At 42.0% G+C, this 144,179-nt stretch overlaps 2 protein-coding genes and 1 pseudogene across 2 annotated transcripts; 1 reads left to right on the top strand and 2 right to left on the bottom strand.

The window, feature by feature from the left end:
* Nucleotides 1–18,836: 18,836 nt before the first annotated feature.
* LOC116873592 lies at nt 18,837–19,269 on the top strand (annotated as a pseudogene).
* A 20,568-nt stretch (nt 19,270–39,837) lies between these two features.
* EDEM1 (ER degradation enhancing alpha-mannosidase like protein 1) lies at nt 39,838–64,794 on the bottom strand. Its single transcript, XM_032867453.1, has 12 exons — nt 64,151–64,794; nt 57,931–58,003; nt 54,929–55,032; nt 53,467–53,638; nt 52,293–52,476; nt 50,313–50,487; nt 48,442–48,562; nt 47,807–47,977; nt 45,910–45,983; nt 44,961–45,057; nt 42,701–42,904; nt 39,838–39,957 (listed from the first exon to the last, which is right to left on the bottom strand). The coding sequence occupies exons 1-12, from the start codon at nt 64,669–64,671 to the stop codon at nt 39,868–39,870; spliced, it is 1,986 nt and encodes a 661-aa protein (XP_032723344.1). The 5' UTR covers nt 64,672–64,794; the 3' UTR covers nt 39,838–39,867.
* Nucleotides 64,795–72,950: 8,156 nt separating this feature from the next.
* On the bottom strand, nt 72,951–120,281 carry ARL8B (ADP ribosylation factor like GTPase 8B). Its single transcript, XM_032867452.1, is given in 8 exon segments — nt 72,951–75,050; nt 80,073–80,143; nt 80,554–80,621; nt 83,577–83,670; nt 84,205–84,278; nt 85,539–85,619; nt 119,968–120,141; nt 120,143–120,281. Coding segments are annotated over 8 exon segments (732 nt in total). The 5' UTR covers nt 120,263–120,281; the 3' UTR covers nt 72,951–75,000.
* Between the last annotated feature and the right edge of the window lie 23,898 nt (nt 120,282–144,179).

Here is a 144,179-nt window from a genome sequence, read left to right as displayed (position 1 = left end):
TCTGCTGCAATTAAGATTACTAATCAGTTAACCTTAAGTTAGGAAGATTATCCAGGTCAACCTAACCTAATCATATGAGTACTTTAAAAACAGAGACTTTGATCAGGTGGCTGCAAAAGAGAAAGAGAGATTAGATTCAAAGCATGAGAAGGTCCAGTATGCTTGCTGGTTTAGAGGACCCAATGCACATTTGCTGGCTTAGAGGTGGAGGGGACTACATGGCAAAGAACATGGGTGGCCTTCAGAAGCCGAGAGTGGCCCTCAGCAGGCAGCCAGCCAGGAAACGGGGCTCTCGGTCCTACAACTGCAAGGAACAGAATTCTGCCAAAGACCCAAATGAATTTGGGAGTTAACTTTACCCAAAAGCCTCCAGACGAGAGCTCATTCCAGCAGGCAAGCTGATGTTGGTCTGAGAAGAAAATGCGGCTGAGCCTGCCCATAATTCTGAGCTACTGAACTGTAAGGTGATAATAAATGGGGGTGTGGTAGGAGCTGCTACGCTTGTAACAATTTATTATGTGGTAACAGAAAACGAACAGAAATATCGAGGAGGCCAATATGGCAGGAGTATAGTAAGCAAAGGGGGTTAAGAAAATGAAATCGGAGAAATAGCTAGAAGCCAGACAATGCAAGCCTTTATACGCCTTGGTCAGGCCACTGGACTTCTACCACGTGAGACGGGACACCCCTGGAGGGTCTGAATAGAGGAAATACGGCTTCGCCTTCCTCCTGAGAGCTCACCCTGCTAGATCCACAGACACACCCAGGGCAGCAGCTCTGCTGATGGAGTTTCCAATGATCTCTGGAGGCACAGTAAATACTTGATTATAAAATATTCAGAAGAAGCAGAGAACGGCCAGAGTGGTTGAGAGATGGACCGTATCAAAGACGGCATTAAAGATAGGCCAGCAGATTAGAAGAGCAAATCCATCAAGAGAGATCACACCAGGCAGCCTGAAACACACCCGTGCTGCTCACTTTCTCCCGCTCTCGCACACACGAGGACGAATGCTTTCAGTAGGCACGTTTCGCTGACAAGCATGTCTGTGCTGTACAGATCCAGCCCCGGGAATATCCAAAGCTTGCCCCCATGCCATCTGGCAGATGATTAACGTGTGATTAAACCTGATGATTAGCCATGGCCAGGAATCTGATCACTAATAGTCAGAGTCTCAGGGGGCAACTTTTATTGGCAGTTGAGTGCTCTGCCAGAAACTGCATCCCAGAGGGGGCTGGGGGATTGGAAAGATGACTAAGGAGCCCCGTGGTGGGAAAAATGAAAATGGAGACCCGTGAGATAATAACAGTGATAGAGACAGGCAGAGCCTCCCCCCACACACACACCAAGTCAGAAATACCTCAGGTATAATTCAACTCTACTCCAGAATTTAGCACCTTTTTATAATAAGAATCTTTACTTGCAATCCTCAGCATTCTGTTGCTTTGGCAAAAAAACCTATCTCTTGACATTCGGGAGGTTTCCGTCCCATTTTCAAAGAACGCCCCTGGTGAAGATGCTTTTCAAAAATGTGTTTTGTATCTGTGGTGACTTTGCCAATGAATCCCCCCTTCCCCAGCAGAACTTGTCCCTTCCCCTCTCTACCCTCTCCCCACCTCCATTCGGACTGGCAAACCTGGGGCTGGGCCTGCTATGGGACCCCAGCCAGGGCAGAGTGCCCCAGCAGGAAAGGACCAGATTCTCCATGTCACACGCTGCCCGGGGAGGATGACTCTGAGCGGCCACTGTCTGGACCGGCAACCATCTGCTGGCCTTTGGTTCTAGTCCCTGGCAACAGTGGATTCCTGCACTAGTCTGAACTTGGACTGGGGACTGGTGACTTCTACTTTCTTGACTGGCTTCTCATCGGTTTTATCTAACCTGCCATTTTATGAGATCCCCTACTTTCTATTTCCATTCTTGCCCATATTTGCTTTCTCCTCCTTACTGTTCTCTCTTTTCAAGGCCCACGTCAGAGCCTAGTGCTCTTAGGATACATTAGGAATATGTGAATTGACCACAAAGTGTGTTTGTGATGATTTGGACAATAACACATATAGGGCCCTATGCAGTGTGGTTGGCACATTATAAATGCTGAACAAACATTAACCACTTTTAGCAGGAAAGCTGGTGGTTGTGTGGAAAAGGATAAGGATGAGACCCACAGAGAGTGTGCTAGTAAGAGAGGAGACTTAGGTGTGGGAAGAGGATTTCAGCATCCCATTTACATGCAAAGGCACACATGCAACAGCCCTCATTTCATGAACATTGATCCAGCCCTACAATCACCAGCACACGAGATGTGGCCCTGGGGAGTTTGCGTAAAGCCATTTAGGTTTGAGTATGCTGTGTTTGAAAATCCTAGTGATGAAAAACTCACTTTAGTCCCTCTCTCACCTTCTTCATCACAGTGGTGATGATCAGGATGTCTTCATTCAATAATTACGTACCAAGTATGTGCCGGGAGCTAGATACCAGGTTACTGCAGAAAGCAAAGCAAAGTCCCTGCCTTCCTGCATCTTAACAGTCTGGTCGGGAATATAGACAGTCAATATGTACATAGCATAAATAAGTCATCACAGTGAAGACAGCAGTATGAGAAACAGGAGAGAATCTCTTTCAGAGAGGGTGAACAAGAAGGCCTCCTTGAGGGGCACCGTCGATCAAACATCTGACTCATGATTTCAGTTCAGGTCATGACCCTATGCATGGGAGAACGAGCTCCGTGTTGGGCTCCGTGTTCCATGGGGAGTTCGCTTGAGACCTCTCTTCCTCTGCCTCTCCCCCTCCTCTCACTTGAGCACGAGCTCTCTCTCTCTCTCTCAAATAAATAAATACATCTTAAAAAAAAAAAAGAAAAGAAGAAGGTCTCCTTAAGAAGGTGACTTTCAGTCTAAGGTTGGAAGCAAATGAGAACAAACAAAGCAAGTAAAGAATGGGAGGAAAGCCCAAGGAAGACCAATAGTGGGGGAAATGACAGTAATCACTTACCACATATTGAGCTACTATATGCTGGCTCCCGTCCAAGTCATCTCATTTGACCCCACAACTCTGCAAAGAAGGTACGATTTTTCCAGGGGGATAACTGAGACTCAGCTCAAATAAATCTCCCGAGGCAAGTCATAACACTAATACTGAGTCCTATCAGCGTCTAGATGTGGTGCCCGGCTTTGTTTTGGAACTGCAAGGTCAGAGCAAGGCAGTGGACCAGAACCAGGAAGAACAAAAAAGACGAGCCTTCCAGACAAGGGCCAAAGGCCAACAGCCACTACGATGGATTTCAAAGGACTCTCTTAAGGAGAATTGTAATAACCACCACGTGTTTCAGGGATGGTCTTGTACCAGGCACTGCTAAACCCCCCACAAGCAGCTCTCATGTCCTCCTCCCAACCCCTTCAGGTAAGCAGGCGCTGGATCTCTGCTTTGCAGATGAATAAAGGGATGGAAACTTCCTCCCCTGCACCCTCATCCCCCATCCCCCCAACCAGGTCACACACAGACCCGAGTGCAACCACGATTTCAGTCTGGGATGCTGACTGCCAAGGTGAGCGATGAGGGAGATTTAAACCATGTCCTATGAGCACTGACCAGAACAGTTAGCCGGAAGGAAGGAGTGCAACAGAGAGCTGGGGAGAGGACCCTGCAAGTATTTGGAAGATTATTTCGTAGGGAAGCTGGGAAGCCAGATTTGTTGACCTCAGAAAAGAGAACTCAAGTCAGTGGGTGCAGTGGAGGCTATCAGCACTCCACTCAGATTCGCCTTCTCAGGTCCATCCTCTCAATGCCCAGAGGCTGGGTGTGCTTGCTAGCACATTCTCACCGTGGCACCCTTTCCTGGAGAATTGGCCTGGGTGGGGTGGGGTGCGGGCGGACGTACTATGAAGCAACTCAATGTCTTCTCTATCCAAGCCACTCTTCCAAACTGAATTTTGACACGTACAATGACTGTCTGAAAATCCAGCCCCCCTCTTTGTACAGCTTGCTTAATAATAACTAAAGTGCAAAAAGACTGTGATTTGGAAACAAAATGAATTCCATGGCATCCTGCAGACACAAAGCAAACCAAAAGAGGACACAGGTAATGTCGCACTTTGAAAATACAGTTTGGGAGTGTCTCCCTGCGGGTATTTTATTTAAGCCCTGGGGCTTTCCCTCCCTTGGCTAATTGACAGGTCAATGATTCCTAGTCTCTTTGCACACCTAATACTTGCCTCCTTGGTTTAATCAAGAAAAGATGGAGGAAAAAACAAAGACGTCTGACTGTAGCAAAAAGCACTTGTGAAAAGCATTAAGCCAAGATCAAATATTTATGCTTCAGCAAGCTAGCTAACTGATTGTAATATCCACGGATAATAAATCATTTGAAAAAAAGGAGAAAAAGCGATCAATGTGAATAGTATAATTTGCCTTTCATCAGGAGCTCTTGATTTTTTTGTTGTCATTGTTCACCTAACAATGATAGTTTCTGACTTCTTTTCCTTCTCTTTTAAAAGTACTTTTCACCCTCCCCACTCCACAACTCCCCCTCCAGCCCCAGCCCCACCCCCACTCAGATGCACGTTACTACAAGAGGTTTTGTGAAGGAGACAGTGGATTCCATATTTTGTGAGCTATAAGAGGGGATGTGTGTACTTTTCTTTAGCCTTTGTCTCTGTTTCAGCAGCTCCTGCTGTGGTTACATGATTAAGAAATTGATTGAACTTCGAGAGACTGGAGCATTTCAAAGAACGGCCACGTTCAAATTACAGATTTCAGTAAATGAGACTTATGAGAAACCTTAACAGCTACCAACTGGCCAATAGCTTTCATCCCAGCCACCCCTCCCTCCTCGCCAAGCCCACATGGGCACGAGCTAATAAATGAAATGTAGATAACAGAAGAAAAATGATAATGAACAATTTGACATTCTTCACTGTTAATGTTTTCTAAAAATCTACCTTTTTAGTATTTGAAACAGTACCATTCATCTTGTTGCATTTTTAAAATTTTTATTATGTGCTTCAATTACCAAATCTTCCCAGGAAAGTCTGCAACAAGGTCACACCTGGAAGATAAATTGCCCTACAATTTATCCTCAGACTATGAAATGATCTTATCCTTGGTGCTTCTGGAATTTGGTTCTCCTGATTTCTAGATCTTATTTATAACCACTTTATTGAGATAAAATTCACATACTGTAGAATTCATCCATTTAAAGTATACAATTCAGTGGTTTTTACTATATTCACAGAGTTGATTTTCTTTTAAGTAACCACAATTCCCTTGTTTTAAAATGGTATTTTTGGAGGGAAAGTCATAGACGAGAATCCAGAAGAACTTCTAACCTTATGAACTTTGAACTCAAAGAATCAACTGCTACTTTTCTTCTACCCCATGGCTCTGTTCTTTGTAAATGTTTAATTTTATTTTTGGACACATTCATTTGACCAGTTCCAACCTTCCACCAAGAAGTCCTCTGTGCCTAGTGGCCCTAGAAAAGTAGTTTCATTAGGTTAAATCTCGCATTTGCTACAGAAAGCACAGCTGGGATTTTGCTGATGGAAAACAAAACTTCTGCTTCCCTTAGTTTTTCTTACAGACATTTTTGGGCACAGCTCATTGCAGACTGATCTTTATGACTTCATTACTTGCTCAAGGCAAGTGATTTATTATTAGTAGAACCAACATAAATTCATAGAGGAAAAATCTTTATAAAATATCAATGAGCCAATTTTCACTTTTTATACTTGGTGCTGCCTGTGATTTGCATGCACACCCCCACCCCACCCCACCCCATCCCATACACATTCAGTCATTCGTAGTATGGCTGATGGGTCTGATTCTGTTGTCTTTTCCTTTTATAAAAGAAGATCATTAAATCTGATCACTTACTGTTCACCCAGTTCCTGTGAACCATTCCTTCCCACCCCAGGCTTCCTTTGATTCTTGGGAGGAGTGAGCCTGGGAACCTGGATTTTATACAAACTTTCCAAGTGACTCCGATGGCCCAACATTGGGAACCAAGACTACTCTGTCACATCCTGAAGACAGGATAGTCAGTGCAAGCTGTAGACAGCTTCATGGCTGATATTCAGGGAGACGGATGCACCAGAATTGAATCACTAGCTGCTAGAATCTGAATGCTTGTATCTTCCCAAAATTCCCATGTTGAAATTCGGACTCCCACGGTGATGGTATTATAAGACACGGCCTTTGGACATTGATTAAGACATGTGGGAGGAGCCTTTGTGAATGCGATTAGAGCCCTTATAAAAGAGGCCCCACCTCTTCCCTTCTTCTTCCCCAGAGACCCCTCACCTCTTCTGTCATGTGAGGACACACCAGGGAGTCACCACTTTGGGCCAGGAAGAGGGCTCTCACCAGAATCCAACCATGCTCAAAACTCAAACTTCAGCTTCCAGAACTGTAAGAAGCAGGTTTTTGCTCTTCGTGTGCCACCCAGTCTATCTGACTTGGTTATAGCAGCCCCAGCCGACTAAGATATGAACTGTTCTGAAGTCTGAGAGTGCCCAAATCAGCGTATCCACTCAATGCCACATGCAGGAACTTCAAGGGAAACAAGACTTGACCTCTATGTCTTATAGGAATCTGGACGTGTAAACCAGCAAATTACAATAAAGTATTTAAAGTACAAAACCAAAAATATGTTACAAGACCAATCTGGGGAAAACTGTTAAAAACCACATTCAGGTTTCCTGTATCTCTTCTTTCTTTCTTCTGACCTCCCATCCCCCCACCCAAACACAAGTCACTCCCCTGCACACGACACACACACACACACACACTCATCCCCCATATACTCCCCACTCACACATCACACAGATACGGCTGCCAAATTTAAATAACCTTTTAAATTAGACTTTCAGATAAACATATTTGAGACATACCTCTACTAAAAAGAATTTCATGATTTATTTGAAATTCTAATTTAACCAAGGTCCTTTTATTTGGCAACTCTTCATATCTCTTTCTCCCTCTGTCTTTCTCGCTCCTTCTCTCTTCCACACACCCACACCTACCCACACACACACACACACACACCTCTACCCTAGTTTCGCATAGGTCTATGACACTGCTAAAAATTCCTATAAGAGAGTTCTGAGTCACTATCTTTTTTACCTGTTTATATTTTTTGCTTGAATTTTTATAATACATAGGTATTACACTTGAAGTGAGAAATCAAAAAATTGTTCAGAAATTATTAAATGCATAATTGGTTCCACTAAGCCATCAACGTTCCTAGGGATGCACCCCCTTCCTCACCAAGTTCATGAAACTCGACAGAAGATCATGTTTCTGGGGAACTGTGGAAGCTTTAGAAAGGGGAGAACATGGGTCCAGTAAGAACGGTAGCTAGGAATAGACACTGGAGGAGGCAACCGGGAGGGCCCTAGGCATAGAGACTGCTAAATGCATTGGCTCTTTGTTTAAATGGCAAAACTACTACAAACCAAGACTGCTACATTTGGCTGGGAGCCGAGTATGTTCTGTAATAGTGGCTGCCCCAGAGTCAAAGGGGCTATACTCTGCTTGCCCTTCCCCCACATTCAGATGCCATCTTTTTCTCATTTATATAAAGGCAATACAGAGCTTAACGACCACCTCCGTGAGTCAGCATTTAGGAGAAATTGTTACCTGCTATCTAGTGTGCTAATTGGCTTAAAAGGCACACCATTCCTGTAGAGATCTCCCTGTTACAGAAGGAACACCACCCAGGAAATTCAGAGCACTAGCAGGTGACATAGGCACTTGTCTAGGGTATACAATGGAAGCTGTCACCCCCTCCTTAGCCTGGCCTCCCTCACACTGAGCTCCAGAGGGAGGTGAGGGACTGCATTTGTCAAAGATGGCTGCACTTCTGCAATGTGACCTCCAACTGGGAAAACTGGTAGGGTTGCAGCTGCCTTAGCCGATAGAGTAGCATGCAGTGCACACAGGTGGCTTTGGAGGCTACATCTCACAGGTGAGGCAGCTCTCCCTCGTCTCTAGCTGCCCTAAGGCTGCCATGCTGTGAAGAAGCCCGCGAGGCAGACTCTGAGTCATCCTAGTCTGGGCACCAGATGTGCAGGAATGGACCTTCAGGAGACTCTGGCCCCCTACACTGGCATCACCACTAACCTTTGAGTTTGCCCAGTGGAAATCCCAACACCCTGGAATATTGGCATGCCACTTCCACTCTTCCTTGTCTGATCCCCCAACCCACAGAATCCATGTGTATAAGTCACTATGCCTTGCAATAACTCGTTACACAACAGAACAGAATGCCACGTATGCACCCCGTGAGGGCCAACAAATTCTATCAAAGCCTAGAGAACAGAGCGGTATAATCAAGGCCAATGGCTTTGTCCTGAAATCAACCAGATGGACTGCTTCCCTCTCTGACCCCATCAGTATTTCAAGCCCATGTGATCACACCAAGACAGAAACCATAGGACAGAAGGAATCAGCAACCAACAAAAGTGGCTTTACTCTCTCATTGTTTCCTGCCAGAGCCGTGTTAAGCTATACCAAGACCTTCCCACACCACTCCTAACCTCTGAACAAGTTTGGTTCCTTCAATCCTCACAACTCCCCTGAGACCCCAGGGCTTGCATAGCCCACTCTGCAAGGTGGCAGGACAGAAAACTTTGCAGGGGCTACTATTCCTCAAGGAGAGGGACAGTTTGATGCCTTTTATTGTTCTTCCCTGAAAGAAATTCTGAGATTGTAGTGCTATTCCATGACAACTCTCTTGAGCCTTTTTGGCATATAAAATAAAAGCTTCTCCTTAATATGTATAAGAACATGCCTAAGAACAGATATAACAAGCAAGCATGATTTTTAAATGAAGGGGGAGTTCAGCAGACGGTTTGCAAACATTAAGAATTCTCTTACTTTGTGCAGACAGATTTGCAGCCCATATCTGGGAAAAGACAGAGATCTTAGGAAACCCCACAAAAAGACTGTTAAAAACTAGCTCCAGTTCATTAATTCCACGGATCACCCGTGAAATAGAAGGGTCACTCACTACATAATGTTGTTAGGGGTCTCCAGGGTAAGGGATTTTTCTGAGGGGCTCCAGTGATATTTGCATATGGTTTTTTTTTTCAAGATTTTATTTAATTATGTCAGAGAGAGAGAGAACAAGCAGGGGGAGCAGCAGCCAGAGGGAGAAGCAGGCTTACCGCTGAGCAAGGAGCCCAATGTGGGGCTCTATCCCAAGACCCTGAGATCATGATCTGAGCTGAAGGCAGATGCTTAACCGACTAAGCCACCCACCCATCCCCACATATAGTTTAAATAAGCACCTGTGATTATTTAATAAGGTCCAAGAGGATGCCCAGATCACTTCTGTACTCTTCTTATATTCACAATTTAGGATGCTCATCGTAGAATAGCCAGGAAGTAGAATAGCCAGGAGTCATGAAAAAGTCTTGAAGTCAGTTGAAGAGGTTGTGCACAATTTAAAAACAAACCTAATGGCACTCATTTTTCAGGGAAGACAACAGAGACCTCCCACTTGGAGCCTCTACTGGTAACAAACCCTGTGTGGATGGAACTGCCAGCAAATTCCTGAGACTTTGCTTCGGCCAGCTCTGCTATGTGATATACTAATAGTCTCCCCAGAAGGGACACCATTAATCTGAGATCCCTTCCGAAAGGATGACATACCAGGTACTTCCAGCTTTCCATAAGTGACAGGATGTGGTGGTCCGAGCACTGACAAAGAGACAGCCCAGGTCTCAACAGTTAAGACTTCTGTTGTAAAAACATTACTAAATGAGTTCTCTGGGAACAAAATAAGCCCGCTGGAAGGGCTGGGAAATATTTTCATCATCATGCCGAGGGTCCTGATTACTCTTTATGATGCTACTATCACCACAGAGTTGCTGCCGGCTTGACCGTGGTCATTCATTCCTTCTTAAGAGCCCCCCAAATAGCAAAAATGTCCCCCTCTTTCCCAGAAGTAGCAAGCTCAGAACAGTTTCCCATTGCTGTCCTGAGAACTGAATGTTTTTCTTGCTCCGTGTCAGATAAAATGCCTGTCCCCAATCCATGGATCGCAACTAGATTTCTAACCTATTTTCTCCCCTTTTAGGACCATAGGGAAAGAAGGATCCTAAGGCCATGTCTGGAGTCAGGAAGATGGAGTTTCATGATTGATTAATGATGTCTGCAAGGGATTAGGGAGCAAAGACATTGGCCATGGGTTTGCGAACATGGCTCAGACCTAAAAACCGCTCTCCCAAAACAACAGGACTGTTACAAAAATCAGCCATAACTTAGCAGGAGAAATGTAAACAAATGCCTGTTTGGTGTTTTGTTCTGTTTTGTTTTAATATTGCTCTTTTTATACCACTAGCACTTGACGGGAAAAAAAACTGTGAAAAATGAGTCCATTTTATTACACTCCCAGATCCTGCAACTGATTCTGGTGGGATTAGCGCTAATAAACCTCTGAGATGGAAGATTGAATTGTAGTGGCTGCAATCCCCATTTTATATCGTTACAGATAATATGTACTCGCCAAAAGTAACTTTATTATTCTTCTGACATCTTTTATCTAATTCAGAAATGGGCCATTCCAGCCGTGAGATGTGTGTGCCGCATGCCAATATGCCCAGAAGCTGAGCAAATGCCGGCATGCTGATGGCTCATGAAGCAGGATTTGGGCTTGATGCTCTCAAGCCTCCCCACAGTCCCCACTGCCCTGTGATCACATTCCCAGGAGCGAGTCAGTAACAGTTGCTTCCTGCTTCCCAGGCACTCCGTGGTAATGCAGGGGGCAGGAATCACTGAGCCACTTTGGACTCCCCTCTGTTTTCAGGGCTGGGGACCACCTTCCGGTCAAGCACAAAGCAGCTGACCTCAGCCCCCAAACATTTAGAGACTCCAAACTGAGGAGAGAGGGAATCGGCCTGTACCTTAGGGTAGGAGCTTCAAGCAGTGTGGACTCCACGTGAGTACCATCCACAGCACGGTCCACTGCAGTGGAAACATTTGATGATCTGCCTGTCCGATGAGGTGGCCGTAGGTGTCTACTGAGCACATATACTGGGGCTGATGATCTGAGACAAGTGGAATGCTTAATTTTATGTCGCTTTAATGAATACAAATTATTTAAGTAGCCTTAGGTGACGTTGGGCAAGCGATTTAACTTACCCAGCCCTCAGTTTTACTTCCTACAGACTCTGAAACCCACCTGCTTTTCCCCTCTCTCCTCAGCACTGTAAGCCCCTAATGCAAGCTATTCTGTCTTTCTCTCCCCAGGATAGCCACCACAGACTCCTAGTCAATTGTCCTTGCTAATTGTGGATGGTGAGACCTTTGAAAAATAAAAATTGAACTAAAAATCCTGCTAATTGTGGATGGTGAGCCCTTAGAAAAATAAAAATTGGACTAAAAAACCTATCTTCTCGGTCAACAAACATGTGTTTCCAGCTACAGACTGCTCTCAGAACTCAAAGTTGTTTTGCCTTCTGTCTTCAGTATCTATCACTGCCTATGTCTGTTTCTTACTCTTTCTGCCCCGACATCTAGGCCCCTGCAACACCCCCTTCCACCTCACCATTCATCTATCGAAATCTCTGATCAGTCACATACCATCCACTCCTGCAAATTAAAGTCATGCAGCCTTTCTCCCAGAAGCTTTATCATCAGCTTTGTTTCTCGTTGTGGAATCAGACGTAGCCTCTTTCCTCTGCCTCAAGGAAGCAGAGGGTCATCCCATAAACCTTCAGTGAGCCTCTGCTGCATGCCCAGGTACTTCCTGAGCAAGCCAGAGCCACCAAAGAGGGCTGATAGCCCTTCTGACCATCTGTAGAGATCCCTGTGAACAGGAGTTGGCCCTGTAAAACTTCTGGCAGGCAGGGTCACAGTTCCCTCCTGTGCCACAGGGTCAGCCCACAATATACTTGGGATTCCTATGTGACAACAACTCCTTCCTTGACCAAACTTTACTCAGGATCCTCTAAGCCCTCATGTCAACTAGGCTTTGACCTTGACCATCCATGTCCTTGGCCTGCTTACTCCAGTCTTAGCAAAGAAACCTAAGTCAGGGTAGCAAGACTCTCACCACTTTTACTATTAATTTTCTCTTAGTGATTTTCCATCCATCGACCCTCACGTTTTGCTCACTAGCTATAAATCCCTAGATGATTTTGCCACATTTGGAGTTCAGCTTAGTTCTATACTGAAATCTCTCTCCCTACCATAGCACAGATGAAATCCATTACTATATTTCGGATTTAATCTGAAACAAGCATCCAGTGCCAAAGTTTTTCTTTTATATGTGAGCTTACAGAGAGACTCCAATGAGCGGGACATCGTTGCTTATGTCCACATTAATATCCTCCCACTTTCTAGGGTACAGGACCCCTGGATCAGGGCCCTTCTAACTGTAAAAGATAGAAATCCAACTAAAACAAGCTGGGGAAAAAAAGAAGGAGTTTGCTCATTGCCATTTCTAAGAAGCCCACAGCATGACTAGTCATGGGGCTCAAACTTCATTCTCAAGAGAATGTCTCTTTTCATTTCCTTGGCTCTTCCATAGTCAGAGAAGTTCAAGGCTCATTTGATCCTTTGTATTTTTAACATCACAAGAATTGTCATCTTTCATCTCATATCTGAGTCCCTCCAAAAAAAGGTCTGAATGGCCCTGCCCAAGTCATACATCAACCCACAAACCACTCCCTGGTTCCCTGATGAACCTGAGACCCTGAGATCCCCAGGGCAGTGATACTCAGGCACCATTAGTAGACATCCCCTCCCCAAACCATACGGTAGGGCGGCAGTGGTGCTCAAAGAGAATGATAAAGAACAGGCAGACTTCCCCTACCTAGTGCTACTCTACGTGTGGTACGTGGACCAGGCAACACACAGGAACTCATGAGAAATGCATATTCCTAGGCCCCATCCTAGATGAACTGATTCAGACTGTGTAAGAATGGAGCCCAGCAAAATTCTGTTTTAAGAAGCCATGCATGCTAAAGTTTGAGACCCATTGCACTTTTCAACCCATTTAATCAGAAGTCACAAACTAAAGAGTAGTGCTTATACAATGAACTGTCACTCCTAGAAACAGAGTCTTGAAATGAGGATCACCCAGGGGCACCTGTGTGGCTCAGTGGGTTAAGCCTCTGCCTTTGGCTCAGGTCATAGTCTCAGGGTCCTGGGATCAAGCCCTGCCTCTGGCTCTCTGCTCAGCGGGTAGCCTGCTTCCTAATCTCTCTCTGCCTGCCTCTCTGCCTGCTTGTGATCTCTGTCTGTCAAATAAATAAAATCTTTTTAAAAAAATGAGGATCACCCAGCACTTACAAATGCCTTCCCATCATTTCTTATCCCCTAAGTGGGCCCTACTATGTGTCAAGCATTGAGCTAGATTCTGCATAACCAGAAACAAATACAAAGCCACCCTAGTCCTACAGAACCAGAGACTTTCAGTCTAAGATGAGCTTTATATATGCATTATCACATTCTATTGATAAGATTATGAAATGATATAAGCCTTTCTGGAGAGCAATCAAGCAATATATACCAAGAATCATAAGCATCAGGCACCTGGGTGGCTCAGTTGGTTAAGCAACTGCCTTCCGCTCAGGTCATGATCCCAGAGTCCCAGGATTAAGTCCCGCATCAGGCTCCCAGCTCCATGGGGAGTCTGCTTCTTCCTTTGACCTTCTCCCCTCTCATGCTCTCTCTCTCTCTCTCAAATAAATAAATAAACTCTAAAAAAATCATAAATATCTTTGTGCCCTATTAATTCAACTTCTAGAAATAAAAGTTCCTAGGAAGTGAACAGTGATGTGGATCAAAGGTTATATATAAGTCTTGGTAGCATTGTTCATCATGGGAAATAATGAAGGCAATTGGAATAGCCAATGTAATAGGAAAATTGCTAAATAAGTTATGATCCCTTCATGAAAAATCACATTCATGACTAGTTTTTAATAGCTTCAAAAAATGATTGCCATATGATACTAAGTTTCATTGAAGTACAATATTGGCTCTGCCTCAGTTTTTACTTCCCAGAATCTCTGTATTAGTTAGTTCCTGCTGTGTAAGAAATTACCCACAAGCCTAATGCCTTAAAACAACACCACTGATTATATCATAGTTTCCTTGTGTCAGGAAATTAAAAGTAGCTTAATAGGGTCCTCTGACTCTCATTCCCTCACCAGGCTTTGGTCATATTAAGACTCAAGTACAGAAGGACTAGCTCCCGAGCTCATTCTGGTAGTTGCTGGTATGACTCAGTACTCATGGGCTTGGGCTCATGGCCTCCTTCACATTCTCACACATAGGGCAGGAGGAGTCAAGATGGTGGAGAAGTAGCAGGCTGAGACGACATCAGGTAGCAGGAGGTCAGCTAGATAGCTTATCAAACCATTCCAAACACCTACAAATCCAACAGGAGATCGAAGAGAAGAAGAGCAGCAATTCTAGAAACAGAAAATTGACCACTTTCTGAAAGGTAGGAACAGCAGAGAAGTGAATCCAAACCGACGGGAAGATAGACCACGGGGGGACTGGCCAGCTCCCGGCAAGTGGCGGAGCAATGGAGCACAAAATCAGGACTTTTAAAAGTCTGCTCCACTGAGGGACATCGCTCCAGAGGCTAAACCGGGGTGAAGCCCACGTGGGGACAGCGTGGTCTCAGGTCCTGCAGGGTCACAAAAGGATCAGGGGTGTCTGAGTGTTGCAGAGCTTGCAGGTATTAGACCGGGGAAGCCGGCTACAGAGATGTAGCCAAGGAGTGAGCTCCCAACTTGGGGTTACTTTAAATTGTGGTCCGTGGTACAGGCCACTGCTCTGTGAGCAGGGACCCCACAAGACTCGGGGAGACTCCCCTGGAAGAGTGCAGGGATCTGTGGGGTTCAGAGACTCCAGGCAGGGCTGCATGCCAGAGACAGAGATGCTTGGTCACAGGCTGGGTGAGCTCGGAGCGTGGCCGGAGGCCAGGGAGACAGGAGTGATTGAGCTCTTCTCTCTGAGAGCACGCTGAGAAGTGGGGCCCTGAGCTCTCAGCTCCTCTGGGTTGGATATTGGGAGGCCACCATTTTCATTCCCATCCTCTGGAATTCTACAGAAAGCTTTCAGGGAAAAAGCTCCCAAAAGGGAACCCAAACAGATTACTTAGCCTGGTCCCTGGTAAGGGCAGTGTAATTCTGCCTCGGGCAAAGACACTTGAAAATCACTACAACAAGCCCCTCCCCAAGAAGATCAGCAAGAAATCCAGCCATGAACAAGTTCACTTACCAAGGAGAAGAGTGGAATTCCAGAGGAGGAGAAAGCAAAGCATGGAGTTCATGGCTTTCTCCCCATGATTCTTCAGTCTTGCAAAGTTAATTAATTTGTTTTAATTTTATTTTTTTCTTCTGCTAAATTTGTTTAACATTTACCCTTTCCTGTTTTAACATTTTTTAACTAGTTTATCTTAACAATACCTTTCAAAAAAATCTTTTTTGAAACTTCATTATTATAGTCATATTTTATCCTTCATTGTATCCAACTTTATTTTTTGTATACACATAGGGTTTTTTCCTCTAAGAAAATTTGGGATACAACTTCTTCTACTAGATCAAAATATACCCTAAATCTAGCACAGGGCTTTGTTCTAGTCTCCAGCCTGAGCAAATTCTTTCCACTTTCTTTTTCTTTATTTTCCCAACCAACTTATTTTACCAACTCCTTTTTTAGAAATTAAAAAAAAAATTTTTCATCTTTATAGTCATATTCCATCCCTTCATCATGTTTACCCTTATATATGTTTTTCATTCTTTAAAATTTTGGGAGGTAGTTTCTTCTAAGAGACCAAAATACTCCCAAAATTAAGTGGGTTCTATTCACCAGTCTAATATATATATATTTTTTTTTCTTTTTATATTTTTTCTTTATTTATTTTTTTTAATTTTTTTTTCTGAACTTTTTTTTATCCCTTTTCTTTCCCCCACAGTTTGGGGTCTCTTCTGCTTTGATTAAAGCACATTTTACTTGGGTCTTTGCCACCCTTTTAGTATTTTATTTGCTCCTTCATATATTCTTATCTGGATAAAATGACAAGGCGTAAAAACTCACCACAAAAAAAAAGAACAAGAGGCAGTACCAAAGGCCAGGGACCTAATCAATATGGACATTGATAATATGTCAGATCTAGAGTTCAGAATGACGACTCTCAAGGTGCTAGCTGGGCTTGAAAAAGGCATGGAAGATATTAGAGAACCCTGTCAGGAGAAATAAAGGCCCTTTCTGGAGAAACAAAAGAACTAAAATCTAACCAAGTTGAAATCAAAAAAAGTATTAATGAGGTGCAATCAAAAATGGAGGCTCTTACTGCTAGGATAAATGAGACAGAAGAGGGAATTTGTGATATAGAAGACCAAATGACAGAGAATAAAGAAGCTGAGCAAAAGAGAGACAAACAACTACTGGACCATGAAGGGAGAATTTGAGAGATAAGTGATACCATAGGATGAAACAATATTAGAATAATTGGGATCCCAGAAGAAGAAGAAAGAGAGAGGGGAGCAGAAGGTATATTGGAGCGAATTATGGTAGAGAATTTCCCTAATTTGGCAAAGGGAACAAGCATCAAAATCCAGGAGGCACAGAAAATCCCGCTTGAAATCAATAAAAATGGGTCCACACCCCATCATCTAATAGTAAAACTTACAAGTCTCAGAGATAAGGAGAAAATCCTGAAAGCAGCTCCAGGCAAGAGGTCTGCAGCATATAATGGTAGAAATATTAGATTGGTAACAGACCTATTCACAGAGATCTGGCAGGCCAGAAAGGACTGGCATGATATATTCAGAACACTAAACGAGAAAAATATGCAGCCAACAGTACTATATCCAGCTAGGCTGTCATTGAAAACAGAAAAAGAGATAAAAAAGCTTCCAGAACAAACAAAAATTAAAAGAATTTGCAAACACCAAACCAGCCCTACAGAAAATATTGAAAGGGGTCCTCTAAGCAAAGAGAGAGTCTAAAAGTAACAGACCAGAAAGGAACAGAGACCATATAGAGTAGCAGTCACCTTTCAGGCAATATAAGGGCACTAAATTCATATCTTTCAATAGTTACCCTGAATGTAAACAGGTTAAATGCCCCAATCAAAAGATACAAGGTATCAGAATGGATAAAAAGAACAAGACCCAATGATATCCTGTCTACATGAAACTCATTTTAGACCCAAAGACCTCTTCAGATTTAAAGTGTGGGGTTGGAAAACAATTACCATGCTAATGGACATCAAAAGAAAGCTGGGGTGGTAATCCTTATATCAGAAAAATTAGATTTTAAGCCAAAGACTATAATAAGAGATGAAGAAGAACCCTATGTCATACTTAAAGGGTCTAACAAGAAGATCTAACAGTTTTAAATATCTATGCCCCTAAGAAGGGAACAGCCAATTATATAAACCAATTAATAATAAAATCAAAGAAACACATCAACAATAATACATAGTAGGGGACTTTAACACCCCCCTCACTGAAATGGACAGATCATCTAAGCAAAAGATCAAAAAGGAAATAAAGTATTTAAATGACACACTGGACCAGATGAACAGCACAGATATACTTAGAACACTCCATCCCCAAAAAAACAGAATACACATTCTTCTGTAGTGCATATGGAATATTCTCCAGAATAGATCACATCCTGGGTCACAAAGCAGGTCACCACTGCTATTCAACATAATACTGGAAGCCCTAGCTTCAGCAATCAGACAACCAAAAGAAATAAAAGGCATCCAAATAGGCAAAGAAGTCAAACTGTCACTCTTTGCAGATGATATGATAGTTTATGTGGAAAACCCAAAGAATCCATCCCCAAACTGCTAGAAATCATACAGGAATTCAGTACAATCAATACACAGAAATCAGTTGCATTTCTACACACCAACATCAAGACAGAAGAAAGAGAAATTAAGGAGTCAATCCCATTTACAGTTGCACCCAAAACCATAAGATACCTAGGAATAAATCTAACCAAAGTGGCAAAGAATCTGTACTCAGAAAACTATTGAATATTCATGAAAGAAATCAAGGAAGACACAAAGAAATGGGAAAACATTCCATGCTTATGGGTTGGAAGAACAAATACTGTGAAAATGTCTATACTACCAAGAGCAATCTACACATTTAATGCAATCCCTATCAAAATACCATCAACTTTTTTTTAAAGAAATGGAACAAATAATCCTAAAATTTATATGGAACCAGAAAAGACCCTGAATAGCCAGAGGAATACCCAAGTTGGTGGCATCACAATTCCAGACTTCAAGCTCTAATACAAAGCTCTAATCATCAAAACAGTATGGTACTGGCACAAAAACAGACGTATAGATCAATAGACATAATAGAGAGCCCAGAAATGGACCCTCCACTCTATGGTCAACTAATCTTCGACAAAGCAGGAAAGAATGTCCATGGAACATGGAAAAAAGACAGTCTCTTCAACAAATGGTGGTGGGAAAATTGGAAAGCCACATGCAGAAGAATGAAACTGGACCATTTCCTTACACCACACACAAAAATAGACTCAAAATGCTTGAAAGACCTCAATGGGAGACAGGAATCTATCAAAATCCTTGAAGCAACCAGGCAGCAACCCTTCGACATCAGGCACAGCATTTTCTTCCTAGAAACATCGCCAAAGGCAAGGAAAGCAAGGGCAAAAATGAACTATTGGGACTTCATCAAGATCAAAAGCTTTTGTACAGCAAAGGAAACAGTCAACAAAACCAAAAGACAACCAACAGAATGGGAGAAAATATTCACAAGTGACATATCAGATAAAGGGCTAATATCCAAAATCTATAAAGAACTTATCACTCTTTCCGCCATTTTCCCTTGCCGCCATAATGGTGTGCGTGAATGTCTGGGCAGATGCTCTCTACAGAATTAACAATGATGAAAAGAGAGGCAAACATGTCTATTTAGGCCGTGCTCCAAAGTCATCATCCAGTTTCTCACTAGGATGATGAAGCACGGTTACATTGGCAAATTTGAATCATTTATGATCACAGAACAGGGCAAATTACTGTGAACCTCACAGGCAGGTTGAACAAGTGTGGAGTGATCAGCTCCAGACTTGATGTACAACTGAAAGATCTAGAAAAATGGCAGAATAACCTGCTCCCATCCCGCCAGTTTGGTGTCATTGTACTGACAACCTCAACTGGCATCATGGACCATGAAGAAGCAAGATGAAAACACACAGGAGGGAAAATCCTGGGATTCTTTTTCCAGGGATGTAATACATACGTGCAAATAAAATGCCTCAATAGAAAAAAAAAGATTAAAAAAAGAACTTAGCAAACTCAACACCTAAAGAACAAAGAATCCAGTCAAGAAATGGGCAGAAGACATGAACAGACATTTCTGCAAAGAAGACATCCAGATGGCCAACAGACACATGAAAAAGTGCTCCATATCACTCGGCATCAGGGAAATACAAATCAAAACCCCAGTGAGATACCACCTCACGCCAGTCAGAATTAACGCCAGGCTAAAATTAACAAGTCAGGAAACAGCAGATGCTGGCGAGGATGCAGAGAAAGGGAAACCTTGCTACATTGTTGATGGAAATGCAAGCTGGTGCAGCCACTCTGGAAACTCATGGAAGTTTCTCAAAAAGCTGAAAATAGAACTACCCTATGACCCAGCAATCACACTACTAGGTATTTACCCTAAAGATACAAATGTAGTGATCCGAAGGGGCATGTGCACCTGAATGTTTATAGCAGCAATGTCCACAATAGCCAAACTATGGAAAGAACCTAGATGTCCATCCACAGATGAATGGATAAAGAAGATGTTTATATATATACATACATACATACAATGGAATACTATGCAGCCATCAAAAGAAATGAAATCTTGTCATTTGCAATGACGTGGATGGAACTAGAGGGTAACATGCTAAAAGAAATAAGTCAATCAGACAGAGACAATTATCATATGATCTCTCCGATATAAGGAATTTGAGAGGCAGGGTGGGGAGTGTTGGAGGTAGGGATGAAAAAAATGAAACAAGATGGGATTGGGAGGGAGACTCTAAATCTCATGAAACAAACTGAGGTTTGCTGGGGGTTGAGGGGTAGGGATAAGGTGGTTGGGTTATCGACATTGGGGAGGGTATGCGCTATGGTGAGTGCTGTGAAATGTGTGAGCCTGATGAATTACAGACCTGTACCCCTGGGGCAAATAATACATTATATGTTAATTAAAAAAAAAAGTCTCAAGCAGCTAGGTTAAGGTATTGATCCCAGGCCATCTTTGTACCAGTGGTCACCAAAAGCATCATGTGGATAAGGGTTCTGCTCCTCACCCCCAGATCAGTAAGAGAGAAGCATAATCAATTAGCAATAGTCAATCTCAACACAGGAGCTTAGCACCAATACTACACGCCTTGAACAAGCCTTTTCTGGACTGCAGAAGTAAAAACAGACTTTGGAGCTGGGGAGGCCCGTGTTACTGTGTTACTGGCCCTGGAGCTGGGGAGGCCTGTGTTACTGTGTTACTGGCCCTGGAGCCGTAAGCAACATTCAACTCCTCAGTCTCAGCGTATTCATTTCAGGTGGCTGCTGTAACAAAGCCCCACCAACTTGGCAGCTTAACACAACACATATATTCTCTTACCATTCTGGAGGCCACAGTCCAGAATCAGTTACACAGAGCTAACATCAAGGTGTGGGCAAAACTGCTTCCTCTGGAGGAACACCGTGGCCCCTTCCTCCATGTTCAAAGCTCCTCACGCTCATCTCTGCTCACATCATCTCCTCGTCTTCTGAGCCAAATCTTCTCCACCACCCTCTCATACGGACACCTGTAATGACATTCAGGAATGACCTGGACAATCCAGGATACTCCCCCACCTTCAAGATCCCTAACTTAATCACATCTGCAGCGTCCCCTTTGCCATATAAGGTAATGTTCACAGGTTCCAGGTATTAGGAGCTATATTTGGCAGAGGCTCCCACACTCGGCTTACTCAGTTTCTCTGCAGTGAGAATATGCCTGTCTCCTCATGGTGTTGTTCTCAGGATTATAACACTCAAATAATAGGCCCTTTCTCTTCCACAAGGATCCAAATTATCTTCAGATCCCAGCCTACCACTGTGCAGTAAACGATTTGGCTTTACCCTAAGAGAACTCTGGACTTTGTCTCAGCTTCTGGAAGGTTATCCACGTTGCAGCTGATAGAAGTGTCTTTGTGGAGGGCAGGGACATGCCATATTGGATCTTGGAGGGAGGCTGATCATTCCTGATAGTCATGGGATGAGGGGTGACCATGCCTAGAGAAACAAACCATGTGATTTAGAGTGGAGGCTTTGACCAAGCTGCATTAGCTGGCCTGGAGACTGAGTTGAACCCAAGAAGCAATTAATCGATCAACCAATCATGCCCATGTAATGAGGCCCCACTACAAACTAGACACCAGAGTTTGGGTAAACATTCCCTGGCTGCCAATACTCCATGAATATTGTTACACATTGACGCCAGGAGGGTAATGCACCCTGAGGACAAGAGGTACTTCCCATGTAAAACCTCTCCAGATGGTGTCCTATGCCTCTCTTCTTTGGGCTGATTTATCTGTATCCTTTTACTGTAATAAATTATAACCATGAGTATACTAGCTTGCAGTGAGTTCTGTGAGTCCCTCAAGCTAATTATCAAACCTGAGGATGGTTTGGGAAGGGGACTGCTACCTTTAACTTTGTGGTTGCCTGAAACTCCTTATATTTGGTATCAAAAGTGAGGAAAGTCTTGCATGGAAACTGTTCCTTTAACCTTGATGTAGAGAACAAAGACAAAAGAAAAAAAATTAAATTTCTTTACAACTTACAGCCCATTGACAAGTTCTTGAACTTCCTCTAGGAACTCAACTGCCTCGATGTTCATATTAGCTAAGGGCAAAGGCAACCTTTGCTTAACACTAGCCCAACCTCCAGGATCCTGTAAGTCTCCTTTAACACATAAAAATTCCTTTGGAAATGTCCTTTATCTCTACCCCATAAGATACATGTTGGCAATCTTCCTCTAAGCATATGGCCCACTGATATACACCTAAAGGGTCTCGTGACTAAGGGTTTAGTAGACAGTAATAAATGACCTTTTCCTAACAACAGCTAGCCCCTCAAGGTGTTGGAAACCTTGCTTCCAAAATTCCTTAGAGACTTATGCTATCCCTAACCTCCTCCCAACTTGAAAATATATTATCAGTCACCCCTCACACACACACACACCCCCGCAGTTCTTTCTGTCCACCAGTCCAGTCCCGGGCTTTAATAAAACTACCTTTGTGCATGGAAGATGTCTCAAGAATTCTTTCTTGGTGAGTGCTATGAAGTGTGTAAACCTGGCGATTCACAGACCGTACCCATGGGGATAATAATACATTATATGTTAAAAAACAATAATAATAATTCTTTCTTGACCACTCACTCCCAAACCCTAACATTTTCACATCAACCTTTGTAGTTTGGACTTGAAACAAACACCTACTAGTCCTATGACTTTAGGCACTTTCTGTGCCTCAGCGCCCCAATTCCAAAATGGATAGGGTCTGTATGAGAACTGAGCTATTTAATACAAGTAAGCACTCAGAAGAGAGCCTGACACACACAGAGTAAGCATGGGATCGTGCAATCTTAATGGAGACAATATCAGCAACAGGGCAAAAACGGTTCTTAGAGGCAAAGGGGGAAAAAAAAAACTTACAATTTTTATGGATAAGGATTTATATCATTTATGTCATTGTTTCTCAGAAATCCCCACCCCCTTCCCAGGCTGTTAGTGCTGTGACCCAGTGTAGCTGTTGGAGGCTGGGGAAATGCTTTCTGCCTCCCTCAGCTGGGAGCACCTTTATGCGCTGCCTGCCTTCACCCCCATCCTCGTTATGCATATCATTAAAGCCAAATCATTTGGATGTCTGAGCTGAGAGCATTTCACTTTTTTCCTCTTTGAAATCTATTTTGAAACTGATGGGTGTGTAAAAAACAAAGGCAATGTAAATTAGCCTCAAAATGACTGATTTTTCAGGAATTCTGAAAAAAAGAAAGAAAAGAAAGAAAGAAAGAAAGAAAGAAAGAAAGAAAGAAAGAGAAAGAAAGAAAGAAAGAAAGAAAGAAAGAGGTGCCCTCAGAAGGTGTCATCTGTCTGCATACAATTTGGGTTAGAAAAAGAAAATCCTTATCCGTACTTTATTATACAGCTCTCAAGCCAACACCAGGAAACAGTGTAATTTGAGACAATGAATATCATCAATGCCATGAATTCGATGTAATTATGTTTCATTGAGAAAAGGGAAAATGTCTCTCCTGACATACTTGTGCGCCTCTGAGTGAGAAGAGAGGGAAGGAGGAGGGGCAAGAGCACTGTACCATCTGGACTGTCAGAATAAAGATGAAAAATAGAACAGCCATTCACCCCGTCATTGGGAATTCAGTCACACATTCCTGAAACACGAAATATGAACACCTTTAAGCTAAGGTCAAAAGAAATCAGCTCGAGGCTAGTTTTTCTCTACAGTCCAGCCACCCCTTAGTGAACACCTCCCTTGTAGGTTCTCTCTCCCTAACGAAGCTTCAGCACTTTTAACGGAAGGGGTGAAGACAGCCCAAAGGGGGCAGAGTCGGGGCCTGAACCCACGTCCCCTGAGTTTCATATTAAAACCCTTTGGCTTCCAACAGACTGAAGCAGACTCCAGCCGAAAAAGGAAAGTATTGGTGCACCAAGCTAAACGGGCTTCAGGCATGGCTGAATTTAGGGGTTCAAACAACGTGATCAGGGCTCTCTCCTGCCCGCAGCTCTACCTAAGAGCTTGGTGCTCAAGCCTCTGTTTTGGGGGCAGGGAGATGAATGCTGATTGGCTGGGCCTGGGTCATGTGCCTGCCCCCAACTCTGTGGGGAAGGAGAGTGAAACCTTTCCAGAACCCAGAACCGGATGGGGTGAAGATCAAGGTGCTCTCCCAGAAAGGATTAAAGGACAAAATAGAGTCTTCTGCATCATTCGAGAAAGAATAGCCTCCCCCGTCCCCTCCTCCACCCAGCACACTAGCCTTTCTCCCTGCTATGTCCTCATGCTCTCACCGTCTCTGAAATGATAGCATAAATTGATTGATTTCTGGTAAAGCACAATGCTATCACCACACCCTAGTACCCAGAAGAGTACCCAGCATCTGAGAGCTGCTGTGTATTTGTTCAATAAAACGAATGAATGAATCAGAAACCCCAAACCTGCCTCTCAACTAGAAATAACCTGGTTTAGGTGATAAGGCGTGTTGGAGGGGGAGAGAAATGATCAGCACTCTTAGTAGACCTTTCATACATGCTCAGCACCTGCTAACTGGAGAAAGTAGAGAGCAGCCCCCCTATCTCCCACCTCTACCAGACCAGGAATGGCAGGAAGTAGACAGATTCTGGAATCTGTTCCACCTGGTTGGGAGGAAGACCAGCCGGCCCTCTTGGAAGGCCCCCCGCCCTTCAAAATCCACAATCCTGGGGCACCTGGGTGGCTCAGTGGGTTAAAGCCTCTGCCTTCGGCTCAGGTCATGGTCCCAGGGTCCTGGGATCGAGCCCCACATCGGGCTCTCTGCTCAGCAGGGAACCTGCTTCCTCCTCTCTCTCTGCCTGCCTCTCTGCCTACTTGTGATCTCTGTCTGTCAAATAAATAAACAAAATCTTTAAAAAAAAAAAATCCACAATCCTTGTTAAAGCAAATTGCCAAATTAGCCCCCCCCCCCCGGCCCCACCCGCCCCCAGGGATTCCTGTTCTCTAAATCTCAGAGCCGAGAGTTTGCATTTCTAATAAGTCCCCAGGTGCTGGGGCTGCTGCTGCTGCTGCTGCTGCTGTTTTAGGAACCACATTGTGAGAAGGAGCTTTCCCACCAAAACAGCGTTTTTCTAACTGTTTTCCTGATGGAGCTTGGGGGCAGCTACTGGGTGGCAGGAGTCCTTAGAAGGGCACAGCAGGAAGCAGCCTAGGTGACCTGTATTTGCAAATGTTATTAAACCCATCCCAAAGGTAAGCCTTGAAATGCAGGCTGTGGTTCCCTTTCCCCCAGCAAACTCCTGAGGCATAAGAAGGAGGGGAGCCAGTGAGGGAACTCCCAGTCAGAGTCCAAAGGCCTGAGAGCCAGGAGTCCAGATGACTGAGGGCAGGAGGAGATGGACATTCTGGCTCAACAGAGAGCAGCTCTGCCCTTCCTCTGCCTTTCTGTTCTGTTCGGAGCGTCAGTCTCAGACTGGATGTCTGCCCACATGGGGAGGACAATCTTGTTTGCTCAACCGCCTCCAGGGTGGGAGGGGGCAGTGAGAGCCAGTGGCCAGCCATGCTTCCATGAAGAGATGGCCACACAGACCCAGCCTGGCCCGCCATCTTCGACTGAGCAGGGCATTCTCCTTTAAATGTTAGAACTACTGCCCCAAGTCTGCAGGGTTGTAGCAGAAAGCAGTTAGGTCAGTAACGAATATTCTGTCAATCCTCTCAGAAACGAGGGCTCACAACCACAGAGGCAGCCCAGCTGAGGGAGTGAGGAAGGAAGAGAAGGATACCCCCACAAATCCCTGTGAGATGGGTATAATTAGCCCCATTTTACTGTTTACCCTGATGAGTAAACAGATTCTGAGGGACGCCTGGGTGGCTCAGTCGGTTAAGGGGCTGCCTTGGGCTCAGGTCATGATCCCAGGGTCCTGGGACTGAGCCCCACATCCGCTCTTTGCTCAGCAGAGAGCCTGCTTCTCCCTCTGCCTCTGCCTGCCACTCTGTTTGCTTATGCTCACTCTCTCTCTCTCTGACAAATAAATACATAAAATCTAAAAAAAAAAAAAAAGAAAGAAAGAAAGAAAAACAGAAATAAAAACAAAACCGAGATCCCGAGGTAATAACTCACCCAGCCAATAAGTAGCAGAGTCTAAATTTAAGCCTATAATGTTGGGGCGCCTGGGTGGCTCAGTGGGTTAAGCCTCTGCCTTCGGCTCAGGTTGTGATCTCAGGGTCCTGGGATTGAGCCCCGCATTGGGCTCTCTGCTCAGCGGGGAGCCTGCTTCCCTCTCTCTCTCTGCCTGCCTCTCTGCCTACTTGTGATCTCTCTCTCTCTGTGTCAAATAAATAAATAATAATTAAAAAAAAATCTTTAAACCTATAATGTCGACTTGATATACTGCCTTCTGTCTGCTAAATCAGACAACAGAAAATGAAGGCAGGACAGTAACTGGAAGGGAAGGCTCAGCAGGACCCAGAAGTGTCTAACATCCAGAGTTTAAGTTCAAGGGGGAGAAACCGTGAAGAAGGAAAGCCTAAGGAAGCCATCATCTGGGAAACTCCCCGTTGTGCCATGCCCTGTGGGTGCCGAGTCACCCTCCTAAGTTGTATCTAGAATTGTGCACCTACCCAAATTCATAGCAAGCCAAAAGCAACTTAACAAATGAAAATTAAACCACCCACCCAACACTGAGGAAACCTGGTGCACTTCCCATAGACGAGGTCTACATTTCCCCTTTTCTTACGCACCCTTGTTCTGAAATATCACCATCTAAACAGGGCACATTGCGGTATTTACCAAGTCTCCCTCTTGGAAACCGAGAACCCCAAGACACATGGCATTGGGAGTCTTCACTGAATAATGCGTATGAAAGAGTCTGCTCTCTCTGGAGGAAGACCCCATGGAGACGCCCGATGTCATCATTGCCATCGTCACTATTACTCATGTTTCAATTAGCAGCACACACCAAGAGTTCGATACAAGAGTCCAAAAGACCATGAAATTACATTTTTGCATGCTGAGTTTAAAACATGCCAACACTGTTTTTTTCTGTACCACGGGTTGTTAAAACTGTCTTTTTTTAAAACCAGCACCATTAGAAAAAGTGAAGCAAGAGTGGCCTCTTGTGGAAGTGATGACACCTACAATAATTTGTCAAGCTGGGGTGGCACAGGATCTTTTGAAGCCCGCTGGAGGGAAGTGGCCCATGTTCAGAGTGAGTGGTTTTTGAAAGTGCATGCCTAAAATCTGAAGCCATACTGAGCAGCCTTTCCTCCAGGCCATGAAAAGTTGCATCCCTCCTCTCCACCACCAGCCTCTCTACACCACGCTTCCCAATCACCAGGCGAGTCTATAGCAGGTGTTCAAGAAGTATGATCTGAGAGATCTGAGATCCAGTGTTTGAATAGTTTTACCAGCACTGTGGGGGTGTGGACCACTGTTTTCTTCAAATATCACTTTCAGGGGCACCTGGGTGGCTCAGTGGGTTAAGTGTCTGCCTCTGACTCAGGTTCTGATGCTCAGCGGGTAGCCTGCTTCTTTTCTCCCTCGGCTCTTCCCTCTGCTTGTGCTTTCACTCTTCCTCTTTCTCTCTCTCTCAAATAAATAAATAAAATATTTTTTTTTAAAAATCACTTTTGGCGAGGGTTGGAGGTGGTACGTGCATGCAACTTAAAGACCTTCCCTCCTAGACTCCTATTCAAAAATGGTCTCCAACCCACTGACAAGCCCTCATCTAGACTGGTGTCCATGGAAGGAAAAGAAAGACTAAGGGTAGTATAGATGGAACCGAACTAAAAGGGTTGAGGGTGCCCAAAATCCTTCGTAGATTTCTCCGCTAGACGATGCACGTGATCTTATTTTTCCTATTTTGCCCAACATTTTGCCAGTTTTCACACTGTACCAGAACAAACTGGATTAGGACAATTCGGGAGACCAGTTTCACCTCCAATGTTAAAATTCATGTATTATGAAATTTGACAGACACACTGAAGAGCATCTAAAACATGGAGACTACATAAAGAATGAACATAAAGTAGCCAGACAGCTAACAATGAAACCAAGATAGAAATGGACACCACCAGCAGCCCTATGTGCCTCAGCACCATTGTATCCTCATCAGACTCCAGGCATAGCCCCTCTGCTAACTTCTACGATAATCATGTCCTTGGTTTTCTTTATAACTTTCCACACATATTTACACACCTAAGCAATAAATTCAGTTTTGGTTGCTTTTGACCTGTGTGTAAATGGGCGATTTGTCCCTTGCCTCTCTGCTCTATAATAGTCCACTGTACAAATCACTACTTTTGATGGACATTTGGGTAGCGTCTCAGTTTTTTGCTTTGACAAACCATGCTGCTACAAACTGTCTCACTAAGTGTCAACAGGTTCTCACATGCAAGGAACCCTCAAGACTACGTGCTGGCTAATGTTTCCTGTTTGTCAAACAGTGAATGTTTGGGGTTTTGCAACCCAGATGGTCTCTCACAATTAGTTAACTTTGTCATTGTAGAGGAAAAGCAAATGTGACCATGTGGAAACAAATGAACATGAATGTACTCCAATAAAACTTTATTTAACAATACAAAACCAAACAAAAACAGGTGGCAGATCCGATTTGGACAGTGGTCCAATAGTATGCTGACTCATGTTAAAGATGACTTCTTTAGGCATGAACTTGCCAGAGCCACACCATCACACAAGTCCATGGCAGCCCCACGTGATGTGGTACACAGCCTGGCACCACCGGAAGTTGGGCCACAGGGCAACTTTACTGGGTAACACCAAGCTCCTCCCCTGAGTGGATGCACAAGTTTGCATTCCACGAACAGTGTGGCAGTGTCCCCATCACTAAGATCCTTACCAGTACCTGGTATCGTTAATTTCTGCCAAACCCCTGGGTATGCAAGAATTTTGCATTGCAGTTCACTGAAACGTAGCTGAGTCTTAAGTTGCTCACCATAGCACATACCCTCTCCAGTGTCCATCACACACCACCTCATCCCTCCCACACCCTCCACTCCAGCAACCTTCAGTTTGTTTCCTGAGATTGAGAGTCTCTTATGGTTGTCTTCTTCTCTAGTTTCTTCTTGTTTCATTTTTCCTTCTCTTCCCCTATGATCCTCTGTCTTATTTCTCAAATTCCTCATATCAGTGAGATCATATAATTGTCTTTCTCTGATTGACTTATTTCGCTTAGCATAATACCCTCTAGTTCCATCCAGGTCTCTGCAAATGGCAAGATTTTATTTCTTTTTTGATGGCTGTATAATATTCCATTGTAGATAATACCACATCTTCCTTAACCATTCATCTGTCGATGGACATCTAGGTTCTTTCCATAATTTGGGTACTGAGGACAATGCTGCTATAAACATTAGGATCACTATATGTATTTTTGGCAAAAATATCAATTGTGCAATTGCTGGATCATAAGGTAGCTCTATTTTCAACTGTTTGAGGAACCTCCATACTGTTTTCCAGGATGGCTTCATCAGCTTGCATTCCCACCAATAGTGTAGGAGGGTCCCCTTTCTCTGCATCCTTGCCAACACCTGTCGTTTCCTGACTTGTTTAATTAAGCCATTCTGACTGGTGTGAGATGGTATCTCACTGTGGTTTTTATTTGTATTTCCCTGATGCCCAGTGATGTGGAGCATTTTTTCATGTGTCTGTTGACCATCTGGATGTCTTCTTTGCAGAAATGTCTGTTCGTGTCTTCTGCCCATTTCTTGGTTAGATTATTTGTCCTTTGGGTGTTGAGTTCGTATAGATTTTGGATATTCGCTCTTTATCTGATATGTCATTTGTGAATATTTTCTCCCAGTCTGTCAGTTGTCTTTTGGTTTTGTTGACAGTTTCCTTTGCTGTGCAAAAGCTTTTGATCTTGATGAAGTCCCAATAGCTCATTTTTGCCCTTGCTTCCTTTGCCTTTGATGATGTTTCTAGGAAGAAAATGCTGTGTCTGAAGTTGAAGAGGTTGCTGCCTGTGTTCTCTTGAAGGATTTTGATGGATTCCTGTCTCCCATTGAGGTTTTTCATGCATTTTGAGTCTATTTTTGTGTGTGGTGTAAGGAAATGGTCCAGTTTCATTCTTCTGCATGTGGCTGTCCAATTTTCCCACCATTTGTTGAAGAGACTGTATTTTTTCCATGGACATTCTTTCCTGCTTTGTCAAAGATTAGTTGACCATAGAGTGGAGGGTCCATTTCTGGGCTATTATGTCCATTGATCAATATGTTTGTTTTTGTGCCAATAGCATACTGTCTTGATGATCACAGCTTTGTAATAGAGCTTGAAGTCTGGAATTGTGATGTCACCACCTTGGCTTTCTTTTTCAACATCCCTCTGGCTATTCGGGGTCTTTTCTGGTTCCATATAAATTTTAGGATTATTTGTTCCATTTCCTTAAAAAAAAAGTTGATGGTATTTTGATAGGGATTGCATTAAATGTGTAGATTGCACTAGGTATCGTAGACATATTCACAATATTTGTTCTTCCAATCCATGAGCATGGAATGTTTTTCCATTTCTTTGTGTCTTCCTCAATTTCTTTCATGAGTACTTTAATAGTTTTCTGAGTACAGATTCTTTGCTGCTTTGGTTAGGTTTACTCCTAGGTATCTTATGGTTTTGGGTGCAACTGTAAATGGGATTGACTCCTTAATTTCTCTTTCTTCTGTCTTGTTGTTGGTGTATAGAAATGCAACTGATTTCTGTGCATTGATTTTATATCCTGACACTTTCCTGAATTCCTGAATTCTAGCAGTTTTGGAGTGGAGTCTTTTGGACTTTCCACATAAAGTATCATATCATCTGCAAAGAGTGAAATTTGACTTCTTTGCCTATTCGGATGTCTTTTCTTTTGGTTGTCTGATTGCTGAGGCTAGGACTTCTAGTACTATGTTGAATAGCAGTGGTGGTAATGGACAGCCCTGCCATGTTCCCGACCTTAGAGGGAAAGCTGTGTTTTTCCCCACTGTGAATGGTATTTGCTGTGGGTTTTTCATAGGTGGCTTTTGTGATACTGAGGGGTATGTACCCTCTATCCCTACACTGTGAAGAGTTTTGATCAAGAAAGGATGCTGTACTTGGTCAAACACTTTTTCTGCATCTATTAAGAGTATCATATGGTTCTTGTTCTTTCTTTTATTAATGTATTGTATCACATTGATTGATTTGCAGATGTCGAACCAAACTTGCAGGCCAGGAATAAATCCCACTTGGTTGTGGTGAATAATCCTTTTAGTGTTCTGTTGGATCCTATTGGCTACTGTTTTGGTGAGAATATTTGCATCCATGTTCATCAAGGATATTGGTCTGTAATTCTCCTTTTTGATGGGGTCTTTGTCTGGTTTTGAGATCAAGGTAATGCTGGCCTCATAAAATGAGTTTGAAGTTTTCCTTCCATTTCTATTTTTTGGAAGTTTCTAAACAAACATTCTTTAAATGTTTGGTAAAATTCTTCTGGAAGCTTTTGTTCCCTGAATGCTTTCCATACAGCTTTGGAGAATGAGAATGAAAATGGCGGCCTCCCAATCTCTGACAGAGGAGCCAAGCACTCAGGTCCCCACTCCTCAGTGCACCCTCAGAGAAAAGCAGTTAATCCCTCCTGTCTCCCTGGTCCCTGGCCGCACTACAAGCTCACCCAGCCTGTGACCAAGTGTTTCTATCTCTGGTGCACGGGCACGTTTGGAGTTTCTAAACCCAGCAGATTCCTGTGGTGCACTCCCACACCACTCCTCCCAGGGAGTAAGGTGAGTCTCATAGGATCTGCTGCTTGGTGGGTCCCTGCTCCCAGAGCAGTGGCCTGACTGTACCATGAATCACAGTTTATGGCAACCCTGAGCTGAGAGCCCCCTCCTTGTCTCCATCTTTGCTTCCCTGCTCTGATACCTGGGAGGTCTGCTGCACTCAGGCACCCGTCTTTTTGTGACCCCAAGGGTCCTGAGACCACACTGTCCCTACAAAGGCTCCACCCCCCACTTAGCCACTGGGACAACGTCTCTCAGTGGAGCAGACTTCTAAAAGTTCTGATTTTGTGTTCTGCTTTTCTATCACTTGCCGAGAGCCAGCTGATGGAGTTCCCTCCCGCCATGGTCTATCTTCCCAAATACCACCTCAGAATCACTTCTCCCCACATCCTACCTTCCAGAAAGTGGTTGCTTTTCTGTTCATAGAGTTGCTGCTATTCTTTTCTTCCATCTCCTGTCGAATTGGTAGGTGTTCAGAATGGTTTGGTAACTAGCTGAATTCCTGGGACCAGAATTCTACTTCTCCACCATCTTGCTTTTCCCCCTTCCTGAGTTCACTTATTTCTGACATAATTACTGCTTTCTTATAAATTGAAGAGAAGACATTTCTCCTTGAGCACCTAAGTGGCAGAAGCACTGGGTTTGTACCTCCCTCTTGCCCCTTCCCCCAGATCCATGCTGATCCACTGCTGAGGCAACTGTTTGGGTCATTCAAATCATGCCTTTGAACTTGAGAATATCCTCCTACTAATAAAAGACAGGCAACAAAGACTGGTGGTTGAGGCTGAGGCCATTTTTTGTGGAAGACCGAAGACCATATTAAAACCTGAAAAATAAAAACCCTACTAGTAAAGGAAACAGAGTGAATGGCTATCTCAATGAGTTTCTTGGGGACATTTTGTTCTTGTAAAGCGGAGCTGGTTGGTGGAGGTGGTAGAGTTCAGAGTTCCCCACTCTCTCCCATATTTAACTGGAGGTACAAGTTTGCAGCATTGTTATTTTGTTTTTCCATCTGTTTTAAAAATTCAGCCATTACATAATAGTTTATTTGAAGAATTTTATAAGCTCTTTAACAAGGCTACAAACCACTGTTCAATGCTAATCAACTTACAGAGAGCCAAAACGAAAACTGCCCCACATGGCGCCTATAAGATACTGATATGATTTATCTGCTGCAGCCAGATGTTCAAATCCTGCATTCCGATTCTGACTCTACCAGTTACTGGCTGGGTGACACTGGGCTGATGCTACGCTTCTCTGAATCAGTTTCCTCGTGTGGTGTGCAAAATGGAAGTAATGACTAAAACTCCCACCTCGGCTTAGTCCAAGTGTTAGACATGAAATTTAAGAATTGAATGCTAGCTATGGTGATCTTGGTTTTTTAAAAAAGGTAATGAAGAATGTAGTGGAATGTCCCTTCTCCGACTCTCCACAAACTCTTCAGGCTCAGAACCACTTGTCTTCTACTGAAGAAGTAGGTTTGGCTAGACAATGAGAGGCCAAGAACCCAACTACTTTCTTTCTTTGCTCTAACTGCCAGGAAGCTGAGGTTCTGTAAGCAGAGGGTTACGTGTTTATGTCAGGGAAGGGGCACACAAATGTGAGGCACAAAATATATACGGATTCATGTAAGTATAAATATAGAGACTAACCAAAGTGTATATAAGCAAAAAGTGTAGGAAAAGAGGTACCTCAGGTAATTTTCATTAAACCATTGTAATTTTTATGGGATGTGTGTTGTTGTGGTATTTGTCAGCTTTTTAATATTTGTGATTTGTTGTGATTTTTTTCTGATCCTATATACATACTTTTGCATTTCCAATTTTGTGTTCATAATTTTATATCATTTTTCATGAAAGACATCCCTCCAAAACCCAGATCACCCCCTACAAAACATGGAAAAGTTAAGAGTGTCCTTTATTCTGGAAGATGCTCCAAGGGGAAAGCTTTAAGCAGGATTCTCAAACTGTGGTCCCCAGATTGGCAGCAACCAGGCTCATTGATTTTTGATGGCTAAATAATATTCATATATATATATATGTGTGTATATATATATATATATACACATATATATATAAAATAAAATACACACACATACACACACACACACACACACACACACACATATATTACATCTTCTTTATCCATTCATCTGTCGATGGACATCTGGGCTTTTTGCACAGTTTGGCTATTGTGGACATTGCTGCTATAAACATTGGGGTGCACATGTCCCTTTGGACCACTACATTTGTATCTTTAGGTTAAATACCCGTAGTGCAATTGCTGGGTCGTAAGATAGCTCTATTTTCAACTTTTGAGGAACCTCCACACTGTTTTCCAGGATGGCTGCACCAGCTTGCATTCCCACCAACAGTGTGAGAGGGTTCCCCTTTCTCCACATCCTTGCCAACATCTTGCCATTTGCAACAACATGGATGGAACTAGAGGGTATTATGCTAAGCAAACTAAGGCAATCAGAGAAAGACAATCATCACATGATTTCACTCAGATGTGGAATTTAAGAAACAAAAAAGAATATCATAAGGGAAGAGAGGAAAATATAAAATAAGATAAAACCAGGAGGGAGATAAGCCATAAGAGACTCTTTTTTTTTTTTTTTTTTTTTAAGATTATATTTTCTTTCTTTATTTGACAGAGAGAGCTCACAAGCAGGCAGAGAGAGAGAGGAGGAAGCAGGCTCCCTGCCAAGCAGAGAGCCCGATGCGGGACTCGATCCCAGGATCCTGAAATCATGACCTGAGCTGAAGGCAGAGGCTTAACCCACTGAGCCACCCAGGCGCCCCGCCATAAGAGACTCTTAACCATAGGAAACAAACAGGGTTACTGGTGGAGGGGGGGTGCTGGGGTACCTGAGCATTAAGGAGGACACATGATGTAATGAGCACTGGGTATTATATAAGACTGATGAATCACTGATCTCTCCCTCTGAAACTAATATTACGTTAATTAATTGATTGTAAATTTTTAAAAAATGAAAAAACAAAAAAGAACATACTATTAAAAAAAATCCAGCTGTGTATTTCCGATTAAATTTTGATGTGAAGCTGTCAGCTGCTGGCACCCACAAGGCTCTGGTAAAATGGAGCTCATTCTGCTCTACAAGAACCCTGCGAGTTAAGGTGCTAGTATCTGGCTTTACAAACAAACAATGTGAGACCCTGATCCAAGCTGCCGATCCAGAAGAACCAGCCTGGGCTCTGGCCCGAGCCTCTTCGTGCCAGTCCAAGTTCTTATCCCTCCACAGGGCCCATGTAAAAATCCTACAGCTTATCCTGGGAATCAAAGCCAACTTGGCCCTAAATATGGGAAATGCACACACAGGGCTACTACGCGCCAGGTGCCATTTTCAGCACGGTATGCCTTTTAATCCATTCCGTCCACCTTATGCATATGGACTGCAGCTGTCATTCTATATAAGAGATGGGGAAACTGAGGCCCCACAAGATTGTGCACCTTGTATAACTTGGTGCAAGGCTCATCGGTAGAGTTAGCACTGTACCTCACACAGCGCAGGTCCAGAGGCCCCCTCTCAGCCCTCACGCTCTCCTGCAACGTCTGGAAGGAAGCTCTAGGACCCTCACCACGGCTGACCGAGGACACTGGTGCTCCCCCTCTCGAGGCTCTTCAGCTGACCCTGGCATAGGGACCCTGCCTGATCTTGTCAGGAGGGTTACAAACCCCTAAGGCTTCATAAACACAAGCACCAACAACCCTTACAAAGGGGCAGTGTGCTTTTTCCTTTTTTTTTTTAAGTAGGCTCCACACCCAGTGTGGAGCCCAATATGGGACTTGAACTCACACCCCGAGATTAAGACCTGAGCTGAGATCAAGGTTTAGACCCTTCACCCCAGCATCGCAGGCCAGTATGCTTTACAACCTGCAAAGTACTTCTGATCGCAGGGTTCCCTCCCTCTCCTTGCTGCAATTCAGTGTTTTAAAAGCCCCGTCAGAACTGCCTGGAACACAAAGGTGGGACACCAAGGTGTCACAGGGGCAGAACCAGCCATCTTCTTCCACATCCCATCCCAACTCAGGTAGCAGTAGGGTTGGAAGCCATCCCACTTCAAACCCTCCTGGCTCATGCTTCCCCTAGACCAGTGCACCCCTCGCGGACCTCATGAACTATTACCCCCACTTAGCCTGCATGAGGTCAGGAGAAATGCACCGCCTTGCGAAGATAATGGAGAATGGGTTCCAGAACCTAGAGAGACTCAGATAAATGGCAACAAGAACTGCAAATGAACAAGTCAGTGCCTGGGAGAAAGGAGGCTGCTGCAGGGAGGAGGGGAGGGACAAGATGAAAATCGTTACTCTCAGCCACATGGCCAGGACAGTTCAACGGGAGGTGTGACAGACAAAAATGGGGTAGTATTACTCAGGGCTCAGCTGTAAAAAACAAAAAACAAAAAACAAAAAACCAAACCCACAAAATAAAGTTTTTATTTGTCTAGTTTTATAATTTCCTTTAAAGGGTTTTCCCCCTTGTTTATTTATATATATATATATATATATAAAGGAGAAACAAAATGACAATTCAAAAAAATGACAATTCAAAAAAAATCTTTTAATAAAAATTACTCATAAAAATCCTAATAAATTTCAAAGAACAAGATATTTCTTAGTACATTTATAAAAGAACATTTGGTCCTTTTACAAAAAGCTCCCTCTTAATTTAAATACATTTCTTATTTACAGATTAAACATAAAATATCATCTATAGTTGCAAAGCATATTGCACATTACAGAGAGAGAAGCATGTGTGTATCTCAATAGGTTTTCCCAGAGTTTCCAACTCCAGATTTTTTTGTAAAAACAGATTTACCTTTCTTGTGCATAATAAATAAAAATGCAGCTTGTGTTTTGCTATTTAAAACTAAAACAAAATACCTTTTAAAAATATTATTTCTCTGCCTCTCAGAAAGAGGGAAAGGGGGTATAATGAATCAGGAAGGTCCACAGGTACTTTTTCCTGGATTCACATCCAAACTCCAGCAGGAACAGAACCCTGAGCCCTACAAAACCTGGGACACACCCAGCCAGCCCACCTTCCCTCTTTCACAAGGGTCCCTGCCCTGCAGGGAAGAGGCACTAGAGAAGGAGCTGGATGTCTGGGAATGGAAAAGAAAAGACCAAGGTTTTCTTCAGAAGTCCCTGCTCAGGTACTCTGGTTAGAGCAATCATTCAGCCCTACCTTTTCACCAGCATTAAATTTGAAAGTGTCAAAAGAGAAAGACCTCTGGAGCCCTACAGAGAGAAGAAAAGGATGTCTGATGTTCAGCCCACAAGATCCAAAGCAAAGAATTACAGTCTGCAATCATTCAATAAACTGAGCTAAGGAAATGGCTAAGAGGGTATTTTTCTTTGGTGGGGGAGGGGAGGGATGGAAGGGTAGCCACATTCAAGCCCTCAGGTTGCACACAGAGCCTCCTCTAAAATTCACCTGCACAGACACCACCCTGGTGCAGAAACACACAATGACTTTAGTGACATGTGCCTGCCCCCCCCCGATCCAGGACAAAGAACCTGGGATGAGGAGACACAGACTAAATTCAGGTAGAAGAGCTAGAACAAACTGCAGGAAAGCACATGAACATGGAAGCTGGTTCCTCACAAAGGCCAGCAGAGCTGGAAGCCAGCCAACACTTCCTCTGTCACCTACTATTCTGGAAATGGAGCTCCTGAGTCACATCACTGAAAGCAGCAAAGCCCGCCCCGTACCAACTGAGAATCCTGTGGCAGGAGATGAAGACGGCCTGGCCTAACAGGGCAGCTTTCTGGAAGTTTTGCAAAACTGTATTCCTCGTGTCGACCAGACTCCAGACACTAACTAACTACCTAGGGGAACTTGAGGACGGTGCGGGCTCACAGCTGTTCCAAAGGATGACGTCTGTTCACAATCAGGGCAGAACTGGGGCAAAGCACGGAGCCCGGGAATCTCTTTAGCACTCCCCTCCGTGGCCCTCCCCCACCGGGTATCCTGCAACACAGAACAAAAGAAAACAGCAAAAGCCCTGCAAGATATAACACAGTTGTTGACATTCTGATTTCCAAAAAGAAAACAAGCAAGCTTTGAACTTGGCTCAAAGATCCCTCGTTTCATGACTGGCACTAGACAGTATTCTGCCTCTAGCCCTACAGATCCCGGGCAGCCTCCAACTTTAGACGGGGTAGTCTGGAAGGTCAACCACCACGATTAGTGTGCAGTAATGCCTTCACCCTCGGTCTCACCAACTGGTACACGTCAATGCCCAGAAATCAAGGGGGTTTGAGACTTCATACAAAACAGATCTTACGCCAGCCTATGGCCCCTGGCGTACGTTAGTGGCCCTGAGGCACAGGTCCCTACTCCTGAGCATAAAGAGGGATGGAATGCCAGAGTGGGAGACATGTTAAGGTCCCAGATGAGAAGATGGTGTTGGAATGCTACACATCGATGTTATCCCAGAAGCTGGAGAGGGAACCCAGCAGGGCCACGAGAGAGAGAACTGTTGCCCTGAGGACCCAATTTCTTCCCTGACATACCCTATCCCCCCAAAAGGGACACTTCAGTTTGCCTGGAGAAAAGGTCCAGGGACGCTGTGCCTGTGTGCACGTGGGTATGTCAAATGGAACATTGTGATTTAACCAAGACAACAAGAACACCTAAAATATGTAGTGTTCTCAAAGAATATGTTCTGTTCAGGAGATGACACAAGGTTGATAAAGAGAATGCTTCTGAAATGAACAGAAAAGGTAAAACAGAGCATATGACTTTGTTTATAACAATTTGCATAGTAAATATTTAAAAAGACAAAGGTGAAAATCCCTTTTTCAAAACTCTCCAAGAACTGAATTCTGTATCTATTTAAAAAAAAAGAAAAAAAAACACAGTAACACTGAAATTTTCAAGAAGGAATAAAACTTCTCCCTTTGATTGGTATACAATGGCTCAGACCACATTTCTGGTTTTAAGAAGATGAAGAGGAAATCATTTGAAGTGTGCAAGGAGAGACAGGTAAGCACAGTAAGGCTGTGCAAGTAATGACAGGTGAGATTGGAGGTTCTTAAAAGACTTCTAGCTTTTGTACCAGGACTCATTTCAACCTCAGATGTTCTATGGAAGCCAGGCTAAGGGTTCACGTCCACCTCTGCTCTGTAGGAGCATTCAGTCTAAGTTCAAACAGAGATGCTCTGTTCTGGCTAAGAAAATAACAACAAAGAAAGAAGGCAATGTGGCGCAACTTCCTCCTAACGTAGGTCTGCTTAAAGTATCAGGCTGAAAGGCAAGGACTGGCCAAGAATTTTCCAGAATCTTACTGATACTCATCCCTTCCCCTTTTTCACTGTGGTCCCACCCTGTGACAACACAAAACAAGGCTGCTAAAACCAGAGCCGCAGCTGTGACAAGCAGCAGCCCCAACCAAAATCCTATAAGGCACTAAGCTAAAGCCAGTAGTACAGAAAAACAGCTCGGGGATGCCAGAGAGTCATGTGATCATTTCTTTCTCCCTAACTTAGCTAATTGGCACTGGACAGAGAAAACAAAAACAAAACAAAATTCTAACTCAAACACGGTCAGAATTGAGAATCCTTGGTTAGTAGGTATGAGAAAGATGGAAGCTCAGACATTCTTAGGTATTTTTCTCTCCCTAAAAGGCACCTGGTTCTGGCACTATGGGAGTTCCTCAGGTAAGTTCAAATTAAATGTAATATACCATCCAAAAGATCTAGCTGTGTGACAACCTAAGACTGCCTTTTGAAATTCAGGTAAAAGTTATTCATAAGCAATTAACTTGTAACACTGTGACAATTATGTGGGGTGCAAATGAAAAACAGTATGATTTCCCCCACTGTGATCCAAAATAATGGGTGGAAGGAGAGCCAATCATCTAATAAGAGAGAAAGATAACAAAATGCAATAAATAGGGATGAACCTCAGGCCCTTTGCACGGAAATTTCATTCACAGTCCTCTAACAGAGAGGTAGCAATACTGCAGTCACAGCAAGTGCTGGAGACTGGAACACACTTGTTGGATTCCAAAGTGGGAAGCCATGAAAGTCCATCCGAAGATGCCCCATCCACACTGTGCTTATAAAATCAGCATGTCCTAGGAGGCCAATGTCTACGCACCTTCTTAACTTCAAATTTTACCATTAAGAAAAACAGGACATTTTATTGAACAGAAGAGAAACACTACTGTATGCAAGACTCTGCTAGATGTGCGTGAGGAGCTAGACAGAAATCCCTACACCATCACGGATGGCCCGACTTCCACCCTCTTCCACTTCAGACTGGACCTCTGCACAGCGTGGTCTCAGCTGTTTCCAGCCAGTTTCAGCGGAGGCCGCACAGAGGAGGGTCATATCAAGCCAACCATCTGGTCAATCTGCCGCATGTAGACGCTCTTTAAGGGGAGCGAGTATCTCCTCTCATCAGGAACACGATTGCACTAGGAAGAAAAAAAGCCAGGGGGGAAAATGTACTCTGAGTTAAAAATCCAAGTATTACTTGCTAAGAGAATAAACTGCGGTTTCTCCACTGGGCACTGCAGGAGGCTCAGCAGCATCCCTGGCCTCTCCCGTAGGTGCCCCCTCACCCCCACTCCCCTAGTCGTGACAAGCAAGATTGCCTCCTCACATTGCTCAATGTTCTTTGAGGAGGAAACCACCCCCAGCTGGGGGACGTCATTCAATACCTTCACTTCAGGGGAAGAAACGGAGACTCAGGGAGGCTAAAAGATATTCACCCAAGGGGAGAGTGACCAGGACGAAAAACTCATCCCTTGGGTCCTTATCCTAGTCCCCCCAGAATTTCAGAAACACCTGAGCTATTTGAAAATACAGCTGGCTGGGGCACCTGGATGGCTCAGATCGGTTAAGCATCTGCCTTCGGCCCAGATAGTGATTCCCAGAGTCTGGGATCAAGCCCCACGTCGGACTCCCTGCTCAGCGGGGAGCCTGCTTCTCCCTCTTCCTCTGCCCTTCCCCCACTTGTGCCTCTCTCTCTCTCTCTCTCTCTCACTCAAATAAATAAAGAAAAATCTTAAAAAAAAGAATGAAAATATAGCTGGACTTTGAACAATGGCGGGGTTGGTGCAGTTGAAAGCCCACATACTGCTTGTGACTCCCTCAGAACTACTGACGGCCTACTGCTGACTGGAAGCCATACCAAGAACATCAACAGTCGGTTAACTTGAATTTTGTATGCTGCATGTATTAGACAATATATTCTTACAATGGAGTCGGTTAGAGGGAATAGTGTTACTAAGAAAATCATAAGGAAGAGAAAATGCATTTACAGGACTCCAATGTATTTATCAAAAAACACCTGCATGCACATCAGACCTGCATTGCTCAAGCGTCAACTGCACTGTGGTTTTTCCTGAGTTTAGAGTTCTTCCCATGCACAGCTAAAACCTAAATGCTTCACAGAGCTTTCTTGTTTTAAGGAAAAGCCCCTTTCCCCGCTCAAAGGAGATGCAAGTTTGAGAACCAAAAGTGTTTATCTGCCAACAGTTTCCACATACACTCATGACACGCTTGCCCCCAAAGACACAGGTTCCCACTGCTCGGCCCCACTACTGAACTCACTAGGCCCCGCTCCTCCTCCTCATGAGATCAAGTCCAACAGGTCCTTCAGCTCATCCCAAACGCTGCCCAGCCATGCACTTGGAGGTCTGGTCTTGCTGCCTGAACAGCCCTTCCTGGAAGCTCCCCCCATTGCTCACAGATCTTCTGAAAAGCGACCTCTGCAATGAAGCCCTCGGTACTCTCCAGGGCAGATCAGCTACGCCCTCCTCCATGCTTAGGCAGCTCTTCACGCAGCGCCTCACTGCTGAACACCCGGGGAGGAGCCAGTCTCCCCATGAGACCCCTCGGATGGACCCACATCACCAGAGCCAGGCACAGGATCAGGTCTAAGAGGAGTGTCTCCTTGCAGTCTGGCTCCTGGCTCCAACATATGACCAGAGGCTCTCTGTGCCTCCCTTTCTCCACATGTAAAATGAGACCAAAGGCACCTACCCTCCCGGGGCCTCTGTGAGACACTGACGCATATGACTGGTTGGAAAAGGGGCCTGGGCTATGGAAGGCGTTATACACAACAGTTATTACTCTTTCTTTCCCCCTCTCTCCCTTCCTTTTCCTTCTCAGTTAGGCTGTGTTCACCTAGTCTACACTACATGGCCTTAATGGAGATTTGGGGGACCGATTCTGCTCTGGTCTGTCAACGTAGTTCACAGACTTGATGGTAAAGACCGTCAATGGGACACTGAAGGTCAAATGCTGAAGCACAGCCCAGGACCAAGGGGTGTCCCCTAACCAAGGCAGTTTGGAAGGAGGTGGTAGGAATCCTCACAACAGAGGCTTTTTCTGAGCAGAGAGGTGCCATCCAATGCATGTGGGATAACCCGGTTTGATATTTCAATTGACACAGGGTCTCCTTCCCCATCCTCACTTCCAAACCATCCTGACTCAAATCAATACAACTACCTAGGACTCCTACCAGAAACTCCAGGACTTGTTTCTAAATCTTTCCCAGATTATCAGGGATTATCAGGATGGTTGAGACATGCTCAGTGAAACCCTGCTTTAAATGAAACTGAATTCTTCTGTACTTCCAAGAGCATTTCATTAAAAATCTCAATGACTGATGACTGCTCTTTCTCCCTCTCCTGCTGGTGGGTGATTTGGCTGGATCTCTTCCATCTGTCCATCCAGATCCACTCTCTGCCCTCCCCCATCCTTCTCTGGCCCCAGGGGTCAACTTAATAGAGTATACCAAAAGGGTCTCTGTGGCCCCTGACTTCTGGAAAGCATCGCCAAAGAGAAGCTCCCACAAAGAAGAGGGCAGAAGGATGGTTAAGTCTTTACTCTGCTGGCTCCCTTCTTGCAAGCTCACTGGAGCCAGCTCAGAGCAAGGCTTCTGCCAGGAACCCCCCACTCTTGCATGCCTCTGCCCACCCATGTTCCTGTGACCACGAACTGCTGCAGTGAGGATGGACAGTGGCGCTGCTCCCGTGGGTCCCCACACCCTGACGATACCCACGTGAATGGTCCTTTGTGAAACTCTTCTCCAGTGATGCAGTCTAAGTGTGCCACTGATTTTCTAGCAGGGACTTTGGATGAAAAGTTTGCATTATTTTTCTCCTCCTCCACATGCCAACCCCCCACCCCCTGGAGAAAGCAACTTACGTTGGAGCTGGAGTTGATGACTTTTAACTCGGGTGACTTAGGCCTGTGCACAGACTTCCCTTCTTGGTCCTGCCCTCCGTCTTCAGAAAAGAATTCCTTCCAGGGTGATTCCCGAAGATGTTTATCCACAGATACAATGTGTCCCTCAGTTGTAAACATGTATTTGGTTCCAGACTTGTGGACTGGATTCTCCTCATCAAATAACTAGTAAGGGGAAAAAAAAAAAAAAAAAAAACATAAAAGGAAAGGAAATAAAAAGGAAATAAAATTAAAGGAAAAAAAAAAAAGAAAATGAAAAAGATACAACTGGTAGGTCTAGGAATTTTGGAACAAACTCAGTCAAATGTATCCCAGACTACTCAGGGAGTAGAATTTGCCAGGTCCTCAAGCTTTTGAGCGACAAATGGGTGAAAAGGTGATTCCCAACTCTGGATGCAAACCAGAATCACCAGTTTTGTTTAAATCCAAATGCCTGAGTTTCCCCGATCCCATCTCACCCTGCTCAGACTTAAACATTCAGAAATCCCAGGGCTGAGACCCAAACTTGCATAGTCTACAAAAGCTCTCTCGATGACCCCCATGTGCTCCCCTGAGAGTTCTGGCACTAGAGTTCTAGAACCACCCCACTTCACACACGTAGGCTCCATACTAGAAAATGCTGGAAGGGAGGAAGCAGATCCTTCATCCTTCTCCACATCCCAGGGCCTGGCACAGAGCAGACACCTGTGCCATCATCCCACTGATTCCTGTCAGGACATAGGACAGGCTCCGAGGACAGAGGGCAGTGCTTTCCTTCAACAGGAGGAATGTGGCAGGAGCATCCAGAAAGAACATCTAACTGAATATAGGACAGGTCAGTGGGGGGAAAAGGCAGGTGTCTAGTAAATGTTAAATGAGTTAACATTTAGAACAGAAATCTCAGTGATGGAAGAAACCTCAGTCACCTGAAGTACTGTACAGATGAGGAAAAATGAGACTCGCCACACCTTGTCTGTGTTTCCACAGCTAACAGGGGAAGAATGTGGCAGGCCTACATTTTCTGGCCCCAGACCCTACGTTCTTTCCTCTAGAACTGCCTAGAAGGTCTCCTTCATTTGCTCTAGAATTCGCCCTGCGAACATCGCAGGCACCACGGGCTGCTGTATGGGATGCATGCAGGACTCCTGACAGCCTGCAGCAACCAGCCTGCACACCCCTCCCCACCAGCAAAGCACTGAGAGGGAGGCCTAGGCCCCCACAGGGATCTGATGGCAGGCCAGCCACCTTCCCATGGGTGTGCCTCCCCTGCAGTCTCCTGTGAAAAGTCACACCACTTTACACTGGTGATTCCAAACCCTGGCTTTACAGAAGCACAAGCCACTTGCCAGAATTACAGACTCTTGAGCCCACTTCTGAAGATCTGTTTCAAGAGGGCTGTAATTTTAACAAGGGCCCTAGGGTGATTCTGATCCAGCTGGCCCCTGGACCTGGGAACTGGGGACCTCAATAACAGCCTGTCACTACTGCTCTACTCCCTTTGAGTCTCAGCCTCCACACTGCTTTCCCAGCAGGAAGCCCTGCCCCTCTGCACCTTGAGGAAGCATTCTGCTGTACACAGCCATGCTGAGTACAGCCGCAGAGAAGGTGGGAGAGTAGCTGCATGCACAAGCCACAGAGACCGTGTGTGCACGCTGCGGAGCAGGGGAGTGGAAAGGGCACTGCAGGAGTCAAGACCAGGACTGAAGCCTCAGCTCTGCCCTACAGTCACCCAGAAAATCCAGGCAAGTCACCTGACATCTCCATATAGACAGCAGCTCCCAGAAGGGGAAGAACAAATGTTGACAAATGATCCCTTCAAGGTTTCCTCCAGCGCCCACGACTCTGTCTCTCTCCACACACCTGAGAGCCAATGGGCTGGGGTCTCGGCCCAACTCACAATCATCAGAAGATCCAGGAGTTGAAGACACTGCTCTCTTCCTCAGAGACTCCTTCCCCGACTACCACAACTCATGTGCGCGGCTCCTCTAGGAACCATGACCAGGACTTCATACCAGTTGTAATCTGAAGTTCCTTTGTTTACTTGTCAATGCCTCCCCAACAACATTAGAAACCACTGCAGACGAGAGCACTGCGCTCTTGTTTTGAGAGTACTGTGTCCCTGGGCCAGCACATGTCCAGCACAGAGCCGTGCCTAGTGAATACATACTAGGTGGAAGACCAAATGAATGTGTGCTCCGAGCACTAATAACCGTTTCTTGGGTTAACCTTCGAACACACATACCAGATACAGGTATTTACAGGTCTCACTGAGAAAGAAGCTCTCCATCCGGTCCTCTTTGGATTTGTCTATGACGTGATGCAACGTTGCATAACCACACCTATAAAACAAGTTTCCAGTTAGTCCTGTCTCTGCTCCTTCCTATCTGCTTACTAATTTAAGAAGTGGAAATAGTCTATTAATAGAATAATCACCAAATTATCAAATGCTATATGAAAAACAAATTAGGTTAGTTTTAAGAGCTATCCTTTTTCAGCCTAGACTATTTGCAAATTTATGAAAAAGTGGTTTGGCTGCTACATCAACAGGTTAATTATACGGGAAAGAAGAGGGCACTGGTGGAGGATATTTGCCAAGTACTTAACATGACACCAAGAAAATGATTGGCAACAAATTCAGAACTAATTGAAATTTTCTGTCCTACTATCTGTAGAATTGACTTAACATTGGCTAGCCTAAAATACTATTTTGTAAGAAAAAAAGATATACTGCTAGGCGAAAAAAAGTCACAAAATTGAAATACATATGTATAAACACATATTATATATAAAAATATATGAAAATGATCATAAGTATATAAACTTAAATGTTGACTATTGATTGTGGCTCTCTACACATGAAGATTACAATGATAATACTCTACCTCCATACTTCTTCTGTACTCCCTAAACTTTCTAGTACATGTATTATTTGTACAACTAGGAAGAATAAGTTACTTAAAAAGGACATACACAGTCTGCTGGAACCTTAGAGGAAAAAAAAGGTGAAAAAAAAAAGCAATTCCCACTGTAACGGACCAGTCCTGCTACACAAAAAGTAAGCAATTTCCCTGCAGAATTAATATTAATGATCTGTTCTATAAATTAAAGTGCAAAATAGAGTACTTCCCCGGAACAACTGAAAATAAATCAAAAGTGGCCAACAGAAAAAGGAAGGAACTTAGAAAACTAACTTGACTTTTGTGTACTTTTCCAGACTCTGCAGAATATCCATTCCTACATGGAGGTAGAAGGGATTCTTGGTTGCCTAGAGAGAACATGAGAGAATGTGATCCAGCAAGGGCCTGGAAAACATGCCATCAACAAACATCACGGTGACTGCAGGACTCTCCTGAGGAGGTGAGTCACTGGCCAAAGGCAGGCACAACGCCTAGCTCACGTTACCTTGAAGGGTCACAAATGGTAAAGAACAACGGTGTTCAGTTGGTTCCTGTCAAAGTACCTGTACCACCTGTTTAACCATGACCAGGGCTGAGACAATCCGCTCCGGGGTAGAACAACATTGTGCTCTGGCTCTCTTGATCCCCGCCATGATCCAAAATGAAATAATGTCTCACTGATGGTACCACATATGAGAACAAATCTCGTTTCTCTCTTGCCTCAGAACTCTCTATAAACTCAAGATGCAGACCCAAGGATGCAGGACTTGGCCCCCATTCCACTTACAGCCTTTTGAGGAAAAGCGAAGAGGAACAGGAAGATTTTCAAACAGGAGGCCCCCACACTTTGCTCTCCAACTGCCCTACGAACTCAGTCCTTAGGGTTGCTTACTCAGCTGTCACATGCTCTTGCATGGTTTCACTAGGACACCAATTCTCTGAGAAGACGAGACCGGTACCCCACCAAAAGTCTAAAAGCTGGGGGTCATCCTGAATTCCCACCTAGTGCCCGCCTGCAGCAGCAAATGCCAGCTCCTGCGTCTGAGGATAGCGGGCTGTGTGGGCAGAGAGCACAGGGCGTGGCATCCGAAGGCGGAGATGGGAAGCCCAAGGGTTCTCCCACTTCTACGAAAATAGTGGGAGGAAGAAGCTGAAAATAGGAAAGAAGAAGGGACAGAAATGAAAAGGTACAAACGCAAAGGCAACAGACTTAAGCTTAAGAGGAGGGCTCAGGCAGCACCAGCCATGGCGTCCCTGGAGCGCGGAGCCGGGCTATCCACCCAGCTCGAAGAAGCAAACTCGGAGGCTATCTGTGCCCTCTTCCGAGAGGTTATCTCAAACTCAGGAGGTCTCTCTTTACACGTGAGGCCTAGGACCCATTTCGTGGGATTTCTCCCTTTTTCATCTAGAAGCAAATGGCATGATTCAGTGTCAATTTTTTCTTTACTAAATCAAAACCGCAATACTAAGCCTACTATGAGGATGCCTAACAATGAGCATCTTCTTGTGCGGGCCGGCCCCCTACAGGCGTCTGTCTCAGGTCTACCGAGGTGCACTGAAGGCCGGCTTTGCACAAAGCTGCTGTATCTGTGAACGGGGGCAGGCTCTCCGTGTGAATGGATGGCACACCCAGAGGCACAAATATCTACCTTCGACGGCGGGGGAGGCTTCACAGCTAGAGCAGCAATCCCTCTGGCATTATATTCCATGCAAAAATTAACACTATACATTTTTTTTAAGGCATTAAACAAAAACAGATATTCAGATGAATCCCAGATGATTTCCTTTACCCAGAAAAGGAATTCCTTTGGTCTGAATAATGATTACACAGATCAGGGTTCCACAGGGCATGAGGAGAGAGCCATATCTCAAAAAAGAGTTCTTTGGCCAAATAAATCTAGAAAACATGGAGTACTAAGTCTTCTTTCATGTTTAAGGATGTGAGAGAAAGGCCTATCGTCCAGGCAGAATGGGCTTTGCAGAACGTAAGGTTCAACAACTCCGTGTGTGACCGCAGACACTTCTCTGTCCTGTGGACCCAGGAATCACACTCAGTACCAACCAGCCTATGGTTAGGCGGCCCCCGTATTGGAGTCACTAGGAAATCCTCTAGTTCTATACCCATCGGCCAGTGTCCGCTAAACACCAACCGCTACAGGTCCTGCTGGCATTTAAACACAGAATCCAGTACCTGGTAGAGAAGATACGTGGACTCCACTAACTCAGGTCTCAGCGGGTAGAAGAGCACGTCGGGGGCCTGGAGCTGCCAGTTGTACCTCTCAGGGAGGGCCCCGTAGCGTTTCCAGATGGCATAGTAAAAGGCATGGAGGCAGATGGCATCTTCCACATCTCCTATCAGAACCTAAGAAGAAGACGCTTTTCTCAAGTGGCAACACGTGACACAAAGGCCCTGGGCTCTCCCTCTGTCCCCCGGTTCTTATCCGACCTGGCTGGAGACAAAACCAACCCAAAAGTAGCAACCCAGAAAAAAGGATGCCCTCCCTAACAGACCATCCATGCCAAACCTGTGCAAACTGCATAGGACAACAGGTTAACTGTACTTGGGAGCAAAGAATAAACAATAAGAGACAGATGATCCAAAAATCACGTACGGTTACTTTCAGCCTCGGTTTTGCACTTATTTAGTCTGGCTCTGTTCAAGATCGGGAGGACTCATCTCACAAACAGAATAATCAAGACATACTGCGCGGCTACCCTCCCAAATCCGGACGAGCCAGGGAACGCTCTGGTATCATAACAGAGAAGAGAACCACAGAAACCCTTGGCAATGACCGCGTTCTCCTGGCAAACACAGGTGCTGAGTACCTGCAGTCCGGGGAAGAAGGCCTGCAGAGAGTCGATCCAAGTGTTCATCAGCTGCCCGCTGAACATGTTCACGTTCACGTACAGCGGTGGGTCTCCTTCTCCTTCGTTACAGGCTTCCCGGCTAACGGGCCAAGCAGAGTGCGCAGAGGTGAGGAGGAGGCTCACTGACAGCCCTCCAGCCCTACTCCTCCCGCAGCCCCTGCTGCTTTAACCTCAGTGGCATCAACATGAACATTTTCTCCTGACTCATTCTTTTCAACCTTTGAAGAAAAACTGCCTCTACCTGTGGACACCAGACTCTAGCATAAGGTAAAAGAGAATAAAAGTTCTGAACTTAGCCGTTGTAACTGATCAGGGATTTCACTGTGTTTTGCCGAAAGCACTTGGACACTCTGGCTTACGAATACTGCCACATAATGGGTATCTAGCAGAGTCTTTGCTGGATTTGACCTGAGTGGAAAATCCTTGTTACTTCTACATTAAAAAAAAAAAAAAAAGGAGTCTCTTCCCTAATAAGGTTCTACACCAGGGGCCTGAAGGAATCCATCAAGATGCTTGGGGATTATAGGTTGGAACTTTAAAAAGCAAAAATGGGGGTTCCTGGATGACTCAGTCAGTTAAGGGTCTGCCTTTGGCTCGGGTCATGATCCTGGGGTCCTGGGATCCAGCCCCACACTGGGCTCCGTGCTCAGCTTCTCCCTCTCACTCTGCCACTTCCCATGTTTGAGCTCTCTCTCTCTGTCAAATAAATAAATAAATCTTAAAAACAAAATAAATAAATAAATAAAAAGCAAAAATGACTGAACCCCAGCCAAACGGCCTCTTACTGAAACACAGCATTCACAAAAGGGGTTCCTACAACAGCTAACCTAGAAATGGGTCTAAGAAAATTCCAACAAGCAGAAACTCGGTAGCTACCACCCACATTAGATATTTAATATACAAAAGCATACAAAGAAAGACCTAAGGAAATGAGGGGACATCAGGGTTAGAAGCCACTGTAGCTTTCAATGGCACTTCTCTCCTGCCCTCCTGATTGTACAACTGGGTAGTAACAAATTATGCTCTTTTAAACAATGGGGGTGGGGGGGGAGATGTGGTAATTGTCCTTTCTCTCATTAGGTATAAAGACCAATCCAAACAATTCTTTGGCAAGTAAAAGAACCAAAATAATCTCAGTAATGGTCCTGTATTACAGCTCTATCTGCCATTAAAGCCACAGTGGAACATAGGCACATGTCACTCCTCATGGCAGCCAGTCTCCCCCATGGCCGCCAGAGATCCTGGACTCTGGGCAGTCACAGAGGGCGTGACATGTAGAGCCTACTCCCACACCGTACCACAGCCCGTGTGTGGGACCTGCAGACCTGGGCAGAAGTGTTGGTTTGTCAATCCACACTTTGGTCATGAAAGCACCCTTTTGGCCTCTTTCTATCCCTCTTGTATCAGTCACTCTGGGGGAAGCCAGCTGCCATGACTTGCCTACAAAGACGGCCACATGGCAAGCAACTGAAGCCTGCCGACCACCACAGGAGTGAGCCAAGAAGTGGGTCCTCTGGCCCCAACCAAGCCTTGACACGGCTGTAGACCCTGCCAATAGCCTGGTGACACCCTTGTGAGACCCTAGGTTCACTCAGCAGCTCCTGACTTCCTGACCTTCAGAAACTGTGGGAGATACTGTTTGTTGTCTTAAGCCATTAAGTGCTGGGGTAATTTGCTATGCTGCAGTAGAAGGCTAATACAGGTCTTCACCCCCAAGTATCTGCCCTAGAACTAGGAAGTGGGAAGATGAGTGCAGACACCACAAGACGCTGTGGATTCAGGCTGAGAACACACCCTACTTGTTTTACGGGGCAAGAGAGGAGACACACCCTCTTCTTAAGTAGTTCTGAATACTCCTGTATGCAGCATTAAACATCTCGAGGTCTTCCTTTTCTCCAAAGAGAATATAAGATTTCAAAAGGTATTCATAGAAGGAGTCTAGGCCAGCGCCCAAGCCGCTCTGCTTTCCAACCCAGCGGCCCGTCTGAATGTTCACCACATTGCCTGCAAAAAACAAACAAAGCCTGTGGGGCCCCCGGTGTCTGGGGACAGCTCCTCCTCCAGGGTGCCCTCAAGTCTGGCCCCACCCCTCAACCCGCACCCTGGGCCTTGGCAGAAAAGAAGGAATGAACGTCTGGCCCTCACATTATTATCAGTCCCATCAGCGGCAGACAGCCAGGAAATCTTTCTCAATACACGGTGTTTAAACACTGGGAACAAAACTGGGGAAAACACTTGAGGCAAGAGAAAAGTAAATTTGTCATTTTGCCTTTCCAGATTAACAGTGCATTTCAAATGCCAAAGGAGTGTTCAAACCTTTGACTTTGTAATGCCATTCCTGGCAACTTATCCTTAATGAAAAAAGTGTTTTTTAAGAAAAAGTATTGTGTCATTCATCAAGAATTATGAACTGTATGATTTATATTATCTGTAAAATAGGGGAGGAAGAGAGAAATAATCCAAGTACCCAACACTAGAAGAGTTAATTAATGGACTCTATGTAGATTTTAAAGATGGTAGCTATGAAAACAAGGTAACAACTTGAAAAACCTGAACTGCCTAATGTAAGGCAGAATAAAAATGCTTATTTATAAGCTGAAAATATATAAACATTGCACATGCAGACCGAAAGGGCCAATGGGAAATTTAAAAGGTAATAATTTATGGTGATACTGGCAAACCATTTGGTGGTGGAGTGGCAATTTGAGCAACTTGTTTATTTTTATCATTGCTGCTAAACACAACAAATACGTACATACATTTAATAACTTAAGGAATAACCAAAAATCACATTATGGACGCCTGGCTGGCTCGGTCGGTAGAGTATGCAACTCTTGAGCTCAGGTTCAAGCCACAGGCTGGGCACAGAGTTTACTTTAAAAAAAAAAAAAAATTACTTTTAAAAAGCAATGATTCTCTAGGACAACTAATCAAGGTACTTTTCAACAACAAAAAAAAGTTTTCTAGGAGCACCTGGGTGGCTCAGTTGGTTAAGCATCTGCCTTTGGTTCAGGTCATGATCCTGGAGTCCTGGGATGGAGCCCCACATCGGGCTCCCTTCTCAACAGGGAGTCTGCTTTTCCCTCTCCCTCTGCCCCTCCCCCTTGCTCATGCTCTTGCTCTCTCTCAACTGAATAAATTAAAAAAAAAATTTTTTTTTAATTTTTCTCAGTGTAAGACAATTTAAAATAGTATCTTGAGTGAGCAAAAACCTAGTACTTATTAAAGATGGATGATGAGTACACAGGGATTCATTATTCATTATACTTTCTCCCTACTTCTGCAGATTTGAAATGTTGCATAATAATTTTTAATAACATCCTGACCAAACATTCTCAAGAGGAAAAAAAAATCCCACCTGATATAGGGTTAATCTGGCCTTTCAACCTACCACCACATGCCTAGACTTTTTTAAAGGAAAAAGCCACTCTACCAGTAACTCCAAATGCCTATATTTAGAGCCTTATATTGAAACAATATAATCTGCTTCAGAGGCAATTCTTTTTATAGCATTTCCATTAACAATTATTTTCAAGTGGAACGTGCCCAGGGATTCAAATCAAAAGGGAACCCTCAAACAGCAAAAACATTATTCTTTCCCATCAAACATTACAGCCTCACTCTAAGGAGAAAGTCCTACAGAGAAATTGGACATGGCAGACATGAAGGGCCATTCTCTCTGAGGTGTCCACTGTCAGGTTCAGAGGCACAGACAGAAGGAGTGGAGAGTGGGGAGAGCCCCAGAGAAGAGGAAAGGAAAGGGGGCCAGATGTACCCAGTCCCAATGGCCTGAGAAGGTGCCACCACACCTAATAATCCCGTATCATTGCTCCGCAGGTTCCAAAGGGCTTTCACAGCACGTCTGGCCACCCACTCAAATGTAGAATCCCCTAGGAGTCGGCTCAGAATCCCAAATTCCACCAGAAGGGAACCGGCACCCGCTGTACATGTTTCATTATTGCTGTCAGGAGGAACGCCTGTCTTTAGATTCACCTGGGGACAGGAAGAGACAAAGGATTTGGGGCAAGACTTGTGAGGAACCCTCAGGGCTAGAAGGCCAAGTCACAGCCACTAGCCTCAACTACTGAACCGAACTTACTGCAGAGTGACTCAGCTCACCGCCTTCCATATCACACCTGAGATAGACATGGGAGTTAAGCTTCAAAGACACAAGACAATCAGAACACCACAGCCTTCTTTTAATAAGAGCAAGTCTTAGGGGAATGGTTACAATACCATGCACTAACCCACTTCGTTCCAGCACTAGGCTCTGGCATCAGAAACAAAGGCCAGCTGTGGAATTCCCCTATCAATTTTAAGTGAGCTACTAGGAACTCAACTCTGCTCAGTGAACATAAACAAATCACAGACTGGCAGACAAGGGAGACAGGAAGAAGGTGACAGCCAGTTTCATCACTGAGGCTCTGTGGGCTGGCAACTCTCTGCTGGTTACCTAAAAGGCTGACTCAATTCCAAAGGGAGTTCTGAGCTCAGCAAATCTGAAGCCACAAAGATATAATTGCATTCCAGATCTTGCATTTAAATCAGCAGCTCACTGGCTGGGCTGGGCAGGCTTTTATTTGAAAGATCCATGTGAAGCACTCCCAGGAACATTTACCAGGATCCGACAGTACACATATGAGGGTCTTTGGGGGAAGGTACTCGAGTCAGAAATAAGACAAATTCCCCATCCTATTTGGTAGCAGAGGATATAAATGGCACATGCAGAAGAACTTCAGAATACTGAGCACAGGAACCTAAGTTCCTTAAAGGGAAGAATCAGGTATGTCAGCCTTATGCTTGGCACTCAGTAGGTGCTTGGTAAATGTTGAATGAATTAAAAAAACATACACATCACATTTAGGGACACTCCCAAGGACACAGCTTTCCTCTTTCACATCACTCCCCCCACCCCCCAAATAACTTAATCAAAAAAGAATTTTAATTCAGGAAGATGCTGTGATGTCCAACTGGTCTACCTACCCGAGGATAGGGGATCCCTGTCTTGGTGTTCTCAAAGGCCGGCAGGAGGCGCACAGCCAGGTCATGGGCCATGTGCAGTAATTCGTTATCATAATCCTTAATTGTCATGTCACCAAAGGGCTGCTTGGAGTCAGTTATTATTCTGTGGGCAGAAAGGAGGCTTCCTAGGACCCTAAAAGACAGGATGACAAGAACACAAAAACAATACAATCACGCTGCTTGTCAACGCATACAATCCAGTTCACACTGCAAGCAGCGGCCTCAAATCCCTTGAACTCACAGCTGCCTGGAATCGGATAGACTAAACTCAATGGCTTCTTGAAGTTCCTTCCAGCCCTGATAAATGACCAATTCTTGAGTAACCACATTACTGAAGCGGGGTGGGGAGGGGAGAGAGAACCCTTCACCTGAGGCCACCAAGAATAATCTCACTTAAAGTAATAACCAATGACCAGTAGTCTCAATCATCTCATTGGATGGGAGGGTACTAACCATTCTCAGAATAAGCATTACCTTTCAGTATTAATAAATGACTCTTGGTTTCTCTCACATGGGGAAAACACTTCACCATATCAGAAACGGAAAAGGGAAAGACAACAAATACTAAGTACCTTCCCTAGTTCAGGTTGCCACGCAGCTGAGAAATTCTCCACTCTGGTGAGGAGGCAAGGTGTGGAAAAGGAGAAAGCGAGGAGAAGGGAAAGACCCGCTCCGAGGCAGAAGGCCACCAGCTCTAGAGCCATGTCCCTACAGAGCCAGGAATCATGCACCACCCCAATGATCGCAAGCCGACTGTGATGTTTGTCAGTACAAATGTTTTCATAACTTAAATTTCAAATAAATGATACATCTGGAATGGTATGTAATAACACAATTTTCAAAAAGTCTAAATAGTAAATTTTAATATATCAACAATATATCAACCCAGAAAGGCAAGATACAAAACTGAGTATGGAACATATACCCAATACCTCGGTGGGGAATGGTGGGGAGAGGGGCGGTGGACAGAGAAGACGGCGGGCAGTGGGGGGAGGCGGGGGTAGAGAGAAGAGAGAGTGGCACACAAGGGGGAAATACACCTGAAGGATAAGCAGTGGTCTTCTGTGGGTGGTAGGTAAGATGGGAAACTCTCATTTCCTTCAGAAATGTGTAGGGGTTTTCCTAGGACACAGGAAGGAAATGAGACCCAACACCAAGTGACAGTGAAAATCTGCCTTAAAAGGACACCCGTCTCCCACCTCATTAACACTTGAGTCTTTTTTTTCAGCCCCCAATGTAATTACTTTGAAATGTCCATTGTTCCACTGTTAATAAAGCCCAAAAGGGAGAGGAAAAATGGACACAGCACCCATAAGGTCCCCCATGGACTCTACCTGGCCCTCACAGCTGGGAAAACCTCACAGGAATTTTGCTGCTCACACACACAAAAGAAGCCTTCAAGCCATTTCATGTACTATTTTACCTGATTGTGGCCTCAAAGACTTGGACGGTGGAATCTTTGTCAAATGAAACTGTGTCGATCACTAACTTGACTGCTTTCTGGAACTCAGATGAATTTCCCATTATCTTCAAAAAGAGGAACACAAACCATTACAATAGCTTGAAATGACACAGAGGGACCACATATCTAAATGTCTGTACACGGTTTTGCCACCCTTGGGAGGAGTGGAAACACAAAAGTTAGAAAAGCACAGTTATCTCTTAGAATATATTCCAGGACAGATGGCAAGCCCATTTCCTGCAACTCAAGACTCCTATCTCCAAATAGTCAAACTGTGAAATATTCCTCATGAATCATTAGTATCCCTCACCTTCCCACTAGACTCTCCCTCAAATTTCAGTCTGATCTGATTTAGGATGCAAGGCACTGGAGTTCCTAAAACTCTAGAAAAGAGTAAAAATAAATCCAAAAACCAAAGAAACAAAAATATAACTTCCCCTATGCTCCTCAAATAAATTGACAGCTTGGGTGCCAGGAGACCAAAACATCTGGAAAACCACTTGTTGCTGGTTATCCAGATGTCTAAACACTTTGAGAAATAGTAGCATTATCTCTTGAAGCGCAGCATAAAACCAGTGGCATTCAAAACAAATAAAACATACAAATAATCAGCTCCATGTCCTTTTTAAAGACTGATCTAAAATTATGATTCCTATTTTGGGTACATAAATATGATCTCATACTAAGCCGCTCTCTCCAATATGAAGTGCAAATTGGGAACAAAATTTTACAGATTAACTGAACCAGAATGCTTTCATTCTGTTCAAAAATTTAGGACGATCCGGGGACTTTAAGGACATCATAATGATACACACAAAGGAAAAGCAAATAATTTCAAGCAGACACTATTTCTTTCAAGTGTGCCTTATTTCTTAGTATTTCTTGGTCTGGCCCATAATTTCATCCCTCTCTTCATTGTTATTTTGCCATAAACATGCAGAGCAACTACAGACGTTTCTTTCCTGGCCTTTACTTCTTTCTTTTTAAAAGATTATGCAATAGTGTTACATGTTGCCACCAATGGTCAGGGGACTGCTATCTTCTGAACGTTTCCACAGCACATCTGTTAGAGCCTGTTTAAAATGTTAGCAAGAGAACAAGAAAACCTCAACTGAGGTAACACCTGAAAAACAAGCCTGAAGTGCTAGCACACTGAAGACCGGATATTCTACAATGAAAACCACAAAAAATGGCTTTGTTTCCTTACAGATGCTCACCAGCAACAATATCTGTTAGCAGCTGCAGAGGCTGATATGATCTCAGATCAAGTGGAGGATGGTCAAGGAAGCCAGCAATTTTCAATTACATATTCTAATTTCCCACTGTAGTCACACAGCTATAGACAGAGCAAGCAGGCTGTGAAATCATTCGCTCAGGCTTAAGAAAACCTGGACTGAACAAAAGAGTTAAATCGGTTTCTTTATTGCAGGACTTCTCAGAGCCTTTAAAATGCTAGTATACATTGTAGCTCTCCAATAATGGGAGAGGCATACAGAACTTCTCAAGGTTCGTTTGGGAATAGAATTCTTCTTTTAGGGGCTATACCCTTGGAAATGTTGTTGGGAAGTGCTGAATTTGTAGAAATTCATTTTCTGAACACATATTTGCACTCCTACTATACCTCAGACACCATTAGATGGAGAGTGCAGGGAATAATAGAGATGAGGTCTCTGTACTTAATGAGCATGGCGGAGGGATAAAAAGACACAATGAGGGCCAGAAAGAGAGGTCACGGATGAGAGGTGCTCCTTCATAATGTATATGAGCTCCAGAAGACTGTTTAAGTAACACATATAAGGCTGAGTCAGCCTCTGGGATCTTCAACAAGTTAACTCTAATTAGGCTGAGCAGACTTGCCTGGGCACATTGTGATCGCCGATGACAAATGACTGAAGTGGGCAGCAAGAACCACAGAAAGAGCAACTGGGCCACTAAAACGCTGTGCAACCACAGGCTGTCCAAATGAAAGCCGAGAGGCCCCGCAGACCTGGGCCAAGAGCGCATAGGGAGGTCGGTCGCTCAAGCTCCTTCCAAGGCCTCATGAGTCTTCCGCCAGCAAACTCCGGGGCAGCTCTAAAACTGACTTAGCTAGCACTACCCGCTTGCAACCCCTGACAGCTCTAAACTCTTCTCAGGGAAGTTAAAACAGACAAGGGTATGTTATTAAATACAGGATTCGGGCTCAACTATGGGAAGAATTCTCTCATGGTAAAGGCGTGCTGGACAATGAAGCGGAGCAAAGAGGTTGTGCGGTCACCCTCACGAAGGAGGATTTAACAGGCTATGCTGAAATACAGTCCCTTGGAAGCACAGTGCAAGGGGCAGATGGTGCACAGGGCACGCACAGTGTGATGGTAAGTACCATGCCACACTCGGTCCTTCATGGCTGTCCTGAGGTCTCCAGCTCCCCAGCCTTCAGGAGGGAAACCACGGGTCGCTGGGGGGAAAGGCAGCACCCGAATTGGCAGCCCCAGTGTGGACAAAACACAGAGTGGCATGCAGAAAGGAGTGTTTCTAGAGAAGGCCCTGCGTGGGGGCCAGGACCAGGGCTCGGACACACTCTTGGGGAGCACTAGTCAGATGCTATTCCAAGGACCCACTGACGTGGAGCTTGTCTTTTACTTCTCAGATCTTAACTACAGTAGCTGTCAACTTGAATGTAATGCTCTATTGATTCCTTTATAGAATAAATTAGTGGGAAACTGGGAGAAACATAGGCTACCCTCAAAAAATCATACTTTTTTCTCCACTTTTTTTAGGGGAATCACATCTCCACTCCTTTGACCTTGAATGCCTTTCTCGCCCTCACCATTAAGGTCATTAAAATAAACAATGGCTATCAAAGTTATGAATACATTTTGAGTACCAGGTTTCTTGGAATTCCCATCCCTGGTGGGAACTAGAGATAATCAACTCCAAAATATCTTAATTAGTGAGAAAAAAAAATAAGGCTAAAGACTTACTGCAAGTGTATCCAGTGCATCCACAAGAGTCAATGAGTAATTCCCCAGGACATCATTGATGTTCAGATTTGAACTGAAAAAGAAATACAATTAAAGAAAGGGGCTTTATTTCAAATGAGAAAAGGGACAATAAAATTAAACACCCATCAGAAACTAAAACTGTTGGACTCTTATTGATTCGGGGACAATTATATGTGGGTAAGTATGGCAGTGGTCCTATCTGCCACTATCACTATCTCCTAAGTGACCATTTCTAGAGCGTCTGCAAACAGACTCAAGTCATACAACAACAGAGACACACTGATGATGCTATTGTGGGAAGAACATGCAACAGGAAGTTGAGAGATGGTGAACCAGAGTCATGTGCCCTCCTTGACATACCGTTTTATCACCACAAGTCACCTCCCTGGCCAGTTTCAAAGAGATCTTATTTCAAAATTATTAGGAATGAAAAAAGAAAAACCCTGTCATGTGAACTGCCCACGACCCTTTATTTTTTAAGATTTTACTTATTTATTTGTTTGAGAGAGCGTGCACGAGCAGGGGGTAGGGCGAGAGGAAGAAGCAGGCTCTCTACTAAGCAGTACTCGATCTCAGGACCCTGAGATCATGACCAGAGCCAAAGGCAGACACTTAACCGACTGAGCCACCCAGATGCACCACCCCACCCCGACACTTTAATACAGAAACCAGCTCCTCCAGCAGGTTCCACACAAAAAGAACCAAATACCTTCCATGATGGCCTGATTACCACTCCCCTGTGCTTTGGCTGGGGGAGTATAATAACTTCTTGATCTCATTTTCTCATTCACAACTCAATCCAAGAATCCCCATCACCTCTACCAACTCTGAGGAGCTGAGCCAAGACAGGACTTCTCTGAGCTGGAGCTACACACACATTTCTGCCCACACCTCCTGCCCCCACAGTCCACACCAATTCCCCTTTCTGAAGCAATCTTAAGCCACCAACTTCAGGCCTACAGTGAGGGTAAAGCTCCCCAGTCACTCGGACAGCTCCTCATAATGCTAAAAAACAATGACGAGGATGAGAAATAGGTCGGGGAAGGGTGGGGATAGAGACATCATGCAGCTTGACAAATCCCCAGGACTTCCGTTATTCCACTGTCTCATTCCCACAAGGCCAGGAAGGAAATGGCAAAAGCCTGAAAAGATGTAAGTAAGGAAAGAAATAGGACACCTGTTTACTTTTATTGAAGACCAAAGTGAAAAGCCCTAGCTCTATCTTCAACAGCAGATTCGCTGAAATGATGGCACCTCCCAGCACAGTCCCAGACCACGGTAGCTAGTCCTTGAGTCACTCGAATGGGGCCTGGTCTCCCTCCCTCCGTTCGGGAGGGTCTGCTCTGCTCTCTGAAAGCGCACCCTCCCATGTGCCTGGGCCCGGCCGACGGCCACATCACAGCTGCTCGTACACGAGCCTTCCTGTTGCTTTGTTGTGTGCTGTAGTACCCCACTGAATCTAGGACAACGAACTCAGAGCTAAGGTAAATACATTGTTTGAAACAAGCTATAGAGAAGGGGCTATCTGGGAACCAGGATTATCTCGCCCCTTACAAGCCATCAGGCCAACACACTGCACGGCTGAAAACTGCACCGGCTTCTTCTATGTGTAGATTCTTCCTAAATGGAGTTATATAATTGCAAAAGGTCCCCTAAGGAGGAGAGCTGGGGGTTAAAATAAGCACTTCAAGGGCAGTGCCAGCCAGAAAGGATACAGGAAATGCCAAACGTTGGAGAAGGTCAGAGTAGACAGGGAGCTCCTCCTGCTCGATTCTGCCAACTCTAGAATATTCTGTTGGGTTTAAATATTTAACTGCTTTGCTCTGCGGCTCAGAAACAATGAGTGGTTCCCACGACCCACCTCATTAGAAAATGGCTCTCTCGCCACTTAGCATCCAAGCTGGACGATGTGTAAAATACCCCAACTGCCCTCTCCTGAGCTGTACCTCGTCTGGGCCAAGGTCACCCTCTCCATCTGCACAGGCCCATGGAAGGTAGTATGACTTTTGATTGCTGTACTCCTTCACATGATGTATAGTACTTTTCCTGCAGGCTATAACTAAAAAGGACCCAATTTTACAATACCTCTCGATACAGTGTCCAAGCAGTCACTCACAATGAACAGTTACAAGCAATGCTACGGTTAAAAAAAAAAAAAAAAAAAAAAATTGGAATAAGTGGGTGGGGTCCTTCTCTCCACTTAAGACAAATCCCCTGAAAAATCTAAGGTGTGCATTAAAGCACTTTTAATTATTTTCTACCAAGTAATTGCTATACAGTCTTTCAAAATGTACCAAAATAGAAAGAAGAAAAAAAAAGAGGGTGTGAAGGGAAATGCAGATTCCATAAAACCCTCTTGGCCTAACAGCACCATTATACTGTGATTCCATTTATGCCAGCCCACAATGTGGGTGTACGACTGTGGCCTTGCTCTCTGGAGATAGTCTTGATCGATGGCTAGCCTGACTTACCTGCTAAGTGCCTCAAGCCAAGAACTCAATCTTTCAGTATAAGGATAGGCCCACAAGTACACCTTTCCACATGACCAGCTGGCGGAACTACGATGACCCAGAATTAAACTCTCCACTTAATTTTACCATGTGTGACTGTTCATGACATTCACCCCAGTGTGCATTTGTAAGGTTCGTATCACTCCAAAACAGAGCTGGAAGAAACTACAACCTTTGACGGGCAATTTTTTCTTATGTAACTAAGAAAATCAAACATATGGTTAAAAAAAAAAAACAAAACAGTCTCCCACATAGACTTAACCTGTACCAGCTGTTCAGAAATCTACCTAGTGCTGGGCAGGCACAGAGGTAATATAAGAAACGGTCTCTGTGTCGAGGGATTGATAATCTGGGGAGACACGACAAAGGGAAAGGAAGGTGAATATACAAGAGCACTCAGTTCTCAAGTGATGTTGAAAGGTGGAACAGCAGCCCAAAGAACCAAAGAAAGGAACTGAAAGGAGAACCAAGTATAAAGTGAGAAAAATAGTCTTCAAAAGTTCAATGGCATCACAGAAAACGACTTAGGTCTGACTCTGAAGTGGGACAGGAGTTTAGAAAGAAGGAAGAATGCACAGGAAGCCATCTTATGCTAGGGGTGCCTAGGAATGGGTCAGTTTGGGGGCCAATATCAGTTGGGGTTGTGCACAGATTTGCTTTTTTACTTGAACAGCAATATGGCTGGGAGGAAGCAAAGAAGGATCACGTGCCCAAAGCCTGAACTACTGTTAGCATTCACAAGATTACAAAAAATAGAATATCCAAATTTATTTGAAGAAACTTGGAACCTCCAACCCAAATTGGGGATATGATAGTAACTGACTTTGCAAAGTAATCTATAACTGGGCCAAAAGATTTGCTATTTTAAAGTGTTCAGGTTTCATTTACTTCACGGTAACTTCACGGTAACTCCTCACACTACCTACAGTCAAAGAAGACAGGCAAGACAAGCCTCAAGCACATGTGACTAAAAAGAAAAGAGACACAGGTAGAACACCCATGGTTTGTTTCTGTACTTCCTACATAATATTCTAATGGTTATGTCACTCTATATTTTAAATATATCATTAGAATAAACTTGAGAACTATCATTAGAATACATTTGATTTTTTTAAATCTGAAAAATCTGGGGGCACTTGGGTGGCTCAGTCGGTTAAGCGTCTGCCTTCAGCTCAGGTCATGATCTCGGGGTCATGAGATGGAACCCATGTCAGGCACCCTGCTCAGCTCCTTCTCCTTCTGTGCTCTCTCACTCTCACTCTTGCTCTCCTTTAAGTAAATAAAATCTTTACCCCCCCCCCAAAAAATTAAAAAACTAAATAAAATAAAATCTGAGAAGTTTTTACTGTAAGTGATCTATCTTGGGGATGTAAACGTATCCTATTGTTTCAGAGCCAGAATGACAAAGCTCTGGTTCTAAACTTTTCCTTGAAAATACTGGTCTGAAAAAAGTTAAGCTAAAGAAAGGAGAGTAAAAAAATTAACCTTTCCACTCTTTTGGAAGCAGCCAGTGTGAGGGTCTACTCAGGGTCACCATAACCCCAGAGTTCTTTCACCTCCTCAAAGACATCAAAGGTTTACCAACTGAAAGGTTTATTAACCTCTGGGCACAACCCCTCCCAAATGCCACCCCTCAGTAGTTCAAACTCCCATCTTTCCAACAACCATTCAGCTGTCTCAAAGCAAGCTGACCTTAGTTTACCTGCACTGCCATTGTACAATCAAACCAAGACCCTCCTCAGCACACTTCATCCTGAAACAAAAGCCTATGCCACCCGGAACTACCACAGGGACCAGCAAGTTAATCAACTGCCACGTCACCTTGCTGGAGAGGGGCTCCAACTCTCCAAAGGATTTCTACGGTTCATTAAGAAAAGCATCAAAATGTCATCAACTCACTCTCCTGATCATGATATTCCCAACTGAAAGCGTTATCACAAGTCCTCATTAAACTGTTTTCCTTAGGTCCACACCATAAAAGGAAATCTGAGGAAGAAGTCTGTGAGAGAGAATAAGGGCACTTACTCAAAGTAACCTCTCCCGCCTTGTAATACCATGAGCATTAGGGGGAAAATACAAGTAAGATCCAAAATATGTACACACACTTGGTTTCAACTATGTAAAATATGTGTAGGCATATGGGTGGGAGCTGGCAGGAAAAATAAATTAAAAATAACTGTCTGACGGGGTTTTAGGCTTTTTTATTTTTTCAAATTTTAATCTTTTTTTTTTTCCTCCAACAACAAACAACAAAAAATGAGATCCAAAGAAAATACATAGGTATAAAGTCTGGTACATTTAAGGACTAACAATTAACTCATTAATTTCCTAATATCTGGAAAGGCCCCAGTAATTTTTATCAAATATTAATAAAAATTTTTCTCAAAAAAAAAAAACAAACTGAGAAAGTGTTTATATGCATAAAGCCCGATAAGGTGACACAAAAGAAGTAACTCATCAGTTTCCTACAATCTTTAAAAGGTCCAGTCCTTTGAAATAGCTTGGACTGTGCCCCTCGCTTCACTAAAACTGATGCTCCTCAAATTGTCATCTGAGATATGACTCTGTAGATAACCAAACCATTTTTAAAAATTCTTCAAGCCCCTTTAGTATATGGGCTTCCTTTTCAGAATTTAAGGACTGGACTCTTCCTTTTACCAGGTGAAGGAAGATACATCCCCCTAAAAGTCCAAAGGCACCCACAGAACCTGGGGTCAAGTCAATGCGCAGCCCAACTCCTCCACTCCCAACCACCCAGAGGAAGGTAGTCACCTATCTGGTCTAACAGGATCCATGGCAAAGCACACCCATTCCCTCCAGCTGGAAGGTCCTCAGCTGGGTATGCTGTCCTCTTGGACTCTGATGTCAACAGGGGTGACCCTGGAAGCTTGACCTCCAAAGGCTGGTGGGAGGGGAGGACTGGCTGACCTTACTGGACAGTCCAGCCACCAGAGTGGAGGAATTTATGGAACAGATAAAGGTGACAAGCAATGCAGTGGCCAAAGAATCAAACCCTGAGTATCAAGACCCCAAATCTGAGCTAGATAGCCTCTGTCTCTCAATCTCCATCCCCCCCACCCCCCTTTCCTGTAAGTTCCCTTAGCCTAAGTAGCAGCCCCTGTAAATGAAGGACAAAGGTTGTAACCCTGCTCTGCCTCCCGATCACTGGCTGGCTTTGGAGAAGTCCTTTCCGGGAACCAACTCCTGAATTTTTATATGGGGATGGGTGGAAGGGAGATGGAAGGCTTGTTTTGAAAGCTGCGTTTACAAGGGATTTCGTTTTGATTATATACATGTTCATCTGAAGAAGGGGTTGTTGAAGATGAGAATCTAAAGCCTCCGAAGCTAACCCCTGGTACTGCTACCGTCCCTTCCGGTCTCTGAGCCTCAGTTTCCCCATCTGTAAAAGAGACTGCGTTGGACAGCTGTCCTGTAACTCAGAAATCCCGAGAGAATCAAGAAAGAGGACAGCCACCGGCCCATCCACAACCCCCGCCCAAGCCCAGGGGGACCCCCCGGGGGAAGTGTCAGGGCCAAAGCACTGAGCGGGAAGGTGTGGCTCCAGGCCCCCAAATGCCTTGGCATCCCTTGGGGGACCCGGAGGTCAGAAGGCTGCACCCTGACCGGGAGGACGGAAGGAAGCGCGTGGGGCGCGCGGCCCGGGCGTCGGGCCAGCGCCTACTACTCACGGGTCCCCGCGGTCAGGCCCTCGGCCGCGGCAGTGGATGGGGTTGAGCTCGTCCTGGGGAAAGGCGTGCGCCATGTAGTTGTCGTAGCCGAAGACGAACATGCCCCGCGCCAGGTCGCGCATCTGGGCGCGCAGCTGCGGCGGGAAGGCGCCGCTGTAGCGCTTCTCGTACTCGTCCCGGCCGCGGCCCCGGCCACCCAGCACGTAGCCCCAGTGGGCCGGCCCGCACACTCCCGGCTCCGGCCGCCGCGGAGCCCGCCGCCGTCCCGCCGCCGCCGCCCCAGGGACGGGCGGCTGCAGCCACGACGGCCCCGACGGCCCCCCGGGCGGCCCGGGCTGGCCGGCGGGCCCCAAGGCAGGAGACTCGGGGCCGTCGGGGGCCCTCAGGCGCTGGAAGCCGAAGCTGAGCGGAAAACGCTGGTAGAAGCCCATGCTGGGCCCCAGCCCGAAGACGAGCCACAGCACTCCATGGAGGCCAAGCCGGAGGAGCACCAGCCCCAGGACGAGCGCTCGCCATTGCATGGTCGCGCGGGCGCCGCGGGCATTATTTTAAAGCGCGGGGGACCTCCCCCGCGGACCACCGCACCCCACACCCGCCCCGTAGCCCCGCTCACTTCCCCTTTAAGGAACTCCCCCGTGACGCACCAGGAACTAGCCCATTGTCCCCCACCCCCAGTCCCTCGGGCCGCCCGGCCAGGCCCCGCGTTCGCCCGCCCAGTCGCCCGGGATTGGCCCCGGCCCGGCCCAACCTCGTGGGGGCGCGGCCGGGGACTCCCTCCCGCGCCATAGGCTGCCCGGACTTCCGCAGCGCCGCGAGGCCCCGCCCCATCTCCCGCCCCGCCCTCGGGCCCCCGCCCCATCATCGCCCCGCCCCCTGGGCGGTCGGAGTCCAGATGGGCTGGCGTGGCGAGTAAGGGCCGCTGGGGCTACTGGCGAGGAAACTTCCAGCCAATGGGAGCGCGGCACGGGAGCACCACAGGGACGCCGGACAGAGACGTGGCCCCCAACCAGCGGTCTTCGGGTAGAGCGTGTCTCCCTCCTAGCCGGGACCGGAGAAAGCCACTCCAGCTCTAGGTTAGGGATGTGCCAGTTAAAAGACGTAAGGAAGGGCGCCTGGGTGGCTCAGTGGGTTAAGCCGCTGCCTTCAGCTCAGGTCATGATCTCGGGGTCCTGGGATCGAGTCCCGAATCGGGCTCTCTGCTCAGCGGGGAGCCTGCTTCCCTCTCTCTCTGCCTGCCTCTTCATCTGCTTGTGATCTCTCTGTCAAATAAATAAATAAAATCTTTAAAAAAAATTTGTATAAATACAGCCTCCTCTCGCCCTCTCTTCTCCTTCTGGTATACTCTTTAATCTTAAAAAAAAAAAAAAAAAAAAAGACGTAAGGAAAAGGAGCTACTTTTGCATTGCAAGGGCAGGGTTTTTAACAGGACCGTCGTTTACGGTGGGATACTACCTGATAGCCCCGGACCGCACAAAAAGGTATCCTGAATTCTACTCTTTTTATCAGAACACCCTAATTTGTAAGAACCGCTCACTGTGATTGTAGAACACGTATTCCCAGATCTTGTAGTAGACCTAGCAAATACCAGTGGAGGGTCCTGGAAATGTCTGTATACCAAGTGCTCTTGGACAATTCTTAGCATCTGACAATTTCAGGAAATGCTAAATTAGGCTATATTGCCTTTGTCTCGGAAACAGGAGCTTCAGAAAAAAGGGGAAGAGTCATGGCCGCCGCTACCACCGACTTATTTTTGCCAAATCCATTTAACCAAGTCCCCTCCCACCTCTGCTACTCCCACCGTCTCTCCTATGCACCACAGTAGCTACCTAACCTTTCGGTTGTAGGATAGAGTCCTGGTCAAATCACTTTACCCATTCTGTGTCTACTTCCTATAATTAAGAAGGTTGCAAATATCAGCTCTGAAGGACTATGGCTCTCATGTAACGATTCAACAGTGTGAGGGTTTTGTTTTGTTTGCTACATTTGTAGATACCTATTAAGATGTTCCCTCAAAGTTAGACCATATGCCTGTTACACCAAGGTTTCTGAAAAGCACAGGAAGCAAAGACTGATGGATGGCCCAAATCAGGGACTGGCTGAGTGACCAAAGCAGTGATTAAGAGGATGATAAAGTTATGTGGTACAATCATCACATTCTCAGGGGACTTTTTGCAACACAGAGGTGTAAGTAATGGAGACTCTGAGGGAGCCCAAAGAAACATTTTATTACAACACAAAGTAACTGGCACCTAGTAAGGCCAGCTTTTTGTGGGGTTTTTTTTTTTTTTTTTTGGCTGAGCCTTATCCCTCCCCCCACCCCCGAATTCTGAGAGATGGGCCTGCCCAAGCATCAAAGAGTATAAAGAGAGATTGAACCAAGGTCTTTTGCCTACGGAGATTCTTTTACTCCTCTGTGCAAGGCAGCTAGGAACCCTGCTGGAAATCCAATCTTAGCCCTTGATCCCGGACTTTCAGGTCTGCCTTCCCAGAACCTGAAAACCGAATGTGAACATGAAGGTATATGTTGTTCCCTTCGTAATTATTTTACTGCAAATTTTAAAAGTTTTAAATTTGCTTTGCTCCCTGGTTAAGTGCAGTCCACATTAATGACAGCTCCTGTCCTCACATTTGGAGACAAGCTCTAATAAAAAACAAAGAGAAAACCATCCAACTTCTGAAAGATGCTTGTCCTGGTAAAGCTGACAGTAGCTAGCTGCCAGTGGTATATATCTTATGGTTTTCAAAATGTGATCCGTTTAATCTTCACAGAAAGCGTTGTTTAGGCCTAGTCCACATGCCCTAAGGGAAGAAATCAGGTTGGAAGGTTCAAGTTCTCTGAGCTACTTACTGTGGGCAGAAAAAGAGCTACCACCCAGGTTTCCTGAACTTGACTTAATTTACCAAAACTAGCTGGCCCTCAAAGCAAATGAAGACTGCTTTTTCTATTCTTCCTAAACCACCATTGGCTTGGCAACATTGTTGACATTAGTGCCCTGCAAGGCACAGCCCAAGATTTGGGGGCCAGGTTCAAAAAGTGTTTTGTCTTGAATTAAACTGAGCCAAAGGAACACAAAGTATCTCCTGCTAGCCTTTTAGATTAGCCTAGGTCTCCCCTCAAGGTAAATGTGGCTGTTAAGTCTGGGACAACACCCCTATGTAATCAGAAAACCTCAACCTTAAAAATCAACTTTATGAGGGGCGCCTGGGTGGCTCAGTGGGTTAAGCCTCTACCTTCGGCTCAGGTCATGGTCTCAGGGTCCTGGGATCGAGCCCCGAATAGGGCTCTCTGCTCAGCGGGGAGCCTGCTTCCCTTCCTCTCTCTCTCTGCCTGCCTCTCTGCCTACTTGTGATCTCTCTCTGTCAAATAAATAAATAAAATCTTTAAAAAATAAAAAATCAACTTTATGAAAGGCTTTTCTGCACAGTCTCACGAGATGATCAGGGGACTGATAAAAAAAAAAAAATGAAATGTACTATGGTAAAAATGGCTTCACTCTGGGGGACGCAGAAGAGATGACAGCTAGAACTCCAGACTCCGAAGCCTGACTGCCAGATGTTCAAATCATAGCTTTGGCCTCTGAGTGACCCTGGAAAGTTACTTAACTTTTCCTGGTTTTCCCATCTGTAAAATGAGGGTAGTAAGAGCAGTACTCAGAGCATACGGCAGTGGTAAGAACTGAAGTACTGAATGTATATAGTGTACTACAACGGTGTTCCATGGTGAGCACTATTACTACTCATTTAGTAAAAGTACCCGGTACATATGAATCTGTCTCTTGGATGAATTAAACAAGTAAGCCCCTCCTATTTTCAAAGCACTATTTTAGGAGAAAACTGTGTCTAAGGAAACCAAGTATGAGACTGGACAAGAACTAGAACTTACCAGTGCAGCATGGGCAGAAAGAGATTTGGAACCTCACATCTAATTCCAGTTCTACTTAACCTGTTTCAGCTTCTATACCTCATGGTCCTAAATCTCTGTGATTTGGAATTCTATCCTACAAGGTGATCCAAATTCAATCTCCCTCTTACTTTGACAGGTGAAGGAAGTGACCTAGAAGGTATATTTTGGTGCCTTTAAAGATATCCTCCATTGTAAATAAATCAGCAGACATTCCAGTTTTCAGAATCAATCTTGTGAGTCTAAGTCAATCAGCGCACTAAGTTCCTAAAACTGTAAAGCCAGAAAACAGCTCGGCCCTATAATAACCTCAAAGGGTACAAGAATACTTCCAGAGATGCCTATGTTAAATATAAGCATTAAAATAGTCTCTTACAAGGAGGATTTCTCTGCTCTAAGAAACTATAAGGGATTTATCATCTAAAGCAATAATATAAAACAAGTGGTATAATAACTTTTAAGACAGAGTACTGCGGGACGCCTGGGTGGCTCAGTGGGTTAAAGCCTCAGCCTTCAGCTGAGGTCATGATTCCAGGGTCCTGGGATCTCTGCTCCACAGGGAGTCTGCTTCCTCCTCTCTCTCTGCCTGCCTCTCTGCCTACTTGTGATCTGTCAAGTAAATAAAAATCTTAAAACAAAACAAAACAAAAAGAGTACTGCTTCTTTCTGAAGCAATGTATACTTTCTAAAAGGCAAAGTGGGGGGGGTGACTTAAGAAAAAGGGGTAGGGACAAGGAGGAAATTACCTATAATCACATTAATTTGGTAGAGATCCAACACCAGAATTAAGGTAATATTGTCTCCTCGGCTGGGTAAGAAAAGCTAAATTTCACATGCTTAAAATTGTATTGTATATAATTACCATTCCCACTTTATTTGATGGGCAGAAATCCAGAAGTCTCTCAACACACTCTGCTGACAAGACACAGGGAACAGGAACTGGTAGAAATAAAAACTGGCATAGTCTCTGTGAAGGGCAGTTTGGCAATTCCTAGCCAAAGTACAAACCCATTTACCCTTTGACACAAATAAGCTTCTGTGAATTGCTGCACACATACATGATTCACTGCAGTACTGGTCACAAAAGCAAAAGGTTTTAACAAACCAAATAACTATCAACAAGGGACCAGTTAGGAATCTGGAACAGTGAAAAAACAGACAATGACATGGGAACCATGCTGCTATGAAGGAGAATGAGGAACTCTCTATACACTGATATAGAAAGATCGCTAGGACAGAGGAATTGGATAAATTCATATTCAAATCAGTATGCTTTCTACATAAGAAAGTGAGACATATATATGTATATATATATTCCTATTTGCTTTTTGTATTTTGTATAAAGAAAACACTAGAAAAATAAATAGTGATAGAAAGTGATACAAGGATTACCTGTAAGACCAGAGTGGTGGTGGAAGGGTGGATACTCATTCATGGGTCAGACCATCATGTTTCTTAGGGTATTTTCAATTTTTGAATCATGTGACCTATTAAAAATCATTCAAAAAATAAATGGAATCTAGGGAAATAAGTGGTTACCTTCCTTTCCCCACCTGTTCTAACTACTAAACCACTATGCAGTGGTTATCCATCAAGAATTGATATTCACCATTCATAGGCCTGCCCCACCCTTTAGGTCACTGATGTTTCCAGAGAAAGTAGTTATCATAAAAATTCTTAACCTTCTTTGAAGGGTGAGGAGAGCTTGTGCTTTCATTAAGTCAGTCAGTGGTATGATAAATACGAATTTCTTTTTCCTTAGAAAAATACTGGGTAAATGGTAGGTAGAAATGGTGGACTTTTCATATATAGGAACAAGACGGCACATTGTGTGATAAAGATGGTACAAAACTGAGGGTAGGCCAAAGCTGTGTATAAAAGCTGGCTGGAGAAGACACCATAATTGGCAATCTATTAATGTTCTATTTCCCATGTTCAAAAGGGATTATATTGATTTTCTTGTTTGGTTTTTTTTTTTTTTTTTTTAAAGATTTATTTTGACAGAAAGACAATGAGAGAGGGAAAACAAGCAGGGGGAATGGAAGAGGGAGAAGCAGGCTTCCTGCTGAACAGGGAGAAGGGGGCCTTGATGCGGGCGATGCAGGCCTTGATCCCAGAACCCCAGGATCATGACCTGAACCGAAGGCAGACACTTAACAAGTGAGCCCCCAGGGGCCCCAAGGTATTTTTCCCCCTCTCAATACTATGAAAAGAAGTATTTTCTAACTGTTGCAGTTTTCTCCAAGCTCCAAATCAATTCTAGCAGAACCCAGTAACACTGCAGTTATAAAGTGTTAAACATTAGCTCTAAAATAGTTTGCCCCCAAATTGGTAGTAGGTATGTGTTTTCCACATTGTATACCAGAATAAACAATTTTCTGCAGTCTGGGAGAAATACTTTAAATTTTTTAAATGGTCTTCAAGTTAGAAGCCTGTATGTTTTATAGCATTTCCTTCAAATAAAATCTAAGTTATTGTTTCATTCTGTAAAATGTCTGTGATCTCCAGCTCTTAACTGTGTTAAAGTGATAAAATGTAAATATTTGTACTTTTGGATTATTTCCAAGATGAAAAACATGCAAAGTTAACATATTCACTAGGCCAAGTGGGTCTTTTCATCTACTCTGCTGTTTTACCATCATCCACATCTCTTGGCTGCTAAAACGGTGGTAGCCTGTTAGGAGAAATTATACTAGAAATCCTCTCTTCATTTTACAGATGGGAAAACTACAGAGCCAGAGGCAATTCAGCAACTTACCACACAAATCAGTTAATAACAAAGAAAGGAACCCATTTTCTCAGATGTCAATCCAGCACTCCTGTCAGAGCCGAACTACATTAGCATTTTAAACTTGACAAATTATTTTCCTACCCATTCTTTCCTCTTATAAATTCATGACCTGCAAGCCCCAATAAAGTGATTTTTTCTCCTCTGATTCCTGCTAGGAAATCTGCATTACCTAAGTTACCAGCTGCCTTGCGGTTTTAAAATAGAAATTACCTTACTGAAGAGGGGGCTTGTTAATGAAATGGAATAATGAATGACTACTGCGATTGCTTAGATTAAGAAACTTCCCACTGCAATCTATCTGGCATATCAATGAACTGCTTCTGTTTCCCTAAGAACAGTCAAGAAGTAGCAATTACAAAAGCACCCATTTTTAGTAACAGCGGAGTTTTAAACAGAAATTGTGCGGAGGCTATTTACTAATCAACAGGAAACACCTGCAGCCGCACATTGTAGAACTACAAGCTTAAGGAAGTTGGCATGGCTAGTGTTTGCATTATTTTCTTTTCAATTACCTTCACAGGCATATACATTGTTGAGGGCACAACAGTTAAAAGTTTGTAAGAGAACAAAATTTTTCTACCAATCAATATGGTGGTTTCCCCACGATGGCCTTTTTAAAGTATTTGGCCAAGTGGATGTTACTTTATAATGCTGGCTACAGTAAATTCAGACTTCCACTCCAGTTGCCATCTACCAGATGAGGAGGCTAGAATTATCAAATCAACAGGATTTCAGTACAACTGGATCCTGTATGTCTAGAACTACACAAAGCAATTAGTTCCTCAGTCAAAACAATGAATACTAAAGTAGCCACAGTCCAACACATAGAGAATTTTGTTCCTTTGACTGAATCAAGTCTCAATTTTTGAAAGCAGTTAAAAGCTTAACATCAAGGATAAAACTAACCTTCTATCCTTCCCACTCCTTCCCCACACATCACATTCCTCCTTCAAAAATCACTTTGGGGTGCCTGGGTGGCTCAGTTGGTTAAGCAACTGCCTTCCGCTCGGGTCATGATCCTGGAGTCCCAGGTATTCAGTCCCGAATTGGGCTCCCTGCTCAGCAGGGAGTCTGCTTCTCCCTCTGACCCTCCCCCTTCTCATGCTCACGCACCCACGCTCGCTCTCTCTCTCTCTCTAATAAATAAAATCTTAAAAAAAAAAAATCCCTTTGGTAGGAGGGTGACGAAAAGAGGACCAAGTTAACTGCTGACGAAATGCCTCCACCAATTCCATACAAGAAATGAAACCAGATATCCTAGGGACTTCTGTCCAGACATGCTAAATCACACATCCAACTGGCCAACAAGGTTTAGCTGTAAAGAATAACAGAATGGCTATGGAAAAGAGCCAAGCTAACTTTTCTTGAGTAAAATTACCTAAGATCATTTCTGCAATAGCTTTGATGAGATAAATGTTCACTTTTATAATGCAAAACATATACCACACTAGGGAAGTAGGCCAAATGGCTTTACCTTAAAAATATGCTTCTGGGGGTGCCTGGCTGGCTCAGTGGGTTAAAGCCTCTGCCTTTGGCTCAGGTCATGATCTCAGGGTCCTGGGATCAAGCCCCGCATTGGGCTCTCTGCTCAGCGGGAAGCCTGCTTCCCCCCCTTCTCTGCCTGCCTCTCTGCCTACTTGTGATCTCTGTCAAATAAATAAATAAAATCTTAAAAAATATATATGCTTCTGTGGGAAAACCACCATGTTTGATATTTAACATCTTTTCATTCTGGAACAGAAGTAAGTAGGCCTGCCTTGCAATTTCAGTTTATTAGATTTTTATTATAATTTTTGAAACAAATAAACTATAAAATGTCTAAACAACTAGCTCTTGCCACTTCCAGAAGTCCTAAATTTGGTATATCAGGACGGTTTGTAACAGCATCTCCTCCACCATGTCCGCCCCAAAAAATCGCACTATCAACCCTGTGGTTATTTTAAAAGTTTATTTCTATTTTAACTAACTCGCAGACTCAATTCTTTGAGAAATGAGCTGATTTCTTTCTAGCACACTATGGAACTTGCTCATCGTAACTTTCTTCCCAACCCCTTCCAAAAAAATCAGCACCTTCCATTACCATGCACATTTTAAGTTAAAATTGTCAATACAACCCTCAAAATGCAAGTTTATTGAATAAAGCTGAGAAGAGCAGTAAACAGACAAAAAATGCATCACCTAAATAAAAAAATTCACGTATTTACAAAGTTCAGTAACTGTTAAGTTTTCACATGCAGAAGTTAATGCACAGGAAAATGTTGGTAGTAGAGTTTGGATGTCTTGAAATGCTGAAAGCAATGAACAGACACATAAACATTAAGTTTTAGCTATAGGTCAATTAACGAACCTATGCGGTCCCCACACAGTCACTCACTTTAGTTCCAATTCCTCCTTTCAGGCACAAGCAAATTGCCACATTCTTTGTAATGGTTCACAGTAACCATTAACGGTGTTGAGCTACTGTAGCAAGTTTAAATATCCCTTCATTTACAGAACCATCCATCCCATCAGGGAAGTATGCAACACGCTTCAAAGAATAAGAACAGAATTTTAAAAGCTGAGATTCTACTCATAAAAATGTGAATGGAGAAAAACAAGTAGTATCTGTGCAACACAGTGCAGTATTTTGTACAGAATATTGTTAAGGCCATGGCAGTCTATAAATTAAAACTGGTATTCATTAAAACAACTGTTGACTGCACTTTTGAGTGCTCAACATCTATGGAAATGCACTGTCTACATGAGTGCTGCTTAACAAAAGAAACAAAATCACACACAGTGTGAGGCAACACATAAGCGGGTGTAGCAAAAAGTTGTATCTACTACAGTGGTTTATGTGAATAACAATTTACAAGTGAACCAGTATTAATGTGTCCCTTTATGTATATGGACATCACTAAACTACAAAACATGTTCGTTTTAAGTTTTTATACATCTCCGTATAGTAGAAGCAAACAATACACAGCATCAGTTCCTCAGTTCTCTGTGTGACTGATTACTAAACAACCTGTAGACGTTGTGCATGATTACATTAGAGAGAGCAGGCAGGTCTAGAGTTGTCACAATAATCAAGATGTCTAATGGCACCAGACAAAAGAGTGCCAAACCTTACCTCAATAAGAGAGAAAAATAAGAATTTTTACTTGTTTCTAAGTATCTATTGTGCTGAAAGTCTATGACTGGATATAAAAAGTCGAGAGTTAGAGTGTCATGCAGCAGCACTGATTTAATGACTAGAGATAGAAAGAACAAACAGGTGTTTGAACAAAGTCTGACAATCTTAACACATTTTATTACATTGGCTGGAATGCTCTAAATCCATGAAAGCCTTTGAGAAAATCTTCAATTCCCAACCCCTTAAAAAAGTGTGTTGAGCCCCCCCCAACCCCAAAAAAGAGAAAAAGAAAAAGAAGAAAAAATAGAGAAGTAATGATCTGGACAGATATACAACAGCATGCCTTAGTTCCTCTCATATCCCCAACTGCTATCTGCGATGAAGAATTCTCAGAAAACAGATGTTTTAAAAATTCATATACGATCCCACCAGTGTAAAAAACCATAACAACACTGATCTGGTGCCTCAGCTCACTCTTTGCAGACCATTTTTTTAAATTCCTAAGGTGTAATTATACATTTCACATGCATTTGTGAGATATGTAAACATTATGTTTATATCCCACATGAGTCAAGCTAAAGGTTTCCTAAATACTGTGTGGCACTAGAAACTTCATGCTGTATCAAGTCAGTATCAGTATTAAGTGAATGGATTCTACAATGAAATATCATAGACATTTACTGAAAACCAATATAAAAATCTGGCCCAGAAAGACCAGAACAGAAATATGCAATTTTCTTGATTTAAGATGGTCAAGTGTTTTTGTTTAAAAAAAAAAAAAAAAAAAAAAAAGGCTCTACACACTGTTTAAGACAAGTATATAAGATGCTTTTCTGTGTGTGCTGACTTTATCATGACAACTCTAGCTGATTCTTTATGAAGGATTAGGGATACACATCTTCAGCAGTGCACAAGAGAAATAAACTCTGAAAAAGGCAATTTCTTGGGTTTAGGAAGGACCGTATTCTGGGAAGTACTTCAGAGGAACGGACAGTAATTCTAGGATTATAGCCAGGAAGGACTGGAAGACTTCAGGAGATGCTTCAGCTTCTTCTAGATTTTGAATGTTGAATAAGCCACTGAAGTGTGATATCTAAAGATGGAGGGGAAAAAAATTGAAGGTGTTAAGATCAAAGTTAAGACACTAAACATGAGAGACAGTATTTAAAATGCAGCTAATTCAAAGTACATGCTGGCCCTGTCCTACTTTTTCATCTATACTATTCTCCATTACCTAAACTTCAAGAGGACATTCTAAGGAATTATGAGAGACTCAGCAGTCTCTGATTTAAAAGTTAAATTATGCTCAGGACAGCTTGTGCCATCTTTTATTCATTCAAAAATTTACTGACTGCCTAATAAGGTAAGTACTGTATATGAAGTGCCAGGAATGCAAAGATATGGGAGAACCCCTCTCTCCCCTCAAGGAGCTTTAAGTATCAAAGTTGGTAAACATAGACAAACTCATTTGGGACTGGGAGGAGGGCTGCCCCACAGAATTCCAGGCAAAGGAAACAATAAAACCAAAAGAATAAACAAAAGCATGAACGGGGTGGGGATCCAGATGGATTGTATGTGATAAGATGTGGATGAAGCATAATATAGGGGAAGAGGCTGCCACTCAACACTAGGGCTACAGCAGGGGTCTCAACTTCGTCTTTTTGACCTTCTGGGCTGGGTAATTCTTTGCTGGGATGGGATGAAGGCCTTCCCAGCGCATCGCAGACTATTTTGCAGCATCCATGACCTCTACCTCTAGATGCCATTATCTACCTCCCTACACACCCGCAATTGTGACAACCAATAATATCTCCAGGGATTGCCAAATGTCCCCTGAGGAGCAAAAATGTCTTTTGTCCTCAACTGAGAACCACGGGCTAGAGGGAGCTAGATAACCTTGTATACCACTCTAAGATGCTACTAAGTTTGGGTTTTATTCTCAAGTCAACTGGAAATTACTGGGGAATTTTAAGCAAGGAAATTATATTTGCTTATTTTAGAATGATCAATGGCAAAAGAGGACAACTTGGAGTTGTCAGTATAGACAGTGACTATCACAACAGGAGTAGTGATTGCAACCGCCTGAAGCAAACAAGCACTGTAGGAATGGAAGAAGGAAAATGTGGAGCTGACCAACATACAAACAGAGAAAGACTCTTCCAGCCTCAGTGAGTTGTGTTTGTCATGAAACTGTTGACAAACACAGTGGTTAAAGAACAGACTTGAGAAAAATAAAAGATAAGTTAGCAACAGAGCACATCAGATTTCAGGTGCAGAAGGTAACAGGCATGGAGATGTCCAGCAGATAGTTTTTAGCTATACTGATCTCAGAAAGGATGGGAACTGGTAAGAGGTCACCAGAGGTGGCAGCTGCAGCTATCACAGCTGAGATTAGCCCCCCCCAAAAAAGCACTTAGACTGACAAGAGAAGGCAGCTAAGTCAAAACAGTGAGTTACTGTCCTTGAATTCTTTAAAAATATGTCATCCATATAAAGGGTATGTGAGCATCTATCAGAAGCAGTACTCAATTCTCCAAACCTGAAAGATGAATGCAAATTCAGTTTCCAAGCTAATAACGTGTTATAGAAACTGTAAGCCACACACATGTAAAGAATACCCCAGAGCTGAGATCTGAACAAATGCAACCTGTTCAGAGCTGTGGAAACAATGATTTAACCTGATTGTTGAAACAGATCATGTGCACTTTAAAAGGAGGACTGCAGTGTGTAGTCAAGAGCAAAGCTACATTCATTAGAATTGAATGGGGAGAAAAGTAAATCTGAGGGTGAAATGCCTAGGTTTAAATATTTAAGAAAGTCACTTAAAACAAAGCATGTGGACACCAGAGGAAATTATATCCTAAAGACAAATGGATCCTTAAGACTAGATTAAAAAAGCAGAAAATAAAGACAATACTTAGGGTGCCGGGGTGGCTCAGTTGGTTAAGCAACTACCTTCCGCTCAAGTCATGATCCCGAAGTCCCATAATCAAGTCCCACATGGGGTTCCTTGCTCAGCAGAGAGTCTGCTTCTCCCTTTGACCCTCCCCCCTTCTCAGGCTCTCTAATGAACAAACAAAATTTTAAAAAAGAAAAAGAAAAAAAAAGAAAGATGATACTCAGATGAAGGAGTCATCTTTGCAAAGATCATGTTCACAGAAGTAATCTGTTCTATGTGTGGTTTAAGGACACATTACTGAAGTACTTCATACACCACACTGGGAAGCTGGAAGGAGAATATACCACCTGTGCCACCTGTGTGCACTGAGGTCAGCCTCAAATAACAAAAGTAGTTCTCACCAACTCTCTTTGATTTACTTCCTAAATAAGCTCACAAGATTTTTTCAGGAAAGTATCCGGCTGGTTTGTCAAGGTAGTAAAACAAAGGACTTTTTTTCTCCTTTCAATAACTTTTTCCCCCTACTTTATGAAATACTAGAGAGAGTATAAAGGAGTAAAATGGATTTACAGAATAGCACAACGCCCTAAGATTATGGTTAGCATTTGCAGAACAGGGTTTTTCAACCTCACCAATACTGACCTTTTATATTGGACAATTAGCTGTGGGGACTGTAGCATCTTTATAACATCCCTGGTCTCTCTACCCACTAAGTACCAGCATCACACTTTCGTTATGACAACCAAGTGTCTCCAAACATTGCCAAATGAATCCTGGGGGAAAATCCTTCAGTGAGAACCAGTGGTGTATAAGTAAATGCTCTCTTAGGGACACAACTTAAAACTTAACAAGAATTCCTCCTAACATGGAGGGAGGGGAAGGATTTTTTTTTTTTTTTTTTTAAATAATAACTCTAAGTAACCCTAAGTGCTTGAAGAGTCTGTTCTCAAATTAACTAAATGCTCACAATATAGCAAGTCACTTATTCTACCCATTTAATAGAGGACAGTTTGTGTCCATCAGCAAAGTATTAGGTTCAGATTCCTTTTGGGTGCTCTTTAAAGGAAGACCATGGGTGCCTGGCTGGTTCAGTGGGTAGAGCGTGTGACTCCTGATTTCAGGGTTATTCAGTTCAAGCCCCACACTGGGTGTACCGCTACTTAAAAATAAAATAATTAAAAAAATATAAATAAATAAATAAATAAACAAATAAAGGAAGCCCAGAATTAGCCAGAAAACTATCAACACTTTGATCTTATCAGAACATGTCTGAGGAGGGGTAAGGAAAGAGTTGATAGACTGGAACTGACTTGGAAAAAAGTTAACTATGATGAGAACCAATACATACTGAATGAAGGCTAAAGGGGAAAAAATAACAATACCTTCTTCTAAACATATGTGTTGGCACTACGTATTACATTCTACTCCAATACAAGATTTTGCTGTTTTTTTTTTTTATTTTTTTATTGGAGGGGTGACTATGGTAGAATGGTCAGAGATACTGTATTTTTTACTTTGAAGTTGGATGAAGGAGCCATGAGCCAAGAATGCAGGCAGTATCTAAAAGCTGGAAAAGATAAGGAAATGGAGTCTCTCCTAGAGTCTCCAAAAAGAACGCAACCTGTCATTTCAGTCCTTGATTTCTAGCTCCGTGAGAACTATGACAGGCTTCTAACCAACAGTAGCAATAGAAAACTAATACACCCACATGACATCCACCATATGTCATGCTGCCGTGCACTTTCACATTCCCTCTCACTAAAGAATGTTTAAATCGCTGCCACTGTCACCATTTTGTAGATGAGTAAAGACTGGAGATCAGGGAGGTTAAGTGCTTTATCCAAAACCAGTCAGAAAGTAACTTAGGACCAAGTGTTCTGGCCTGAGGCTGCCTGACTCCAAAGCCCATGCTGTTTGTTAAGCCAATTATGTGGCAATGATGGACAGCCTCATTTTTCTGTAGTGGCCCATAAAGCAATTTTTTTCACCAGTGACCACCAAACTGGGAGAGGTAAAGGTGCCATGAAAATCTCTAGGCTCCTACCCAACTGCTTCAAGGTACATGCATTAAACTCTCCTCTCACACTTTGGTTGAACCTGTCATGCCAGACAAGAACTGTGTGACTTAGCCTTAGTAGCTTTTTGTCATGAAGGTACACTTTACCTGTGAGGATATTCTATTGCACTGTTATAGGTCTTTTCACTCAAATAGCTAACAGGTTGAACAGCCGTTCATCTTGTCAAATGTTTCATCTTTCCTTTTTACCTTTTGATCCTTCTTACCCATTCCAATCCACTTCTATTAAATAACCTCTCACAAATCAGTTAAGAAATTAAGTTCAACCAGATATTTAAATTCTTTAAGGATCCTGTATCGGATTGAATACTGTTCCCCTAAAAATTCACACTTACCTAGAACCTCAGAATTTATTCAAAAATTGTCTTTATAGATACATGAGATCATATTGAATGAAGGTAGGCCTTAATCCAATGGTATCTATCTTTATAAGAAGAGGAAATACACACACAGACATGCACAGAGAAGAAGGCTATATGAAGCCAGAGGCAGAAAATGGAGGGACGCATCGATATGTCACAAAATGTCAAAGGCAGCCGGCAACCACAAGCTAAGAAAAGGCAAGGAAGGGCATTACCCAACAGCCTTCATGGCCCTGCTGACACCTTGATTTTGGACACCTAACCACCTGAACTTGAGAAAATAAATTTCTACTGTTTTAAAGCACCCAGTTTGTGGTACTTTGCTATGATAGTTCTAGGAAATTAATACAGACATTAAATACATAAAGAGTACTTTTGGCTTATATGTCCAACTGAGTACTAACATTACAGTAATATACTGGTTCAATAAATGAACAATTGTTTTAGTGCCTACAGACCAATTTTTATAGTCTTATTTCAAAAACATTTTGTTACAAAGCATAGCTGGATACTAGCTCTGCCAAAATAAATACAATAAATTGATAACACATAATGTTTAACTTCAAGTCTATTTCATTTACTTCTTTAAATAGCATAGAGCACATTCAGGATGTTGTATCTGCTGTCAAAAGATAGAATGTCTATTGCTCTTCCTTAGGTAAAAACAATAGTCCTCTATAAAAGAAGTCACTTAAACAGAACTGGGAATAATAAAGAGTAAGGAGCATTAAGACATCCCTTCGCGTGATATCCATTTCTTCCACAGTCATTTCTTACCTATATTATCCTTTTCTTTGCAAGAAATTGAATAGCAGCAAATTTCTCTATCCTGAATAGCAGACAGGTTCCTATAAGAAGCAGAATTAAGACAATAAGTCTGTACTTAAAATAACTATCATACCTGTCATTCTTTGTTCAATTTTCTTACCTTTTTATACTGAAGAGATTATTTTACTACTATGAAAATTTTAGAAATTCACTTGTCTGGTAGACCAAATTTACCATGTTTGCCTAAAAACATGGCTATAATTAACTACTAAATAACAGGAGGGCCTGGCTGGCTCAGAAGAGCATATGAATGACTCTTGATCTCAGGGTTTTAAGTTCAAGCTCCATGTTGTATGTAGAGATTACTTAAAAATAAAATCTTTAAAAAATACTAATAATATAATGATGCTAAACAAAGTAGTAGGCAAAACAGTGTAATTTAGAACCCGTTTTTTTTTTTTAAACACCATCATTCATTCTTAAAACATACATTTTTTCAATTAGCTGTTTCTCATCCAAGGCATTAGGAAGATCTCTCTTGTTTCCAAGTACTAGTACCTTTAAAAAGAAAAGATATTAACAATAAACTTTTATGTAAGAAAAGGTCACAGAACATATGATAGTCATATCTGTAGACATTAAAATTGGAACGCTACCACATGCCATAATATTGAGGCATATTTGTTTATCTGGTGGCCTATCTCATTTACTTAGTCATTCAAATTAGCATTCATTTCAACTTCTACTGCATCAATGCCCCTAATTCAATACATGGCTGCCAACTTCTACTAAAATGTTACAATTCTATGGTATGAATTCTGCAATTTCTACATAAATCTCTACCATAATGTGAATATGATCTTAACACAACCAAGAATGGGGGAATAATTTTTTAACCATTTTTGTTAGCCATCAATCATACGAACACATAAATATGCTTAAAATTCCCGATCCCTCCTACAGAATATCATGTATAAATATTCTAAGACAATGGTTAAGTCTGGAAATTAGGATAAATATAGCAATCATAAGCTCTAGGAATAAATGGTATCATCTGGTTGCTAGATGTGCTTTGAAAAGAAAGGAAAGCAGAGAGGCTTCCCAACCACCACTCTAACTGTCTCAGTTAAGTCCCTTCTGTCTTAGAGAAGGCAAAGAATTTCAGTACATATAACATATTTGAGAATATCCATACTCTCAATCAGTGTTCTCTAAGAACATGTAATTTTTGACCCATCTCAACAATATACATGCCATGTCTACCTTACCATAACTATTTCTTTCACTTAATACACCCCATCCCCACCGTACTCCATACACTTTGACCATTTCTACTCATAGGAATACTTACTCTGCACAAAGATACTTACTTACTCTGCACAAAGGACAAAGAGACAAGAACAAAGACAGAGAGAGTCGGGGAAACTGGGAGCTCACAGGACAATGTTAAACCATAGCCTGTCTCCCCTTCCCCAACTTTCACCCCTCTCCATACTCTTATTTAAGTCACACTAGGTTCTCAGGCTAGACCTGACTGAATTTCTAAAAATAATATCACGGCCATTTGTGATCAGCTGTCAGTTTCGGGGTTACCTGGCATTTTGGCCCTCTTACTACATTTAAGAACTCTCCTCCTACCTTATGAACCTGCCTCCTGATAAAGCTACTTGCGTCTATGGATAATTTTCCCCCCAGCTTTCCTCTCTGCTAGAGCATGGATGCATAATCTAGGATGAACCAAACCTTTCCATGCAGAGGCAGTGATGCAAGAAAGCGGGATAGAGAACCATTCTGATAGGGAAAGGGAAACAGCTAAATGACTTTCCAATCAGAACAATTGTGTCTAGTGTTCAGAAACTGCATGTGGTCAACAGACTTACTCTGTGGTGTGAGTTTGGATGTGATTCTGGCAGCTGGTTAGCTTCCTTGTTCCAGCTTATTTCCTGAACCTGCTTATGTGTAGCCTTCTCAGAGACTCTGTGAGCTACCCAATATCCTTTCAACAAATTCCTTTCCACTAAGTCAGCTTTTTACTGCTTGCAACTAAGAAGGTTTATGGTGACCTTTAGGGAAGACTGATTTTTACTTCTGGTAGGTATACAGAACTAAGTTTTAACACAGGAGGAAAAAGAATAGGCTTTAAAGTCAGACATGGATTCGAAACCTGGTTGCACAACAGGTAATGTTGCCATGTAACCCTGAAGAACAACTATTCTAAAGGAGGGATAACCACAAACTTCATTATGTTGTTAGGATTATCTGAGATAACACACCTCAAGTATTTGACATTCATGAACTTGTAATAAGGCTAAAGCATGGTCCTTTGCCAACATTCTTCAGCTCAACAAATGGCACCACCGTCCATCTAACTTCATGAACCAGAAACAACTAGGAATTATTCTATCTCCTCTTCCAATCCATTACGAAGTCGGGTAGACAGCATTCCTAAATATCCCTAAAATCTGTATCCTTCTCATCATCTTGTCTATTACCACCCTAACCCATGGTACTGTAATTTGCCAAGACAACTTCAACAGCTTCCCAAAACTGCCCTCCTTATAGTGCCCCTTGCCACTTTAACCCATTCTTAAAATGAAATCACAATGACTTAAGTAATAAATCTGACATTTAAAATACTACAACAGTGAATGCCTGGGTGGCTCAGCTGGCCGGTCGGTGGAGCAGTTGAGCGTCTGATTCCTGATTTTTGGCTCAGGGTCATGGGGTCGGACACCCTCCCACTAGCTCTGTACTCAGGACAGTCTACTTCTCCTTTCCCCTCTGCTCCTCCCCTTCCCCCCACCCACACATGCTCTCTAATAAATTAAATCTTTAAAAAAAAAAAAAAAAAGGGGAAAGAAAAAAGAAACACTTCAGAAAAAAGCTTTAAAACTAGCAACAGTTTCCCACATAGTCCAGCCCAGCCTCCCTTTAGTACCCTAGCTGCCACATGGCTCACCACACTCTCCCCACCCTCTCACTCTGCTTTTGCTCTAGGGGGATTGGCCTCTTCTCAGTGCCTGCCTTCCTCCTACCAAAAGGCTTTGGTTACGGCTCTCTTTTCCTCACATGTCTACATATCCTCACCATTCAGCTCAAGCATCACTTCTTCGGAGAATCCTTCTTTCTTCCCCCAATCTAGATCAAATATCCCCTCCAATTTATAACTCTCATGGTCCCTGGTACCTCTCCCTCATAGCACTTATCAGAGCTGTATTATTCAAGTGATTTCATGGCATCTACCTTTCCTACTAAACCATAAGCTCCATGATGGCAGGAAGCATGCTTCTGTTCACTTCTGTTCATCACTGTATCCCCAGGATTGAGCACTGCTCCTATTGTATATAGTTTAATAACTAGCTGGTTAAGAAATTAATAAAAAGCACAGTACCCAGTATATGGCTAATATTGAGTTAAAAAGTCTTTTAAGATCTTAAGACATTTAACATAATAAATCATAATTTTAAAAATAACTCTTATAATCATATAAAATAACAAGAACTCCATACTTACTGGAATTCCTTGTAACTGTGGCTTATCTAGAAGATTATGTAGTTCATTTCGAGAGGCTTCTATCTTTTCACGATCAGCAGCATCTATCATATAACTTAAAAGAAAAAGCGACTTCAGTATCTCTAGTCTCCAAATTCTCTGATGGTCACAATTGGGGATGAAGATTTTTAATTTTCAAATTTACACTACTAAGGGGCACCTGGCTGGCTCAGTCAGAATAGCACGCGACTTCTGATTTTGGGATTTGAGTTTGGGCCCCATATAGGGTGTAGAGATTACTTAAATAAATAAATAAACAAACTTACTTTAAAAAAAGATTATCATCACTGAAATTGTTACTAATAAAGACCCAGATAAAGAAAAGCTCAGTACTCAAAAACACTTTTAAACAGACTATATTTAGATGCTAATATATGACAGTAAAGTATTTATAACCCTTAGCTCTTAGCAGCATAAACCAAAAAAACACCTAAAACTCTCATTTATGATTAAATTTGTCAAAGTTTCGTATTAATGGGATTACACTAATAAAGACTATTACTGCATGAAATAAAAATTGAGTCTTTGCAAGTATTAAAAACAAGTTTTTTCCCGGAAACCTAAATTGACCTTTTTAAGAAGCGCTTACACAATGGCATTGACTCCTCTGCAGTACCGTTCCCACATGCTTCGGAATCGGGGTTGTCCTCCTATGTCCCAAATCTTTAAATCAAGAGAGAATTTTTAATAAAGATATTTTAAGTAATACTTTGAAAGAAAAAGTAGCAGGAGAATAAAATCAGGCAGATACGCCCATTTCCACAATGTCAGAGCCAAATTACTCCTGAAAAACTTAAGCTGAAACAAGTTCTTAATCTAGAAGCTCTTGGGTCCACCACTAAATTTGAAGTTCATATTTCATATGTTTACACGGGATCTAATAAGTTCTACTAAAGAAAATTTTGTGCAATACCTCTTTGCTTGCTAACCAATAAATTTCTGTATTGAAAATATATCTTTAAGAGAACATTTTCAGCATGTACCGAACCAGGCATCATCCACAATCTATTAAGATTTAATTGTTTGACTGGGTATGCATTAATGCCTAATCATTTATAAATTTACTGTATCTATACGAAAGCTACTACCCACAATAATTCCATAGTTATGCCTACTCTGTAGGTACTATTCTGGACACTAGGCTACCTAAATGTCTTAAGTCATGATATTTGTCTTCAAGAGGCTTCCACTTTAGGTACAGACACCTGTAATATGCATTAAAAAAACCTATACATGAAAAATGAGAAGCTTCATTAGATGAGCTCCAGAAAGAATTTAGTAAGCAGCTTCTGTGAGCCATAGGAATTAGGTGAAAGGACTTTAAGGGCTCAATTACAAGTAGACTCCCATGAACTATAGAAGACACCCAAAAAGACTAAAATATAGCCCCTGGTAAACAATCCAACAGTCCAGGATTTAATTAAACCTGTCAAACTCATTCTCAAAACAAAATTATGTTTACCTAGTTAGCTTTCTTATTTCACAGTTTTAATTTCAGCACTTAGTAGCAAAGAAAGAGAAAGCTGGGTTACCATATATGTACCACAAATATAATATTAAATTACCAATATTATAAATAATAAATTATTTTTTAATATAAAATACTGTCCATGAGATAATATAATACCAATACAAATGTAATTCCAAATACAGGATCTCAAACATGGGATTTTTATTTCCTAGGAACATCTACATGCCAAATATAATTCTGCCAAGCATATGTTAAGTTTTTTTATGGCACTTAACATTTCAACTTACACATTCTGATATATGAAAGAAAAAAACAACTGATTTACATTTGTTTGGAATGTACCCATTCATGAGTTAAGAAGTACGAATAAGCATGTAAAAACAAAGGAACAGAAAAATCTGTAGCTGTGTATACTGACAATTTAAATCAAGTATGGCAAGAAGGTCACGTACCTTTATTGTGACGTTACCTTTAGTTACTTTCCTCATGTTAAAGCCCACTGTGGGTATCATATCTTCACTGAACTGACCTGACTGAACAAAAGAAAACATCTGAAGTTAATCAACATTTATTAAGACATGTAACATGGCATAAGCTTCAGGAATGAACAAGGCTTCTATAACCATTTCAGTATATAACTGATTTTTTAGTGGTGGTTAACAAATTGTCTTAAGAAAACATTCTTTATACATATGCCTGGGTGGCTCAGTCAGTTAAGTGTCCAACCCTTGATTTCAGCTGAGGTGATGATCTCAGGGTTGTGAGATCAATCCCCTCTTCAGTGGGCGTGGAGCCTGCTTAAAGATTCTCTTTCTCCCTCTCCCCTTGCTCCTACCCACTCTCCTTTAAAAAAACAAAAAAGAAAGAAAGAAAACATTCCTTTTAACCACAATTCTTGAAGAGATACATTATTTCCTTCATACAAACGCATATTCCCTTTAAAAAAAAAGATACTTTTAATAAGATTATAACTTCTTACATATTTCCTTAAGTTTAAAAAAGAAATATTACATATTACAACTATAAATGAAAATTTATTCATTTCCCACCTATATCTAAGTGTTAACAAAGTAGGAAATCAGAAGTAAAACGTCAAAGTTCTCCATTTTTAGCACTTAAATTATTTTGACAATTTACAACTCACTGCTAACTAGTTTTTCCAAGTCTGTCTTTTAAACAAGGCTTATAAAATATTTTGTCATTGTATAGGTTTTCCTTTTATGTAATCAATTCTGTTCTCTTTTTGGCTTATGACCTTATCATAAGATTAAAATATTTTCTAATAGTATTTAAATGCCCTTTTAAAATTTAAAATGTCCATCCATCTGGAGAAAGTTCCATTTTTCAATCATCTCACTCCTCATTTAAAAATCCACATTCCTAATTTGAAGTGATATGCCAAATGTCATACAGAGATACTTCTATATCTGAGTCAATACTTTTCCATTAATTAGTCTGTTTATTCCTAAATTAGGATTAAATGAATTACTGCATCTTATACAATTTCTGATTCTATATAGAAGATCAAAAATTTGGAATGCTTTCAAAACTGTCTTGGTTCATCACTCACATTCCAAATAAACTTTAGAAATTCATATTTCAGTTAAAATATTGACTAGAAGTATATTAACTATTAATCTGAGGACTACCCTATATCAATTCTTGATATTTAACCAGGATCAAGTTTCTCCATCCAGGCACATGGTTTGTTCATTTAAACATTCAAATCTTTTATATCCTTCACTATAAAGTATCATAATTCTCATAATAGCTTTCACATTTCTTATTTTTTTAAAGATTTTATTTATTTATCTGAGAGAGAGAAAGAGAACACAAGTAGAAGGTATGGGAGAAAGGACTGGGGGGCTAGGGAGAGAATCTCAAGAAGACTCCACACTGAGCACAGAATACAGTGCAGGGCTCAATCTCATCACCCTGAGATCATGACCTGCGCAGAAACCTCAGCAGGATCCCCAACCTGCTGAGTCATCCAGATGTCCCTCATATTCTTAATTTTGACTACAATTACAAACTACATCTAATGAATCACAGCTAATACTGACTTTATACTTTTATGTATTTATAAATTTTATTTACCAAATATTAATTTCTCAGTTGACCTGACTCTTGCTTTTTAGGTAAACAGCCCAGGATTAGGAAATCTCTCAACAAAGGAATGGTTAAACAAACAGGACTATTTTCAAGGCCCTAACACTGGCTGATTGTTTGCTGTGACCTTATGCTAGCCACACATGATTCTAAAAACTGTCTACAAGTCCTGAGCACAATGAATTACAATTTTACAAATTAATTTCCTCTAAATAACTCCAAAGTTCTACATTCCCCAACCCCGCTGCATTCAGTGGAATTCAGGCTGATTTCAGAAAAAAGATGTTAACCACAATCACTATTTTCACTTATATTAAACATTATCATTCTCAGAACTTTCACATATGATTTATATGTGAAAATCTAGTCATGACATCAAAAATACATGTATCAGAACTAGTAATGATACAAGAAAAATATAACCTGATTAAAAGGGAAGCAAAGGCAACAACTAAAGGCACTATCCATGAAAGCAACAATAAGGTGGACTTCCTTAAAATTAAAAACTGCTATACGAACAAGATTCAGAAGAGTTACAGAGTTAGAAAAGAGGCACAGAGTAAGAGAAAATATTTCTAAAAATATACATCCAATAAAGGACTATTATCCAAAATATACAAAGAACTCTTAAAACCTCAACAATATGAAAAAAAAAACCTAATTAAAAATGAGCCACAGACCTCAACTGATACTTCACCCAAGAAGATACAGAGATGGCAAATAAGCATACGAAAAGATACTGCACATTATATGTCATCAGGAAAATGTAAATTAAAATGAGATACCACTGGTACATTAGAGTAGCCAAAATCTGGTACCAAATGCTGGTAAGGATGTGGAACAACAGCAATTCTCACTCATTACTGGTGGGAATGCAAAACGGTATAGCCACTATCAGAGACAGTTTGGTGGTTTCTTACGAAACCAAATATACTCTTACCATTCAATCCAGCAAACATGCTCCTTCATATTTATCCAAAGATGTTGAAAACTTAAGTCCACACAAAAAACTGCACCTTAATGCTTACACCATCTTTATGCGTAACTGCTAAAACTTGGAAGCAACCAAAACGTAAGTAAATACATAGACTGTCATATCAAAGAAATGGAATATTATTCAATACCAGAAAGAAATGAAGCTACCAAACCACAAAAATCCATGAAGGAATCTTAAAAATATATCTAAATGAAAGACTCAATCTGAAAGGACTACATACTCTGGGATTCCAACAAAATGACTGAAAACATGACTCCAGCAATAGTCTGACAAAGGCAAAACTAGGGAAACAGTTAAGAAAATCAGTGGTCAAGAGGACTTGAAGGGGTGGAGAAGAAATGGAACATGCAGAGCACAGAGGAATTTTAGGCAGTTAAAAAAAAAATCTGTATGATACCATAATGATGGATATATATCATTATACATTTGTCCAAACCTACAGAATGTACAACACAAAGAGGGAAAAAATAATGTAAAACTATGGACTTTGGGTGATTATGACGTGCCAATGTTACGTGCATCGACTGTAACAAAGGTATCACTCTGGTGTGGGATGCTGATAATGGAGGAACCTGTGAATGTAGGGTCAGGAGGTATTTGGTAAACTTTGTACCTTCCCCTCCTTGATTATGCTGTGAACCTAAAACTGCTCTCTTAAAAAAAGAGAGAGAGAGAGAAGCAGGCTCCCCAATGAACAGGGAGCCTAATGTAAGGCTCGATCCCAGGACACCGGGATCATGACCTGAGCCGAAGGCAGGTGATTAACCAACTCAGCCACCCAGGTGCCCTGCTCTAAAAAAAAAAAATCTTAACAATAACTTTTTTTAAATGGGCAAAGGACTTGAAAAGACTTTTCTCCAAAGGAAATAAACAAATAGCTAATAAGAACATGAAAAGATGCTCAACATCACTAATCATTAGGGAAATGCTACAAAATCAAAACTACAAAAGAGATTACCCTCATACCCATTAGGATGGCTATTATCAAAAACAAAACAAAACAAAAAAGCCAAAAATAACAAGTTATAGTGAGGATACGGAGAAACTGTAACCCTGGTGCACTGCTGCAGGAATGTCAAATGGTGCAGCTGCTAAGGAAAACAGTATAGAAGTTCCTGAAAAGGTTAAAAATAGAATTACCACATGACCCAGAAATTCTACATCCCATTATAAACCCAAAAGCACTGAAAACAAGACTCAAAGAGATACCTGTATATCACGTTCACAGCAGCCTTATCCATAACAGCCAAAAGGTGGAAGACACCCAAAGGCAACTGGCAGATGAATGGATAAACAAGATGTGGTTTATTCCTGCAATGTAATACTATTCAGCCTTAAAAAAAAAAAAACAAACTTACTTATGCTAAAACACAGATGAACCTTTTGAAGACATTATACTATAATAATATAAATAAGCCAGATACAAAAAGACAAATACTATAATTCTACTCACATGAGAAACTAAAATAAAATAGTTAAATTCATAAAGACAGAAATAGAATGGTGTTTGCCAAAGGCTAGGGATAAGGGGGAAATAGGGAATAACTGCTTAGTGGGTATGGAATCTGTCTGAAATGATTACAAGTTCTAGGGGCGCCCAGGTAGCTGTCAGTTAAGCCTTCAACTTTTGGTTTTGGCTTAGGTCATGAACTCAGGTTTGTGGGATGCAGCACTGTGTCCGGCTCTGCGCTATGCTTGCTGTAGAGTCTGCTTGAGATTCTCTCCCTCTCCCTCTGTTCATCCTCCTGCTCGCTAGCTCTCTTTCTAGACGAATGAATAAAATCTTTAAAAAACAAAAAAAAGTTCTACGGATGTATGGTGGTGATGTACTTAATACTACTGAACTAATTATACACTTAAGAACAGTTAATATGTGGAATACAGCCATCAAAAAAAATCTTGCCATTTGCAGCAAAGTGGATGGAACTGGAGGGTGTTATGCTAAGTAGTCAGTCAATCAGAGAAAGACAATTATTGTATGATCTCGCTGATATGTGGAATTTAAGAAACAAAACAGCGGATCATGGAGGAAGAGAGGAAAAAATAAAACAAGTTGAAATCAGAGAGGAAGACAAACCATGAGAGACTCTTAAGCACAGGAAACAAACCAATGACTGCTGGAAGGTAGAGGGGTGGGGGATGGGATAACTGGGTGATGGACATTAAGGAGGGCACATGATGTCTGAGCACTGGGTATTATATAAGACTGATGGGGGCACCTGGGTGGCTCAGTGGGTTAAGCCTCTGCCTTTGGCTCAGGTCATGATCTCAGGGTCCTGGGACCGAGCCCCGCATCGGGCTCTCTGCTCAGCAGGGAACCTGCTTCCCTCTCTCTCTCTCTCTCTGCCTTCCTCTCTGCCTACTTGTGATCTCTCTGTGTGTCAAATAAATAAATAAAATCTTAAAAAAAAAAAGACTGATGAATCACTGACCTCTACCCTGAAACCAATATTACAATATATGTTAACTGAATTTAAATAAAAATTAATTAATTAAAAAAAAGTTGGGGCACTGGGTGGCTCAGCTGGTTGGACATCTGCCTTCAGCTCTGGTCGTAATCCCAGGGTCCTGTGTGGCTCAGGGAGTTAAGCCGCTGCCTTCGGCTCAGGTCATGATCCCAGGATCCTGGGATCGAGTCCTGCATCGGGCTCCTTGCTCGACAGGGAGCCTGCTTCTCTTTCTGCCTCTGCCTGCCACTCTTGCCTGCTTGAGCGCACTCGCTCGCTCTCTCTCTCTCTCTGACAAATAAATAAATAAATAAAATCTTAAAAAAAAAAGATTTCCTCTGTAATTGTATTATTATAGTAAGTTTTAATTATTTCTGAAGTGAGGTCCATGTAAGATATGCCTTATTTGTTTGGTATCATTAGGAAATAGGTGTTTTACAAAATGGTTGCTAAGCTTTTTAAATGCCAAAACTTTTAAACTAGCTTCCACAGGAAGCTTTCTAAAATGCATTACATACTTAGGGCATCTGGGTGGCTCTCTCTTTCTCAAATAAGTAAAACCATTAAAATAAATTTAAAAATAGTAAAATGCAATACATACTTAGCTAACTTCTGACACATAATTTATGGGACATAATTCAATGTGTTCTTGGTATTTCAAGTTACTTCATCAATTGTAAAACAAGAAAATGAAGATAATTCTTAAGGGCCCTTCTGGCAATAAAATTTAATGATTGTAAACATCAATTATAGTGCCATCCCATGATAAAATAAGTAGGGGCCTGCAGATCCTCAACTTAGATATTCCTTCATCTCCTTTACCGATACTTCTTACTGGTGGCAGAAGCTAACTATAACTTTCTCTAATTGTTGCTAGTACTCATCTGCAATGGCTGAAAATTAGGTAATCAAGTCCTTGGGGGTGTGTGTGTGTGTGTGTGTGTGTGTGTGTGTATGAAAATTTTATTTATTTATTTGATAGACAGAGATCACAAGTAGGCAGAAAGGCAGGCAGAGGGCGGGGAAGCAGGCTCCCTACTGAGCAGAGAGCCAGATGCGGGGCTTGATCCCAGGACCCTGAGATCATGACCTTAGCCGAAGGCAGAGGCTTAACCCACTGAGCCACCCAGGCGCCCCAGTCCTTGGGTTTTTAATCCAAAAACATCTCGAGTACAGAAATACGTTTAATAAATATTTAACTGTGATGCATGGATTTTGTGGTGTAACTACTTTATAGACCTGAAAGTATTTCAACTTCTTCTCCCTAGTGTCAAATCTTAATCTTCACTTTTCAAAGCTTGTGCTGAATGATTAAACCACTAAGTTGGCAATTGTTCTTTAGGTAACTCAGAATTTATTTCTATGCTGTCAAAATGCTGCTACACTGAGACAAGCAACTTAGGAAGCAAACAGATACTTGAAAAAGTACTAGTTAATTGTGTATCCTCTTAAACAAATTTAACACTTAAATAACACCAAATATTGGTCTTAGCACTCAGTGATTTTGTGACGATGGAAAGAACTGTAGTCAACTACACACACCCTATAAACCAAAGTCTCAAGGCAATATTCCCAGAATTTGTTTAGTTGGGCAAAATAAATCTGAAGCAAAACAGGTGGTAAAAAGAAGACTATCCTTTCAATCTGAGAATCTTACTACCAGTTTTGCCACTTACTAACCACATGCAAATCATTTTACCTTTGGAATGAAGCTACCTTATCGAGAAGAGGAAGGAATTGGAGTATGTCTAAAGTCACTTCCAGCTCTACCATTTAGGGTCTTATGTATTATTCACAGGCCTCTCATTTAAAATATAGTTAAGCAAGAGATAAATGCCTACAACAGTAGAATAATGTGGCTCTCTCTTCCCAAAATTCCTTGGTATATGAAAGGCTAAAGCAAACCTGTCCCAGAAAATTTTCCTTTAGTGCTAACTCACATGTAGAATTGGGGAGAATACAGTGAAAATATTCATACACTACAGTGCTTTAAAGCAGGGATTCTAAATTAATTAGGTTAGATTTTACAGTTGCTCTTTTAAATGCACAGATATGCAGAAATCAAGTATTACCCCATGAAGAAATAAGCTTCTCTTTGCTTCATCTGTCCATCTACAGTAGCAATCCAATCCAGTCTAATATACTTGAAAAGACAAATGGAAAAATACCAGCTTTGACAAATAACTCAGAGTATTCTCACAGAAGACCTGGTTATCAAGCTACTCTGGAAAGACAGAATGCAGTAAGGAGCATGACAAATGCCTCATATAAATTTCTTTTCTTGGCGAGAAGAGACTTTTACCTGCTAAACAGAAGAGTCTCTTGTTTTTTAAACAACACACACTACAACTCGACTGTGCAACTGCCAAAATTCACACATTTGCTAAGTGAAAATATATGGCCAATAAATATACAAGTTAGTCATTTTTCTCTCCAAAAACCTTTAACATAACATAAAATTATTATTACCAATACTAATTTTTCTAGTTAATAGCATCATTATGTATTTCACTACTAAATGGAATTATTGGTAATATTACTCTTTTATTTCAATTTACATTAGTAAGAAAAAACAATGACAACCTATTTTTTGCTGGTGAAGTATTTAAAATGAAAGGTAGATTTTGGGGAAATCTTGATGAGGAGGAAGCTTAAAGTATATCACCACAAACTCCTCTTCGAGGAAAAAAACTAGTAATGACACAATTGAGAAATTAGACAACATCTTGAATGAGTGATCAAAATCAACAGATGAAGCTCAGATGGACATCACGTGCCTACAGAAGTAATACCATGAAAAGGAAACAATATCCCCCATATAGTACTATTTCAGCTGAGAATGCATAAACTAAATCTAATCTTGAGGAAACATCAGACAAAGCCAAAATGAGAGACATTCTATTAAATGGGAGAGGGAATAATTCTGACAAATGTCAATATTATAGAAGATAAAGGAAGGCTGTGAAAATGTTTCAGACTAGAGAGGGCTCAAGAGACCTAACTAAAGGCAAATCCTGACCCTAGACTGGATCCCACCCTGGTGGGTAAATATGCTATGAATAACATTATTGGGCCAACTAAGCAGCAGTAGATAAAATCATTTTTTAATGTCATAAAGTTGGTAACAAAAATAGTCATGTAAGAAAACATTTCCAATCTTGAAAAATACACATTTGGAAATAAAGGGCCATGGTACATATAGCTTACCTATGTAAAGTGACACACAGAATACACAAATCATAAAGCAAATGAAGTAAATGTTTATAGTCTGATCTCAGTACAAAGGTTACACAATGTTCTTTGAAACGCTTTTATTCCTACAACTTTTTTGTAAATCTGAAATTATTTTCAAACAATACATTTTTAAAATGCCAATTTTTAAATTGGGATAATCAAATATCACCATCTCCTACATTACAGCAATGACAACTGGAATTAGAAGATAAATCAGCCATGCCACTATTACCTATTTACTACAACAGTAAAACTCATGAATACACTCAATCATCAGGAATTCTAACAAGTTCAGGAACAAGTCATTGGTAACCTTGTTCTATCCTTTAATATTCTAAAAGGACACTCATTTACAGATGTCTTCTAATAGAAAAATCCATGTTTTATATTTCATAGTTTTGGTATAAAATAAAATCCTCTGGGCTTTGAGACTGGCATTTTAAAATCTACTCCAATGTTTCAATATTTATTTATAACCTGGGAAATGAATTAAGATACTATGTTCTACATCTAGGCTTCTCTTAGTTTTTAGAACCAAACATATTTTCCTTTTCTTTCTAACCACTTCAGAATTACCACTGTGAAGACAAACATTATATCTGAGGCAATCTCTTTTTAAGGGGCTAGAAAAGATTATCATTCACTATAGTAGCACTTCAAGAATTAGGAATATAATGTTCCATTTTCTCCCAATTTTAGAACTCTGGACAGTATCTTTAATAATTTCTCAAAAGACAACAATCTGTTCTCAGTTTAATGTGCAAATCTGGACTTACTTCCAATTACAGATATAACTCATTCCCAAAGACAGTCAGTTTGAAAGCACACGTTAAAAAATTTGTTGGCTCAGTTAGGCAACTGCCTTCGACTCAGGTCATGATCTCCAGGTCCTGAAATCGAATCCCACATGGGGCTCCCTGCTTGACAGGAAGTCTGCTTCTCTCTCTTCCCCTCTACTCCTCCTGCCCATTCTCTCTCTCACACACAAATAAATAAATAAATCTTTTAAAAAATTGTTTGGACAATTCAATCTTATTAAGCAAAGAACTTCTCTCAAAATTCCAGTGGGCTTCTCTGTGGGTTGGTTTGCTCAGGGAAGAGAGAGTCTCTTTAGTACTTACCACAGAGAATTAAGAAGCATCCTAAAAATTATAAATTTCAGGTTCCTCAGGGACATAATCAAGTAAGGCCTCTTTTCTTCAAATGGCCCAAATTCTCAAAATGGGCCACTGTTCTAAATAAACTAATTTTTTTAGAAATTATTTTTAGAAATTATTTTTCTGAAGTAAATAATAACTTTCCACAAAATCATAAAATTTCAAGATTATCCTTCAAAAAAAATGATGCGACTTTCAACAATGACTCCAAAAAAACTTTTAACTCTTCAAGAAACACTAGCTAAAGAAGTAACAGCATTCTTAGGCTCTTGCATAGACAGGTCCCCTGTGTAGATAGTGGTCTGGATGCCAATGTTTTTCATCTGCTCTGGCAATTCAGATCAACTGGCAGGGGTTTCCACCTGGGCTCAGTGAGGATGTGCTCTTCCATCTGTGTTATCTACACAGATGAGGGAAAAGTGGTTACAGCTCTCGGGCTTGGCATTTATGAACTCTGGCCTAGAGGTTCTGCAGTAGGCAAGGCAATTATAAAAGCCTGTTTCACACATGACCCAATCATCGCCAGCATCCATCAACAATGAATGTGTATTATACCGATTCACAAACACCTATACTGTTCACCCTTTCCTCTATGGTCATAAACCACAACGCTACTTTGCCTCCGCTTTTACTCATTCATTTATTTATTCATTCACTTATTCAAACAACAGATAGAAAGAAAAGAAACTAGGAAACAAATATAAAAATATCCCACAATAAACATATGTCATTTAAAACAAAGGAGATAATATGGGATGACTGGGTATCCAGGAAGACCTGTGTGAAGTAGTGACATTTAAGCATCCAAAGATAATTTAAAATCTACATGGGATAATAGGCCAGCTTCTGCAGATAACCTACCTGCTGTGCTTCTTGAGTATCAGTAAGGAAATCGAAATTTCAGTTCCAGCTATGCCACTTTTGAATGCATACAGATACATACAACTTTGAACAAGACTTGCTCAGAATGCAAAGGTTCTACCTCCTCTCTCCTTATAGCTGCTTCTCCTAAGGGTGTATATATATAGCTACTTCACTTCCTCCATTTCCTCAAGTGCCAACTACTCCCTTCTCTTCGCCTTTCTTCTTTCCTGAGTCTCAAAAGCTACTGTAGATAGTTTCTGCTGCCAAATAGCAGGCCTTTAATAACAAGGGCATTCCTTTCATCTCTGAGGCAAACAGACCCATAAGATGTAATATTTAATTCCTAACTGCTGTCCTGGTCCTCACAAACCACTCAAGCATTGCCTCTGTGCCCACAGAGGCGCTCTTGATAGACTTCTCCACCAAGGAATAACACCACCTGAATCTAAGGGTCCAGAAAGGCAAGTCTCTAGGTTTTCCTGTTAAAATTGCCAGTACGTGGTTTGTTTTGTTTTGTCCTTTATTAATGTTGTTAAATTTATGGTAACTTGGCAAGCAATCAAGTTTGCCTTGGGAGGACTGGAGGTGAATAGCTCATTTACTGGTAGGTTTTTACATTGTTAGGATATATATATAACATCCCGAACAGTAGCAACGTGGATTTTAAAATAGCTCTTTTTGGGTGGCAACAATAAAACTGAGCGGAAGACATGTTTTCTTTGACACTAGGGTTTGAAAACTAAATATAACGGAGAAAAATTCTCCAAATAAGAACTTTTTAAAAGCATAATGGCAAAGGAACTCTAACTACTAATTAAATGCCTGTCATTCCATTTCAACTCATTTTAAACAACTAATTAATCCTTATTTCTTGCTATTACCAATAGGGCTACTTTGAGGCAATCTCCTTCACAAAGATAACTCTTGAGGATTCAAATGTTCTCAAAACCACAGTTTCAATTAGGAGTCTGAAAATTCTCATCTCTGCTAACCTCTATTCCTGAAAAAAATTCATTTCAAAAGGTCTCTAATGACTATTTCCTATGTTCAATATACCTTTTCATTAACAGTACTTTAATAATGGTTTTACTAAATCTATATCCAAAGAACTGCTGAAGGAAAACTCAACTTGCTTGTCTATAAAACAATTTGCTAGTGAACATCCCTAATCAAACACATAGACCACAACTCAGAGACATCACAATGCATTTTCACAAAGATACACAGACATCATAACAATGCAGTAATAATGTGAAGAGGGACCAAAAGAAGTCAGTGCTACAGACCTTTAGCAAATATAGTTTTGCTAACTGGTCAAGTCACTAATATGCCTGGATGTATTTCCCATAAGCATCAAGGGTCCACCATAAATGTTGAATAAACATCTGTGTCTTCATATAAAAAAACTAATACTAATCTTCACATAGGAGCTAAAGCAGAAAAAATTAGTATACTGTCACATTTTCAGGCCCTAATACTATTCTAACGATTGGTCCTTAGGCATTTCAACTACTTTTTTTTTTTTAACTTTTCTCTCTTAAATACTTTTTCATAAAGAAAGTGATTTTCTATATTTCAAAGTTTCTTTACCTCCTTCTGGGAAAAATTGGGTATTTATGAAATAGAATGAGAAGAACTCATGTGACCTGCTCTGTGTGCATGTTTAGCTTTTTTAAAAAGAAATTACAGGGACGCCTGGGTGGCTCAGTTGGTTAAGCGGCTGCCTTCGGCTCAGGTCACGATCCCAGTGTCCTGGGATCGAGTCCCACATCGGGCTCCTTGCTCAGCGGGGAGCCTGCTTCTCCCTCTGCCTCTGCCTACCACTCTGTCTGCCTGTGCTCATGCTCTCTCTCTCTTTCTCTAACAAATAAATAAATAAAATCTTTAAAAAAAAAAAAAAAGAAATTACAGAAAGTTTCCTTCAAATCCCAAAACAGGCTTCTATGACTAAATTAAAAGGGGGGTTCCTAGAACTATCCAAATGCTATAAATCAACGCTGTATGTATAACAAAAGTCCTTTAGTCATAAAAAAGAAACTGCTTTAGGGAAAGGCTTCATCATATGCAACAAAATTTTAACCTACAAACAGTATACTGAATTTCATATTCTTTAAAACAAAGTAACAGGCCAACCCTTTATTAAAATCTATTAAAGCCAGAATCAGAAGAAAAATTAAAATTTTAATGTAATTAATAAAGCCCATCCTACAGAAGTAAAATGGCTAATAATCATTTCAGTACAGTTCAGTCGAGTTATTATAAGAGGTCCCATTCATTTTCTCATATAACGGATGTCAAAACACAATGAAATAGAAGTACTGTTAGTCTGGTTGTTATGAAGAGACTCTGGAGACAGTTATACTAGGTTTTAACTCTCGTCTTACCACTTGCTTAGCTGTACATCCCCCTCACACATTCCTTAATTCTGCAATAACTCACTTTTCCCAAATATAAAATGGAGATAACAGTTTCTAACTCACAGAGCTGTTTAAAAATTCTATCAATTTTAAAAATTAAATCAATTAAAACACATACAGCACTTACAAAAATGCCTTCTTTAGAAACAGGTACAGGGAAAGCATTTAATATCTGCTACCATCATCATTACAGAGAGTCCATTAAATGTGATATAATGCTGAAAACCAATGCACAGGGTTCTGGGTAAGATTAGGTACGCACACTCTACCCTCTCCACTGAATGTAACCAAAAACCCTGGACAAGGGCTCATGGGTGCCTCAGTTGATTGGTGACTGCCTTCAGCTCAGGTCATGATCCTGGAGTCCTGGGACTGAGTCCCGCATCCGCATCAGGCACTCTGCTCAGCAGGGAGTCTGCTTCTCCCTCTGACCCTCCCTTTCTCATGCTCTCTCTCAAATAAAAAAATAAAATCTTAAAAAAAAAAAAAAAACCAATTAAAAAAAAAAACAAAAAAAAAAACCCTGGACAGCATGCATGCAGCAGCTGGGGCTCTAAAAAGTAAGTTGAAGCAGGCAGATTAGAAAAGGAAATCAGAACTCAAAGCACAAGCAATCTGGTGCTATTTCCTGGTTGTTTTCTTTCCTCCCAATCTCCCTGGCTGGATGAAAGGCAACCCAATTGCCAGAAATATATAGCAAGCATGAACAGAAAAGCCTCCAAAAGAAGCACCTTCTCCTTTGAGTCTGAGGAGTGTGTGTGTGTGTGTGTGTGTGTGTGTGTACTGGGGGGAAAGGGCAAGGGGACAATGGCAGGAGGAAAAGACAAGCGTAGGAAAAGTCCCCTGGGTTTTTTCCCCTTTCTCCTGCCACAGCCTCCAGGCAAAACCAAGCCTGCAAGCTATGAGCATCTATGGCACCTATGAGCAGGCAGGATCCTCTCTAACCGTAGCAACCCTGGTCCAAAAATGCTTGGTGGTGGTGGGAGGGCCATGGATAGAGAGAGGAATCTCTGTTGATTATTTTTTTGTCTATTCTCTAGGCCTCTGAGATAGAGTCAGTTGAGGGAAGAACACAGCAAAGGAGGGATAATAAAGCCCAGGTTTGTAGACAGAAGATCAGCAAAGTGGGAAAAGGGCTGTGAGCGACAGTAGGGGGAAATTTGCAAAGGAAACATCTAGAGAAACAGACCCCACAAAGTTGTATGGGAACTCCTGGGCTCATCCCTAAACTGTGATATGTGGATCTGATCCTAAAGAATACATCAAAGGCCTTGAGAATTAAGCTACGAAGTAAATAACTTGCCAGGTTTCTGGTTAACGCCCTACAAAGTATGTAGCCAGGAATGATCCAAACAGTACTACTGAGGTTCTGAAAACCAGAATGACATTAGAAACAAAGCCCACAGAAGAAGGCAGGCTGGATCTTTTGGCCTGAACCTAACTGGGTCAAATGCACACTAAAACAAAACAAGTCATTTTACATAGAATGTAAACAAAACTCAGAGGTTCGTAATATTCAAAGTGTCCAAAATAACTGAACATATGAATAATCAAGAAAATTCAACAACTACCAAAAAGGAAAAAGTCACTGAATAGATGCCAACATCAAGATGACCCCAATGTTGGAAATATGAGACTATCATCATCATGCTCCAAGGATGAAATGAATGTAATAGGAAGTTTCAGCAGGTAAACAAAAGCTGTAACATAGAACCAAATGAAAATCTTAGATCTAAAAAATACAGTAACAAAACAAACCTCATCAGATGGGCTCAAGAGAAGAATGGAGAGGACAGAGGAAAAAGTCAATGAACCTGAAGATAAAGAAATAAGAATTATCCAACCGGAAAAAAAAGGGAGAAAAAAAAGAGAGGAAAAAGAAAGAGCCAAGCCTCAAGGATCTGTAAGACAATTTAAAAAGGTCCATGGAGCGTCTGGGTGGCTCAGTGGGTTAAAGCTTCTGCCTCTGGCTCAGGTCACAATCCCAGGGTCCTGGGATCGAGCCCTGCATTAGGCTCTCTGCTTGGCCAGGAGCCTGCTTTCCCCTCTCTCTCTGCCTGCCTCTCTGCCTACTTGTGATCTGTCAAATGAATAAATAAATAAATAAAGCTTTAAAAAAAAAATTTTTTTAAAGGTCTAATATTCATGTCATTGAAATCCCAGAATAAGAGAAAGAGAATGAAATCACAAAATACCGGAAAAGTCAAAGCAATCTTGAGGAAAAAGGCTTTACACTCCCTGACTTCAAATTCTAGTACAAACTATAGTCAAACCAGTATGATATTGGCATAAAAAAGACCCACCAATCAATGAAACAGAAGAGCAACCAGAAATAAACCCATGCATAATTGGTCAATTAATTTATGATAAAGGACCCCTAGAATGTACAATGGGGAAATGACAGTTTCTTCAATAAATGATGTTGGGGAAACTGCCACTATCTTACATCACATATAAAATTAACTCAAAATAAAGACTTGACCATAAAACTCCTAGAAGAAAATATACAGGTGGTAAGCTCCTTGATACAGGTCTTGAGAATTTTTTTTGAATCTTGACACAAAATCAAAAATAAAAATTGAGAGTACATGGGGCCACCTGGGTGGCTCAGTGGGTTAAAGCCTCTGCCTTTGGCTCAGGTCATGATCCCAGGGTCCTGGGATCGAGCCCCGCATCGGGCTCTCTGCTCAGCGGGAAGCCTGCTTCCCCCTCTCTCTCTGTCTGCCTCTCTGCCTACTTGTGATCTCTGTCTGTCAAATAAATAAAAAAATTAAAAAAATAAAAAATAAAATAAAATAAAAATTGAGAGTACATGAAACTAAAAAGCTTCTGCACAGCAGAGGAAACCAACATCAAAATGAAAAGACAACTTACTGAATGGAAGAAAATATTTGCAAATCATATATGCAATAAAGGGCTGGTATCCAAAATATGAAGAACTTATACAATAACAATCTACTTTTTTTTTAAAAAGTCCAAAGACCTGAAAAGATATTTTTCCAAAGAAGATATGCAGATGGCCATCAGAAACATGAAAAGGAGTTCAACATCACTAATCATCAGGGAAATGTAAAGCAAAACCAAGTGTAAATCAAAACCTCACACTTGTTGGAATGGCTATTATCAAAAAGATAAGACATAATAAATGTGGGCAAAGATAGGGAGAAAAGGGAACTCTTCCTTATTGATTGGAATGTAAATTGGTACTACTGGCCTCTATGGAAAACAGTACGGAAGTTCCTCAGAATTAAAGACAGAACTACTAAATGATCCAGCAATTCCACTTCTGGGTATACCTGAAGAAACTGAAAATACTAAAAATATACACATCCCACTTTCATTGTAACATTATTTACAAAAGTCAAGAGCCACCCAGGTGGGGGAGAACAAAATAAATCCAAAACAAACAGAAGCAAATAGTAAGAGTAGTAATCATTAATATCGAACACGAAATCCACAGAAGTGAATCAATGGAACCAAAAGCTGATTCTCAAAAGACAACTAAAACTGATAAATGGACAGAAAAAAACAGGGGATACAAAAATTACCAGTATCAATAATGAAGGAAGGGATATCACTAAACTCTGTAGATTTAAAAGTATTGTAGGAAATAATACAAACTCTATGCACATAAATTCAACAACCCCACTGAAATGGACCAATTTCTTGAAAGTCACAACCTATCAAAACTAAGCAGGAAGAAAAAAACTGAACAGTCCTCTGTCAATTAAAGAAATGTAATTAGTGATTTTAAATTCCCTTTTGGGGGGGGGGGGGAGGTTTTTTTTTTTTTTTTATGTAATCACTACCGTCAATGTGAGACTCACACTCACAACCCTGAGATCAATAGTCACATGCTCCACCAACTGAGCCAGTCAGGCACCAAGATTTTAATATCTCTTTAAACAATCTCCAGACCCAGGGGTGCCTGGGTGGCTCAGTGGGTTAAGCCTCTGCCTTCGGTTCAAAGTCATGATCTCAGGGTCCTGGGATCAAGCCCCACATAGGACTCCCTGCTCAGCAGGGAGCCTGTGTTCCCCACCCCACACACCTGCCTCTCTGTCTACTTGTGATCTCTCTCTCCAACAAGTAAATAAATCTTAAAAAAAAAATCTCCAGACCCAGATGGTGTCACTGGTGAATTCTACCAAACATTTTACTTTTAAAGATTTTATTTATTTGTCAGAGAGAGAGAGTGAGTGAGTGAGCACAAGCAGGGAAAGTGAAAGACAGGGGGAGAAGCAGGATCCCTGATGAACAAGGAGCCCAATGCAAAACTTGGTCCTGAGCCGAAGGCGGATGATTTAACCCACTGAGCCACCCAGGTGTCCCCTACCAAACATTTAAATAAAAAATAACACCAGTTCTACATAATCTCTTCCCCAAAAATACAAGAGAAGAGGCAAGAATATTTCCCAACCAATTTTATGAGTCTAGTATTATCCTGATACCAAAAAGTAGTTTACAATATTCAAAAAATGTGGATACACTCCTAAACAAGTATAATGACATAGGACAGTAACAGGCACCAAGAGTATGGATAGCTAGAAAATACATACCAATCTACATAAGTTCTATAAACTCATGGATTTGTTTGTGATTTGGGGACAATAACCCTTGACTAAGGGAGATCTATTATTTGCTGAATGATCTAGCTCATCAATTTTGTTCAACCAAATGCTGGTGTGTAGAAGGTAGGGGAGTGGCGGAATACTAACCCACACCCCCATCAGGAGATTACTGGTGGTAAACCCACCAATGTTCTCTCATAACCCAGTAAACATTTATTCAAACCTAAAATTTTCAAAATACAACGACCACAGTTCCACACATACAGCTGCATCCCTCACTCTGTCTTTTCTTACTGTACCCTTGGATTAGTTTTAAGAAGTCTGGAAACCTGCTCTAACACTTACTAAATAGAGAATTAAGGACAAGATTAGAAGATCAGTCTGTGTTGGAATTTAGCCATGACTTTTAGTTCCTTCCTGATGAACCAACCAGAGAACATTATTTTAAAAACTGTTGTGCCTAGTCCCTAAAGTGAAGAAAACAAGCTAATCACATATCGTATAGGAAGATGCCATGGACCACTGCTACCTCTGAAAAAATACAACTAGGAGGTCCACTGGGAGCCGTGCAAGCTTTGTATCACATATTGCCCTAATTTCTTTGAGACACAGGACACCCTGCAGGAATTGAATTGACTCATTCAGAATTCCCAGGTCCAACATCATCCATTAACTACTTTTGCTTCCCGTTCAGCTCCATTTCTTTAAAAGAATTTATACAGAGGTTTTTCTGGGCTATTAAAAAATCTAACTGGTGATGAACATTTTATATAATTTTCTCAGTCTACTTCATTCTACTTCCGAGACAATAAACTTCACTGCTCACTGAAACTGTAAGAGCCATCAGTGGCTATTTAGATCTCCAATTAAATAAATGTCAGAGACATTACTGAGAAGTTACCAGAAAAGTGTCTCCTAGTTTAGAATTTAACCCATAACTTCTACTGCTACTAAGAACTTTTAAATATTAGAATGAAAAAGCCTCCAAATGTAATAATGTAATATCCAAGGATTATAGCATATCATGCCAGACTACAGTGTATTCATAACCTCTTATCAGATCTCTTTCCCAACTAGAAGATAAATGAAGTTCTTGAAACCCTGCTCCACAGGTCTATCATAAAACAGCAATACTCTCTTCCTTATCTTTTAAAAAAAAGACCAGCCCAGGCATCCCTGAGAGAAGTAGTGGAAGAAAATATTTATAAATACAATTCTGACATCAGACTCTGGAGAAAACTAACTTTGGCACCTATCATTAGAATACACTAAAATCTGGATTTTACTTCTTTGTCCTTTATCTCCAACTTGGAACCTTTTCCTGCCTCTCCTTTATCTGCAACCTTATCTCCTCCACTAGTAACATCATGTGGATTGCTTAGTGCTTTTCCCCACTGTAAAACCTTCAGTAACACTGCTTGTATTTTAAAATATTAAAGTTACTAATTCCCTAAAAACATTTTAAACCAGAATGCATCAAGTCTTTTAGCTATCTGTTTACTTATGTATCAACAGAGACATCTCTGCTTCTACAGTTATCAGTTTGGCAGTACAGCATAGTCTGAATACATTTTCTCTTTCAGAATCTGTTTTTCACCCCCTGGCTCTCTCTGGGTGTCCGTGAAGAAACACCAACCATTGTAAAGCTACTCCATTAGCCCAGTCAGTGTTACCAGCACTGCTTCATATTGAAACACAGCTCTCAAATGATGGGCAGTCATGAAATACTGAGTCATTGTACAGTGCTCAGGTTCCAAATTGCGGTGTCTTCTAAATGCTACCATCATTTTTTATTCAGTAGCTGTCTACAAACCCACTTACTACCATCAGGTGGGGAGCTTGGCAAGGAGTTTGAAGTACAGAAGTTAGAAGTTAGTATAAGGAGTTAGAAGTACAGGAAGAGGGGTGCCTGGGTGGCTCAGTGGGTTAAGGCCTCTGCCTTCAGCTCGGGTCATGATCCCAGGGTCCTGGGATCGAGCCCCACATCGGGCTCTCTGCTCAGCGGGGAGCCTGCTTCCTCCTCTCTCTCTGCCTGCCTCTCTGCCTACTTGTGATCTCTGTCAAATAAATAAATAAAATCTTTAAAAAAAAAAAAGTACAGGAAGAGGCTGGAGTGACAAGGATGTTTTTATACAATACTCCAGCTATAATGTGGTTCCTGCATCAAGAATACATCATTGTTTTTAGTTAAGCCATATGTCACTGACTTAACACCATTAATAACAACAGTAATGATGATAATAGCAACATGATACCATTCACCTTACCTGCCTCATTTTACAGAAAAGGAAACTTGATATCAAGATCACAAGGTCACACACAGAGCAGCAAAACTGGGATTTGAACCCAGGTCTGAATTTCAAAACCCTAATGTTACTTTCTACTTGAGCATAATTCTTCAGGCATTTGAAAGTTATGTCAATAAATAAGTCAAGGCCATTACTCTTATAGACGCTTCAAGTCTACGTTAGGTTGCTCAACCACAGGGACAACAAAATACAAACTCAATCATCAACTGAAAGATTATAAATTGATGCTATACTAAGCATACATAGTAAAATACCAATTTAGGCCAATCACAATCTCTTCCACCAAACCAAAACTAGTAACTACAACCAAAGTTACCAAAAGGAAGACAAACCAAATAGACCAGCAAATTTTTCAGTATTTGCCCCAAACATCCTAGCACATCTATAATGGATTATGGCAAAGGATAGTCTAGAATTTCAGCTTCTCTCTCACAATGACAGAACTCTCATCAAGAATAAGAAATTGGGGGGCGCCTGGGTGGCTCAGTGGGTTAAGCTGCTGCCTTCGGCTCAGGTCATGATCTCAGGGTCCTGGGATCGAGTCCCGCATCGGGCTCTCTGCTCAGCAGGGAGCCTGCTTCTCTCTCTCTCTGCCTGCCTGTCTACTTGTGATCTCTCTCTGTCAAATCAATAAATAAAATCTTAAAAAAAAAAATAAAATAAAATAAAATAAATTAAAAAATAAAAATTAAAAAAAAAAGAATAAGAAATTGGTCCCTAATGGCCAGCATACCTCCATCCTGGAACTCAGAAACTTTTCAACCCCCTCTGAAAATGAATCCCTACTCAGTACTTACTTGAGGGCTGAGAGAAGATCCATTTCATCTGTCATCTAACTGGTACACATACTCCTGCCCTAATCCCCAAATATTACATCAACCATACTGGTAATTATCAACTATGGAGCATTTATGCCAGGCACTATTTTGCTGATTTATCTTACCTCACACCATGAGCCCATGGGACAACTATTCTCACTCCCGAATCACCAATGAAGAAACTGAAACTTTGAGGGGGTCACAAAGCTCAACAGGTCTAGAATTCAAATTTAGGCATGTCTGACCCAATATATTTAAACATTACCCTACACTGCTTCACTCTATTAAGTCAATAATAACGAGCACCTCCTGAGTCAGGCATAGAGTTATGCTTAAGGGATACAAATAAGAAAGTTTGCAGTCTGAAAGTGAAGACAGATAAGATGATAATATATACAATTTTGAACAAAGTGCTATGAGAAGAGAACAGAGGGCAATTAACTTTGCCTTAGAGAAGAGTTAAGGCAAGACTCCACACACCTGGGGCGCCTGGGTGGCTCAGTGGGTTAAGCCTCTGCCTTTAGCTCAGGTCATGGTCCCAGGGTCCTGGGATTGAGCCCCGCATCGGGCTCTCTGCTCGGCAGGGAGCCTGCTTCCCCCTCTCCCTCTGCCTGCCTCTACCTGCTTGTGATCTCTGTCTGTCAAATAAATAAATAAAATCTTTAAAAAAATAAATAAAAATAAATTAAAAATAAAAATCTTTAAAAAAATTTAAAAAAAAAAGAAGACTCCACAGATCTGAGATCTAAACAATATATAAGGCAGTGCCATCTAAGGGAAAAGGAGCACCAGGAGATAATGTATTGTAGACAAAAGAAAAATGGCTTGGTATCTTGGGTATCCTCCATCATTAACAATCTAACATTTATTTCACAGCCTGATTTCTCCTTCTCCCCATAACCATCTTGCTAATTTTCATTGGCAAATTTAAGCCCAACTCCAAAGCCTGCCAAAAAATAAAAACAAACAAACAAAAAAACCTATACACACATACACTAAAATTTCCAAATGTTCCTAGGAAGAATAATATAGAGAAATATTTAAAACACTCAGTAAAATAGACTTAAAGTATTTGGCAATAAATTGCTAAAGAAAGCTAAAAATGGCTAAGGAACACCACAAGAGGTGATGTCCCATTTCCAAACTAGTCTCAGTCACAAGACTTGGAAGAGCTGTACTGTATCAAGTGGCAAAACAAGGTCCTAAAGGATTTGTCTGTAAACAAGGATTCATCATAGTTCACTTTGTAACGGAATAGTCACTTTGTAACGGAATAGAACATTCAGGCCAAGTTATAGTTGTATCCCAGCCCTATCTCAAAACTGTGTCACTTAACCTCTTTTTTCCTTTTATAAGCCAGTGAGTATCTACTTAACAAGGGGGCTAAAAGAATCATATAATGCTTTGTGTATGAATGCACTTCATAAAATAGTCAACTGTTCCACGAAAAAAAATAAATGAAAAGATTTTCATTGAACACCCCTTGTGTGTTGGAGATAGTAGAAAAGGATGACTAAGAAATAGTAGGATGGGGTCACCTGGGTGGCTTAGTGGATTAAAGTCTCTGCCTTCAGCTCAGGTCATTGTCTCAGAGTCCTGGGATGGAGCCCCACATTGGGCTCTCTGCTCAGTGGGGAGCCTGCTTCCCCCTCTCTCTCTGCCTGCCTCTCTGCCTACTTGTGATCTCTGTCTGACAAATGAGTAAATAAATCTTAAAAAAAAAAAAAAAGAAATAGTAGGATGTATAGCAACATTATAATAACTATCCTTAAGTATAACATAGTATAGAGGCTCCTGGATGGTTCAGTTAGTTAAGCATCTGACTGCTAATTTCAGCTTGGGTTATGATCTCAGTGTTGTGAGATCAAGGCCCATGTCAGACTACACACTTGGCATGGAGTCAGCCTGTCCCTTTCCCTCTGCTCCTAAATGAATCTCTTAGCAAATATCAAACAACCTAAGTGGGATAAGGAGACTGGGGATCACAATTTCTTTTCAATCACACAGTAAAATAATCAGTAATGGAAACCAAAAAGAGAGAAAAATACTCTAATACTATCCACGTGTTTACCCAGTACCTAAGAAAAATCACAACTTAAATCCCAAGAGATCAGATATCCTTTATGTTTAAAGCACAACAAATTACACATACCAACTTTTCTCTTCAGTAGAAAGACAGTACGCAAAACTAAGCCAGACATTTTCCAGGGATAGAAACATTCCCCTCCAAATTAAATAGTGAAGGCTTCCAAGCCTACAAGAGCCTGAGCCACTTTGAATATACAGCCTTCATTCAGCTGCTTGGAGGGCCTGTGGATTAGGCCCTCTTCTGGACAGCCTGCAATATGGGCACAGACTCATGTACACAGGCACCATAAACAAATCAAGATACCCCAAATGCAGTTCTGGAGGAGTGGAGAACATTCTGTAACGTTTCCAAAGTAGTCATCAGCAGGGTAGGGTAACTGACACAAATCACAGGAGAAAGTATTCTACAAGATTATTTTGAAGAGAAACTCAACTACTTCCTAAGTTTCCTACTACTAAGATAAAGATACAAATAGAAATGTTAATTCTCAGTTTTAGTCCCACCATATCTAAAAATAATAGCATGAATGCACTTCCCATATATAAATTCCCTTTATATCATAATCATATAATACATTTTATACTCAACTCATACCTATCTCTTCTAAACTCATTCCCCCTCCTCCACCCCATATTCACTACTTGATCAAACAACCATATTCCCCAACATTCACTGAACTCCTTAAAAAAGTCTCTGACAACAAATCCCCCTTTGCCCTACACATCTGGTTCAACCACTAAACTGCACCCACTGGCAGCCCCTGGGTGGCTCAGTAGTTAAGTGTCTGCCTTGGGCTCGGGTCACAGTCCCAGGGTAGAGGGATGAAGCCCTGCATTGGGCTCCCCGCTCGGTGGGAAGCTTGCTTCTCCCTCTCCCACTCCCCCTGCTTGTGCTCCCTCTCTCGCTGTGTCTCCCTCTATCAAACAAATAAATAAAATCTTAAAAAAAAATTTTTAATTGCACCCATTCTATTTCCATAATAAAGCTATCTTTTCCTTACTCCTTAACTCAGTATCTCTCAATCAGATCTTTGTAATAGCCTTGTGACCAAGCTCCTTTTCACTGGTCTCTTTATTGATAACTAAATTCATCCTCTGAAAAACAGGTCTAACTTCATTCCCTCAAACAAAAATCTTCAATGGCTCCCCATGCATACTGATTTACTTTTGCAGTCTTTTGTTTTCTCCCTTATGCAAGTTACATGTAATACAACAAATTTCTTTCCCTCCATTGTGTCCTTCCTACTCCCACTGTTCCTTCTTGAACATCTTTTCTTCCCTCCATAATACTGGAAGCTGCACAAGGGAAGGAACCATGTCTGTTTTGTTCCTCACTATATCTATGCCACCTAGAACACTATATCAAATACTCACTGAATAAATGAAAACCACTCTACTCTCAAAGTTCACTTAAGGGCACCTGGGTGGCTCAGTTGGTTAAGTCATCTGCCTTTGGCTCAGGTCATCATCTAAGGTTCCTGGGATCAAGCGCATAGGGTCTTTGCTCAGCTGGGAGTCTGTTTCTCCCTCTCGCTTTCCCTTTGTGCTTTCTCTTTCTCTCTCAAATAAATAAAATCTTAAAAAAAAAAAAAAGTAGTTCACTTTAGTGGCCATTCCCACCAAGATCCCACTAAACCGCCTTTCTAAAATACCTGCAATGTCTTAGTCAAGTGAGGGTAGCATTTTGTGCCAATCTTAAGGCACTTAGTATTTGTATCCTATACATACATGGCTAATATGAAGCACATATTCTACCACAAACAACTTTGTCTGGTACATTTATGAACCATCTATCACAAAAGCTTGTACACAGTTTAAGTATACATAAATACACTTTGTTGTTATATTCATTCATTCACTCATTATTTACAGAGCTTATTACATGCGGGGCATAGTGCTTTGCACTAAAATACAGTATTGAAAAAAGGACAAAGCTCTGCCCCTATGGAACTTACATTCATAATAAAGACAAAGGTAATAAACAAGTGAATTTCTTAAGGTAGCAAGTACAGTGAAAATTACAGTGGAGGTGGTGTGATCAATCCTAACTTGGGAAGACACATGCAAGAGACAGGATGAAAGAAGTATGTAAAGGTTAAAACTGGTCAAACTGGCCCACATTCAGATACGCTGAAGAAAATGACAAAAACAAAGTTTTGGGCACAAACATTTTAATCACTCAGTAATGGAAAATAATGCCTGCGACCAAAATATACATATGCTGATTAATTAAAGCCTACTAACATCCATTTCATTTAACTTTTTTTGGAAAAAGATAGAGGTTGGTTCCCTGGATTGAGAAGAAGGGGATCAAAAGTTCCATCTTGGGGCTCCTGGATGGCTCAGTAGGTTAAGCATCTGCCTTCAGCTTGGGTCACAATCCCAGGGTCCTGGGATTGAAGCCCCATATCGCAGCAGAGAGTCTGCTTCTCTGCTCCTCCCTGCTCCTGGCTCATGCTCACTCTCTCTCTCAGATGAATAAAATCTTAATAAATAAAATTTAAAAAGTAAATAAAAGTTCCATCTTGAACTTACTGAACTTGAGTTGCCTTTTAGCCATCAAAGTAGGTAAGTCAAACAGACTACATGAAGTCACTCAGAAGGTACAACATGATCCTGTCACGACTGCATATACTGTACATTATGCTAAGTAAAAAAAGTCAGAGAGAGAAAAACACTTACATGTGAAATCTTTAAAAAAACAAAAAAAAGTAGTACTCAGAGAACAGATTGATAGCTGCCAGAGGCAGGACGTACAGGATGGTGGCAGAAGAAATAGGTAAAGGGTACCAAAAGGTACAACTTCCAATTACAAAATAAATAAGAGGTAATGTACAGCATGGTGACTTTAGTTAATAATACTATACTGTATATTTCAAAGTTGCTAAGAAGTAAATCTTAATAGTTCTCATCAAGAGATTAAAAAAAATTATAACTATGCATGGTGATGGATGTTAACTAGACTGTGATGATCATTTTGCAATATATACAAATATGCAGTCATTATGTTATACACCTAAAATTAGTATCATACATTAATTATATCTCACTAACAAAAAAAAGCATATATTTTTGTATATTTAAAATGACAGAGAAAATGGGAAGTATATACAACTTAATATTAATAGTCATTAAATCCAAACGGTATTAAAAATGATTTTTTGTTTGCATATCTATATTTTTTTTATTCGACAGAGATCACAAGTAGGCAGGGGGGATATACTCTTTTTTAAAACAATATGGATTATGCTTACTCTTTTTAAGAAACAAATGTTTTAAGTTTTTAAATTCAGCCACTGAATGAAGAAAATAGTTAAGATCAAAATAAACCAAAAGCCAAGAGTGAAAACAGCTCGATTTTGGAGGCAGAAAAACTGGGTTTCTTCCATTTCCTAGTTTTTCCTCTGATAAGAACTATTTAAAAATAATGAAGTCCATATACTTGTATTCAAACTTTCTCCACAGAAAAACGTGCTGTCAAGAAAAAGTAGGTCTAGTGATCAATGTCTAAACCAGACCTTAGCCCACCTTCACAGAGGAAACTCTGACAAAAGCTCTTTCTGGTCTAGCCTGCATACAGTCTCAAGAGCCCACTCCTCATCTCAGAGAGATGGGCTACTACAAACACAGTATACTGCCTGTAGGGGCTTGCAAATTTATGGCTGTCAACAGTGATTAAACCTACTCTAATCTTAAATCTTGGTTTAAAAACTAAAACAAACAGGAAAATGGACACCAAAATTTGGGTCTTATCCAAATTTAAAATTACAATCCAAGCACACACTTGTACAGGTCACCTGAATTCTAGAGGGCAGGTAGTGCTGCCGAGGGCCACTCTTTTCTTCTTGGAGGGATCAGTCTACCTTTCTACCTTTTACTGTGAAGCGACGTTCTTAACTCTCATTCTTAACACTATGTATGCTTTGCATACTGAAATATGAAAATGGATATGTGGGTTCATAAAGACATTTTTCTTAATGTTATATTGTGAAAATAAGTCTATTCGAAAATATATTTGTGTACCTAGTATGTGTCAGGCACTGTTTCAGGGTACTGGAATATATCAGTGAACAAAGCAACAAAAAACCTTGCCCTCAAGAAGAGCACACTACAGTAATCTATCTAGCCGCTAACATTTATGAAGCACTTCCGTATTACTTGCCTTGTTTTGAACACTGTTCAGAATGTTTTACCAGTATTAACTCAAAACAACTCTTTGAGGTAGAAATTACTATTATTCCCATTTTACATGTAAGGAAACAGACACTAAGGAGTTAAAAACTTGCCAAAAATAAGACAAGTCAAAGAAGAAGAGTCAAGACTTGAACCTCAATAATCTGGCTCTCAGTTCCTAACCTCTATGCAATTTACCTCATGCAGCCACTAAAACATATTCCAAATAAACTCATTCATACCATGTTCATATGCCAACAAATTTAGGCTCAAAATATATTCTTAGAGTAATACTACTTAGGTAGAGCTAAAGTAATTATTATCAAGTAAATTTGTAAAAAGACATTTTTAGGATCATTTTGCCAATCATCATCCAAGTTTTTTTTTTTTTTAAATAACAAATGATTCTTTTTCTAACTCAGCTTAGATGGAAAAGCTTCAATTTTCAAGTAGAAATGTCACTACTTAGATACCTGAAACCTAAAATTATTTTGTCAGTATCACAATTTTTTAAAAATACAATATTCTTAAAGATGATTTTAAAATGAACCCTAAAGCTGTGTTTTTTTAAATATAAAAGAAATTTCCTTTTGGAATATGAAATAAGAATATTATTCTACTGTATGAAACTAGACAAACTGAAATCAGATCCAAATACAAGACCCAATGTCTAATTTAAGAAACTGTAACCTTTAAAAAAAAAAAATAGCACAACAGAATGTAAGCCTTGTGGTTTTGACTTTGAAGAAAGAAATTAATTCAAATTATCCCATTAGAGATTCCAATTTTGGTTTGTCACATCCCAGAAAAACTAAATGCCTTAAATTATCATTTAATTGTGAACATTCAGCAAATAGGTTAATAATTTTTTTCTTAGTTTTTTCCTATATGAGCACAAAAGACAAGAATCAACTTTTATAATTATAAATGATATTCAAGTTATTAATTTAAAAAATTCATATGCTATAGCCTCAAAAACAGTCTACCTGGCAAACATTCTTTTCCTTTTTTTTTTTTTTTTTTTTTAAGAGAGAGACAGGTGGTAGAATGGAAGGGCAGAGAGGGGGAGAGAGAGAAAATCTTAAACAGGCTCCAAACCCAGCATAGAGCCAGTAAGGACTGGATCTCATGACCCTGAGATCATGACCTGAGTCAAAATCAAAAGTCAGATGTTTAACCAACTGAGCTATCCAAGCATCCTTACTTGGCAAACTTTCTGAGATTCTGATATAGAAAAGAATATTTTCTAATACACCACCCCCACCCCTGGAAGAAAAGCAGCATCACACTATAAAAGGACAAGATTAGGTAAGGACTGCATGGAAATATGCCAGATTCCTGGAATACAAATCTTAATGCAATCCACCATTAAGTTTAAAACAAATCAGATCCAGATAGCTAAAGAGGATAAGCTGCATTTATATGACTTGCCTGCAAAATCCAATAAAAAAGAGAATTAAGAAAGGCATTATGTTCTCTATAGTCCCAGTCTTAGTAGTTGCTGAAACATAGATATGTCTTTAAACATTAAACAGAGGCAGAGCAATTACCTAATAGAACAGTTTAAAAATACTATTGGTTTACTTATCAACAAAACTAAGTATGTTTTGCCCTAAAAATAAGGAGCAAGTGCTTAGCTGATGTCCAACCTTATATATGAAATCTGTTAAGAGGACATTCTCAGGTAAGAGTGCATACTTTACTTTCTGAAAAGCAGTTTGGCTGTTTGACATGAAATATGTTCCTATCTTCTGACCTAGTGATGTAACTCTGGAACTCATCCTTAGGAAATACAGAACACACTGATGTAAAATAGCAAAACTCAAAATTACTCAAATGTCCAATAATGAGGAAATGATCAAATATATTATGGTACAGCCACAAGATATGCCATAACAATAAATTATAAAGGCATTAAAATGGTTTTACACACAGAAAAATATATACACCATAATTAAAACAAACTAGGTATCATCTCAAAACTTTTAAAAAGGTGTTTGGATATATCCATTAAAAAAAAAAGGAAGAATGAATGAATGAATGAATGAATGAATAAATAAATAGGGGCGGCGCCTGGGTGGCTCAGTTGGTTAAGTGTCTGCCTTTGGCTCAGCTCATGATATCAGGATCCTGGGCTTGAGCCTCCTGTATGCTTCTCCCTTGGCCTCTGCTTTTTCTCCCTTCCCCCCGCCACTCCTGCTCTCTCTCAAAATAAATATATAAATAAAAAAATTTTTTTAAATAATAATAAAGACAAAAAGTAAACACTTTGAAATATTGACGATAGGTAACGCTGGATGGTGAAGATAGGTTTCTTCTACTTTAGGGATGCCTGGGTGGCTCAGTCATTAAACATCTACCTTCAGCTCAGGGCATGATCCCCTGATCCTGGGATGAGCCCCGCATCCAGCTCCCTGCTTGGCAGGAAGCCTGCTTCTCCCTCTCTTACTCCCCCTGCTTGTGTTCCCTCTCTCACTGTGTCTCTCTCTGTCAAATAAATAAATAAAATCTTTTTAAAAAGAAAGTTTCCTCTACTTTATACTATCCTTTTCAAATTTCTACTAATGACCCTGTCTTATTTTGATAATCAGAAAAAAAAATCTAAAAATATTATTTAAGTAACTAGTTTTTATAGGAGCAATGCATTTTGTATCCATGTTCAGTGATAATCCACTTTATCTTTGAGAAGGTTAAAAAGAGCTTTAAGTTGTGAGATAGCTAAGTCAGTAATTTAAAATGGATTATTGCACTATAACAACTTCTTAATGAGAACATTTGACTTTTGATATTCTAGGTCTGCATGGAAAAAATAATGGGAATAGGGAAGAGGGTAAAGAACTTGGAAGAGAGGCTCCCTGGCAGGATGCCTCATGTGCTATAATTCCAAACGTGAATTTGAAGACCACCTCACTGGAAGGTTAGTTTCTACAATAAAATTACAAATGTACTAACCTGTAGACTTGAGCCACATTACAGTTTCTTTAAAAACTATTTTCCCCATTCTTACTCCAGAGTAATTAAGTAATAAACATTCTGATCAAACCCAGAATTATTTCTGCTTTTTAAAGAAAATAAACATAACTCAATAACTCAACAATGCCTATTAGCCAGTTATTTAAATGTCCAAACATAATATAATTTATATATACATCTTTATACTTTATATAATCATTCTTTCCCCTTAATTCATGTCCTCATATATACATAGAAAGATACACACACACAAACACACACACAAATAGTCCTCAAATGTTAATCAACATGCTTAAGATGCCTGGGTTTAAAATGTTATCTAGATTCATAACAAGAGTATATTTATGAACAAACATATTTTTTTAAAGTTTTTTTAAGATTAAAATCTTCTAATCCACAGCTCTATGATCCTAATCTCAGCTAGACTTCACAGAGGTAGACCAGAAAATTAGAAAGTGAACTAGCCCCTAGGTTCTAATTTTATCTCTGCTACTAGTTAGCTGTCTTACAAATTTCACTTACTTTTCAGGATTCTCCAGCTACACCTATTAAAAGGGAGTAAAATTAGACCACTTTAATTAAAGTTTCTACAAACTCTGAAAAACTGATTCTGGGACACCTAGGTGGCTCAATCGGTTGAGCATCTGACTCTTGGTTTTGCCTAAAGTCATAATCTCAGGGTCCTGGGACCCAGCCCCAGGGGAGCTTCACGCTCAGCAGGGAATCGGTTTTAAATTCTCTTCCTTTGCCCCTCCCCCAGCACAGGCTAAAGAGCCTGTGCTCTCCCCCCCCTCTCTAAAATAAACAATCTTAAAGAAAAAAAAAAAAAAGATTCTAGGTTCAAATTTCTACAATTGTTCCAAATATTTCCTTTTCCTAATTCTCAGCAGTAATAAACTTTTCCTTGGATTAACCAATTTTGTTTCAATACTTCAAAAAATGTAAACTTTTATACTATTCATTTCTAAAACACACTATATCTATAAAAGTTAGCCTATAACACTTTGGTAAATCCTATTAAATATTTCTTAGGAATTCCTGTAACCCATGTAAGAGTCTGTGCTAAAGATTACTCAACATACATTACACATATAGGACACATGATTTATTACACAATAACTGCCATAATACTTAGCAATAAGCAGTAATAGTTCATTCCCTAACGTTAATGACAAAATTAAAGACTAGAGTTTTTTAATGTTCAAAACAAAGACAACACTCTGTATGTTCAGGGTGTCTATGTAAAAATATTAGATAAAATCAAGCATCATTCCATTTTTCAAACAACAAGAATATGAATTTTAGGAATGAACCTCTCTGTTAATAAAATGCCTAATTTCAGAATGACCCAAACCGTACAAAATAATGCAGCTTCACAAACCTTTTGAGTGAGTTAAATGACATTTCTGAAATTTCTCTTAACTTTTAAAGCAGAAGATAAAGAAAGCCCCATTTTATGCAAAAAGTCAACTTTTACCAAAAGAAAACTGGCACTCACAAGGCTTTTCATACTGGGCAAGCTACTTTCTAAAGTGACACAAAGTACTCGAATCAAATTTGAGTCTACAAATCAAATATTTTATACAAAATACAAAGAATAGTTCAGTTAATTTTTTCAAATATAAGGCTAAATTTACTATTTTGGAAATATTGTTTTTATCTTAAAGTCTAAAAATTAATTTTTCCTTGTTCTCAATATATTCTTAAAAATCACAGATTTAAGTTAGAGTCTGGGTTGTTTTTTTTTTAAAGGTATGAAATTGGGGCGCCTGGGTGGCTCAGTGGGTTGAAGCCTCTGCCTTCGGCTCAGGTCATGATCCCGGGGTCCTGGGATTGAGCCCCACATCTGGCTCTCTGCTCAGCAGGGAGCCTGCTTCCTCCTCTATCTCTGCCTGCCTCTCTACCTACTTGTGATCTCTGCCTGTCAAATAAAGAAATAAAATACTTTTTAAAAAAGGTATGAAATTTACGGAGGTCTCTTATTTTTCAGCATCTTAAATGCTACAACCAACTACAGTCCAGATTTTTTTCTAACCCAAACCTACCCACATCATAATTCAAAATGAACTGTTTAATTAAAAAAAATAATGGAATCACCAGTTAGTTCACTTTGAAGTCAAAAGGTTTCCAGAAGCTCTGCTGTTAAAATAATCTAATACAATATTTTTTAATCGGGGGGGGTGTGCATGATGTGATTATTTGCTACAATCCACAAATCCACTATTGGAAGCCACATTTAGATAAATCAGTTTCAAGGAAGGAAATGACCCCAGCTAATGACCTTCTGAATATTGTTCAAAACACTGTGTCTGCATTAAAGAAGTGTATCTGCTACAAATAAGAGCACCACTTACCTAGTCCCTTCTATGGGGAGCATGGGGCCAGTCACTTAACATCCGTCATTTCATTTACTCCCCAGAACAACTCTTTAACAAACCTATTATCATCTCCATTTAATAGATAAGAAAGCAAGGACTGAAAGAGGATACAAAGCTGCTAAGTGGCAGAGCAGAATGCAAACCCACAGTTCCTTGACTTGAAAGTTCTTGTTCACATTAAGCTACACCATCTATGAAAAATACAGTAAGCATGATTTTCAGGCTTATGTCTTTACAAGCTCTTCAAAGATTTACTGAACTTTTTCAGGTTTCCCAAGCATAACTACTCTGCAACAAATACAACAATTAATTGTAGTAATACACCTACATGTACACTGTATATTAATTTAGTGTCGTCAAAAGGATAGGGTTCTAAGGAGACTCCAATTCTTTTTTTTTTTTTTAAGATTTTATTTATTTATTTGATAGAGAGCACAAGCAGGCAGAGTGAGTGGCAGGCACAGAGAGGAAGGGAAGCAGGCTCCCTGCTGAGCAGAGAGCCAGATGTGGGGCTCAATCCCAGGACCCCGGGATCATGACCTGAGCCGAAGGCAGAGGCTTTAACCCACTGAGCCACCCAGGCGCCCCAGGAGACTTCAATACTTATCTGAAGGGAAAACCAGAAAATTTACAATTAACTGAGATCTTATCTTTTCTGATGGTATAAAAACTCTAGTACAGGGGCACCTGGGTGGCTCAGACAGTTAAGCATCTGCCTTAGGCTCAGGTCATGATCCAAGGGTCTTGGGGTTGAGTCCCACATCAGGCTCCCTGCTCATCCAGAGTCTGCTTCTCCCTCTCCCCCTACCCCTACCTCTACCTCTACCCCCTGCTTGTGCTCGCTCTTTCTCACATGCTCTCAAATAAATATTTAAAATAAGTAAAAGCTCTAGTATGGGTATTTAGCTAAAATTTTTTTAATTAGTTTTAGTGCTATCATATACTTTCCATTCAACCTGTTGCAAAGATAGTTATCTCAAGCCAAAAACAAACAAAAACATATCACAAAAGGAGCCAAACAAGTAGATAAATTTTCTTTTATACTTATATGCAATGTTCCTCAAAGGAAGTCTGGATCTCTGCTAATGTTTTTCTTCAAGTCTTACTCACTCTGCTGCTCCATTACTGCAGGACTAAGAGTCACACGTTACCTATTTTCTCCCACAAAGGAGCTGTGTTTGAATCATTCCTGTAACCAAACCAGTTGGGCAACTAGTCTATTAAATAAGGATTCCAACCATTACCTAAAAGATTGGAAGAACTGCTGCCATCTCTCTTAGAATAGTTCTAAAGCTTATCCCTGACAAGTACAAGCACCTATCAGCTAAAAGTGAGTCACATCAACTCCCCGCCTCTAAATTAAGATTGAAGAGAATCTTTTCCTCTCTATTCCTTCCCCAGCTAACCACCCAAGCAAAATTTAATAATCATCCTTCCACTCAATCACTGCTGAATAAACACCACATTGTATACAGGTTCCCAGGACAATTTCCCCGCTAGACACCCATTTCCTGGGCCTGGAACAGACTATGTTCCTGCCCAGTCTCTTGCCCACCCTCCCTTTCAAGGAAGAATCACCCTCATAAAAGATCTTCCTTTTTCAAGGAAGCTGAGTGACTACAGATCCATCTTTTCCGACTACTGGCTCTGAAAAAGCAGAAACCCCTAACTGCCTGGCTAAATAAATGCTGCGGGCTACAGCGAACTGGCTGGAAGGGTTTCTCCCCAGTTTCTACCAGCGAGACCAGCAGCAATAAACTTGATTCCCCGCCCCCCACAGGGGAACGACTGAAACCTAGTAACTAAATTACAGGGAACATACTGCCCACGGAATTCGGGAAGGAGCCCACACAGGTCTCCTGCTTTCCTCACGATGGGGCTCTCGGTCCGGACTGGCTACTTGAGGGACGCTCTGGAGTCTCACGCGTCCTCACGGGACCGACGGACAGCTTGCCAAATCCCACCCTTCGGGGAACTGACAGGCGTTAACCCTGCAGGTGCCCCCCACAGACCAAACCCGAAGGAAACCCAATCCTTAAAAACGCGACCAGGCCAATTTTACCCCTTCCAAGCTCCGGCCGCGCTGAAGACCTAGCTTTCTGTAGAAGGTGACCAAATAGAATTAACCCTTCGACTGCCGATCCAGCGCTACCCCTCGGTCACCAACACGCGGGAACTCCAAACCTCGGCCCCCGCGGAGGTGACAGGAACGGCTTGCCTCCTCCCCTCGTCCCACTCTCATCAGCCCCATCGCGCCGAGGGCAGCCCCGGCCCGGGCCTTCGGGCAACAGCCGGGCGGGACTCGCGGGCTGCGGCGCCCCGGGCGGGTGAGCGGGCGGCACTCACCGCGATGACATTGACGAAGGTGGTCTTGCCGGAGTACTGCAGCCCCACCAGCGTCAGCTCCATCTCCTCCTTCCAGAAGAGCGAGCGAAACCAGTCCAGCAGGCGGGAGATGAGCGCCAACATGATGGCGGCCGGGAGGGAGAACGGACCGGAGGGCGGGAGGACGGCAGCAGCGACGGCACCCACACAAGCGGGCCTCAGCCCCGACCCCTCAACGGCTCCTCGGGGCCGCGGCGCACCACTGGCGGACACAGGCGGGCGGCGGCGGCCGAAGCCAGGAAGCCGAGCGGGTCATATGACTCGCCCTACCCCACACGCTCGTCCGCGCGCCACCACCGGCACACACGGCAAGAGCGACGTGGCCTGCCCAGCCAGGCGCGTCTGCCGCCTGCAGCGCCACCTGCTGGAGCCTCCCTTCAGCACCGGGGCCGGGGAGCTGCCCTTGGGCTCCTACCACCCCTCCCTTACTCATTAACGTTGGTTAGCTAGCTCATCGTTCTTTCTACAATTGTTTATTGACAGTCGACTCTATGCGGCAAATCTTCAAGACTCTGGGAGATTGAGCATGGAATAAAAATCCCTTCCTACATTTTTGGTAATAGCAAAAGCAGGGGAGCCACAAATGTTTATCAAGCAGAAACGGATTTAAAAAATCAGTGTGGCCCCAAAAGGGAATATTATGCAGCTATAAAAACAAATGAGGAAATTCTGTATGAACTGATATGAAATGATGTCCTGGAAATGTTTTCAAGGACTGTAAATGCTCTGTACATATAGACAAGTATGTATTGTATTTGCAAAAAGAAATCCTAGAAGACCAATGAAAACGGTTTCTTATAGGCTAGAAGAAACTGGATGGCCAGAGACAGGAATGGGAATGAGACTTCTCTAGGTATCTTTTTGTTTGTTTATTTGTTTGTTTGTTTGTTTTTTAAAGATTTTATTTATTTGACAGAGATCACAAGTCGGCCGAGAGGCAGGCAGAGAGAGGAAGGGAAGTAGGCTCCCTGCTGAGCAGAGAGCCCAATGCTGGGCTCAATCCCAGGACCCCAGGATCATGACCTGAGCCGAAGGCAGAGGCTTTAAACCGCTGAGCCACCCAGGCACTCCACAAATAAATAAAATATTTTTTTAAAAAGTTTTTTTTTTAAGTGAACTTTGGTAGTTCCATGAAGAATTAGCTATGGAAAGGCATTATGGGTTGAATTGTGTCCCACCAGAAGATATGTTGGAATCCTAGCCCCCAATACCTCCGAATGTGAGGCCATTGCAGACATAATCAGTGAAGATGGTCATACTGGAGTAGAGTGGGCTTTTAATCCAAACCAACTGGTGTCCTTATAAGAGTAGCAGAAGATACACAGTCACAGGAGAGAAGACCATGTGATGATAGAGGCAGCAAGCCACAGAGAGCTAATGATGAGGGAGCAGAAGGCAAAGCACAAGCTGACACCTGCAACCTCCCCCCACCCGCCCACTCCTGGGTGGGACTTGTATAATATTCTTCCAGGAAGCTCCCAACTAAATGCTAATATACCTCGCTAGAGGGGAAAACAACCTTAACTTGACAATGGCAAGACCTCTGGTATCTGGTAGGTATCTTGCAAGTTGGGCCCCTTTAGCATATGAAACTACTTTTGAAACCTCCCTTTTCCCTACTTCCCCCAAGTCCGGAGTATATAATCAGCCACTTCTCAAGGCCCCTGGAGCAGTCCCTCTTTCTGCTGAGGGATTCTGTCCTGTGCTTTAATAAAACCACTGTTTTGCACCAAATATGTCTCAATTCTTTCTTGGTGGTGGGTTCCGGACCTCACTGCACCAAACCTCACCTATATTCCAAAACCACATCACAAGTGGAGAGGCACAGGACAGAGTCTCTCTTACAGCTTCTGAAAGAACCAACCTGGCCAACATCTTGATCTTGGACTTGTAGCCTCCAGAACTGTGAGACAAACTGATTTTTAGCCATCCAATGTGTGGTTCGTTCTTACAGCAGCCCTAGCAAGCTAATGCAGAGAGAAAGAATAGAAGCAGTGAGATGGTTAGGAAGCTCTTCTGTTAGTTTAAGGGAGCGATGATGGTGGCTGGAACCATGACGTTGTAGTAGGTACTTACTACAAGTAGGTACTTAAGTGCTGGCCTTTGCAGAGCTTTCATTCTGGTGGGAAGGACAATGAACCAATAAACACTAATTTTAAAATGAGAAATTGAACATTTTTCAACCTTTACAATTGTAATTCTCTTCACCTCTAATACTATTCAATGAAAAAGTCATTCTTACCCTCTAATTCTAGTTTCCCTTAAAAAAAAAAATGGATAATTGGGTGCCTGGGTAGCTCAGTGGGTTAAGCCTCTGCCTTCCGCTCAGGTCATCATCTCAGGGTCCTGGGATCGAGTCCTGCATCGGGCTCTCTGCTCAGCTACCCCTGCCTCTCTGCCTACTTGTGATCTCTCTCTCTGTGTCAAATAACTAAAATCTTAAAAAAATAAATAAATAAAAATTAAAAATAAGAACCTCTTAAGTCTATCTTTAAAAAAAAAAAAAAGCTGGAGGGGCACCTGGGTGACTCAGTGGGTTAAGCCTCTGCCTTTGGCTCAGGTCATGATCCCAGGGTCCTGGGATCCAGCCCCACATCCGGCTCTCCGCTCAGCAGGGAGCCTGCTTCCCTTCCTCTCTCTCTCTGCCTGCCTCTCTGCCTACTTGTGATCTCTGTCAAATAAATAAATGAAATCTTTTTTAAAAAGCTGGAATATTTTTTGTCTTATAAGCACAATATTATGGTTGTAAAATATCTAACACAGATACATGACAAGAAAAAGTTAATCTATCTTGACATCCTCAATTCCCTCATCTTTGAAGTAACCCATTTTAACAGTTTACTCTTTTTATCAAATAAACACATATACACATATGTGTGATAGTTTTCTTTTATATACAAAAATGGAAACATGTAGATATTACTCTATAGCTTCTTCTGTTCACTTACAGTTAAGTTCATTTTATTAAAAATAAAGGCAATAAATACTTAAAACAAATGTTTCCTAGTATTTTACTATGGTTTACTATTATCTATTTCTTCTTTTTTTAAGATTTTATTTATTTATTTGACAGACAGAGATCACAAGTAGGCAGAGAGGCAGGCAGAGAGAGAGGAGGCAGCAGGCTCCCTGCTGAGCAGAGAGCCCGATGTGGGGCTCGATCCCAGGACCCTGGGATCATGACCTGAGCCAAACGCAGAGGCTTTAACCCACTGAGCCACCCAGATGCCCCTCCAGGTTTTTTTAAAGATAGATTTAATAGGTTCTTATGTTTATTTTTATTTATTTATTTAAGATTTTATTTATTTGACACAGAGAGAGAGATCACAAGTAGGCACAGAAGTACCCCACTAGTATCTATTTCCTGAAGCTATTTACATGTATTCTATCCATAAATGGAAATATCATATAGTAGAAAGTTACTAAACATGTCTTTTCAATTCTGAGTTCATTCATGTTATAGTGATAGCTTGAAATTAGCCATAGTAGGAATAGTCACACCATGAAAATTAGGAAACACAATAAATCAGGATTCTACAAAACCAGTTGTTAGATATTTACCAGCACACTGTTGATAATACCTAAATCATAGCATTAGAGTGAGGATTAAAATAATATTAAGTTAAACTAAGTAAGGTAGTTAAAGGCAGGATGATGTGCTTATTACACATAGCCTACATAGTTAGAGTGGCTGATTGTGATTATCAGCTCCTCTTCCCATCATCTGTGTAAACTGTCAAAGCTGTTTAACCTCTCTGTGCCTCTACTTATTAACATTCACTAAATGATAGTTATTATTTCTAGGACATGGTATCTTGGGACATTTTGTTAACAATCCAGGGGCTAGTTTTCTTATCTGTAAAATAGGGATAAAGATACCACCCTTATTTGTGGGGGGGGGTTTTGGGAAGATTTTATTTATTTATTTGAGAGAGAGACAGTGAGAGAGAGCATGAGCGAGGAGAAGGTCAGAGAGAGAAGCAGCCTCCCCGTGGAGCTGGGAGCCCGATGCGGGACTCGATTCTGGGACTCCAGGATCATGACCTGAGCCAAAGGCAGTCGTCCAACCAACTGAGCCACCCAGGCATCCCCTTATTTGTGGTTTTAATTGAAGAGGCATTTTCTGCTGAACTCAGTCTAGTATTGTACTAAATCCCATGGGTCCACTCTTGCCTTTGAACTTTGTCTCCAATTAAGTTAAAAGAATTGGAATGCAGGATCATGTGTTCAGACACATTCAAATGTCATGTGCAAAGGTCAGGAATCCCAGTGTCCTGTGAGTGTGGATGGTTTGGGGTAAGAGGGAAGATGGACTGATATGTTTACCTCATGGCTGTTGTAATAAGAAACATAAAATTCTATGCCAACAGACTAGGGATGCATCCTTGAAGACCATTCTTGTTTTAGCTATCAGAAAACTGAGGCACAGATGAGGTAATATCACAGTTAGGGACAGGATTTTAAACTGTAATCTCCTTAAGGACAGGGAACCATTTCTACTTAAATCAATAAATTCATTTTGAGCAAATGAGGCAGTCACTTAAGCATCTGTTATATTAGCTTCACACTTGTCTAACAGGATAATAGTTTTGGCCAAAGAATAAAATGGGTGTGACACATTCCATATGTTCCCACTGGCCTCATTATCAGCCTCAGAGCATCTTAAAAGACGGCAGCTGGGCCTCCTCCACGGGACATTTCTGCATGTCGGCCAAGTCTGTCAAGGAGCCAGGATTTTTCATTACCCATGGATATCACCTCAGGTCATATAGATAGTCCCCCGAATCTGCAAGGGGCAGAAGGTCAGCTCTGCCTTTTCAAAGGAGACTGTTGACCTCAGGTAAAAGGAAGAAAGAAACGGGGAGTTCTCTTTAGGGGTGTCAGGGAGGAAGAATTCCGATTCTCTCACAAGTCCTTCTAGCTGTACTCAGAAATAAATTGACATGAGACAGATTCACAGGAGAAAAAGAAAATTTAATAGCGCACATATAGGGAATCCACACAGACATGGAAATTCCAAAGACAGGCAGAGTGAGGTGTTTATGTCATCCTGAACTAAGGAGAAGGGGACAGGGGTCTGGGACTTCAGAGTAAAGGAATGAACTTCACAGGGTTGATACGAAGAGCAGATGTTTGTTAAATTTTTTTTCAAAGATTTCATTTTTTTTAAACTAATCTCTACACCCAACTTGGGGCTCAAACTCACAACTCCAAGACCAACACCTACTGAGCCAATCAGGCATCCTAGAAGTTTGGTAATTAGATGTTAGCCCTGTGATACAGATGGATCACTCAAATAAAATTTATCTCTACTAATAATCCTTATTCTGGGAAAGACCCCCAATTTAGTTTCTTCTAGGTAGGTAAAGGAGGTGCAAAAGTTTCTCTTGAGCCTGTAGGATCACAGTTGTCTTCAGCTCAGAATAATCACCATGCCAAAGTGGTGCATCTTGGGGTAGTCTGCCCTCATCCTTACAAAAGGAACGTCTTCATTATTCTAAAACTGAGCTAGTCAACCCCAGTTTAAGAAAATCCAATTATATGAGAATTCCATATGTAAAAAAACATACTTAATGCAGTGTGGGATGGTGCAAAGAGCTCTCTGCTAGGAAGAAAAAGGCTTATGTTGAATAAAAAGTTCTTATTTTGGCTTTAAATATAAATAACTGTGTGATCTCGGGCCAGTCCCCTCTCCTTTCTGGGCTTCAGCTTCCTTATGTATGAAGTGAAGGTTTGGGGTAAAATAAAACTTAAGAACCTCTAACCTCTAAAATCTTACTATTTCAAAGCAGCCTAATTGAAATGTTCAGGAAGGGATTCTACATGAAAGAGGAAATAATCTTTCTTTCTTTCTTCCTTTCTTTCTTTCTTTTTTTTTTTTAACAACTTTTACTTCTGGCAGGGAAAAGTTTTTGGCTTACAGAGAATTGAGCAAATAGTGTGAAGAGTTCCCATAACCCTCTTCCCTTCATACCTTCACCAATTGCATTTGTAAAATTTATTACAGTAGTTAACAATTGATGAACAAATATTGAAACTTTATCAAGTCCATAGAGTAATTAAGATTGTTTTTAAAAGGCGGGGGTGAGGGAGACAATAGGCCTAAAACAGAATCCCTAAAACAGAATCCCTTGCCTCCATTTTGGCAAACCAAGGCTTAACTGCAGGAATGAGACCTTTAACTGGTCAATCTGGAATTTCTTTTTTTTTTTAAAGATTTTATTTATTTATTTGACAGACAGAGACCACAAGCAGGCAGAGAGGCAGGCAGAGAGAGAGGAAGGGAAGCAGGCTCACCGCTGAGCAGAGAGCCCAATGCGGGGCTCGATCCCAGGACCCTGAGATCATGACCCGAGCCGAAGGCAGAGGCTTTAACCCACTGAGCCACCCAGGCACCCCAATCTGGAATTTCTTGATCAGCACTAGTGACATAGACCCTGGGCCTGGCCCAGAGGAAGGTGACCTTACCTGGAACAATCTTTTCTTTGCTTTCACTGGTAAGTTCCTTGTCCTGCCCCTATTTCTGCCTATAAAAGTCTTCCATTTTGCATAGCTCCTCAAAGCTCCTTTCTACTTGCTAGATGGGGAAGCTTCCAGATTCATAAGTTCTTGAATAAAGCCAAATAGATCTTTAAATGTACTTAGTTGGGTTTTGGTGTTAACACATTTGGTGGCAGCAGTAGGATCTAACGTTGACTTCTGATGGCGTTTGGAAACAACAAGAAACACAGGCATAGTCCCAGAGGAATACCGTAGTTCTCTGTCTCACTGTTTCTCAGGGTAAGTTCTCTTGGTTCTCAGCTCTGCTCCCTGTCTTGTTGGCTTTTCCACTGTTCCTTATTTGGTTGGAAATTCCAGCCCTTGCTTTTGTCCCCAGGTTCCCAGATTTCACATCAGATACTGCTGGTGGCCTCTGTAAGAGATTCCGCATTTGTTTTTGTTGTTGTTGTTTACGTCAGACTACGGTCTTCATTCTTTGGAGTCTGCTGGTTCAGTTCTTTTCCCAGCCCCCAGATTCCACATGGAGAATTTGGTGGTTAGTAGCTGAAGATGGACTAAGTCCAACATGGGTACCAGAGCCAGACTGGGTCTGACTTGTGCTGGGTCCAGTGAGTATAGGCTACTGCTAATGGAAATCTCAGAAGCCAAAATAGCCACAAAATTGGTGGTCATGAGTGCTGGCCACCTAACCCAAACAGTCCTGTGTCATGATAAGTTGGTCATAGAATGGGTTAGATTGATAATAGGTCACCCGCCAACTTCCAGAAAATTTCTGTGCAGTGAGGTACACTGAAACACCACACAATCCCTGACCCAAAGGCACATACATTTTAAGCATTAATCTGGCTTCAAGAGACACAGAAAGGCTTAGCTAAAAGAAATGGGATTTTTTAAATCTAAAGAGTTAAGCACAGGACACCTGGGTGGTTCAGCTAGTTGAGTGTCAGCCTTCGGCTCAGGTCATGATCCTAGGGTCCTGGGATCAAGCTCTGCACCAGGCTCCCCTGCTCAGTGGGGAATCTGCTTCTCTCTCTTTCTCTTTCTCTCTGCCCCTCTGCCTGCTCATGTATGTGCTCTTTCAAATAGATAGATAGATAGATAGATAGATAGATAGATAAAAATAGTTAAGCACACTACTTCCAGCATACCTGTTCATTTTATGTCGAAAAATGATAGTCCCAGAAAGCTATAGATACCTACAAAAGTGACAAAATCTTATTTCAAAACCTAGAATTACAATGGCCATTATGGGGGAACATGCCAATTGGACAAGATTGAGAAGTGCACTTGAAAGGAAGAATTCTTGATTTAAACCGAATGGAATACCTGTGTGGTTTTTTTTTAAGATTTTATTTATTTATTTGACAGACAGATCACAAGTAGGCAGAGAGGCAGGCAGAGAGAGAAGAGGCAGCAGGCTCCCCGCTGAGCAGAGAACCCGATGCAGGGCTTGATCCCAGGACCTGAGCTGAAGGCAGAGGCTTTAACCCACTGAGCCACCCAGGCACCCCTGGAATACCTGTTTTTAACATCCAACAGGCTTCCAGATTTCAAAATTGCTTCGTTGACAGAGTCATTACAAAGGCTAATGAAAAATTAAAGACACGAGATCCCTAAGACAGAAGACTGAGACTCATGCGACCCCTTCTACTCCCTCTATCCTTTACCAGAGTGCTCCCAGTCCCCTACTCCTCCCTCCTAATTGCCTTTCCACACTCAAGAGGCTATTAAAGTTACCCTCTAAAATAAAACCAACTGAGGTTGCAGGAGGTCCTCCTTAGCACCTTTCACTCCTTGGTCAAAGGTGAAACTTAGGGCTATAGGCAAAACGTTTTCTTTTTTTTTTTTTTTAATATTTTATTTATTTATGAGAGAGAGAGAGAGAGAGAGAGCGAGCGCAGGCAGACAGAATGGTAGGCAGAGGCAGAGGGAGAAGCAGGCTCCCTGCCGAGCAAGGAGCCCGATGTGGGACTTGATCCCAGGATGCTAGGATCATGACCTGAGCTGAAGGCAGCTGCTTAACCAACTGAGCCACCCAGGCATCCCAGCAAAACGTTTTCTAAACTGAGGGAGGATCCCAGAAGTTTTTGGAAGAAATTTTGAGTCATTTTCAGGACTGATGCTTCCAGGCTGCCGGATCTTTATCAGCACGTGTATATGTTGATAGGACCTGGTGAAGTCCAAAAATGGCAAACCCTCCAGGATGATATTTGAGATCCTTGGTCTTTAATAGGTTTCCTTCATGGACCCACAAAAGCTGGCAAAGGAGCAACTGATCTTTTAGAAGCCATTCAGAGGGTCTTCCCTGACTGCATTGATTGGTCCAATATCTACACCTGCAAACAAAAGAAAGATGAATCTTCTGGGTTCTGTACAACAAAGAGGTCACCCAACCTGCTCTGGCTGCCCGACGTGTAAATGGATCATCTCCTGAGATTAGTGGATCAGTAAATGGGCAGAAAACGAGTTGGGAGGCTACCAGCCTGACTCAACTCATGGCCACAGTGGAATACTTTGAAAGGACTTTGGAACAACAATGTAAACAAAGGTCTGCTAGCTATTTGCTTCAGAGCCATGCCACCTCCAAGTTGACATAATGAAGATGTTAGAGTTCAAAGCCGAGGGTCAAGCAAGAATTCCTGAGACATCTTTGGTGCAAAAAAAAAAAAGTCATTTTATTAAAGCACAGGTACAGGACCCTTGGGCAGAAAGTACCGCACTGGGGTCATGAGGAGTGTCATTTGTATACTTTGAAGTTGGGAGGGGGTTAGGGACAGTGTAAGTCTCTAAGGAATTTTGGAAGCAAGGTTTTCAGGACCTGGGGAAAGGGAAAAGGTCATTTATTACTGCCTCATAAAACCAGAGTCATGAGACCCTTCAGATGTATATCAGGGGTCACATGCTTGGGAGGATGCTTGCCAACATGTGTCTCGTGGGGTAGAGATAAAGAAGATTCCCTAAGACTTTTTATATGTTAAAGTAGACTTACACAGGATCATAGGGGTTGGGCAAGGATTGCCTCTTGCCCTTAGCAAAGTATAACATCGAGGCAGTTGGGTCCCTAGAAAAATGTCACTCTTCCTGTTTCAAGGGCTTGTCAGTGGACTGTAGATAGTAAGGAACTTTAATAACTTTTCTTTTTCCGTTGCTTCCCACATCACAAGGCACTTAGAATAACACCTGGTCCTCCCCCATTGCACCCTCCTAGGGGTCCATCAAAATGCTGGTCCAAGGATCAATATCTCAGTTGTAATCAGCTGGGGCACTGGAACAGAGATTATCTCAAAGGTCCTATGCAAATTCTTGAACATCCACTTCAATACCCACATGTCTATGCTGGAAGGAGGGTTCATCCCAAAGTTGATGGGACTCTGAGGGATTTTTCTGGTCTGATACCTTATTTCCTTAAACAGCCAAGGGGAAAAAAACTAAAATTAATGGCTGTGCAATGCTGCCAGAAATATTGACTGTGTTGGCTGAAAACTGAGATGATATTTGGAGGGATTTAATAACTGTATGATCACAAATGTGGCCAAATTGGAAGCTAATAACAGAACCTGATAGGAGTTTTTTTAAGGCCTTCTCCCCTAAGTTAAGTGCATCCAGCAGGCAAGGAAAACATTCTAACATTGGTAAGTGGGTATGTTAGTCCTTGATATCCCTTAGGTGCCAACACAATTCTTTTTTTTTTTTTTAGGATTTTATTTATTTATTTGACAGAGATCACAAGTAGGCAGAGAGGCAGGCGGGGGGGGGGGACAGCTCCCCATGGAGCAGAAAGCCCGATGTGGGGCTCGATCCCAGTACCCCGGGATCATGACCTGAGCCAAAGGCAGAGGCCCAAACCCAGTGAGCCACCCAGGCACCCCATGCCAACACAATTCTTTGAGGAATTAAATACCGGTGTCTTTTGTTTGTGTTTTGTTCTTACAAATCTAGTCTTTACAGGATCATAGATAGCAGCTCTAGAAACAATTCAAAGTTTATCAGTCCTTTTTACCAACCTCCCAAACTCCCCTACTTATCTCAAAAGTTGTGTAGGAACTTTTTTTCTGTGCTTTTGTGATGTAAATGTTTCCCTGGGAGCTTATCCAGAACTCTTATCTAGACCATCTCTTTGATACCCAAACTTCTGGGAGGTTGTTCTTACTAAAAGAAAAAAGCAAAAGGGAGAAAGGTCATTCGGAACTGAACTTGTTGAGGACAAATGTTAAGTGTCTTCTCCACAAATATTAATACAAAAAGCTTTAATTATCTGAGCAGATAAACTTAATCTAGTCTATCTACCAGAAAAACAACTTAGATCCAACTTCTTATTTATTTATTTATTTATTTATTTATTTATTATTTAAAAGGTTTACTTATTTATTTATTTATTTATTTGACAGACAGAGATCACAAGTAGGCAGAGATGCAGGCAGAGAGAGAGAGGGAAGCAGGCTCCCTGCTGAGCAGAGAGCCCGATACGGGGCTCAATCCCAGGACCCTGGGATCATGACCTGACCCGAAGACAGAGGCCTAACCCACTGAGCCACCCAGGCGCCCCCCACAACTTCTTTTTTAACTAGTGAGTTTTGTATTATTGTACTTAATTCAAGGCAGTAATTTTGCAGTGGAAACTAAAAGGCCTCTGTTTACATCTGTTTGTGGGTATCTACTATATATGTGTTGTAGATATATGGTATTTTCTACCTCCAGATGGTATTGTCAAAATTAATTTGTAAAAGAGCTGTATTTAGTTGGCTTAAAGAAAATTAAGTGCTTATATAAATCAAATTGTCGAAAATATGATAGAAACTAACCCTAATGAATTTCAGATTCACATGATCTGGGAAAATATTCAATATTAAAGCTAGTTCTGTTTTATTGGTTTAATTAAAACAGGTATGTCTTTTTAAAAAGATATTTATTTATTTAGGAACACTTAGGTGGCTCAGTTGGTTAAGTGTCTGCCTTTGGCTCAGGTCATGATTCTAGGGCCCTGGGGTCCACCTGCATTGTGCTCCTTGCTCAGTGGGGAGCCTGCTTCTCCCTCTTCTTGCCACTCCCCCTGCTTGTGCTCTCTCTCTCTCTCTTTCATAAATAAATAAATCAAATCTTCTTTAGAAAAAATAAAAATGAAAAATAAAAAATATTTATTTAAATAATCACTATACCTAATGTGAGGCTCAAACTCATGATCCTGAGATCAAGAGTCATACCTTTTTCAACTGAGCCAGCCAGGGACCCCAAAACAGGCATGTATTTAGATAGTTAGCATTAAATAGAGTATTTTTATTCTATGTAGGCTTACTAAAAGTCTGTTAACCTTAAAAATAGATGCCAGTGGCATGGGCAGTGAAAGAGTTAACTCAAGGCAGAACGAAGGAGACTGAAGTTTGTTGATTACACAACAAGGGAGCAAGGTGGGCAGTGTTGGGTCTCCCAATAATGGGTCCATGGTCAAAGGAGCGAGACTGATGCAAAGTGAAGGTCAAGCAAAGCTTTATTTCGCACCAAGCATCAAGAATCAAACCGACCGTCAAACAGACCCGTCGGGGCCACCCCTTACAGAGAGGATGACCCCTCCCTTCCTCACAGACTAACTTTTATAGAGCAAAGGCCATGTGGTTGAGCCTGGCCACACACAGGTGGCCAATGAGATTGCAACACACAGAGAAGGCTGCTCAGTGATGCTAGATCACACACGGGTGGCCAATTGAATTACTGTTCACCCCATAGTAGACATTTGAACTAGCCTATCACCTTGGTCAGAATTGGTGCCCAAAAGGCGGGGCCCACACTCCTTGGTAGCTAGGGAGACAGTATGCGCGCTTTACTGATTGGATGTCTCCACTGACCCGACTCATCCCTGCATTCGGCAGTTATCTCCACCTGACCTGACCTGCCCTTGTATTTGGGCTTTGTTACCTGGGACTGGTTTCCCGGACTTGCTTTTAAGTAAGTTCCCCTGGGTGGGGGTGGGGGGGCAGGGTCAGTTTAAGTTTTACTGCATAAACACCAAAATGGCTGTTCCACCGAGGTGGGGCCGCTCTGGCTAAATAGGCCCCCACAGGCAGCAAAGGAGAGACTGCTGCCAGGTGGTGGTGAGGGGCCGTGGTCACAGGGCAGTGAGCCTGTTCAGGAACCTACAGAATTGTCCCTTTTTCGGTAATCTTAGGAATCTCAGAGCCACCTAAGGTGCCTGGTTGTAATTGGTCAGTGAGGGCCTATGGCTATTTTGAGATAGGTCACTTACTGACCCCGCATTCAGCTCAGTGTCCACCGTGGGTCCTTTTACCTTCCTTACTCCAGTTTTCAGTGCTCAAGCCTGTTGCCTAAAAGTGGCCTCCTCTACATTCTGGGAACTTGAAACCTTTGAGTTTTGCTAAGTTAAGTTGAATGACGTACATTCATTGAATGCCTAGATCATTTCCAAATCAAACACGAATTACTAAACATAGATGTACCTACTTTTATTACACAAACACTAAAGATAAATTTGACTCTATTAGTGAATGTATCTCAGGCCGTGTGTTAAGACTGTAGGATGAAGGGGTGCCTGGGTGGCTCAGTGGGTTAAGCCTCTGCCTTCGGCTCAGGTCATGATCCCAGGGTTCTGGGATCGAGCCCCACATCAGGCTCTCTGCTCAGCGGGGAGCCTGCTTCCCCCTCCCCTCTCTCTGCCTGCCTCTCTGCCTACTTGTGATCTCTCTCTCTCTCTGTCAAATAAATAAATTAAAAAAAAAAAAAAAAGACTGTACGATGAAGAAGCATATGCTTCCAGGGGCACCTGGGTGGCACAGTTGAGTTAAGTGTCCGACTCTTGATTTTAGCTTAGGTTCTGATCCCAGGGTTGAAAGATGGAGCTCCATGTGGGGCTCTGTGCTCAGCTTGGAGTTGACTTGAGTTTCTCTCTCCCTCTGCCCCTCCCCAATGCACTCTCTCTCTCTCTCTCAAACACATCTTTAAAAAAGAAACATATGCTTCTAGAAATTATAAAGACTATTCATAAATTTACCAATCTGAAGAATATTGGTGTAACAGTTCACAATAGCTTGCTCCTTTTACCGGGGGTGGGGTGCCACTATTCTTGCTTCTCACATTCAAGATTCCAATTTCTCATGTGGAAATTTCCTCCTGCGTGTTCCTGTTCCAGTCACGCTACCCAGAAAATGACTGATATAATCCCCTCCTTCCAAGAATTCACATTATGTAACAATATGCCCTGGGAGTCCTTGCTGGGCTGTTCTCACAGACAGCTTGCGGCCGCTGTGTTAAGGCCAGGGTTTCTCAGCCTCTAGGACTACTGGCATTTGGGACCCATAAATTCTGTTTGCGGCAGCCATCCTGAGCTCTGTAGGATCTTGGGTCATCCCTGGCCTCCATCCACTAGGGGCCAGTAGTGCACACTGGCCCCCAGTTGTGACAACTAAAAATGTCTCCTCTGGGATATCCAGGAGATATCCAGGATACCAGATATCCTGGGGTGCAAAGTTCCCTCCAGCTGAAAACCACTGGATTCAACAATTCAAAAATTGTTTTATTTTCCTTATTTCTTGCTGTCTTGTCCTTTAAATCCACCCCAAGGCAACTGCATACCGGGAGTTGGGAGTGATCCTCCAGCTCCCAGAAGGAGTGCTTTATCACTAACATTGTTCAATTTTGCCAGCATGGGGATAATAAAAAGCAGATAAACTATTGTTTACTACTGTGTTTACCTTCTTTAGAGACAATGTCCCTCTTTACTGCAGTACCCAGTGTCCCCTTGGTATGCTGTTGTTCTATGTGCCTGGTGTTCCCCTGATCCTGTTACTCTTACGTAACAAAAAACATCCTATTGTCCCTTTAAGTCACTGCACATGATCCAGTATGTCAAGTCTTAAGAAATTGAAAAAAAAAATTATTTCAGTTTGCACCAGCTGCAGACTGGACCTTTGAGAAGGGACATAGGGCAAGATTGGCTACTTCTATTTCCTGGTGTATTTGCTTCCTAGAACGGCTATAACCAAGGACCACAGACTGCATGGCTGTGAAGCAATGTAAAGTTTCACAGCCTGGAGGCCAGAAGTGTTGACAGGTGGGTTCCTTCTGAAGTCTGTGAGAGATACTCTGCACCAGGCCCCTTCCCCAGTTTCTGGGGGATTTGCTAGCCATTTTTGGTGTTGCTTGACTTGTAGATGCACTACCCCATCTTTGCTTTCATCTTCCCATGGCTTTATTCTCCCTGTGTGTGTGTCTGTCTCTATGTCCAAACCCCCCTTTTTATAAGGACCCCACCCTAATGACTGCATCTTAATTTGATTACTTCTGTAAATACCTTATTTCCAAATATGGTTACATTCTGCAGCATTGGAGATTAGAGCGTTAACCTGTCATTTGGTGGAAGGGGGATGTAACAGACAGAATTCAATCCATAACACCTGCCTAAGTGCCTACCTCTATTCTTCCATAAGTAGTATAAAAATGTAATTTATTATCCCGAAGGAGACCCTTTTGAAAGTGAAAGAAGGTGCTGTTGATACTTATACCAGGGCCTCAGATGTAAATCAGAACTGTCCTGGTCAAACTTGGTCACATGGTTCTCCCCACTCACGAAGTATCACACCTTAGAGGTGGAGAGTGGGGTATGTGAGCCAGAAAGTGGTGACTCAACCATCGTTGCCGATAAATGCTGGCACTTTCTGGGTGCAGCAGGTATTTCATGCTGACTCTTACTCTCATGGACCACTGGCAATATCTCATCAGTTCACTGGATTGGGGCCAATGCCTCTCTATTTAAGGCAGGTGACTTGAGGATTCCTTTCTTTAGAATCGGAGGATCCAGGAGTCCATGGTCTGCTGAGGTCTCCTCATACTACCAGGAAGCTTCCAAGGATGAAACGGAAGACAGTTCCACCCCAGTTCCCTCCACAGATGATCCACAGCTGGTCCCCTGGACACACTAAACCATACTTGGCCTCACAAACCATGGGCACAAGACTGTCCCTAGTGTGGTAGTAACTTCTCGTCAGAATAGCTAGCCAACCCCATGCCACATATTTTAGATTACACAAGCAGGAATCCACTTCATCGCTCAGCCTCTCTGAGGGGTTCATTTAAAGCCCCTTTCCCCAGCTTTAAGCTGACAATTAGCTACCCCCACAAACCCCCTCACTGGAGGTGAGGGTGGGGGAAGGGCTCAACTCACCAACAGCTGTCTCCAAACACTGTCCTTTCCTTTAATTTCCCTGTCTGGGCCCCTTTCCCACGCCCTCTGGGGCGACGGGCTCGGCATCTCAAAGCCATCCCTTGTGCAAGTACTGCAAGGCGACCTCACGCTTCACGTTGAGACGTGACATTATTATTTTGGCACTTCAGCCAAAAGCAGAACAAAATGGTTTCATCGTAACCATCTTGCACCCGATTATTATGGACCAGACAGAGGCCGGGATTATCTTGCTGAACCTGGCACCCCAGCGTCCAGCTCCGGGTCTGACATCTGGTTAGGGAGGTCTGCAAGTGTGTCCCAATGAGGGAAGTAACAGCCGGTTTCCGGTCCTCTCAACAGCGTGATCCGTCTCTCCCTTGACAGTGTTTCCATTTGGTTTGATTGAACTCCTAAATCAACCTTTGATAATGGAATAAAGAGACAGGGGTAGAACACGGAGATATACGTGCACTTCTGCCCAGCTTCGGAAAGGACCCCTCCCTTTTCCGCTGGCTGGCGTGCGCCCGCAGCGAGCGGGGCCGAAGGAAGGCGCCCCCGCCGCGAGGCTTCCCACGGTCTCCGCGCCGGCGCCGCAGCCGTTTAGCTCCAGCTGGCGGCCGCAGGGCGCACTGCAGGGGGTCCTCTTGGCTGCGAGAGGCTGGAGCCGCGTTCTGACGCGCAGTGGGATCGTCTGGGAGGCTGGGGAAGGTTTTCATCCGCTGCCAAACCAAGTTCAAAGGCGGCCTGCAAGCCTTCAGGATGGACACGTCGGTCTAAAATACCCCAGGCGTTGACCAGGCCTAGGCAGGTGGTCTGCTCTGCCGATGTTCTGGGGGAGTACTGAATCAGGGCATCCAAAGAAAACTCTATTAATAACATCTGGCTCTGCATACTGCTCTGGGGCCAAAAATATGCTATGGAACAGAAGCATTTATTTATTTAGAGAGATAGCACAAGCAGGCAGAGGGAGAGTGAGAAGCAGGCTTTTCGCTGAGTAGAGCGCCGGATGGGGGACTCAATCCTAGGACCCTGGGACCACGACCCCGGGACCACGACCCTGGGACCACGACAAAGGCAGCCACTTAACTGACTGAGCCACCCAGGCCCCCCAAACAGAAGCATTTAAAGAGACCTTTTTGTTGTTGTTGCTGTTGTTTTTAAGAGTTCGTTGTTATCTTGTTTTGTTTTTGTTTGTTTTAAAGATTTTATTTATTTATTTGACAGACAGAGATCACAAGCAGGCAGAGAGGCAGAGAGGGGGAAGCAGGCTCCCCGCTGAGCGGAGAGCCCGGTGCGGGGCTCGATCCCAGCACCCTGGGACCATGACCTGAGCTGAAGGCAGAGGCTTAACCCACTGAGCCACCCAGGCGCCCCCGTTGTTATTTTGTAGGGGGAGATAAAGGCACTTGGGAAAACAAATTTTGGCACCAGAGGTATTTTCTAGAAAATAATTTACATAATTTGTATTAGCTGATTGGTGTAAAATACTTCCAACAGCTCAGATGTGTGTGATGTGAAGTAGAAAATACACTCACCATCCCCTTCCTCACCCTCCAGCTTCACTTCCTAGAGGTAATTGCTCCTGACAGTTTGGTTAGTTTTCTTTAGTAACAGTAGTAGTAGTATCTGTAGTAGTAATAATAATAGTTTTCTTTAGGAATGGTAGAGTATCAATAGTAATAATAATAGCAAAAATGGATCAAGGACTCCTTTCTGTGTCAGACACAAGCCAAATGCTTCATATAGACAGTTGGATTTAATCTTCACATCCTTTTTATGTCAGAGATACTCTTAGTACACCTACTTTACAAATGTAGGAACAAAGGGTTAGAGAAGATAGGTAACTTACTCAAGATTGTGCAGCTTTCTGCATATTTATAGCATGTGTTTACAAACATCTATTATGTGAGTGCATATATATAGGCTTATTATGTATATTTTCTGTTAATGAGATTAAGTATAACATACTTTTTTGAACCTTGCCTTTTTGCACTGAACATATAGACCCCCCCCTTTTTTTTTAAGATTCTATTTATTTATTTGTCAGAGAGAGAGAGAGAGAGAGCACAAGCAGGGGAAGTGGCCGACTGAGGGAGAATTAGAAGCAGTTTAGCCACTGAGCTGGAGCCTGATGTGGGACTCAATCCCAGGCCCTTGGGATCATGACCTGAGCTGAAGGCAGTTGCTTAACAAACTGAACCACCCAGGCACCCTCATAGACACTTTTATATCAGGATTTATGACTGTGTCCTTCCACTAAGCAAGACAGTCTCTCTAAATCTCAGTTTCCCTGTTATTACCAACCCAAAAGTTAACCTATGTATGTATAATACCTGGCTGGCACAAGAAATTATGACTATAAATACAATGATTCATATTACTAGTTAATGTTCAGGCAGACATCATTAAAGGAGGTGTTTTTTGTTTGTTTTAATTTAATGTGATCTTCCTAATGCAACTAAAATCTACTTAACTTAAATGACCTGCTAGTTCCCTCTGAGTGTTTTGCTTTGAGGGTTTTGTTGTTGTGGACTCAGAGAGAAAAGACACAAAAAATAAACATCTGGGAATGAATGTTTGAGGAACTAATTAGTCTCAGAGAAGCAAATGAAAAATGCAAAACAAGCAAAATTCTGAGAAAAAACTCTGACAACAGGAGATCAAGACCAAAGTGTCTCCTTTCATCTATAAATCCCTCTGGTCACTTGAGATGAGTTCTTGGGTTTAGGTGAACTCTGCCCAGAGCCCATCACCAAGTGAACCTTTAATTGGAGCCTCTCTAACAGAGCTCAAATGCCATCTAGAATAATGTGGACATGCTTATGTTTTTGTCCAATCTGTAGTATACTGTTTCTTCATGAAATAGGAAATTGCAGCTGGCCTTGATCAGGGGTTGCAAATTGCAATCACTGATTTTTAAGTTCCAATGGAGATTCCCACTGTTGCAAGGGGTAGGTATTCTGGATGCTGTGGCTTCCATGTAGGACATATATTTGTTATCTCCTGCTAATTTCTTCTTGCCTCTGCTGAGATAAAACAACAAATCAAGAACCCTTTGAAATTGTGGTTTCATGCAACAAACATTTTTTGAGCATCTGCTGTGTTCTAGGCACTGTTCTGGGCAATGAGACATCAGTGAACAAAATGGAAAAAAAAAAAAAAGAAAAGAAAACCTTCTTGGAATATCCATTCTCGTGGTCTGAATTTCAAATGGTTAGGAAAATTGCAGTTCTTGATGATCTGTTTTCATTAACACAACAATCCATCTGTGGCACACAGTAATTAAATTAAAAAAGTAATTTCTTATGCTTATTTAACCAACATGAATTGCCTCATGATCCCTGGGTTAGTAGCGATTTTATGTCTTTATTTTTGAAATTGAATTAGGACCAGCTCATGGCCTTGTATATCAAGATTAAAAGGGAGTCTGGTATCTGTCTCTTGGGGTGTTCTCTCTACCTTGGCATGTCAGGATTCCAGAAGTGACCTCAAAATTTAAGAAAGGGGTCTGCTGGAATTCCAATAAGAAGCATCCTGAATTCTCAGTCCAGAGTTTACCCAGGCTGCTACTGTTCTGAACTACCATTTAATATTTATTGTCAGAAACAAGTCACCGACTACAGATGTGACCTAAAATATCAAACCATCCATAGAACATGGGCACCAACCAATCAGAAGATAAGCCAACTGTAGTGCCAGAACCCCACCATTCCTGGCATTCGCTTTTTTTTTTTAAAGATTTATTTATTTATTTGAAAGAGAGAGAGAGATCACAAGATGCAGAGAGGCAGGCAGAGAGAGAGGGGAAAACAGGCTCCCCACAGAGCAGAGAGCCCGATGTGGGGCTCCACCCCGGGATCATGACCTGAATCCAAGGCAGAGGGCCAACCCACTGAGCCACCCTGGTGCCCCCTGGCCTTGGCTTTTGATCACTAGATCATGGACACTGGAGGGAGCTGTTGAGAGCAGTAAGATAGAGGGAACAATCAAGGGGTGGGGGGTTGAGGCAATGGCTCCTGAACAACCATTACAAAATTATTTCAGTGTGTTGACTTCTCATATAACCGTACCTTTGCATATAGTTCAATAATCTGCTACAGCTTGTCTGTTAAGTGCGGCTGCTTACTGTGGGAGTGGGTTCTTCCTTGCCCAGTTTCATGGCCTAGACAGTGGGTCCTTTGAAGAAAGGTAGATCATGCCTGTTCTTTTCCTTTGATGCCTACGTTACCCAAGGAGCCCTTCACTACACTCTGTAATATTTGAACACAATTCTTACAAACATTCTCCTCAAAAGGTAATCTCTTCTCAAAAGGGCTGCTTCTCTGTGGGCTCAGGAAGGATTTGCTGATTTTACTCTCCTTTCTAGGCAATATCATTGGCCCCACCACAAATACCCTTGACACACAGGTTGTGCATATCACACACACACACACACACACACACACACACACACACACACACACCATTCAAAGAAAGCTACCTGTATTACAGGGGTTCTGAAACTTCAGTGCACACAGGGGCACCTGAGGAAACTTAAAATGTAGATTTCCAGGGATTTCTCTCCCACATCCCCAGAGTTTCTAGTTAATTAGGTATTGAGTGGTAGGTCTGATACAGATAGCAGACAGAAACAAATACCAGTTGGTCATTAGTAAGGACTTTAGGTCCATCTATAAATCACTTTGTTTTTTTGCAAAGCAAGGATAGATGTGTTGCCCTTTCCAAAGCCCTAATGCTGAACAGAGAAATAAATGACAAACTCCATCTTTGGTTCTTATGTTTCATCCTATTAGTCTGTTTCCTTTTAAGTCATCTGTGCTAAATATGCCCAGAGATTTACTTTGAAATAGGAAGTTAGTGCAAGGGTACAATGGAACTAGAAGTAGCATGGTACATTTCCCCAGCCATACAATCTCTCTACCTCATGCTGCTTTGTTGGATGTCCATAGAGACCAGAGGCTCAGGAGATAGCTTGAGTCAAGTATCCATCCTTATGTTTGTTCATTTAGTATATATATTTCTTATGGAAGAGGTCATAATTGGTCAACCCTCCACCACGCAAAGTGGAATGCTTCTTCTGAATGGTTTCATGCCCCATACAGCCTCAGAGGGTTGAGTTGCATATTTTCAGACAGTTTTGGCACAATCTCTGATCCAATGAGACATGGGCTGAGATGTGAGTTGATTTTTCTTTTTTTTTTAATTTTTTTTTATTTTCAGCATAACAGTATTCATTATTTTTGCACCACACCCAGTGCTCCATGCACTCCATGCCCTCTCTAATACCCACCACCTGGTTCCCCCAACCTCCCACCCCCCGCCGCTTCAAACCCCTCAGATTGTTTTTCAGAGTCCATAGTCTCTCATGGTTCACCTCCCCTTCCAATTTCCCCCAACTCCCTTCTCCTTTCTAACTCCCCTTGTCCTCCATGCTATTTGTTATGCTCCACAAATAAGTGAAACCATATGATAATTGACTCTCTCTGCTTGACTTATTTCACTCAGCATAATCTCTTCCAGTCCCGTCCATGTTGCTACAAAAGTTGGGTATTCATCCTTTCTGATGGAGGCATAATACTCCATAGTGTATATGGACCACATCTTCCTTATCCATTCGTCCATTGAAGGGCATATTGGTTCTTTCCACAGTTTGGCGACCGTGGCCATTGCTGCTATAAACATTGGGGTACATATGGCCCTTCTTTTCACTACATCTGTGTCTTTGGGGTAAATACCCAGTAGTGCAATTGCAGGGTCACAGGGAAGCTCTATTTTTAATTTCTTGAGGAATCTCCACACTGTTCTCCAAAGTGGCTGCACCAACTTGCATTCCCACCAACAGTGTAAGAAGGTTCCCCTTTCTCCACATCCTCTCCAACACACGTTGTTTCCTGTCTTGCTAATTTTGGCCATTCTAACCGGTGTAATGTGATATCTCAATGTGGTTTTAATTTGAATCTCCCTGATGGCTAGTGATGATGAACATTTTTTCATATAACATGATAGCTTTTGGAAGAAAGCCTCTCATGGGGATATTTTCCTCAGAAGGAGCTACAAATGAGACAGTCTCTTGAAAGTTCATGGAGGGAGGCCTCTTGACTTCTCCATGTATTCTCCCATTGACTGGGGACATATGGAATATATATGCAATGGAATGTTATTCAACGTTTATTTTTATGTATGTATGTATGTAATCTCTACACCCAACATGGGGGCTTGAACTCATGACCCTAAGATAAAGAGTCACATGCTCTTCCAACTGAGCCAGCCAGGTGTCCCCTATTTCACCATTAAAGAGAAGGAAATTCTGCCATATGTGACAGCATGGATGAACTGGAGGACATTATACTAAGTGAAATAACCAGTCACAGACAAGTACCACATGATCCCACTCGTATGAGGTATCTAAAACAATCAAATTCAGAAAATCAGAGACTGGAATAGTTATTTCCCAGGGGATGAGAGACAGGGAAATGGGGAGTTATTTATCAATAGTCATACTGTCTGGGATGCCTGGGTGGCTCAGTCAGTTAAGCGGCTGCCTTCAGCTCAGGTCATGATCCCAGTGTCCTGGGATCGAGTGCCACATCAGGCTCCTTGCTCCTCAGGGAGCCTGCTTCTCCCTCTGCCTCTGCCTGACGCTCTGCCTTCCTGTACTCTCTCTATCTCTCTGACAAATAAATAAATAAAATCTTTTAAAAAATAGTCATAAAGTCTCAGTTAAGTAAGATGAATAAACTCTAAAAATCTATAGTACAACATTCTATCAATAGTCAACAATAATGCATTGTTGACTTAATATTTGTTAAAAGAATAGATCTTATGTTAAGTGTTCTTTTTTTTTAAGATTTTATATATTTATTTGTCAGAGAGAGAGAGAAAGAGAGAACAAGCAGGGGGACCAGCAGGCAGAAGGAGAGGGAGATGAAGGCTCCCCTCTGAGCCAGGAGCCTGACACAGGGCTCGATCCCAGGACCCTGGGGTCATGACCTGAGCTGAAGGCAGACGCTTAACCCACTGAGCCACCCAGGCACCCCTCATGTTAAGTGTTCTTAACAAAATAAAGAAGGTTCTTCAAACCTGAACATTGCATTCCATCATGTTGATTGTTCAGTTCCCTCAATTCTCACTCCAGAACTTCAAAATTCATCACTTGAGATTGACCAAAAAATTCTCTTCATTAAATTATTTCATTCCCCCTTCTTCCACACAGATTTTTTTTATTCCATCTTGAAAATGTGTGTTTGTGTGTGTGTGTGTGTGTGTGTGTGTTACTTTTTCAAGATTTCTAGTCAAGTGAGCATAGGATTTGGTCTTCCAAGCTCTATTGAGAAGACAAAAAAGATTTATTTTATACCGCTGAACCTATAACCATGAAAGAAAACAAAATAAGGGAGCCAGGAACAGAACTAAAATTTGGGGGCAAGTCTAAAAGATAGAAGGGAAATGGAAATTGATGAATGGAGAGAAGAGTGGAAGGAAAGCACTTGAATAAAGAGCAATCCTTCCCAAGGAGAAGGAGAGACGCTTGAGAGTGGGAGTCTGCGGGAAAAGATGGTTGGAAGGCCATGACAGGGATTAAGAACAGTGTTCTGCTTATCTACTCCTTGTTACAGACTACCAAAAACTTAAAATTTGACTATTTATTTAGGCAGAATTCAGCAGGGACAGCTTGTGTATACTCTCGGCACTAGAGCCGAGAGGAGTAGACACAAGTTTCAGTGTGGGGAAAACACCCAAGGTTTTACTGGGCCTGTCCATCTCTAGATGGTCTCTCCAGTGTGGTGGCTTCAGGACAGCAAGGCTTATTACACAACAGCTTAGGGCTCCAAAGGGGGCATATCCTAAGAGAGAACCAGACAGAAAATGTATTGCCTTTATGATTTAGCTTCGGAAGCCATGTGGCATCACTTCCATTGTAGACAGGCCCGTCTCAACTCAAGTGGAGGGAACATAGATCCCACCTGTTGTTGTTGTTGTTGTTGTTAAGATTTTATTTATTTATTTATTTATTTGACAGAGAGCGAGAGAGAATACAAATGGGGTGGCAGGCTGGGAGAGGCAGAGGGAGAGGGAGAAGCAGGCTCCCCACTGAGCAGGAAGCCCAATGCTGGGCTCAATCCCAGAGCTCTGGGATCATGACCTGAGCTGAAGGCAAATGCTTAACACAGGTGCTCTTCAAGATGGAACTTAAAAAGAAAAAGATTTTATTTATTTTCCCATGTGTACGCAAGAGAAAGAGAGAGAGAGAGCTTGCACATGAGCAGAGAGGAGAAGCAGAGGGAGAAGCAGACTCCCCACAGAGCGGGGAGACCGACTCTGGACTGGATTGCAGGACTCTGGAATCATGACCTGAGCTGAAGGCAGACACTTAATTGACTATGCCACTCAGGCACCCCTAAATCCCACCTCTTGATGGAATGGTGTCAGCATCATGTGATGAGAAGAGTACATGAGATGGGATATATTTATGTGGCCATCTCTGAATAACACAAACTGCCAC

Source organism: Lontra canadensis, unplaced genomic scaffold (genome assembly GCF_010015895.1).
Source record: "Lontra canadensis isolate GAN:19392208 unplaced genomic scaffold, GSC_riverotter_1.0 scaffold34, whole genome shotgun sequence".
In the NCBI taxonomy this organism is placed as follows: domain Eukaryota; kingdom Metazoa; phylum Chordata; class Mammalia; order Carnivora; family Mustelidae; genus Lontra; species Lontra canadensis.
Note: the sequence above shows the minus strand (reverse complement) of the source record. Positions and strands in the feature narration are given on the sequence as shown.

Bases quoted from the DNA above. Each gene is read 5' to 3' on its own strand.
- EDEM1 (XM_032867453.1), bottom strand. From the start codon at position 64,671: ATGCAATGGCGAGCGCTCGTCCTGGGGCTGGTGCTCCTCCGGCTTGGC. The intron at 58,004-64,150 runs GTGAGTAGTAGG...TTTCTTTTTCAG, and splicing joins GGGCCTGACCGCGGGGACCC to TTCAAATCTGAACATCAATG. The intron at 47,978-48,441 runs GTACTCAGCACC...TCTTCTTCTTAG, and splicing joins CCTTCTTCCCCGGACTGCAG to GTTCTGATAGGAGATGTGGA.